The sequence below is a fragment of the Phalacrocorax aristotelis genome, chromosome 10 (genome assembly GCF_949628215.1).
Source record: "Phalacrocorax aristotelis chromosome 10, bGulAri2.1, whole genome shotgun sequence".
NCBI classification, from domain to species: Eukaryota; Metazoa; Chordata; class Aves; order Suliformes; family Phalacrocoracidae; genus Phalacrocorax; species Phalacrocorax aristotelis.
In genome coordinates, this window is record NC_134285.1 from 22,712,768 (window position 1) to 22,847,749 (window position 134,982).

Here is a 134,982-nt window from a genome sequence, read left to right on the forward strand (position 1 = left end):
CCCCTTTCCCCAGCCAATGAGAAGCTGCGCAGAAGGCGGAGCTTGGAGCGCTTAATTGACAGGCGCCGCGGGGCCCAATGGGAAACGAGAGCTGACGAGGCGGGGGCCGACTGGGGGAACACCGGTGAGTGCGAGAGGCTGGGCGGGTAGGGGGCGTGGCCAAGAGGGCGAGGGGGCTCAATCAGGTGAGGACGACGTTGACGGGTGGTAGCGGCGGCCAATAGGGGTGAGGAGGCGGAGCCTCTCCTCCCCTCCCGCCGCCGAAGCTGCCAGAGAGTCAGGTGGCTCCGGGATGCGCGGCGGTGGTGGCGGCGGCGGGTGGAGGCGGGCGAGGAGGAGGAGGTGGGGGGGGATGCGGCGGCGGCTTGGCGGTACGCGCTGCCTGCCCTCGCCTCTTCCCGCGTTGGGCTGAGGCGGCCCCGCACCGGGGTCCGTCCCGTCCCCCCCTTCGGCGGCGGCACCTGCTGCCGGCAGGCGCCGGGCCGCATGAACAATAGGCGGCGGTACCGGCCCCGCCGCCCCCCGCAGCGCCCGGCTGCCGCGGGCGCCTCCCCCTATGGAGCAGCCTCGCCATGGAGCCCCTCACAGAGCTCAGCCAGGAGGGCGCGGGCGGCGGGGAGCCGCCGGGCGGCGGGCCGCTATGGACCGCCGTCTTCGAGTACGAAGCGTGCGGCGAGGACGAGCTGAGCTTGCGGCCGGGGGACGTGGTGCAGGTGCTGTCCCGGGACTCGCACGTGTCCGGCGACGAGGGCTGGTGGACGGGCAAGATCGACCAGCGCGTCGGTATCTTTCCCAGCAACTACGTGAGCAGCGGCGTGCAGGGGGGCGGCCCGGAGCTGCGGACCCGCTATCCGCCGCCCCCCGCCATACAGCGTAAGGCGGGGACCGAGACCGGGACCGGGCCGGGGGGCTCGGCGCGGCCCCTCACTGCCACCCGCCGGGAGGGAGCCGGGGTGGTGGGTGTGTGTGTGGGGGGCCCTGGGCCCGGCCCTGCTCTGTGCCTGGGCGGGGTGGGGAGGCTGGGCCGGGATGGCGAGGGGGGAGCCCCGGCCTGACCCTCCCGAGGGCCCTGAGTGGAGGCGGGGCCGCCGCTGGCGCCGGGGGAACCCCGGCCCGGCCCTTCCGTCGGCCCAAAGGGGAACAGGGGTCGCCGCGGCGGGGGGAGGCCCGGCCCGGTGGGAGGTGGCGGAGGGAGCCGGCCCCTCACCCCTCGGGGCAGCCCCGGACCGGCGTCCCCGCTCGGCTGGCCCGAGGCCGCCCCGGCCCGGTTCCCTGGGCCGCCTCGCAGCCGCATTCCTGCTGCTCCGGTGCCCTTCCGTCTGCCTGGCGGGCGCTGCTCTCCGGGGAGGCCGGCCCCAGCTCCCTGCGTTAGCGTTTCGGCGGCGCCGGGAGCTGCTTCCCATTGTTAAGCCCTGTATTTTCAGGGGCTGATAAATTTTCACCAAACGGCTGAAGCTTGGTGGCCAAGCGGTGGTAGAGTCACCGGGTGCTCTGGTGACATTCCTTTCAAGAATATACTTAAGGAGAGGTTGCTGGTTACGAAGCACTTGCTTTCTGCAGTGTTGATTCACTGCTAAGACGTGTTCAAGATCTTCCTTTCTCCTAACCTTATTGCTTCTGACTTAAAAATTCCTAAGTTTACTTGTCTTATCAGGGTCCTCCTTAGCCCTCTGCCTTCTTTCTATTGCCCTGCCAAATTCTGTCCTAAAGTTCCTATGAATGAGTTTTATCGAAGTTTGGGTGCCTGGGCCTACCCGAGGGTTGCTTGACTAAGTTGTGATGCTGAAGGCATGAAGGGATTGGTTTGTTTCTGTGAACTTCGGTGCAGTTTTGAAGCCTTTGTTGGAGCCAGAGAATAGGGCCATTTCTTCTCTACATTTTTTTTAGCCACTGTGTATGGTTGCGGAAAGAGAAACAGTGTGGAATGACTGTTTCTAGATCCTGTTTATCTATCACTATTGACGATTCAGGCAAGAATAAAGCTTTTTTTTTGAAGGGGCAGAGGAGAATCTTCAGACTAGTAGGCTTTTCTAGAAACTAAGAGGAGTAAAAAGGTGCTTTGTCCTATCTAGGATGTACCTCCAAGGAATATAACTAATAGCTTTTTTTTCTTATTCTGTGTTCTGCTTGAAAGCATTTAGGTAAAAACTCAGTAATTCATAGTATTGCCCTTGGGACTGTGAAGGGGCTAGGCTGGGCAGTGGTGGTGCTTGCTTTTGTGCTGGAACAGCATAGATTACACACACACACACACACACACACACCCCCCGCATGCAGAAAACACTGCGAATGCCTATTAGGTTTTGCCTTTGAGGTAGTTAGGAGAAAGACCTTCCTGAAGCCTCAGCTCCTCTCCTGTTTTGACTGTTCAAGTGCAGGCTTTGTAACTATGGATCCTCCTGCCTTATTGCACTTCCTGTGGTTTGATAGTTCAGGAACAGTTGCAGAGTTGCACCTTCCCCCTTTATCCTTGTCTTGCTCTTCTAGTGCTACAAAAGGACTACTACTTCTGTTCTCTCAAGTTATCAACCGTATGTTCATGACAGGGTAAACTTTATTGCCCTCCAGTAAGTTTTTAATATGTTAAAGCATTATGTTTCTCTTTTTAAAGAAACAATGCAATTTGGATGGGGGGTAAAGTTGGTTGCTGTTGAATTGATTTTTCAAGTTTAATGTTAGAAACCCCTTTGCATGGAGTGGTACCCACCTTTAGAGCTGGTGATGTTAGTTTGATAGCTGTTTGGAGTAACAGTCTACTGTCAGCTTGCTTATCGGACTATGAACTATTGAAGTTTTGCACAAGTAATGCAAGGTGTCATTCCAGACATGCGCACCTCAGTGCGGAAGCTAGTTTTAGTTGCTTTCCTGAAGTTTATCTCTGTGTTTGATAGCCTGATAGTTTGACAGTGTTTGATTCTGCTTCCACTGAGAGCTGTAGTAGTATAGCTAGTAATTGCATGCTGTCTTTCAGCCACCCACGCAGTGTGTTGAATCTTACCTTAGTGGGGGTACCACGAGTGACGAAAGTAGCCTGTTGAGGCTGTCAGCAATGGGCTGACTTGAAGAACCCTCATCTGTGCTATAGGGTCTTACACATTACAGGCTGAATTAAACAGCTTAATCCTATGGTCTAGTAAATACTGATTTAACAGTGACTACTCTGCAGTTGTCAAAGTGGCCGCTGATTCCTGGTGTACAGGCTCTGTAATGCCTTACTGGTCCCCAGAGGAGTGATAGCACTTCAGTCCTTAAGTTCTTAGGCAAAAAAAGCATGTTAAACATTCCTGCTGCCCTTAGAGCCCAGGGCAGCATGTCTGCCACAGTAAACTGGAGTTTAGAAAAGTGGTTAGTGTGTTTAGAGTGGTGATGAAAAACAAGTATTTTGTGTGCGAATGTAGCTAAGTCTGTGAAAACGGAGAAACTAATTCAACACAAAACACCTTAAAAAAATAAAAAGGCAAAAGTTTTCTAAAGAGGAGATTTTTTTTTTTTTTTCTGGGTGAGCTAGCCAGTCTGCCTTAAAGAAACATACATTTTCAAAGGAAAGCTAAGGTCGTACTTGCAAATAAAATAAAACTTCCGCTGCAAAATAACTTGCAGTGTAACACATGAAATCTCACCTGGAAGCATAAACCTCACCGTTTTACGCCCCAGAGTTGTTCCGGTTCGTCTGTGTGCATCCAGCCGCGGGGGCTATGGTGGTTTTTTTTTTTTTTTTTTTCTTTTCCCTGAAGTAGAACGGGTGGCAGCACCCAGAGCGAGTTCTTGCTTTCCACGTCTTCGGTTTTCCTTCGCGCACCGCCTCCTCCCGCCGCAGCTCTTGCCGCAGCGGCGGGGCGGGGGGCGCGGGGCCGGGCCGGGCCGCCACCGGAGCTGTCCCTTCAGCACCGCCGCCGCCGGGCTCCCGCGCCCGCCGCGCAGTGCCCCAGGGAAGCGCTGCTTGCCAGCACCCGCCAGCGCCGGGAGTCCGGGGCACCCTCTGTCCGTCTGGCTTTGTGGCTGACGCGGTCGTTCGTCTTCTGGCTTTTAATTGACCAGCCCCCTAGGAGGGAGTTAAGGGAGTTGTGCCACTGCCGAAATCCTACTGACTGAAGGTGATAGGACTCAGCATCTGATTTCTTTAGCTATTTCATCAGTGAGAATTACTAGAGAAGCTCCTTTTGCATATTCTCAGTGACAGGATAATCTAATACCTGTAGTGATTATCATAGAATCATTAAGGTTAGAAAAGACCTCTAAGATCGCCAAGTCCAACTATCAACCCAACACCACCATGTCTCCTAAGCCATGCCCTGAAGTGCCATGTCTACATGTATTTTAAACACCTCCAGGGATGGTGACTCTACCGTCACTCTGGGAAGCCTGTTCCATTGCCTGACCACTCTTTCAGGAAAGAATTTTTTTCTAATATCCAATCTAAACCTCCCCTGATGCAGCTTGAGGCCATTTCCTTTCATCCTATCGCAGGTTGCTTGGGAGACAAGACCAACCCCCACCTCGCTACAATCTCCTTTCAGGTAGGTGTAGGGGGCAATAAAGTTTCCCCTCAGCCTTCTTTTCTCCAGGCTAAGTAATCCCAGTTTCCTCAGCCACTCTTCGTAAGTCTTGTTCTCCAGACCCTTCACCAGCTTTGTTGCCCTTCTCTGGACACGCTCCAGCATCTCAATGTCCCTCTTGTGCTGAGGGGCCCAAAACTGCACACAGTGTTCGAGGTGTGGCCTCACCAGTGCCCATTACAGTCTTCCTCTAAAATTTCAGTGTTTCTGGTCAGAATCTACTCCTTCATCTTTTCTAGTAATCTGTAGCTAGCTCATGAGCACTTGAACACCAAGGCTGCTACTGCAGGAGTGAAACCTCCTTTGTTGTGTAAATCCTTGAAGTTCAGACCTTTACCAAAAAGATGTACTCAAAGTAACAGACAAATAAATCCTTATTGTGTTCTGGACTGGAAAGGACCTTTCCTCCTTTTGGAAGACTTCCCTGGTCAGTTTCTATCTTGTTTCCTGTTACTCTTTTGTTCATGAAATACTAGGGAAAAGAACTCAGGCATCCTTATTACACTAGATAAGGATTCACATGTATTGCCTGTACTGCATAGGAAGGTTGATGTTATAAACCCTATATGTAGTCAACTTCTAGCTCATAGGTTTGACCAACTTAAAGTAATTCAGACTTTTAAAAATCACATTCATGGAAGATAGAGCTCAGTCAAAAAAAAAAAGTCTGCAGTTCTGGACGGCAGAGTTCATTAACTCCATACAATTTTGTGACAATATGTTGTACTAAAGCTTATACTTGGGAAAGACATTTAATTGGAATAACTGAAGTATTTTACTTAAGCGGAGTCTAACCTGCTCCCTTGCCTTACGCAACAACATGATTTCTTTTAACAGCAGTGGAGAGGTTTGCATATACAAGTGATAACTACAAAACCCAGTAATATAGAACAGTGCTCTGAACTCATATCTACATCAGCTAAGTCCATTACAGCCTTAACTCCCTTTCTACTAGATAAAGTAGGGGAACCATGTCAGATTTGATATTTCAAATGCAGGGAAATATTAAAAGTCTTGATGGGTTTCTGCTTAAATCCTTGCCTTATGCTATTTTTCTTTTAAAACTCTTAAAAATTTCTTCGACTATAATTGGCAACCACCAAAATATCAGACCGACTAGCACCAATGGTATCTCACCAGTGGCCTACGTCTACTGTAAATTCAGCCATGTTTTCATTTGTCAGTATGTGGGTTTTCTATTCTACGTCAGTCACTACTGGATGGGCTCTTTTGGCTACCTGTGAGCATAAACTATGTTTAGTGTACAGTTGTACAGGATACATTTTATCACATCTGCTCCAGATGCAATTTATGTGCTGAATTAAGACATCTGCATCTGTAGATTTTTATTATGCAATGCCAAGTAGCCACCAGTTACTGTGGCAGCCTGTGAGTGCATATAGCTGTGAGTGCATGGACATGGAAAATGATGATTCTGTTATTTCATATAATTTCTGTAATAAAAATGCCGTATGCATTAATCACAAAATGTTTTTCTTATTGCTGGCTCTGAATACTCAGCATGTGGCCTGATCCATCTGTTTGTCACACTATCGTCAGTACTGTCAGAATTGGTTAGCAAATCTCATCAGGAACGAATCTGCAAAGCTTGTAGACGTGGAGGAATAAGCATGATTTGGGAAGGACTAAAAGATTGTTAGTGGCAGTTGAATAAGGGATGTTCAAATAAAGCACAAAGGCAGGAGCAGACGCGTTTTCTGTTGAATTTTAGTTACGTCACATTAAGCACTGTAGTGACGTCAGTGAAGATTAGCGGGTGAGTGTGTTTTTCTTTTTAGGAATCTTGTACTGTCATTGAGGGCAGGAAATAAGGGTTTATCCTTAAAGGTGTGTCAGTGTTATAAGGGTTTAAGTGTGTTAAGAGGAGGCTGTTTTATTAATTGTATCATTCACCAACAATTTCGTCAATGAATGAATGGTTAAATTCATCACCATTTACAGTGAGTGCTTTGTACAGGTTTAATGATACTGCAAAATCTGTTTTACCACACTATTTAGCAATGAAAGATTGTCAGAAGGTACTACTGCTTTCATTTGTATTGTTTTGGACTGAAAATTTGTCCTTCCTCTAAGGTTAAGGGTGAGGTTGGGCAACATGGACCTTCAGCTGATGTACAGGCTGCATAGTTGCTAAATGTTTACATCTTTTTTTTTTTTTTTTTTTTTTCCCCCACCCCCCCACCTCCCTCCTCTTTCCCTAGTCCTGGAGATCGACTTCTCGGAGCTTGTTCTGGAGGAAATCATTGGCATAGGGGGCTTCGGAAAAGTGTATCGAGCTGTATGGATAGGAGATGAGGTTGCTGTCAAGGCAGCTCGCTATGACCCTGATGAGGACATCAGCCAGACCATTGAGAATGTCCGCCAAGAGGCCAAGCTCTTTGCAATGTTAAAGCATCCCAACATCATTGCCCTCAGGGGCGTGTGTTTGAAGGAACCTAATCTTTGCTTGATCATGGAGTTTGCCCGTGGAGGATCGCTAAACAGAGTATTGTCTGGTAAAAGGATACCCCCTGACATACTAGTGAACTGGGCAGTACAGATTGCGAGGGGAATGAACTATCTGCACGAGGAAGCAATTGTTCCCATCATTCACCGTGACCTGAAGTCCAGCAACAGTAAGTGCTACACAGTAAACAGCCAGGGTGCTGGGATAGGGTTTTGGAAAGAAATCATACAAAGAAAAGAGGGGCATAACATTAACTTAGCGATCCTTTCTTGTGAACCACTGTATCCTCTAATTCAGTCCCAGAAGGGTTTATTTTTCTGCAGTATGGTGCTACAGACTGCAGGAAACATGTAAATACTTTCAGTTTGTAGAAGCAACTTAAATGATTGGATGCAAAAGCAACTCCAAATGGAGCATGATTCTCTAGAAGTTCATATATATACATACATATATACACACACACACCTATAGAGTGTCTCAGTTTTATTGGCATTTCAGCAGACTTCTGTATGTTGGAAAATCTTGTTGAACTTAAAATGTGTATTCTCCTTCCACTTCTTGGAAGGATAAATGCTCCTTTGGAAAGATAAATGCTCCCAAGCTTTCATTTTACTTGCTATATTTTGCTGTATAGATGAGCTGCAAGCTTGTTTTCCTTATGGGAGATTTAACCCATCCCTGCTGAACTGGATCTTCTCTCTATCCCCCATAGAGCTGGTGTTGACAGAAACATTAACTCAGGTAAATGAAATGTCCCAGTGGGTTCCCTTGTACACCCAGGACTTCAACTGATGTTTGTGGTGCTTTACATGGGATGCAGCTGACCCATTAGAGCATGGAGACTGAACTTTCTTACAATTCTGGAAATCATGGTGAATAGCTACTCTGTAATACTGACAGCATTATTGTCTGCCACTTGAGTACTGCAGTTGGATATGGTAGTGTGTCTGTTTTCCCCAGCTTAAAATTGAAGTTAAACGCATGCATAAACATTTATGAGTGTGAGAGCAAACTGCTGCAGTGGTTTAAAGATCATCTCCTTTCCTGATGCCTGCATGCAGCTGTTTAGCCTTTCTCTCTGCTTGTCTATATCTAGATGGCAAGAGCAAACACGCACGTGTGTGTTGGCTGCAGTGGTTTAGGTAGGTGTGTTAGTATGAACTCCTTTTCACTTACGGCTTGAGTTAATAAGAAGCGGTATGAACCAGGTGGCTGGGATGCAGACACGTGTCCTCTTTTGCTTTGAGGATGGTAACATCTAGCAAAGAGGTCTGACAGATGGGAAATTTAATATCCTAAATAGGTTCACTAGAGCTAGCATTAACTATCACAATCCTGTAAATTTCTAGGCCTTGCAGGTTCTTCCTATGGTTTTGGGTTGGTTTTTTTTTTTGCCTCAAATCTTGTGGCAATGAATTTACATAGTTTGTGAAGTAAAGATTAAAAAAAGTATTATTGACTCTTTTTACTGAGTCTAAAAATAGAAACTAATATGAAAGCTCTCACAGTTCCTATAACTTTATTCTTATGCTATTAAAGTTTCCCTTTTTGTTAGAGTAAGGCAGTCTTAATGTCTAAGGTTTCCTAATGTCTAAATCCTTCCCTTACAGATGGCAGTATATATGGGCATATTGATAAATGCTGTAAAATAAAGGATTGATTGGCTTGGTTAATGGATGACTGGCTGCATCTGTGAATAAGAAATAGTTGCCTTTAAGTGTTGGGCCTTTCCTCCTTACCTAAGAAAATATTTACATGCTTATTTTGCTAACAGGCCATTAAGACTTTATAGCTTAATGCTATCTGAGCATTTCTGAGGTTTAGAATGAAGTTATTTTTAAGACAAAAAGCTATTAGCTCCCAGTATTTCACTGTTTTATTCAAACTAGAGACTGCTAGCTGTCAAAGGGAAATGTATCAACCAGAGAACCAGCCCAGCTAGAGGGACACCAGTGCACAATGTCACCCCCTTCAACACAGATATTACAGATGTTTTCTAGCATCCAGGTCAGCAGTGAGAGTGTCTCTTGTCACAGTGAATCAGTAGTACATAATTGTGCTGCACTGTAAATTGTCAGTGAGAATTTGAGGGGTTTTGCTACATATATTACTAGAATTTTCTGTGTTTGGGAGGAAGCAATAGTAAAAGAAGAAGAAGAATAAGTGGGAATGCCTGTGGAAGGATTCAAAGACATCCTGTGTTTGGAGGGTAGAGGTAGAGAATTTACATGGTGATTTTGACCAAAGATACCATCAGATCTTGTATGGAAATGATGGGTATAGGAAAATCCTAGCCTAGCTAAGTCTGCAGAAAGCAGTATTACATTTGGGAAACTGAATAAATGTAGGAGCTGGTATTGGAGGAAAAGACTTCAGATACTTTAAGGAAAACTAATTGTTTTGTAACTCTCTCTTAAAAGAAGATGAATTAGTAACCTCAGGAATGGGCTCGACATACTACAACAGCTGTTTACTCTAGTTCGGCAATATACAGTTCTTCATCCTGTGTGGAGGGAGAGACATTTTTAAAAATAGAATATATTTTAAACATTTGAAAATATATGTTCTGGGTATATCTATAAAGCAAGTGTAAATATTAGAATATGATAATGGTGGAGGTTTTTCTGAAGGGGAATGACTGTTGGTCTTTTCTGTCTTTTTTGGTGGTTTTCTTGTTGTGGGTTTTTTCCTTCCCCCTAAAAGTGTGTATTATCTATACATGCAGGTAGACTTAACTCATGGTTATCTGTAGGATAAACAAGTTTGGACTAAGTCATGTCTTTCCTGAAGACTCTGTCACTGGATTGCTGAAACCCCTTTTCCATTATATATAATAAGCATCTTGGAAATGTCTCTGCTCCATTTTCTGTGGAAAGCTTTGTACAAGTTTTGTAAAGATGAGTGGACTGAGTATGTTATTGCATCCCATTTTATATATGGTTTGCATTTTCTGTGTTTTTCTGATGTACTTAGTTTTCTTGATTACTGTGGATAATTGAGAACGGGTTATGTTGTTAGCTTTGTGCCGGTAGAATGACAAGCTTGTTGCATTTTCTTTGCACAAGTTACCACCCACCAACTGGTAGGCAATAATGTGTCTCTGGAGAAGGAACAGCTTCTTCTGGCAAGAACTTGGAAAAGATTCTTGCAGACGCATTTCTTTCATGTACCAAGCATCTACAAGTACTGTGGAGCTGTCATGGGAGCATCAGCTGTATTGATCTACTGATTGGTACTGACTACGTTTAGTAATAGATAAGTGGTTCTCATACCACTGTCTTGCCTGCAAGCACCAGCTGGGACCTGTCCTGTCTATCTGAAGCTGCAGGATGAGTTACTTTGGGAGTCAGGGAACAAGATGGGGGAGTGGAAAAGAACAGAGTTGCCTTATTTAAAATAAAATTTTCTACTAGAATAGAAGTAGTTCAGAGAATGCCTTGCTTTCAGATATCTGCCTATATTTAGGTAGATACAGAATGCATAAGGACAGTATGTCATGATGAGCCTTTTAAGAAGGTCATGTTACATTTTGAACAGTAAAGTCAGTCAAGTGGGCACCTTAATACAAGTCTGAGAAATTATCCCATTACATATGGGTAAGGATTTGGAAGAAAATAATTCTTTTTAATCTCAACCATTGCAGCTTTGTGGGCTCGAGTAGTAGGTACCAAAACAATGCTCAGAATAGTTATCTATGTTTCTGATGGCATAGTAAAGAACATAAGGTTTTGATTACTCTGGGAGGTAACTTTGTCTTTTATAGGGACTGAGCTTCAGGGGATTATTTGAAGATTCCAGGAGGCGTCTGTTTCTTGAGATTCTCCTTGTCAAAAAGCAGTTTCCAAACCAATAGTCTGTTTTCCTTCTTTTAACCAAAAAGGTGGACATTTTTTCTCTTCCATAATTTTTCTTCTTTTTTCCCCTTCTTTTCATTAGTATAAGTTTACACTTAATACTAATACATTTAGAGTGTAGGAAAAGTGTCCTGTTCATTTTAAGCACCGTGTTTGTCTGAAGCAGATTTTTGTTAAATCTTGGAGACTCTGAGGGCTGCCTGTTTCTTTCCTTTGGGGATGCTGTCAGGAAATGAGCACATAAAGATCTTTGCAGAAGAAATTGCACACCTGTGACTTATTTTTCGAGACCCTGAAATTCTTCTGCTGAGTGTCAGTTCAGTTGGCAGCGAGTCTGGTAGGTGAGTGTTCCAGTGGCATTACCAGCTACCCAAGAGAAAGAAGATAACCCAGGAAAGCTATTTTGTTCTGCTGTGTAAGGAGATAAGTATTTCTTTTTCTGGCATTTGATTCAAGATATTTATTATATTCCATATGAAATTAATCTTATTAATCTGACAGAATGCTCTCTGGCTTCTTTCTTCTCTTTATCTGGTGATATTGCTAACCTTTCCCTTGTCAGCTGCATGTTGGTGCTCCACTGAGCATATGTTACAGGATTGGTAGTAGACCTCTCCCAATACAAAGGCTCCTAAACAATGTAGATGCTGAGCTATAGAAAAAAAGCAACTAGCAATGCCCATTGGAGTTACCATTACTGTGTTTAGCATGGCTTGTAGAGTTTCCCTTTCTCGTATCTCTTATCTGTGATTTGAGTCTAATTTCTGGCCAGAGGAAAGATGCTTGGCACATAATGCTTAGGATCAAAAAGGGCAGCCCTGTTGGTTTTGGTGAAGTGTTGGAAATAATGAAGCTGGTCCCATTTGTTTCTATTTGTCTGTCAATGTTAGATATGCCAGCATAGCTATAGGAACAAAGCCAGTTAACTAATACTGCGGAGAACTAGTAAAAGCATATTTGATCTTTTTTTTTCTGACTGGCTCAGCAAAATGCATTTGTTATTTGCGCTACATTGAAAGATTTTGCTGAGGGTGTTCATGCCAGTTAGCAGAGTGCTTTATAAAAGTCACCATGTTTGGGTTCCACAAAGTGGCACAGAAGATTAGCAGCACAGTGACGTGGCCAAGGTCAAAGAGGTAAGGACAGAGCTCAAAATAAACCCCAATAATTCTGATTCAGTCAAATCAGTAGTTCTTCCCTTCTAGGTCTTTGAAGGTGTTCACCCCTCGTACTTTTTAGACCATCAAGGTAAGTTTGTGTCATCCTGAGATTCCAAGCTCTAGCTTTCTAAAGAATTCCAAATTCTGCTATAGTTTTGCTTATCTATTTTATGCAGTTATTAAGCCTTTTTCTGTTCATAAAGATACTACTGGAGCTGACTTTCACATGGTATCTGCAGAGTTGTTCCTAGGACTTACAATATTCCTTGTCCTTTATTTTTTCTAAAGTTAGAGGTAGAATTTAGAAGCAGGGATTCCTTGCAACTGCTTCAAATCCAGCCCAAGGACAACAGGAGTTGAATGTTACATATCAGCTTTGATAATGTGATAGTTATCTGATTCCTTGTTGCAATATTCATAACCCCATCCACTCATAGTTGACACTCTTCTGTTTGGTCTTTTCAGAAAAGCAAAAGTACTTAATGTAAACTTCTTCCTCTCTCTGGCAGTGCCGTAGAGGAGAGCTCTTCCAGGGTCTGCTTAAAGTATGTTGGCAGAGCAGTTTGGAAGTCTGCACTATTATTGCTGCTTCTGGTTCTTCAGTGTAATTTGCTGACTAACTCTCCAGTGTTGTACCTTCTATCAGAATGGATTTTCTTTGTCAGTGCAATTAAATGAGTGTGAGTAATGTCTCATGTAAAGTATAGTGAAACTATTTCAATGGCATCTGAATGCTTTACACTGGGTGAATAATTGATCTGGCCTTAGTTGGGTTGTCCCTTGCCTGTAAGAGGAAAGTGATAAAAATGTGAGATTTATTTTGGGGGAACAACAGCTGGGAGAGTAATTTTATGCAGATGGTCTCCAGTTCAGTTCAGTGAGCAAAAATCAGGAAACTTTTTTTTAAGATTCAAAAAGTGCATACAGTAGAAATTAGGCCTTTCAAACAGCCTGAATAGACTCCTAAAGGTGATTAAAGATGACTTTTCAGGTTATGCCCTTTAAGCAATTATCTCATTCTATGGACGTGCTATACGATATTGCTAATGGCGCATAACTCTTAGTTCTGGTTACTCTGGGTATTTCTGTCTCCCCAGAGTATCAGCCTTTGTGCTGATATCCTGCTCACTTGTATTGTGGTTAAAAAAAATTCCAAATAACTATAATTTTTTGCATGTGGTAATACGATGATGAAATTCATGCCAGTAATACTAGTTGAACAGAATGAAAAAAATACTGTAATTTCATATGTTATTAGTTCAGAAGATGTAAATAACACCTGAAAGTGATGCTAATATTTAAGCTGTTGAGGCACTGGGAATCCACAGTAGCAGTGTGGCAGTTTACTTTGGGGGTGTGTGGTCTTTTTTTTTTTCCCTTAGCTTGTCTAAATTAGTGCAACTACTTTCCTCTCTGAGAGTTTTGACAGATGCTTTCATGTTGCGGTCTTATTTTCAGTTTGCTTTAGTAGATTTCTGAGAGTTCTAAAATGAAAATACATCTCCTGTAAATGGTTTGTTTTAGTTGAATATGAATTAATGTCTTCACAGTTAATTGCAGGTCAAAAATAGAAAGACTTTATGGAATAAGCTTGATGTCCACAAGAACACTTCGGTATTCTGCCCACACCAAGTAGCAAAAAGGCAGCTTCACAAATGTAATCCCTTATCTTTGTAAACAAGAATGGAAAGAGTTTCTCTCATTTTTAAGAAGTGAAATTGTGTTTATTACTTTCAAAAAACTAGCCAGTATCCTTTTCATGTCTTTGTGCCACTGCATATATTTTTCTGCAGGGTTCTTTCTGCTCCTAAGGAAAAAAAAAAAAAAAATAACCAAGAGTTTTGACACTTAAGCACTTTCTCCAAACTGTGCATGTGGAACCATAGAACAGATACGAGCAGGCCTGAGCACCATCATGCAGGAGGGGTACCCAGGCATCTATGTGCCGCTCCCATGAATTCACTGTCTGACCATCTGTGACTGAGCTGGGAAAAATCTAAGTAGCAAGTCAAGAGTGAGAACAGCCTTCTTGTGGCATTTCCAGGAAGCTAGAATAACTTTTACAGCTCCACTTTTTTTTCTCTTGGTGATGCTCTGACGTCAATAAATTTAATTTGAATTTTGGGAGATTTCTGTCAGCAGCTTCTCTTTTGCTTTTTCTCACCAAACAAATCGTTTCAGAATTTCAACATATCCAAAGCAAACAACTCACTCTTGAAGCATCAGAAGTTAAGCGCAGTCTTGTTCTTTGAAGTGATTGATCACCAAAGATGATTCCTTAATTTTAAGTAATATCCCGTTTGAAGATGGTGCATATACCCTTATGACAAGGCAAGGAAAGCTTTAAGCTGTTGGAAAGAATATAGGATATAGCACTTTATTTTAAGAAGCTGCTTTTTGGTACATGTTTACTCTCTGATTCTAGGATAGATTCCGTTATGTTGGTGTGACTTTGATTTCTACAACTTTGTCAAAGTTGACTGGCGTATCTGAAAATTGCTTCATAATTGTCTGACTGCTAATGGAAAGGTAGATTCAGCCTTCCTCAGACCTGAACTCTTTCCAGATATGAAAAAGAAATAGTAACAGAACCATGTGCACTAAGAGGAGAAACTATCACAATGTATAACAATTTATAATTATGTTGTTTGGTTTCAACAGTGTTTCTTAAGATCAGGGAGAAGAGGAGGAGCCTCTTGCATAATAGTCAATCTTTGGGCCCCAGCCTGTAAAAGAGTTGTTATGGTGGTGATGGCAGCATGGTGCAGCATCGTTTAGAGTTCTCTTCAGAAGGAAGTAGCCAGAGGATAGGCAGCCCTCCTATGAGCTGTTTGTGTTACTGCCACACACAGGCCTTCCACTCCACTTTCTAAAAGCATTGTTACAATACTCAAGCATTTATTATAACACTATTCTTTTATTTAAAACAAAAATACTCTCCCAAAACACTGAACTTTATCTAATGCACATATAAATTCCAAATTATCTCTGAAATTCTGTATGTTCTTTGAATGCTGTGCTACTTAAGTCCTGGATGATTTCTAGAGCTAAAAGTCAAACTCCTAGTTAGCTGTACATCATCTTCCTCTGATGTTTCATCAAGCGGGCTTCTGGAATTTGCTTTGCCCATTGAGAAATGTTAAGAGTTGCTGTACGTATTACAGCTGGAAACCTTCATTTAACGTGAGCACAGTTTCAACCTTGCTGATTTGTAGGTTTATTGCTTAGCTGTGTAGCAAATGATAGTCAGTGTGCCAAAAGCTTCATCTACTAGTATCAGGTAACTATTTCTGCCACTCAGACTTTGTTTGTCACAACAATTGTTTAGACTGGGGATCCCTGGAGGGTTCTTGGGGTCTTATAAAGAAGTGCTAGTACGGATAACTGCTGTAAAGATGGTATTTGTAAGAGCAGTGGGATGTATGTGAACTAGGCCTTGTGGTCTACCTGCCAAAAAAGTACTACAGGATTTCCTGCTGTTTCTTCTCTTTGAGTATGGGCTGAGGAAAAATGTTATACAAGTCTTTCGTTGCTTTTGACTTTAGGTTGTTCAAGGATCCTGAAAATAAGAAAAATCCCAGAACTTTGATTAATAGAATTTGGTATGCCTCATCTGCTTGTTGAAGTGCCATCAGTCTTGCCCTTGGATTTACTGATTTGCCTTTTCTTGTCTGATGTAATCAGTCACATGGCATGTGGCTTTGATGTGATTATGGTTGCCTGGTAACTGTGGGATGTTGCTAATTCTTCATCAGGGTACTGCGTAGTCACTTATACTCTTTGACCACTGAGTAAACTCAGTCAGAAAACTAACAAATCTAACACATCAGAAAGTGAACAGCTTTCCGATAGCTTTACTGCATGAGCTGTTATCTTGCATGGACTCTCACGTGCAACAGTGCAGGACTACCCTCTTTCTCAGCAGCTGGCAACTTGTTCCACTTAGCTTAAGGTAAAACCTTGCGGTATTAAAGAAGGTCTGAATTTCACTCCTGTCAGCTGTGGCTTGGTGTTGATTGTGCGCCTCAGAGCCTTTTAACATTTGTGCTGATGAATGGACGTACACCTCTCTTCCTTTTCTTAATGTTTTTTAATTAAATCTGACTAAAAAGAAAACCACAAACAAACCACCAAGAAAACCAGCTTCTGGTGTGGTTTGTGCTGCTGCCTGTGAAGTATTTGTCTTCCTTACCTTCTAGATTGTGGGGTACCAGCCTATTCCAAGAACGAATAGTACTTGGTGTTATTGACTGTTTCATAGAGGTGTCTTAATTGAAGCCAAAACAAAACAGTTCTGTGCTACGTTTTTAATCATGAATTTTATGTTTCTGTTGCCTGGAAATGGCTCTCACTGAACCAGCATTATTATTAAGTCTCTTTTCAGTCTCTTGAGCAACAATTAATGAATGTCATTCATATGACTGTACTCCTCCCTTTCCTTTTTTTTTTTGTTGTTGCCTCATACAGTTCTTGATTTGTTGCAAGCTTTCAAACGATGTGATTTGGCCAAGCACTGCAGTGGGTACAGATGTAATTGTATTTTCTCCTTGGAGCATTTAATTGGTTATGAAGAACACAATAATCCATGCCTGAGCTAGATGGTTGTTCCAATATAAGCAGTATGGTAGGATTTAGTCTGAAACCAGGGCTGAACATCTCCATTTTTCCAGGAAACTCACCTGAATGTTCTCCAGGAGCATTGGAAGTGTTTTGTACCAGATCACTAAAGCGATAAGACTTTTTTCAGCTTGGCTGCATGAAAGGATCGATTCTAAATATATCATGGCTCTGGAGGCCTTTCCTATCCCCTCCCCCATTATACATTAGCTCTTTAGAGTTACTGTACTGCACAGCTTAAAATCCAAGAACTGCTGTGCTGTCACATCCATCACCTCCTCTAGGCTGATAGAAGAGGACAGTCGGCCAGCTTAATGGATTTGCTGAACCCTCACGCGTACCCAATAATTAAAAAGCTTTTGCTTCCAAGGTATATATTTTTTAAATGTGTTGTTGTTGGATGGTTAGTAATACAAGAGAAAAAATATTTGCTTATTATTAGAGGCAATATTTGTATTCTCTGTTTTTCCTTCTAAGATGTGAAATTTGAGCGAGTCTTAAATTCTGTGCTCTACAGGATCTTATGCAACACTTAGCCTTCTGCACCACTATTAGAGTAAAGACGCAGCCCTACTGAAATGAATGGCAGAGTACGAAACAGAAGGTAGGTAAAGGCTGCGTGTGGAAAGCCCAGACTCAGTCCATGTGCAGATCTGTTAATCACTTTAAGTACTTTGAATGCAGGATCAAGAGCAGATTGCTCGTTATCTGGATACTTGTGAAGCAAAGCTGTGCAGGCTGACTAGGGAAGGTAGAGCTAAAATTCCAAATTAGATTTTGGCAAACCACCGCAATATGAGGTCTCATTTTGGAGCAAGTTTTTGAAATCCTTTCCCAAAAGCTTAGTTCTGTCCTCAAGGCAGTATGCCAGAGTACTGTCTCAATAGGACTTAGTAATTAAAAAAAGGAACACCTGGCAAGCTCAGTCCCTTGTCCCCTCTACAATAACACTGCTTTTCTGACTTGTTAGGCAAACTGCAGACTTACTAGGTAGCTTCTGGCTCTGAGACCATGACTCTCAGACAATGCAGCAGCCTGAAGCAATATATATCTTTTTATCTAACACCCAGTATTTCCCACTACCATCTGAGCTGAAATGTATTTTGGGAAGTTTTGCTTATTCATGGGAGGGGAAAATAGGATTGGAACAATCATAGTAAGTTCAGTGAAACATCTTCGATGCCAGAGCATTTTTGTTTGATCTATGGACACTTTTCTACTTCAGATAGGACTGTTCAAAAACTATAGGACTAAGGCTAATATTTGCTATTACTATAGTACCTTCTAAATAACCCTGAAGATTTCAGAATGCATTGCATTTCTTCAGAGTACAGTGGAATTCTGTTATTAATTTTTCAGATAAAAGCAAGTATTAGAAAGTCATAATTGGCCCATGCAGGAGGCAAAAGATGCTTATCTCATTTTTCTGAATTAGATCCCATTTGAAAAACTGAATCCATATTTGCATGAATTTCACAGCCTCCAGTAGTTGAAAATGCTTGGACTGGAAATAGATGTAGAAAGCACTCAAAGGGATTTGGACAAAGCAAAGGTTATACCTAGATTGTGGGGAGACAAGTACAAAAAATGCTGTAAACTGAAAATGGCCACCCCAGTTGTGAAATTCCAGGATGTGTGTTGAGGAAGAAACTAAAATTTCAGTGTCATATTAATATTGTAGAGTTCATGGACCCTTTGGCTAGAAGTAGTTGTTCTCAGAAAGTGCTTTCAGAGCTGTTCTAGCTTGGATAACTTTATTCTGTTGTCTGAAAAACAAACCTTTAGAAAAGATACGGGGTTGAGTGAGGAGATTCTTTGTTCGAGTCAAGGTTTCCTGTAACAGATTGGCTCGGTTTTGGACATGTTCTGGCATGGGTGGGTGGGAGAATCTGGATCCTGCAATATTAATCAGACTTTTTTTCCTCTCTGGCATACCTTCAGCTTCAGTAAGCCTTTAGCTGGCTTCTGAAACTTGTGTAAAGCAATTTTTTGGATACATTTGGAATTGTTTGGAAATGGAAATATTCTGTTTCTTTCAGCTCTTGCACTTGAGATTTCTGCTGTATTGCTGACGGAGAATTTTAATGGTAGTACCTCCTTATACAGGTCTGGATTGCTCTTAAATTCTACCATGGAAGAGGCTTGCAGCTTTTAGAACTGAAACCCTGCTATGTTTTGCATTTAAGGGTCTCAGAGTGAAATAGCATTGGTTTCCATAAAGGTTTTACTCTGTCCTTTTCTTTCTGTAAATGTCTTTCATCTGGGATTTGTGGACTCGGTATCTGATACATCTCCTTACAGTACTTGAATTATGTAAATGGAGGAGGTGAATGGGCTGATGCTTATCCAGTATCTGAGAAAACCTTTGCCATTTTGTATTTTGCTAAGTGAAGCCACAGTAAGCTGTTCTGTTTGCAGGATGGAGAAATAAATATAATGTGTCTAATATTCCCACCCACAATGAGTTCTCAGCTGCAGCAATAGTCATTCACACTCCAGCTATGACAGGGTAAGCATTAGTTCCCCCTTTTGCCTGTTGACCCTACTGCTGTTGAAAACAGTGATGATAAAATAAGACATGAACAAAGGCCTGTGGGAAAACAAATCTGGTTATTAGCCTGTTGTATCTATGGGTGGTTGAGTTGCACTGCAGTGATCTGCAAAAATACGTGGTATTATGCTGGGAAACAAAAGACAAGTTAGGTAGAGTAGTGTCATTCCATGTGAGTTTGAGTTCCTTTGCCATTTTTTGGCCTTTATGGTCTTTAGTGGTCTTCTCACTTCTCTTCAATCTAACAAAATAAGAATAGATGTGGTGAAGCATTGGGACTAAAGGAGAAATCAAGTTGAAAGTCCAGATAAAAACATGGGACACTGGGGAATAAACTCCACTATGTCTGTGCAGGTAGTTGAATGATTTAAATATTAGAATTAAATGTTTCTACACCAAGTAAAATAGCAAAGATGACATATTTATCCTGTTTATAGTCCTTCCTCTTGTCACTCTCACCCACCCATTGCTATTGCTGCCATCTAGCTCTTGGGCTGTGTAGCCAGCTGATGTGGCTCTAAGGAGACAGAGTACAGCACAAAATAATGAGTAGGGTCTCTTGGGAATTAGGTGTGAGTGGGATGTGCTTGCAGGCTAAATCCTTTTGCTGGACTTTTTCCTCATGTCTTGATATGACTGCTTTCCTCATTCCTGGAATCTTGGATGGCAAAGCATTCAAACCACAGCTGTGCTAATGGTGAAGACTGGAACAGACCTACTGAAGTGCACTGGCGCTTACAGGTATTCAGCTATTTCCACCACCTTTGGGTTTTCCAGGCCTTCTCAACTCTACATCATCAAGTTGCTGTGTCTGTCTGATAGTTTGCAGTCAGGGTCTCACCAGGGACCTCCACCATCCCTTCTGTCTCTAGGTCTGGGAGCTCCCTTTAAGCTCAGGCTAACTTGAAGTACCTTTATAATCAGATTTTCTCACATTTCTGGCAAACAACAAACTTCCGATACTTTCTTCAGATTGTTCTCTCAACCTCTTTCAAAGCACCGCTATCCACCCTAGCATGCTAGAAACACTGTTAATGGTAGGTGTCTCTATGAAGAATTGATAAAGCTTCAAAATATAACAATGGAACATAAGCTAATGTTGCTTTATCACTAGGTAGTAGCCCTGTTGTTTCATGGTCTGTGTAGAACTGTTTAAATAAAAGAATGGCAGGTATTCTGGCACTAAAATACTGGCTGGATTGTCTCAGTTGGAGGAGAGTTATATGGAAGTTAAATGTGAAGCCAGCAATCATCCATCAAGTCAGAGATATATCCTGGTGTATCCTCTACAGTAGGGATCCTTGTCTTCTAGCCTGTGCCCTTCTGTATTTCTTCCTGTATGCTTTTAGTTCTCATCGCACTCAGCCCCTCTCTCACTACTTTTTTATTTCTTCCTTCACTTAATGATTGTAACCGTTTCCATCAGGCTTGATGTTCATCAGCTAATAGATTTCTGTTCTTGTGTGCCAGGCTTACTAAGTAGCATTATGCACAGGTAAATGACTCGGCACGAATGCTGGACCATACAAGAGACTGTCTTGGATTTTTTTTGTAATTTCTTTTGTGGTTCTTAATATGCACACACACACTCTGGACTGTGAAAGGGAGTATGAAGTTGCTGATAGAGCTGCTATGAAATATGGGGTTGATGGGCAGTTTGGTGGTTAACTGCTGTGGCGGTGTTGCAAGGTAATCTTGCTTTCCTTGGTATTCTGTTGCGATTAATTTTTGGCTCTTAAGTCAGGATTTTCTTGATGTGCTGTGTGCTAAATAAATTGGGAATACAACAGGAGAGTAGTTGAAGAAAATTTTGGTATGCCTGGATGTTCATACTATTTTGTGCAGTAGGCAGCAGCCTCTTTCCTCTACCTTCATATATAAAAATGGGCCATTTTTGCTGTGAGTGATCACACTACAGTAGTTCCTCCCTACATGTTGTTCTGCTTCTGTAGTGATGAGTCAGCTTTTAGCACAGGCAAAGCAGTGTTCTGTTCAGCACTACACTACGCAGATAAGCCTAATCCTTTCTCTAGGCTGAGAAACCGGAAAAAGGCAACTATATGACTGTATTATGCTGCCTTGTCACTTGATTTTTGACAATGAGATGAAATGAGGAGCCGCTTCCTACCAGTTCTTTGATGTTACGAGCAATTGGATCAGTGTGGGTTAGAGTGTTTAGTTTTCCCTCCTTGCTCTTTCCCACTGCTTTGGCTCACCGGAGACTAAGAATGCTGTCCTAACTGTCCAAAAGTGTAGCTGAAAACTAAAATAACCCTCCCAAAAGAAACAAGCAAAAAATATGACGGTGTTACTGCCTTACAGAGGAAGACTGCGCTTGTGAGAGGAGGTTATAACATGTTTTCTGGCTCTGCTGGTGTAATATGAGCAGAACAGAGGATTAGAACAGCAGCTGTTAATTTTGTTGCCAAAAAAAGTTTTCTTAATTTCCCCTGTGAAAACTTCCCTTCTGTGGAAGTAATCTACCTCTTTGAGCTATCTTTTCATGCATACTGGAGATGTATGGCGCTGGATGAAAAACAGGAGGTATTACTGAGGTTTTATAAAGTGACCAACTTAGAACCTAAGTAAAGCTTTATCGTGTTTGTTTTAGTGGTTGATTGAAAGATTCAGTGCAGGTAGTTTATCTGTTTATGTAGGGTAGAGGAATGTGTTTGGAAGAAGAGTAGATGGGTTTGAGAAGATGGAAATTAAAGGAAAGGGATAGGAATGTGTATATTCTGCCAGAAGGAAAGAGATCCAGACCAATTAGTGCTTCCTGCATAATGGCAGAGAGGAAAAAACATGTTGTAATAGAACCAAGTTAGGTTAAGCAGAATGAAAAATATATCAATAATGCAGTTATTTGCATTGGAACACTGTAATAAAGTTGAGAATATTCCCAAAACAAAGTTTGCTCAGCAGTTTTAAATTTCTTACAGCAATGGCTAAGAAGCAAGAATGATACTGACATATTAGATGTGGTTTACCCAGCCTTCTTAGGGTTTATTAACATGTAGGTACAAGTAGATCAAAGGATATACAGCTTTATACCCCTATCTTTACCTAGTCATGGTGTATTTGTATATCTGCTCTCATGTCTTTCTAGTGGATGCATGAGTAATGAAAATACAGCTGTTTAATATCTGGACTGGCTTTTAATCTAATTTTTTAAACTCCCATCCGTATTCCTTCAGAATTCATTTGATCTCTGTTTTGCCTACATAGAGTTAACCGCTGGTTTTGGGTACTAGTACAAAATTTCAGAGCTGTGGGTTTCAGCTTTATCACTGCAGTGATTTATCCTTCTGAGAGGACATAGAATAGTCCTAGGTACATACAGTTTCTCCTAAACATGCTAGTGCAAGTTCATGAGTTGTTAGTGAAAGTTCAGTGTTCTAACATGAAGCTCCACCTTTGGAACTGTCCATAAAAGTCTCATCAGACCAAGAGCAGCCTTAACTCTGTCCTTCTGTTAAATAATCCTGCACTGTCTAGTGCCCCACAGGGCAGGCATCTCCATAAGGACTGGAGATGACAAGACAGAACTGAAGATCCAGTAGTAGCAACTACATGCAGGCTGAAGGATATAGTGGTATCTTAGAATCTTAATCAGGTTCCTTTTTGTATTGCTTTGAATACTCAGACAGATGTTTTTGTCTTTCTAGTAAAGCATAATAATGTGAACTGGGGTGGAGCAGGAGGAAGAGCTGACTCAGTGTCAGATACCATTGTGTCAGTCATACTCCAGTGGGTCTCTTTTTGTGAGGTCTATTTTCAGTACAAATCTTTGTTTAAACAACAAAAGTATCTGAGTTGGCCTCGGCTATAGGAAAAAATAAAACTTTTTCTTCCTGATGTCACTGATAGACAGCTGTGACTCATGAAACTGAGAATCATCCGCTTTGGGGTCTGTTATCACCGAGATTGGTGTACTTCTGAAGACTTGGTTACTTTTAGTAAGACTGACATTGGATACTGTCAAAAGCCTGGTAGCTGTTAATACACACACAAAATGATACTTAAAATGGAGAAAGTAAACTGGCTTCACCTGACCTCAAGAAGTTGATTTCCATCACTTCCAACTCTGCTAGAAAAGCTGCTAGCTCAGTCACAAACAAGAATAAGAGGATCTTGGGTACATCATCAGTTCTTCTCTCCCCTGCACTCCCCCAGCTAAGAAACCATCGTTAAACAGTACCAGCGTTGGCTGTGTTAACTCCCTATCACTCTTTGTGCAGATTGAGACTGGAATGAGAAACTCCAGTTGTATCAAAGTCTCTGATGACACTTCTGTTTCAGCATCTGATGTTGCCTACTAACTGAAGAGTATTAACCATACCTTTCACCAGGTCTAATGGCCAGCATTCAGTGATCTGCAGAATGTACTGAAGATGCTCTTCATAAACTTTATTAGTCTGCTTTGGCTCTGGCCTCTTAAGTATTGCTTCAATAGTCAAAACAACTAAATCAAACCATATCTTAAGCAACTGGAATTGATCTTGTGGAAGTTATAGTCATCCACATGACCGTGATTCTGAAGGGGTAAATGCCAGGACTTCTTGGCTAAGGATGATTCTCTGATAATATGGATCTCGATTGCTGAGTTTGCTCATGGCAACAAAGACACATTAAAGGACACAGTTAAGAAAGGCTGTTTAGTAGCTGGGATGGTCTTACAGGCCTGGGTGCTGCAGTTAGTACTGTGTGAGTATGATGGTAATTGTCCATGAAGTATCAAAGTCCCAAGCACAGGGTATCCTAAATCTTTAGAGAGTAGGCTACTGACTGTGACCTGTAGCTCTGAACTACTGAAATGACTGAAAACGCTGTAAAGTTAGTGATGAAAGCAAGCCACACAGTGCTGCCTTTCCTCTTTGTTACTTAACTTGTCCTGTCCTGAGCAGAAGCCAAAACATCACATAGATGGAAACCTGTGTTAAAAAGTACTGAAAATATAATGACAAATTTTTTCATCTCTAGCAACTCAGAGTTGTTTGTTTACTTGCTGTAATGTCAGACAGTATGACTGAGGACTGTACCAGAAGGAGTCTTGTCCAATGATCTTTAAATTCTGCCTTATACTATTCTGCTAGTTAGTCTGTCTCATCATCAAACCAGTAAGTGTTGGCTTATTGCCTTTGGTTACCTAACTCACCCCTTTGTTTATATGGTGCCTGCTTCTTTCTCTGTACTTCAGGAAATTTCCTCACGAGAGTCTGATATGAAAATATCCTTGACGCATCTTGTAAGGCACCAAAGATGTTCTCAAAGAATAAGGAGGAACCTCAATAGACACTTTCATTTCAAATAAAAGAGGCTGGTCTTCATCATAACCTAGATGAAAGGAGGCCCAGTGTTTAATGTCTACATTTGTATCTCTCTAAGCTCAGACCTAATGTGTCTCGATTGACTGTTGTCTTTCAGCACTTGCCTGACTCTCAAGAAATCAAATAGTGGGGTTGAATCATTACCAGTAATGATTCTTTACAGTCTTTGTGGTAATAAAGTTCTTAATAAATTCTTAGCAGTTGAAATTACACATCTAAATCATATGTACCTGTATCTGGATGACTGCCTGATCCAGGGAAGGCCTTGCTAGCAGGCACCAAGGCCTATTTGGATCGTGTTCCTTTCTTGTCTCAGCTGGGATGCCTTGAGATATGGAAGAGCTGTCTTGCTGGATAGAATTCATCTGAGCTGTAATTAATTTCTCATTGTCAAATGCTTATTTTCTGGAAGACAATTTCAAAGTCTTTCAGGAATATATGAAAATGTATGTGAGCACTTCTGAATTATTACTCCTGTAAGCACACATGTGAGATTCATCTGAGGGTACATAAAGAGCCAGCTGATATCATAGCAAGACCTCTCTCAATGACTTTTCAATGCTTTTGGGAATCTGGAGAAGTCCTAGTTGACTGGAAACTGGCAAATGTCCCAATCTTCAAGAAGGACAACAGGGATGACCCCAGTAACTACAGGACTGTCAGTCTCACTTCTGGCAAAATTATGGAGAAGGTTATCCTAGGAATTACTGAAAAACACCTGAAAGTCAACGCAGTCATTGGTCCTAGCCAGCATGGGTTCACGAGGGGAAAGTCCTGCTTAACATACTTAATGTCTTTCTATGACAAGGTTACCCACCTAGTTGACCAAGGGAAGCCAGTCGATGTAATCTTTTTGGATTTCAGTAAAGCTTTTGATACTGTCTCTCGCAGTATCCTCCTGGACAAAATGTCCAACATACATCTGAATAAACACAATGCAATGGGTGAGCAATTGGCTGATGGGTTGGGCTTAAAGGGTTATAGTAAATGGGGTTTACATTGGGCTGGCGGCCAGTTACTAGTGGGGTTCTGCAGGGATCCATCTTAGGGGACAGTAAGACAAACTACCATGACAAAAGACCACAGAGAAGCACAATAAAAGAACTGGATTTATTGCAAGTCCTTGATTCCTTATATACATCCTTGGCTCCCCTTCTATTTTCTTGTAATAACCACCTCGGATAATAAGCCTGCAACTCAAAATTGTAAAAATTCATTTTAAGAATCATCTCTCTCCAGCATCTGTTTCAGTTCTCCTTATCTTGATCAGTATTAACAGGCTCACTTGTAACTGCTAGGAGTCTCCCTAAGCCATCTGTGAGATTTTCAAACCAAAAACCTTGACTGTCCCTCTTGCGTTTGCTTAGGTTTCAGTAAAGAATCTTGTGAATAGGTGAAGTATGTCTCCCTCTGACAAAAGAGCAAGTTCATGGATACAAAAGATCTGTGTAAGTATGAATTATGTTGTTAGAACTTAGTAAAAATCAAGGTAATTAGATTTAAATAATCTCTTGCCAGGAAGGTACGTGCAACCCAACTGTGATATCTGGCTCTCTGTCCTGCTACTGAGCTCATTCAGACAGAATAGGATCTACCTTGTGAACAACAAGTTTGCTTGTTGCTTGTTGTGCTTCTGGAGAGAAGCAAAAAACCCCCAAACCCATGTTTTCTTGTTTAAAATTTTACTTTACCTTTACAACTTCACTGTATATCTATATATTACTTCATTTAAATTTAAAATGAGACTTTATTATTTTGCCAGCTCTTTAGGCAGACTGGGTACATACTAGAAGAAGAAACTTAGTATGTATATTCTAGGAGGTTTTTCACTCTTGCAATCAATGAGCGACTTGTTAGCAATTTCTCTTAACAGTTCTTCATCGGCTAGAAAGAAGGAAAAAACCTAGGCTTACTAGAAGAAGAGGCACAAAGGAAGCCTTCTTCTGTACCTTTGTTTCTTGTGGTGGTTCCATTCCATACTGAATTGTGGCTCTAAAAATACTTATGCTTTTGCCCAGATAAAGAGAATGGTAACCCCAGGCCTCAAATTCCTCCTTCCTCTGCATTTAGGAAAATGGAGCATTCAGTAATGTTAGAAAGGAATTTTCCAAAAGAAGAAAGAACCAGGAGCTTAACCAGGAGCCTAGCTCATGCACAACTTGAGTTGGCCCACAAAAACATTTAATGAAGTAATGTTTTGTAATTCTGAAGCTTTGTAGAAAGGGTAGCTGATTTTTTTTTTTTAATTTTCGGAGAACAGACAATTTGTTTCTTTAATAAAAGTAATGCAATATTTTAACGTTTAGACGTGTATTACTTATTATGCAGAAGGGTTAAAATAACACTTGGCTCTTCTTTCATGGAAAATCCCATTTTGATTATTGGAGGGAAGTATGAGAATGAATGTAAGATTCCACCCACAACCACCACCCCCCCAAAAAAAAAAAAAAGCAGCTGTGTTAGTTTGAGACTCATACTTGAGTCCTTTCATGGACTGCTAAAAATGGCCCTGAAGATGATTTTTGTGTGTTGTAATTTTTGCAATGCTTTTGCCTTTTATAGGTTTTGCTATGATCCATGACTGTTTCGTTGAGTGGGTTATTTTTTTTGTAATTCACACTCACATACATGGAAGGGGAAAAAAGCCCTCTTGTTTTCTAAGAACCTGTGCCTGCAATGACATTAAAAACAGTCACTTTACATTAAGATAAAGAGGATAATGAGGTGCTGCTAAAGCAGAGTGGAGACTTCTGGCCTCTGGTTTACACCCATTTCACAGCAGTGTGACAGTACCTCTTTCTGGGTAAAGAGGAATATGTGTCTTATACCAAAGCATTCTTGAGTTCTGCCTCAAGGTGGGTTTTTTTTTGGTTTGGTGGTTTTTTTGTTTTACAGTTCTTGGGTGTAGACTTCTTTGCCACTGAAACATGGTAGAAACTTTGGCAGCTTAGCTAAAAAAATAGTTTCATAATGATGGAGGACGGATCCTATACCATGGTGGTGCATATGAAGTCTTGAATTGGGCATGTTGATACTGATTGTCAATCTTTTTTTTAATTGTGACTTAAAAAAAAAAAGTCTGTGTACATAGAGGTTCCACTCCTAACATATTTACATGAAGGGTATATCCAGCCTGTGTGTGTATCTGGATTTAAAAAAAAAAAAAAGTCCTCTAAGCAGTTGAAGAAAAAGGTGCTATTACTGGCTTGCTAAGAGAGGATTAATTAGGAAACGTCTTCCCTTATCTGGATTTCTAGAAGTTACAGTGGTTCACTTCCTCTTGGCAGAGAATTATTTTACAGAATGACACTAGGCACTATATTAAATAATTTTGTTGTTATGTATTTGTTCTCTGGGGCTTGGTATTTTGGTTAAATTTGAAGTTATTTGCTCAACAGCTGTTAACTTCTCAGATGAAGGGATCAGCCTGAAGTAACTTGTAACAGAGTGTGGTATGTTTGAATAACTAAAAGTCAGGGGGAATCTTGAAATATGGGAGGTGTCCAGGAGGATCTCTTTTGCCTAAATACTAGCTTTACTCTGCATACCTTTTATTCCCCCCCCTTCTCTCCAGTACTGATACTCGAAAAGGTGGAAAACGGAGATCTGAGCAACAAGATATTGAAGATCACGGATTTCGGCTTGGCCAGGGAATGGCATAAAACTACCAAAATGAGCGCAGCTGGGACATATGCCTGGATGGCTCCTGAGGTCATCCGCTCTTCCATGTTCTCCAAAGGCAGCGATGTGTGGAGGTATTGATTTGGTATTAAGTGATTGGATACTAAAGAGTAACTAGACCTACCAGGAAACCTCTTTTATGTTTAACAATGAGTAATGGTGAACCAAATATTAAAATTCAGGTCTTAAGAAAACTTTATCCACCAGCTTTCTATCTGTCAGACTCTCAGACTACATTGTATTAATTATGCTTGTTACTGTAGAAGGTGGTGGACCAGCTCCTGCATGCCTCTAAATTTTTGTTGTTCTATAAATTTACATTCAGATTATCCTAGGATTCATAATCCCAGTTCCTTTTGCTTTATCTAAAACAAACTTTTTGTGCTTATTTGACTATTGGCTGATGTAATCAAAGGCCATAAAATAATCTGTGAAGTACTTAAAATTACTACTACTTCACTCTTTTACCAACAGTAAGAATATTTTATGTTTTGGTAGTAATCTGTCACTGATGTATATATACAAGAGCACACTGTCCTTAATCAAATTCCCCATGCAGTTTCAGCCTGAATACAATGTTTTTCGCTTTCATAATAATCTTATTAATTATTTTCACCCTTCTAGTCTTTCACATAAAATAATAAAACTCTTCTCTAGGTCCATGTGAGCATATAATCCATAAGTAGTAATTTGCATGTATATATTGTCTGTTCCATTCATACACTTGGATTTCTGACAGTAGGAGCTACTTTGGTGGGAAGTAGTGTAATGGTTGGCCCATAGACTTCCACAAATTGAGTTTGAATACAACCATTAAGTGAATTAGTAAATCCAGAATTCAGTAAATAGCTCCAGGACAGTCATTCTTCTGGATGTTGTGTGACAGAATTAGTACTGAACATCTGAAGCAGATGAAGTAGATGGAATTTTGTTTTTCCTGTGGGGAGAGAGGTATTGAAATGTCAGGGGGACTTTGTCTTTAGAGCAGTAAGATTCTGTTGCTGGCCAGTAATGCTCCCACACAAATGTGTGCATGCTGTGAAATCTGTCAGGATAAAGAAATATTCCAGCTGGCAGAATTGCCTGGCTATTATGGCAGAGATTTGGTGTGGGGATTTTCATATTTCTTATCCAGTTTTGCTGAATAGATAATGTATTGCCTGTGAGAAGCCTCTGAACTTCTATTTTGCACAGTAATGGTGCGGTTAAAATTCTGACTCTGTAATTAAATGGGGTAGCCTCTGTAGTTAATCTGAGATGAATTGAGCAAGAGCCAGGCTTTTGTTCTGAGTAAAGTCTGGCAGAAATTAAAATCTCAAGGCTGTGCACCTTTTCTGTACACATGATGACAGTATTGGTTTGTACACAGCTTGTCAAGCTCAAAGCTCAATTTGCGCTTCTCTGAAACAGTGGCAGGAATGGCCTTTAAGGGTAACCTGGGGGAGAGGGAGAAGGGAAGGGGGAAACAATATCCCTGTGATTGTAATTTTACTAATCCAGGCACACGGTGAACAGATCAGTAGATGTTCTGTACCAGTATGACCTAATTTTAAAAAAGATAAGACTTAATAGGTCAGTTGGTGATTTTCATGAAGGTAGCTCAAGTGCCTCTCTACCTGTGCAAAAATACCAGTTTGGTCATTGACTTAAGGACTGTGAATCACTTCAGGACTTAAGGATTGTAAATAACTTAAATTATTTGTTAGTTTTTCAGTATACTGTATTTCTATTTTTAGGATTCCTGCTTTCTCTTTCTGTAGTTACCAGTCTTCCCTTGAAAACAGGATGAGTTCCTCTCAGTGCTCTTCCTTAAACAGAGGGTCACCAGCACTGAGAGCGCTGTTATACTGTCTCTGAATAAGCCTTCTCTCTCTGGTGACCAAAACCTTGAGTCATACTTAAATAAGCTGAAAAGAACATGGTGTTTGAGGCATGTCACGGAGAGGACAAATACTTGTCAGGTTGGTAACTACTAATTTGTCATTGATTGTAACCACTGGATTTTACAAAAGCAGACATGGACATGTCTGATAAATCCTGGCCCCGCCCAACGATGCAACTTGAAATTCTTAGCAGGGTGAACTTTTTTATTCTATTAGACTTGCCCCTCCTCTTGTCCACTTCAGCCTCTTGGTTAATCACTGGAGTCGAGGGATTTTTTTTTTTTTTGCCAGACAACCTTCCAGTTAGTCTGCGGCTTCAACAAAATTGGCTGTCTCTGTCTCTAACATTCAGAAACCCTTTTATTTCAACACCTTTTCTTTAAGGCTTATTAGAATAATACTGCTGGCTGAATTGTTGCCCAGCCTCTTAACAAGAATCTTGTTATGCTTGTGTTCTCGCTCCACAAACAGGTGAAGATGATGATGACGATGCTTGCCAGGACTGAAATTTCTTGAGTCAGTCTTATCATAAATAACTGCTTCATTAAATTACTTTCAAAACATGTATTAAGCTCCATTTATAAAACTTAATCTGTTGTTTTGGGTTTTGGTGGGGGCTTTTCTTTGGTCGTTTGGTGGTTGTTGGTTGGTTGGTTTCCCACACACACACACTCTAAAGGAGGGTTGGCAAAGAACTTAAAAGGCTGAGGAATGCTCCCACACGCTAGTGTCTATCACCAGGGTCTGGGCCACTGTAAAGCTTGTTCATAATAACAGTACTTAGTGCATCTTGCTAGTGAAAATTTGTTGCTATGAATTTTGCTGTGCTGCAGCTGCAAGCTTTAGATATACAACAGAAACTTTGTGCTTATATTGCACAGAGGACAAAGAAGCTATGTCAGTTCCTGTAAATCTGTTTATGTGTTTGAGAGGAGAGTTACATATTCGCTTTGGATTTAGGGGGGTGAAGTTGAAGCACAGAGATTGCAGCTTATCCAGCACTGTACGGCAAGCTAATGTTAGTAGACATATAATTCAAATTTCCATGTCACTTTAGCTGCTTAAATGTATTTATTGTTTGCTGCACACTTAATTTTTGACTTGTGCTGCTTAAAAGCCAATCATGTTGTCAGTATGATTGGTATGCAGAATATAAAGCCAACATACAACCTTCATCTGAGTTCCCCGTGTTCCTCAATTTAGATGCATTTAAGCTGTATCTACTCTGAGACCAGTGAAATAATTAGGAATTTAATTTTCATTTAGGAATGGAATACCAGAACTGCCTAAAACCATTTGATTAGCAGATTGGGATGTTTCAGGCATTCAGTGCTGGGTGTAGGAGCTTCAGTCTTTAGAATATTTCATTTGAATCAAGTGTTGGCAAGCACTTCCATCTACAACTGACTGCTTGCACACTTCTGTAGTCTTCTGTGTGTAATAAAGCGCTGGCAACACTTCAGTACCTAGCAGATAAGTGTTGACTAGCAACATTGGTAGAAGCTCATGTGGGAGAAGTGTAGGCAGCTGACTGTTGTGAAATAAGCAGGAAAAGCAATCTCTGAAACTGTCAGTCTGATAACATGCAAAATGCTAACTGTTAATAAACATTAAAATGTAATTAAGTTTTTTTTTTTTTCTTAACAAAAGTAATATTCTGGTTTCTGAGGTTGCTGGGGATCTCCTTGTTGGCCTGATTGTTCCTTTCTCATGGGAAGTGCTGAACCTAGGGAGGTGGATAAGAGGAACCTATGGTACATATGCCATTGAATAATAATAGTGGGAAGAAATTACTGTATTTTTTTTTTCTAAGTTCACAGACTTACAAGGGAGGTGGCAAAACCACATGTGAAATTCTGCAGACCTCCAGCCTCCCTCTCCCTGAAAATCCAACGTGTAGGATTGAACCTGATGTTAAATGGCTTAAGGGATTACTGGATCACTGGGAGATGGTTAATTATTCACACAAGTGTCAGTTGACTTGGACGCATGGCCTGTATCACATGGTTCATGTCATAATTACAGTCTAAAAATTACTACTCGGTACTGGAAAAATAAATGAGCTTGATCATTTTTCTTCCTCCTTGTTGAGAATGACTCTTCCTATGCCTTTTTTTTGTACGAATCTCTTCTGTCTCTGGCTTTTTCCTTTGTAATTCCCAATGCCTTGCTTGAGAGTTAATGGAAAACACTCTGTTCAGCACCTCTCTTGCTGTTCAATTACTTGCAATGATTGTTGTTCAGATGCCACAAAGTAGTGTTTCCCTAGTTCTGTGGAAGCAGTATTCTCAGCAAGGGACTGTTAAGTACATGAGGAAGAGGTGGCATTCAGTTTTGTGAGAAGCTAAGTGACCTTTCCTGCAGTATATACTTCTAATGTCATTTTAGAAAAGACACCAATATGTCCATTCCTTTGTCTTTTAAAAACTACCCTGCTGAAGAAATACTTTGAGCATGTCAGTAGTGCTTTCCTAACCATTCCATTAAGAGAAATATCTAATACATGCTTTATCCAGCACTAGTGGTGAAGTAATAACACAACTCTCTGGCAGTTTTTCCTACCTTTTGATATCAACACTCGCTCTTCAGTTTGGATGCAACATGAACGATCAATCAGATTTAGACAGGCCAAATATATATTCAGCCCAGTATTAATTTGCTTTGAGTGTCTTATGAATCCTAGGAGGCCAAAAAGAGAATGGGAAATCCTTAAACTCCTGGTTGTTTCTTTCGGATGAGGCTCTTGATACAGTAAGAAATTGAGAACTGTGATGGAAAGCAATAATCAATTATGATTTCAAGAGTATATATTACATAGGAAAAATGCAAAATATTGTATAGGTGGAAAAATGTTATATTTTGCTTAATAAATTAAACTGTGTTAGCAGTAATGGTGGATTCCCTAGTGACTGAAGTTCCATATTTAAATAGCAAAAGTAGTATTAAGGCTGTCCAACTAAGGTAGCAGCAGTTACAATGAATGTTAAAGACTTGGCAGGATGTTAGGGGGGAGGAGATAGCAAGAGTTGTGATAAGGTTGTGATAATGAAAATTTTGATTACTCCCAAATGGATAGGGCAATTCTTGCTTTGACAAGAAGACATTAATCTTTTAGCTTCAGAAATTACTGTTTCATGGAGTAGCTATTCAGGGAGCTTTTAGGAGGAGAAGCAGTTTTTCATTCAGTCTTCAGATGTGCTTAGGAGGCCTTCAAAATTGTACAATATGACTGTGGTCAAAAATATGTATAGTTAGATTCAGTATCTTTGCAAGAGCAATTAAGAAAAATTAGTCTGTTACAGTAGTGTTTAATCTCAAGGAGATTAATGACAATCTTGAGGAGTTTTGTGTAAAAACAACTTGCAACATGGATATCTTTTAAGGACGCTATATTAAAGCTCAGAGCAAATGCATGGGAAAGACTTTAAATGAATGAAGGAGGCAATGTAGAAGAGGCTACTGGAAGGCATCCTTCAGAAAGTTGAACCTGTATCCAAATGAGGAAAATTAGGCATGGACTTACATGGTGGTAAGTTGAATGTAAAACACTCAAGATTAATAGGATTTTTAGGAGAGTCTTGCGAAAACCATAACAACAAACAAATTGCTTTCAAATGCAGCCCAAGTGAGAACGCTGAAGAAGAATGTGTGGTCCAGAGGTGACCAAAATGTAAGAGTAAGGTAAGGAGGCTATAGCAGAAAAAACTTAATAAGTGACTTGTGTCTGCTAGAATGGACCAAAGACAGGCTTCTTGAGCTGAAAATTTCTCTTTAAGAGAGCTGAGCTGGAGGACATTTCATACTGAAGTACTGTCCACAGAGGTGTTAAAACTGACTGATAAAGTGAATGGTAACAAATTGCTGGGATTTACAGTAACACCCAAGATTTCTACAGGAACATGAGAGCGCCAGCTGAGTTAATAGCTGTGCTGTGTAATCTGTTCCTTAAAGCTCCCTTAATACCAGAGAAATGGAAGGCAGCAAACATGATGGCGGGTCTTTAAAAGAACTTCCTGAGGATCAGCAAGTCTGATTTTCAGTTCTACTGAAAGTTAGAAACAGCACTGAAGAGCAGGGACCTGGTGGACATGTGAGCATATCTGGGAAAGAGTTGGCTTTTGTAGAAGGAAATCATATCTTGTGGAAGAAATTAAAATTCTTGAAGGTGTTAATGAGTACGTGGACAAGTGGTAAGATTGCTTATACTATATTTGGATTTATAAAAACTTTTAACAAAATCTTTTGTCAAAAGGGCTTTAAAGAGAGTAAATTGATGTGGGAAAAGAGGGTAGGTCTGTTTCCCATCACTTGGTCAATTCTTAATTACTAAAGGCATAAATAAGTTTTCTGGTTGGAGAATTCTGTGTTCAATATGATCATAAGTGATTTGAAAAAACAGTAAATGAGTAGGTAACATTTGTTGGTACCAAGTTACTCAAGATAAGAAAAATCAATCTACTGCAGAGAGCTGAGAAAAAAGTTTTACTGTACTGAATGATAAAATACATGAAATGGTAATAAATACAAAGTAGTACCCACGGGAGAATTTCACATGTACAGTGATGGGCTCTAAATTTTACTGTTCTGATTCGGTAAAAAAGATATTTGAGTTACTGTGATTTACGTGATTTGGTCATTCCGACATAAAAGGTTTAAATGGAATGAGGTGGTACAGAAGATGTCAAGGTCAATGGAAGATATGAAATGGCTTCTGTTCATGAGAGTAACTATAGATTAGGATTTGGCTAGATTAGGATTTTGGGGGCTGGAAAGATGATTTAGCCAGGATGTAGTGGGAGTCTGTGAAACCATGGATGGCATGGAAGGAGCTAATAGGGGGAACATATGTTCACTCTTCCTTGAATTGAAAGAACTACAGGGAAGAAAATGAAATTACTAAGTGACAAGCTCAAAGCAAACACGGAAGCATTTTTTTGGGAACATGGGAGCATTTTTTGGCAGTGCATCATGAAATTTGTGGAACTCACTACCACAGAACATATTGGACAGTAAATGGGTTCAGAAGAGATTAAGATCAATGGAATTAAAAACTGTCAGGTCACTAAGTATGAAGAAGCCATTTCTGGCTCAGGTTTCTTAGAAGCAGAGTGAATATTCTGAGGATATGTTGTTTGTCGTATGCCTGGGCGAGATCAGTCCTGGAAACATTTCCATAACTTCATTGTTAATATTTCATAGAATATCTTAAGAAAAGCTTAATTCTAAAGAAGTAATTTTCACTTCTTTTTAAAAATCACAACCCTCCTTCACATTTTTGAGAGTTTCGCTGGGTTCTGTTTTGAAATCTGCTAAATTACTATCAAAGATTTATGTTAATGTTTTTCAGATTGTTCCCAGTTTCTAGAGAGAAAAGGATTTTTGCCTAAAAGGCAAAAATGGCATCTTATTTCAGTCTTATTAAAAAAACGCAGGTAAAATAAGGCACTTCACTAGCTTGGCAGCCATGATGAGCTTGTCCAGAAATCTGTGGTTTCTTCAGTGTACCAGACTTACCCTCATAGGTTCAGGTACTTTCTTGTGGCTTAACAGAGAGTGTGTTGGAGTCAAACACCTGTTCTCTTTTCTGTTTTCTCCCTGCTAGTTATGGTGTGCTGCTTTGGGAACTGCTAACAGGAGAAGTACCGTTCCGAGGAATTGATGGTCTTGCAGTAGCATACGGTGTTGCCATGAATAAACTTGCCCTTCCCATCCCTTCCACATGTCCAGAGCCTTTTGCCAAACTCATGGAAGGTAAGCCGGCTGTGGTGTGAGTATGGTTTGTGCTGTTTCTAGAGTGCTGTTGAGCATTGCCTCCTTGTGTTGGTTTTGATACCGAAGAGCACAGGTTTCTCAAATGGCTTTGTTCAATGGTGCAAGTTATTATAGGAGCTAGGCTTGACTGTTAGTGTGCTGTGACAGTTACTCTGTTACAAGAGTAGCATGTGAAAGAAATTGTCCTGCCATTTTTTATCAACTGGCTACATAGGAAAAGGGGGGCTATTGCTGTCATCGTGTAGCTTTTTGTTTTCTGGTAGTGAAGACTCACCAACACCAAAACTTCACATATATTGGTCTAGTTTGAAGTCTTCAGCTTGTTTTGAAATTCATGGCTTGAACGTCCTGCTAGGCAGTGTCAGATTGATTTGGAATGAAATTTTGTCCTACTGACATTTCTGGGAGAAGGTTTAAATGTGGCTTTGACATTTGAAAACAACCCACATTTTCAGTCAGAATGATGTGATTTTCTGCTTTGTCTGTGGAGATAGTTTATGCCCAAGGTGGGCTACGTAAGGATGAGAGAAATACAGGAGTTTGTCATCAGAGCTGCTGTAGTTACTAAAAAGGATTCCGTGAGGTAGCTTTTGGGGTGTATCTATGTGATCTGCTCTGCTGGCCTTTGCAACTATGTAGGTATCTCCCGAGCTTCAGTTGTTTCTTCCTCCCTCTTTCCTTCCTTCCTTCCCTCTCTCACAGTAGTACACTGAGTGGTTTTTTCAGTGCCCCTGTTCCCAAGGATTTTCAGGTGTTTATATTTAATAAACATTTTTATACCTATCTGGCAGGAGGGAAAAACTGAGGTAAGGAGAAATCAAACATGTTTTTATATTCTTAGTGAGCAAAGAATGAGTCTGAACATAGGACTGATATTCTGTGGCTTCCGGTGGTGTTTTTAGCCCCAAGAAAGGAATTTGACTTATGCAAGAAAATGTTTCTGATGGATTTCTCTTCCTTTAAAGTATTTTTGCACTTCTCTGGTTCTTTTCTGTAGGTTACAGACTTCAGTTAAGTTAAAGTACAAAATTTTACGTACTGTTGTGCTAAAAGAGAAATGTCCTACTGGGTAGTAAACAGCAGCAGAATTGCAAGTGTAGTAGCTTGGAAGCAATGTAGAGCAAGAAACTGCATCTGAAAGAGTTAATGGAACTACCAGCTCCATATTGTGCCAGGGAAGTTTATTTTGACTTGGTTCCCTAAAAGGAGGACCCTGGATTTCTTAAATATAAGTGAGGTATCTGCTGCTGGGGTTAAAAGTAATGCCCTCTATTGGGAAAGTCAGGTAGGGGCATATGGCCTGTGCTTGAACCCACCAGCACAGGGGTGAGCACCCACGTGGCTTTGGAACGCTTGGCTTCTCCATGTGCAGGGGGAAGAAGAGAACAAGAAAACAATTACTTTCTGCCCCTTCCTGTTTTTCAAACAGACTGTTTCCTGTCTCGGGTGAACTCTTGTTCCCCTAATGCTGCTTTTACTTTTGAATTACTGCCCTGGTGGTCTTCACAGAGACAACAAAGCTGAACTTTCCCTCTTCACAGAAAAGACTTGTATGTTACAACTGTCCTCATTAGTGCAAATAATGGCAGATCTAGGCCTGGGAAAATAAAAGCCACGGGCCACCTGCATAGTTATCCTGTTCACTCATTCATGCATTTGGCTGGCGGCAGCATTTTGTTTTACTTTGGGTCATGTTTGCTTTGCCATGCTTAAAACCTGGGGTAAAGAGGCAGGGATTATGGCAGTGACAGTCCAGCTGTATCACCCATTGCTCCTAATTGGTCAGCAGCAGGGGACCTTCAGAGCACTCTTTAATGTCCTCAGTTCTCCATTTTAAGAGAAGCAATTTGAAATCCATAAACACAAATGTGTTCCAGCTTATGCCTCCTGGAACATGATCAGATGCTTAAATACCAGCATCTTCATACCAGCAGTTTTGAAACCAAAGGTCCCAAATGCAAAATCTCAGTAATGATAAAATCAAAGAAAAGACCTGCAAAACCAAGCCTCAGCAGTTGCACAAATTTTGTGATGTGTTATTTTTTAATTACAGCTGCTCCTTGGTGTACTTCAATCCACAAAACTGATGAATTAATGTCTTTTAGGACATCACCAAAATTTACTTAAGAATGTTTCCTTTTTTCCAGCTGCAAGGTCTGGGAAGCTTTAGAATGTTTTTATAACTCTTGCCTAGCGTTGCAGTAATGTGTGTCTCTAAATCCAGAGACCATTTAGAGCAATGCTAGTATGAGCATATTGAGAGAGACCCGTGTGTTAGTTTCTTCCATTCATGCACAAAAGCTGTACTCCCTAGAAATATACCTGAACGCTAAGTCTTTCTATTAGTTTCTGCTCAAATTTTGGCATGCAGGAGTCTAGCGGTATTAAAGAAAATAAGAATACTTGTTGAACCTGTGTAAGTGCTGGTATGGGACAATATAGAATGAGAAAGTCATGTTTTCTGCAGGAGTAGTGATAAGGGTGAAGTAAGAGGGAGGACTGAGTGAGTAAGAATTTCTTATTCAAAAGTATTAAGTTAAATGTTTTGACTTAATGGCTTTTTAAAAACATGTTCCTAATGATTTTGTAGCTTGAGATGTTACTTCATACCATTTTCTATTTCCGTTTGTTTTCAATGTTCAATTCCCATCGCTGTAAAAGGAGTACCTTTTTGAACTATTGCTAATTGAGTTGCTTCATGTGGTAAATGAGTACCTTAAATTCTGTGTTTTTAGAGCTCTGTAATTGGGTAAGTCATTGCATTAGATTGTAAATGAAAAAGCTTGTTTATCTGTGGTTTCTCTTAAAAGCAAAAGAAAAAAGCCCAGTCAAACAATTTTCTCTCAAATAATAAAGAACCCTTAAAAATAAGAAAAATCTAAATGCATTATTTGAAGTCATTATTTACTTGAAGCTCCTATCTGCACTCAAGTTACGCCTAATCTGCTTTGCAGGAGAGATTTTCAGTTCTGTGGAAGAGATTCATAATGACTCAGCTTAGTATTAGAGTTTGGCATTAGAAAGAACTCTGATAGATATCCTTCTGCAGTATGGCTGTTAACTCTGCAGTGTAAGTGTGATAAAAGAACTGTTTGCCAGAGTGTTGCGTGGTATCTCCACTCTGAGCTCATACAACTTAAAGCAAAATATTCAAGGAATTTATTTATAATTTCTAATATATGCTTGAAAATGTAACTTTCTGTAAAAAAAGTTACATCTATTTTACTTGGCGTGTTATTGCAGTAGAACGTAGAGACCAGGTAGTTCAAGATCTTAACTGGTGTTGGGTATTGTATAATTGTGAAAGCATGAATTCCATACTTATGATGGGACAATAGTCAATGCAGGTGGCAAATGGGAGAGATGGGGTAACACAGGTAGTGTGCATGCCACTCTTAGCCACTGGGGATCAGTAAAGTACTACTCATCCTCTCAAAAATCCATACTAAGAGACTTAAGAGAGTTGCTTGTTTTTGTCCTATTCTAGATTGTTGGAACCCTGACCCACACTCACGACCTTCCTTTGCCAGTATCCTAGACCACCTCACCGCCATAGAAGAGTCTGGTTTCTTTGAAATGCCCAAAGATTCCTTTCACTCCCTGCAGGAAGACTGGAAACAAGAGATTCAAGAGATGTTTGATCAGCTCAGAGCCAAAGAAAAGGTAAGTAGAAAAAAATCGCTCCATGCTTGTGCTCTCAGTGTTATAATTTTCCCATTTCATAATTCAAACAGGGATCATTGTTAGTGTGTCCCAGAGTTAATTTTGTATGTGCTTTACTGGAGCTTGTAATAAGTCCCCAAATCAATGGCAGGTTATAATGCACACAAGGGCGGTATCATGAGTAAAATGAATATCTGCATCCTGAGCTACTGCTCTTCCTAATATTGTAGTGAGCATTCATTCATTATACACTATGCAAACTGCTATGACGAGTTGTCTTCATTGTTTAATGCATCTGATAAGATGCTAACAGTGAAACGGTTAACTGAGAAGCCCAATGATAACCGTTAACAGTAAAAGTAGGAGGGGTAGTTTCAGCATATATGCTCTAACAACTATTGCAGCTTTTGTTCTGTCAGATTTGTGTTTTCCGGGTTTTGAGCACAGCCAAAGTGGTTTGAGTATAATAAACACAAGTGCTACCAGGGGAATGCTCCAATAACTGTTATAATTGAAGTCCATCTGAGTAGATAGCAGGAAACAAAAATGCTATCAGGAATAAAAGGAATTGTGACCAGCCTCAATGAGTAGAAGCAAAAAAGCTGTCTTCAAGCATACTTGCAGGAAGCACAGCTTGCTGCACCTATGTTAAGGTCCTTAATGAGACTGTCATTACAGTTTGTTGGTATGAAATACTGCAGTGGAATCACTCAAGTAATAATATTTTTTCAAGTTCACTGTCTCTTGCCTAAAAATAAATTTGTGCTAAGCAGGCAACTTGATTTGGGCTCAGAAGTTGGATTTAGGAAGCAGAGAGAAAGAAAATGAGACCTTGGGGCAGAGGAGAGAAGCCCTACAACAATACTTAAAACATTTCTATTCATATATTATAGAAACTTTGGGGAAAAATAAAATACCTAGTAGGCATTTCCCTGCTGCTGTTGTCCTGTGGTGTAACTGTGTTGGTACAGTTTTTTGAAAACCAGAAACTCCAACAGCAGAAGACCAAACAGTAGTACCTAGGCTACCCTCAGGGTCTGAGTGGTGATGGGACAGGTAACATTGGTGGTATTAGAAAAATTTTAAAAATTCTAATCTCTCTGAAGCTTAACTTGAATTCTTCAGTTTTTACCTTCTGCAGTGGAATTAGCCAGCTGGAGATAATTATTCTGAATGCTGAATTCTTTTCTCCTTGTGGTGAGAGGAGTGCAGTGAGAAGACATTTTGAGATCTCAAGGACAATTTCTGTTGATCAGTTTGTCAATGTGGGAAAGATTAAAAAGTTTGCCTTATGCATCTTTATGCCTAAGGAGCAGTCATGGTTGGTGGAAAATGATGGGCATGACTGCCTGATGATGTTTTCTTCATTCATTTTTATGTTAGAGCTTTGTTTTTTGCTGTTTGATGATGCATGAGATGACAAGGTTATTTTTAAACAGTTTAAGGCAATACTGAAGTTAACATAGATACTTACCGCACAGGAAAGCAATGATTAATTCTTTCCAGTGTTACGAATAAATCTTCCAAAATGAGTTCCCATGTGCACGGTACTCTCCACTGGCTCTTGTAAACTTGTTCATGACAGATATCCAGCATAGTTTCGGATTCAATTACATTGAGTTTAGGATTCAATGCCTTTTCACAGAATCACAGAATGGTTGAAGTTGGAGGGACCCCTGGAGGTCATGTGGTTCAACTCCTGTACTCAGTCAGGGCCACCTGGAGCCAGTTGCCCAGGACCTTGTCCAGATGGCTTTCCACTGTCTCCAAGGAGGGGGACTCCACAGCCTCTCTGGGCAACCTGTGCCAGTGCTCAGTAATGCTCACAGTAAAAATAGTGTTCAGAGGCAATCTCCTGTGTTGCAGTGTGCGCCCATTGCCTGTCACTGGACACTGCTGAAAAGAGCCCAGCTCTATCTTCTTTGCACCCCTTCTTCAAGTTTTTATATACACTGATAAGATCCCCCTTCCCCCCACCCAAGCTTTCTCTTTGCTGCAATAAACAGTCCCATCTCCCTCAGCCCTTCCTCATAGGAGAGGTGCTCCAGTCTCTTAATCACATTCATGGCCCTTCGTTGGACTGTCTCCAGTATGTCTAGTTCTGGGGTCTCCAGTAGCAGAAAGAACTAGACACAGGATTCCAGGTGTGGCCTCACAAGTGCCGATGTCCAAATTTTAATGCGGATAAGAAGGGACCTGAATGGCAAGCATGGAAGTTCTTGAGGATTGTTTTTGGTTTCTGGGTTTCAGCTGAGCCTTTAAACAGCAGTTGCTAGCAGTGCTGTGAGCGCAAGTCATTACTGCTGTTCCTTCAGAATAGGTAATGTTAGTCTTAGCCCACAGGTCACAAGGTAGCTTTTTGTTTCTGTTTTCTTATCTCCCTGCAGGAGCTGCGTACATGGGAAGAAGAGCTGACTCGTGCTGCTGTTGAACAGAAGAACCATGAAGAGTTGCTACGGAGGCGGGAACAGGAACTGGCAGAACGTGAGATTGACATCCTGGAAAGGGAGCTCAACATCATCATCCACCAGCTGTGTCAGGAGAAGCCTCGGGTGAAGAAACGCATGGGGAAGTTCAAGAGGAATCGGCTCAAGTTAAAAGATGGCAATCATATCAGCCTGCCGTCAGGTTGGTGATGTTGGGCTGTGTCAGGTGAATGGGAGGAACAGGTGAACCTGTAGCTTTGGTAGCTCCTTTCTACTGATACTTATACATTTGGAAGTATTGGATGTACTTTGGGAAAAACATGCCTCTAAATTTGATGCTCTGGTAATTACAATTCCCCAAATTCCCAAGTATGAAGGCCGGAAGTAAATTTGAGATGTTACGTGTTTGTTAGTCATGGCTGTTATATGGTTCACGGTAAAAATGTTGGTGATGCAGTTTAACATTTTAATACTCAAAACGATCAGTTTAATAAAGGAGGTACATAAAAAGCAATGGAGGTTCTTGCTCTGGGAATATTTTATATAGTGCTGCAGCAGAAACCATAATCTACTGGATTTCTTGGTGCAGGAATCTAAAAACTATTAAATATGTTGATAGCTGTGAGACTACAGCCCTACATTGCTAGTTCATGTGTGAACTCATATTAACACACAAGTGACCTCGAATACCACCCTTCTGGAAGAAATGTTAAATGTTGGTGAGGTGTCAGGGAAGTCACTCTTAATAGTGAAGATGGTGATTTTCAAAAGTTTTGAACCCTTAATATTTCTTCTGCAAATTCTGTATGGAGATTCAAATTTGTAAAAGAACAAAAGCGTGCATTTTGCAAATCACCTGAGGCTTAGAATTACCTCAGGGATGATGGCTTACACTAAATTATTTGTTTTCTGAGAGAGATTGGCTGTTCACAAGAGCAATGATGATAAAATGTGCATGTTAGCTATGCTGTTCTTTAGGTCTGTAAACACTTCTTGCTGGTAGTTTTGCTTAGCTTAAACTGAGAGCTAAGGTGAAAGGAATTTATCCAGGGATATACGTTGGCACAAATGTCAATGAACACATGGGGATCTACGTGTGTATGTATCTCACACATACAGTAAGAAGATATGAGTGTGTGTATACATCTCTGCTCTGAAGTAACTGCATGTACAAGGAGGGATAGCAATTAGCTGTAAAACTTCATTTCTACATAGATCCTGTAGATTGTGCTCTTTGAGAGTTACCATAAATTATTTTTTTTTCCTTATATTAAAAAAAAGCAGAATTTTAACTGTGTCTTTCTGCTTTAGTTATGATTTTTTAAAATATTCTTATTTTTTCCCTTTTGGTATTTTTTCAGATTTCCAGCATAAATTCACTGTGCAGGCTTCTCCAACGATGGATAAAAGGAAAAGCTTGATCAGTAGCTGCTCCAGCCCTCCTGCAAGTCCTACCATTATTCCCAGACTCAGGGCCATACAGTGTAAGGAGCTCAATGTAGTACTGAATTTGAGAAATGTGCAGTCTGTCAGCGTGGTAAGATGCCAAGATTCCATATCTAGGACAGGACTGTAAAAAAACAAACAAAAAAAATCCCAAAATGTATGCCTTGTGCCCTGCATGTATGCATTTAGAGACACGTTCTTTGGAGTCCAAACCTTATTTACTGAAGTTCTCTAAATGTTGCTGTTTGATCATATAGAAAATACATTCCTTAGGTGTACAGGTTAATTTTTAAAAATACTAATTTGCAGAATAGATTTTTGAAACATTATTGAAGTGGATTAAGTTACTGTTGGAAGGAAAGAAGAATAAGGGCGCTTGTCATGAAAATAGTATTCCCATAAATAAAACAGACTTAGACAGACAAGCATGTATTAGAAGTATGAAAGGGACGTTATTTAATGTGTAGTGTTTGTGTTGGATACCGTGACACTTTCTTGTCTGGTATCAAGCTGGTGGTTCTAAAAAAGAAACGAGTAATGGAATAAAGCTGTAAAGCCTATCTACACTAATTTCGAAGGGATCTGGTTGTTAGATCTGTGTTGATAAATGGTCAGAATTAAGGGAAAGAAGCCTGAATGGATGTTTTTGTTACTATTCCTCTTCTGGCCTATGTTCTACTCTTTATGTTGTGTGGAACCAATTCTTTAATTTGGGTTTCTGTTTTTCTTTCCCGTTTTCCACTGTTCTTCCCACTTGTGAAGTGACTCCTGCTGAAAGCAGTAAAACGTGGGGACGAAGCTCAGTCCTTCCAAAGGAGGAAGGAGAGGAAGAAGAGAAGAGAGGCCAGAAGAAAAAGGGACGCACTTGGGGACCAAGCTCACTTTGTCACAAGGAGCTAGGTGCAGGAGAAGATGGGTAAGAGAGGGCCTGGAACCAGACTGGTTTCCAGGTTCTAAAACTGGTTATGAGCTGGCTTGCAGAAGATTTGCTTATCCTCTTTCAAACACTTTTCTGCTTCAAACTTATTTGCTGTACCAGAGATGTTAGAGAGTCCGAACAGATTACAGAACTGCATTGCATTCAATCCCTTGCTAGATGTCCAGCACTGACTGATGTTTTCGCTGTCTGCCATTACATTGTTATGTGTATTTGTAAGTAGTAGAACTTCTTAGCTGTGCAAAACTGTTTCTCTAGTAGCTTTTCTTTATTTTCAGGCTCAACTTTCTGTAGTTTCATATCATATCTGAAATTACTGCTCTTTTACAATTCTCAGCTATGCTTTTTCTTGTCTTAAATGCTATTATTTAAAAAGTATCTGATAGAGCTGGGCAAATATCTTTTTCAGGCTTTTGAAAAGGACACGTACCTTGAGCGAATACATCCTGAAAGTAATTTTTGCAGAGATACAGGTTCTACCTCTGTTTCTATAGATTCTTGTTCTGTGGCTTCTTTATTTTTTGTGTGTGTAAATTATTTATACCAGGACTCCAGTGGAAGATTGCTGAAATGCTGCTTTAAACATAGGACTATTCTTATCTTCTAAGAGGTTTGAATGCCCTGTGTTTTTTAGTGGCGTTTGAAGCTTTTTACCTTGCTAAATTGATAGTTTGACTCCTGCCATATTTTTTAGCAGGGAAAATATAACAGGTTGTTATTTATCTTTAATGTGCTCAGGTGTGAAATTCCTGGAAAATTAACGTTTACATAATGCATCACTATTGCAGTCCTCTGCAAGAGGTTCTGGATCTAAGTGTTCTAATGACATTAAAATATGTTCTTCCTCAAAGGTATTCTTGATGTGTTAACAGGGCAATGTGGAGGAAGCTTCTTCGACTGCTGCCTATGCTTTACCTATTCTATAGATGGAAGTATAGCATTCTACAGAATTAATACAGATGTCACCCTTTACAATCATTTATTATATAAAAGGTCAGGAGATCACTGAAGCTGATGGAAAAACACTTCTACCTTGAAACCATGTTCTTAGAATTCTGGGAATAGAGCTTTTCAGTTTTCTGTTCATTACTGTGCGGTCTGAAGCACTGAATTGCTTTTGGGCACAGACAGCTAGAAAGGAGTTTCTTGCTAACCATGGTTGCTCTTAGAACTATCCTGTTCTCTCTAATACTGAGATGTTCTGTAGTATTCATCACCTTTTCCAGGGAGACTCAATACAGCCGTGGCATTTTGCGGAGTGTCTGAAACGTGGTAGTGTTGCTGAGAGGGCATTATGGTTAACATACGCAGAACAAACTACTGCTTCTTGCTGAGATAATGCCAGACTGCAGACTTTAAAGGGAGCAGAGTTGCAGTAAACATTAATGATTCAAAAGGTAGTGCTTGCTATTTTTAGTATTTTTTAATTCTAATTTTAGATGGTAGGGGAATAAAAATTGGGGTAAAGTGAAGAGCTAAACTTAGGATGGAAAAGTGCTGCTATTCCAGCTGATTACACGGCTGATCAAGGGAACTTGAATCTTAATCTTTTTTTTAGTCACTTTTCATGTGTTCCCCATAGGAGGTAATTCCAAATTTATGCAAGAATTACATTGTGGGAATTGCAGTGAAATTCTCTAGCATGAGTAAACTGACCTATAATTCCCATCAAGGGTAGTCATGAAAAGATTTACAGTGATTACTCACCCTTCTGCCTTTATCTTTGAGCATCAGGAATATGCACAGCAGCAGGAGGTTGCTGTTCTGAATTGAAGTGACTAGATGAAGCTTTATGTTGGACTAATGTTGCAACAGTTTAGTTGTGATCTTAAGGTATAGTCTCAAGGATATATGGTGAAGTCTTAATCGTCTTCGAACTTGTCATTCATTAGCCTCAGACTGGTACTATGGCAAGGTTTAAGTTTTCACACTGGGTGACACTGGATGTCGGGTAGTCATAGTCCTTTAGCAGCTATCTCTTAAAACCTTGCAAGCTAAATAGGGGTCAGCTTGGGACAGACACTTTTTATTCATGACAGCATTGTATTAATGCTTCAACATGGTGTTACAGAATGGTATTAAGACACCAGAAAGGCATCTTAGAGTTGTAGTGAAGTTTTTAGCAATTTGCTGAGCAAATAAGCCATGTCACTTTATCATTCCTAAAGAGAGGTGCTTTTGACTTCCCAATAGAAAAAGACTACAGAGAAGTAACTCAACCATAATACAACACACAGAGTAATAACCTTCCTGTGATTTAATCTAAATAGATTACAGGTAAGAAGTCTTTAGGGTCCTGAATTTGTTAGGCTGGTGACTGAAATAGATAGTTTTGCTGCTAGTGTTTTCAAATCATTCCAGTTGTTCTTTCCTTGGAGCAGTAGCAGATAATTCCTACTGCTGTAGTAGGAATGTACTCTAAGTCAGCATGTTGTGAATTGTTTTCAAATGCATGCTGCTGTCTAATTAAGAGGATGTGCAGCTATCTTCTGCACAGATCTTTGAGGTCTGCTTGTAATTTGGTGGGGAGAGGAGAAGTGAACAATAAAAGGGAAGGAAGAGATTTTACAACCTTGAAGCAAATGTAGCAGGCCTTGAAATTATTCTGGTAGCAATTTATCTTTCTGTTCAGACTGAGCTGTGCTTTGTCAGTAACAGCAAGGGAAGATTGCTCTGAGAAGACATAAGGAAGCAAACTAAATTGATGTGTCCTGCTGTACAATAAAGAGCACTTTTGGAGGTGATCACACTGCTAACACTGTTTCTGCTAACACTGTTTTCATTCACCAGCTTTCCCTTAATATGCTGCTCTATTCATAGTATTTATCCTAACTATGCATGTGTGGTACACATGGATAATTTAGATACAACATACATTATTTGGTGGATTGTGTTACATAGCTGAGTACAGTAGGGAGGGAATAAATCAGAACAGACCTACACACTGAATTACACCTCTGTTGTAGAACCATATGGTTGTCTGTCTTGACAAGTAGAATTCAGCACTTTGCTGAAGTAGCAGGGTATTGCATATGCTGGAATGGTTAATGGGGAGAAAATGATGGGCTATCAAGGCAGCTGAGAGCTGCAGAGGATACTCTCAGTGTAATACCTATGGCATGGTCATCAACAAACTGAACATGTGACCTTGCTATAGCAATACAGTTTGGTGACAAGGAGGGCATCCCAGTTAGGTAGAGAATGGAAGAAAATACATACCAAGGCAAAACAAAAAAAACCCTCATATAATAAAACTTTGAAATCCTGTAATGGAAGCCATCTTAGAAATGCAGAGTGATTCTGGTGGAAAATAGGAATCATGAGAGATAACTGATGTACGCCCATATCCTTCTCAGTAAGGGGAGGATTGTAATGAATTGTGTGTTTTATCAAAGAACAATTACAAGTTAGTAATGGAGCTGGAAGAGGTCTCATCTCCTATGTTTTCTGTTTTTAAAATAAGTCGATACGCATCGTGTGCCCACTGAGATCATTCAGATTATCCACAGATCTTTTTACTCCTTTCATTCAATTTCTGTCTATCCTAAGTGTATGTTAACTTTTCACCAACACTATGATGTGTCTCCTGTTGGAGTTTGGAGAAAGGCACCAGAATTCTCCCAGTCCAGAATATATTGGTAACTGAACAATAAAACTTTTGCTGAGTGTTGATATGTCAGAAAGTTGTGCTGCTTACTAAAGTTGCTTCTGATGTTATGAAAGTACTGCAAGGTACAAACAGGATGATGGTAATGAATACCTATGAATAGAGGACTACTAATAAGCTCAGGTGCCTGGTGACATACCTTTAAATGCAGGTGATGTCAAAATAGGGATTTGGTTTTGGGTTTTTCACTTGTTTTTGTGGGGTTTAGGTTTTTCTGTCTGTAAGTAAAAGAAACAATGACATGATTTATGATTTTAGTTAGCTATTTTTTCCATAATCTAGAAAACTTATACTTTTAACTCTCTGTACTTCAGTGCAGTGTTTTCTTTAGAGGAGAAATATTGGCATTTATAATAGAGGCATAACTTTGCTGTTACAATGACTTTAGCATATTTTGTCACAGTGAGTGACCTTTGACTTTCATTGTTCATTTGTATTTCACATGGAAATGGTTTCGGAGATATTCTTCCCCTCCTCCTGCTGAGCACCTTATTTTTTACCTGCCATAGTGGGCTTGCCTTGGTTTAAAAAGAAAATCTTTCATCTGATTTTTGTCATTGTGCTTTCTGTTATTCTGCGTTCATAGCTGTTGGTTATCAACAGAGGTCTTTTGACTGCCAGAGTGTAACAAATGAGGGAGCGACTTTTTGACTTTTTTTTTTTTTATTTTAAGGTGCTGTAAAGGTGTTGCAAAATGCCTTGTGATGGGAGGACTTCAAATCTACATAATTATGATGGCTACATGCATACCTTAAGTAGTGCAATAGAGAATATAGAAGGGGGAGTGAAAATTGGTTGTGAGTATGGTACATGTTCTCCTATCTTTCTACTATTTCAGTCTGAAAGCTCTGGTAGAAGGATACAAACAGTGGTCATCCAGTGCACCGAACCTTGGGAAGATCCAGAGAACTGCACCTGCTTTTCCAGGATTCACCAGCTTAGCAGAGATGGGTAAAGAATTTCCCTGGACTTTATATTCTCATCCCCACTTCCATCCGCATCTGAACCGCTCCTTTCTTGACCTTCACCTGGTACTTTACAGCAATATTTTAATTTTGGTGGCATCTGTTTTTCTTTTATTCTTTGTGAAGTAACTACTTTCTCCTTCTGGATTTTGTTTTTGTGTACCTATCTGCTTGTTATCTGTTAGGCTATCAAGCTTCTCTCAATACCCCTCTAGCTCCACGTTACCTCTCAGCTCCTTTCCGGCTAGTGATATTTAGATATGCAGCATGGTTACACCTTCAATTGCAAGGAGAGATCCTTATAACTTTCCTACCTTTTCCTCCTCACTCTCAAACATATAAATTTACTCTAGAAGTAACTGAGGTGTAGATAGCTTCTGAAATGCTGTTCTGCAGTGGATCCCAAATAGATTAATGTATCGCTAATTTCTTTCACATGGGTAGTGTTTCTAGTTACTTGTCTCAGCCTCTCTGCTTTGGAGACAGTAGCCTGTGAGTATTTGGCAGTTGGTGAATGATGCTTGCGATGAGGGCAGTTGCATCTTCTGAGGAGAAGTTTATTTTCGTGTATATTTGTAAGGCAGTGAAATTTCCCAGTGAAAATGTTACACCCATTCAAAGTCTGTTTTCATTTGCTTTCCAGATGATGAAGACAGCGAATGTCTTAATGGGGAGGGCAAAGTGCACCCTTCACCTGGGCACAATCAGTCATACCTCTGCATCCCATTTCAGAAGAATGAAGACTGGGATGGCCCTTCTAGTGATGCCAATGAGGAGTCTACCCCTGTGAACTCTGCTACTAGTACCCCACAGCTGACGCCCACCAACAGCCTCAAACGTAGCGGCTCCCACCACAAGCGATGCGAGGTTGCATTGCTTGGCTGTGGAGCAGTGCTGGCTGCTGCAGGCCTGGGTTTTGATCTGTTAGAAGCAGGGAAGTGTCAGCTGCTGATTGAGGAGGAGCCAGAGGCACCCAAGGAAGAGAAGAAGAAGCGTGACAGCATTTTCCAGCGAGCTGGACGCCCACGCAGGAGCACTAGTCCACCTTCCCGAAAGATCTTCAAGAAGGAGGATCCCCTGTTGTTGCTAGGCGAGCCATCCACATCCCTCACCCTTCTTTCCCTGTCTTCCATTTCAGAATGTAATTCTACCCGGTCCCTGCTGCGCTCAGACAGTGATGAGATTGTGGTGTATGAAATGCCTGTCAGCCCAGTGACAGTCAAGGCTCCCTTGCCAGTCATTACCAACCCACTAGTCAATGTCCAGATCGAGCGGTTCAAACAAGACCCCAACCAGTCCCTGACTCCCACGCATGTGACAGTCTCCTCCCACACCCAGCAAAGCGGGCACAGGCGCACCCCTTCTGATGGGGCCATCAAAGGGAGTGGACTAGTTGTCAATGGGTGCCCAACCAGTGGATGCCCTTCCAGTAGCTGTTTAACTGGAGCACTGGGAGCAGGTAGGTTTTCAGCAATCTTCCTTTTCCTCTTCAGAATAAAGACCCAAACAGTATAATTACTTGTTAGGAAGTAAACATATCCCTTATACAGCATCTATTGTGATGGTCAGCCCACAAGAAGAGCTTGTGGATGCTGTCTTTACACAAATAGTGAACAGAATAAAGCAGTAATGGTCTCTGTTCCAGCATATCTGTGCTAAGGAACTCTCTCTGCTCCCCTGTGCTGTGAGGCGGAACGTAGTATTGTTTCTTAGACAAAGATGGTACCGAAGTACAAATATTGTGCATTTTTAGCAGTTCCTTGGGATTCCATCTCCATTGCCTTTTTACATTTGGTTGTGTTGCTTTTACAATTTCCAAGTAAATTCTGATCTTCAAGGCAGTGAAAACTGGATCTCTAAAGCTTTTTGGGGCTGTCCCATTCTTTTTGCTTGCAAAGGAATAAGAGCAACAATCTTCCTGGGTAGGTAGCGTTCTCACTGTTGCAGTCCTTAGGAGTGGCTGTGACTTGATAACTTAAAAAATGCTTTCCTGTTTTCTTACCCTAGTAATTCAGAGGAAAAAAAAAAGACTAGAATAATAAATTAAAATCTGATTTAATTAGACTTTTCCCAATGGTAAAACAAAATGTGAGTTTGTCTGTTGAATGGCAGTCTGCAGTAAAATGTGGGTTAATGCAGCTGAGAATACTCATTAAAATGGTATTCATGAAAATGTAAAAGTTATGTTGTGTTTTATTAAAAAAAGCCCAACCAAACAAACACTGTCCCCCACCCCTAAATGAAGACAAACAGGAAAGCATCCGCAGTAGGTAGTGTTAAATGGCTCTTCCAGGAATTTGGTCCTCCTCGCTGCAAACAGGTGTCACCTCCTGCTGTGCAAGTGTCTCCTTGATCCATTCAAGCTGTTAATGGGTAATGTGCCTTCCAAAGGATGTGGGGAGTCCTCACCTCTGGTAGGAGTCAAATCCATGCTCTCCAGTCTGAAAACTGAAGAAACCAAATGAGAGAATGAACAAAACTTGCTGATTGTGCTAGGTCAGTGAAACAGGCATCTTGCAATGTGTTGAGAACAGTGTAGGAATAAAGAAGCCAGTTTCCACTTCAGATTGGTGTAATCTTGAAGATACGGAGTTTGTAGATTCTGAATGGAGGTTTTCTGCTTTGAAAATGTTTTCACAGTGTACATACAATAAGCTAAGATCTGTTGGAACCATTTAGCAGTGACATCTAACATGTTTCCCTCTTCTCTTACATTCTCTGTTTTGGATAGGTGTATTAAAAACACCTAGTCCAAGTAGAGATCCCAGTGAGGTCCCTCGCCTGCCAGACCCCAACCTTGTTTTTCCTCCAACCCCGAGACGATGGAATGCACAGCAGGACCCCACACTGGAAAGACCCAAGACCTTGGAGTTCCTGCCCCGGCCACGTCCTGCAGCCAGTCGGCAGCGGCTTGATCCCTGGTGGTTTGTGTCGCCCAGCAATGCCAAGGGTGAATCTTCTGCCAACAGTTCAAGTACTGATACTCCAAGCAATCTGGACTCCTGTTTTGCTAGTAGCAGCAGCACTGTAGAAGAGAGACCTGGACTGCCTGCGCTGCTTCCTTTCCAGGTGGGTCTTCCTGTAGAGGAGCGGACACTGTTGGACATAGATGCTGAGGGGCAGAGCCAGGACAGCACCATTCCGCTATGCAGAAGTGAACTTAACACACACAAAGCTGCAGCATATGAACTCAAGCAGGAATTCTGGTCTTAGTATGAAATCCACTGGGGACAGTGAGCCCCTCTAAATTCAATCCTACTTTTTGCACTGAGAATGCACTTTGAAGACAGATGAGACGGAGAGATGCTACGGAGATCATATGGTGCTGCCTCTGCTGAAGATGTGTTGTTTGACTGCCTGATTTTTGCCTGCAGTTGGATGAAACTTGGCAACTCTGAGCTGCTGACTTTTGCTGTGGGGTTTTTCTGTAGTCTTCCCTGCCCTCTTATGGCAGTTTGAATCTGCAATGAGCTAAAATTATCATATCAAAGTCTTTGTTACTGACCTTGTAGGATTTGGCACTTGCAGTACGTATATTTGTATCTATTCTGGTATTAATCAGTATTTTCAAAACTCAAATATTACACTACAGCAGACACCAGTGTTTGATGTTTTCCCAAGGAATCCAGGACAGAAACAAGTAAATATCTGGAGACTACCTTGTCTGAAATGTATTCAGATCATTAGGTAGGCTTGGGAATCATGGTACCCCACTGGAGGAGCAGAAGTAGCTATCTTAGACTTGCTTGTCCTCTTTTGCTCATGTGATAGCGCAAGGTGGAACAGATTGCAGAGGAATGGCATGGCATCTCCACTGATGGAGGGCTCTGAGAACAGACTTAACTAGACTGTTGGGAACAAGTAGGTGTGGTTTATCCTGGCTTCAAGGCAGGTTGGATGGGCTTAAGTGATCTCTTGAGGTCCCTTTCAGCCCTATTTTTCTATGGCCCTGTGCTTTCAAAAAGAATGAAGGTTTATGGTATGGCTGTTTACTCTAGCTTGCTTTTTTGTTTCAAACTTTGGTTTCATCAGCCTCCTCTTCTCACCCCCTGTATCCCAGGCTCATAGTCAAGCTGCCTCAGCTTTGGGAAGGGAATTAGCAGGAACTCTTTCTTTAAAGCTCTGTTGGCTTGCAGAAGTAAGTTGTGTCCCCTCACGCTTGTTGGTTTGTGGTTTTTTTTTTTTCTTCCTATTTTTCTTCCTTTCTTATGCTTTTTAGGAGTGGTCCTTGAAACCCAATACTGTTCTTATGCACACTGATACTTGTTTAAAGCTCTTCTGAAATTGAGGCTTATTAGCGGTTGAATTGTTCAAACAAGAATTGGAACATCTGGATTCTGTTTTATTTTGTCACTGACTCACTGTGTGACCTTGGGCAAATAATGTAACCTCTGTGCCTGAATTTCCCTGTCTGTAAATAATAGGAATAATACCTACCTCACAGGGGGAGGGGTTGGGACATAATGTAATAGGTACAAAGTCCTCCGAGATCTTTGAGTGAAAGGCACTATAGGCATGTAAAACTTTATTCTTGTTCAAATATGTAAAAACCCCTAGCTTTGGAGCAAGAACAGACCCCTGTCTTGAAGGATGAAGTCACACAAGTAGGGTGTGCCTACGCTCACAGTTTTCTGTACAGAGACTTGCAAGTGTGTCTGTGCCTCTGCAGGTATATATTATTGGCTTTAATGAGAGCTTCACTCTTCCCTAGTTTTGGCATTATAAATAAGGGATGTGGCTTTTATATGAGTGTAATAGGGTAGTCTGCTTTATTGCAGGGTACAGCATATCTGTTCATTCTTTTTGCACAGATCTGTGCTCGTTTGGCTAATCTACTGGCCATTTGGGTGCAAATAACTGATTTGACAGTGCTGCCAATGCAGTGCTCAAACTGTTAGGGCAGTCCAGTCCTTGTAAAGGCAGTGTAGCTGAATACTTTCTTGCAGCTGTCAGCACAGAGAACCTGTGTGTTTAGGTGTTTGTAACCTGATGTTAAAAACCAGCATGTGTGGGGAAGTACTGTACCTCAGGTTTTTTAACTCTGAGGGCTAAAACCAGCATATTGCTATTAGTCAAGTGCACCCTTTTTTTCAAGCAATTGCAGTATGTTTTCATGTAGAAAGGCCACACATTGTGTTTATCGCATTCCATGAAACATGTTTAATGGCAGATTTACTTTTTGCTGCCTTCCCCCTTGAATGCTTCAGGGCTAGCCCTAATGATGCTACACCAGCTGCTGAAGCTGGATAGACTGTTGATTGTGTAGGCAAGGTATTCTGATGTGGGGCTAAGATACTCTGAAAAGAAAACTTGTGTTTCTGACACTTCAGTTAAATGTAGACCTTTAGCATTATGCATTTCTTAAGCATTAATCGTTTTGCTTTCCATTTCTGAAAACTCGGTTTGTGATCCAGAGACTAAAAATAAAGGCAAAACCCACCCAAGCAGGTGATCAAGGAAAGCCCAGTCAGAGGCTATGTCAGAGGGACTCAAAAGCAGGAGATTAAAACTATCTGTTCTTCATAGTCTCCCTTACCATTTTAAAAAGATTGAAACAAAACTACATCAGCTGTTCTGGAATGTAATGTTTTCTGTCCAAAAACTATCCTTGCAAATGTCCTAGGAAGCATCATCTGTTCTGCAAAGACATCACCTGGAAGAGCTCCATTCAGACAGAAATCTTTAAAATACATTCACTTGCACAGAATGGGAGGTTACCTTTCTAGGTCACAGTGTTTTAACTCAGCTCACTAAACTTTCTGATAGTTGGCCAGTTGCTTTCACCAAGCGAACCATAAGGTTTCTGTCAAGTTCCCAGCAGGCAAGACAGTTGTGTTGTCACCTCTGACTTAGGAAATTTGAGAATGAGGTATTAAAACCCTTTGCCCCTCTCACCCTTTTAGATAATCACTTGGTGAAAGTGTTGTGTAGCTGACCTATTAGAAGTATTTTACTCTGAAGAGCATCTTCCCCAACACCAAATAGAAATTGCTACGTCAAAGGACCTGGGTAGAGCAGATAACAAGGAGTCAAGGATCCAGATCAGGGTTTCCAACCTAGATATTGTCTATTACAAAGGGGCCAGAAAGACTAGGGGGAAACATAATGTTTGGGTGGGGTTTTTTGTGTTTTAGGGGTTGGGGTTTTTTTTGGTTTTTTGTTTGGTTTTTTTTAGGGGTGGGTGTGGGTGGGTGGGTTTGGTTTTTTTTAAACACTCCTTGGATGCAACTATCTTCATAGTCTAGCATGTGAAATAAAATGAGGTAGTCTTTGAGTATCAACCCATAACTGTTTTCCAGTTGGGAGCCCCGTGGCTAACCTGAGGTATGAGCCAAGAGGATTCTTGCCATTGGCTTTAGCAGGTGGTGGGGTATTCTCTGGCAGGTAGTCAAGGCAAAGAGTTGTCAGGTGTTTTACCTTGAGCATCCCAAAAGCTGTTGCAACTGGTGTCCTGAGGCCCAGAGGCTATGTGCATGTTTAAGCTAGCTCGTAACCTCTCCCTATATCCATCTATCCCATCCTGGCTTGATTTCCCTGCTTTCTTAATATGTTGGGTTTTTTCCTTCCCAGTGTGGGAGCTGAGGTGTGCTCCAAATCTCCAAAGCAGTGCTTCACTGTAGTCCACTAGACACTGAGAAGATATGAGCCCATCAGCTCATAAATCTTTTTTTTTCTACTGGTTACTAGTATTCCCATTTGTCAGGGAGACAAAAGTTTCACAATATTGATGATTGCCATACCTTTCTAGCAGCATTCTTGAAGATGGTGAAAATCTTGGTATAAAAAAATTCTAATAAATGTATTGTTTCCTAAATATCTGAATAAGTTGCACTTTTTTGCTGAGAAAATGAGAAAAAGATCATGAGAGCAGAAAATCACGGAGCAGTCTAAAACATAAAGACAAAAGAATGGTGTAAAATGTGTTAAAGGGTTCACAAAGAGGAAGTGACGTTTTTTAACTGATAGTAATGATAGTAAGATTGTTGCTGAGAGAAATTTTTCTGGTCTGGAAATGTATATGTATTTTCTTTTAAACAGTCAGCTGGCAGTGTGTGTCACTAATCTGTGTAACTGCTGTGCTGGTTTAGGAAATAGAAAAAAGTTTGCCAGCCCTTCAAAATACGCTGTCTTTGTAGCCTGTTTGTTTTGCTGTGAAACAGGGGAAAGCACAGACATAGCAACCAGTGCAAAAAATGAAAAACTTTTTGATAAATTTCTGCTGGTTTCACAGAAATTGAGTGTGGGACAGGTAGAGAGAAGAAAGCTTTTGTGTCAAAACTAAGGTGATAATAGTTATGGATTTTTTTTTCCTAATAATGTTGCTTCCTATGGATTGCACAATACTCTGTTTTGCCAGCAAGTAGACCTTCTTTCCCTTCAGTCTTTTTCAGAGGTGCAAATGTAACTTTTCTATAGGTATTTTTTTCCTTCAGATTACTATTGCAATGGGTTGACAGTATGGGGCAGGGAACCTCAGTGAAAATATTCTTTTTGGAATGGTTTTCTAACAGTGAGCATTTTCAAAGTGAATTTTTCATTATTGATGTGCAAAGACCTGTTCTGGTTTGGCACGCTTTTATGACAAAATTTCATTTTTCTATACCTCTAGGAATGGGAGTAATTGCCTTCCTCTTCATAGCATGCTGTTACCCTAAGACTTTATGGACAATACTGCATAGAGATGTTACTTTGATTTGTCATGAAACCGGATACCTCTCATTCTGTTGAAGGTGAGGCAGTAATGGTCAAGTAAAGAAAGGTCTTTGCCATCTGGAGTGCTCTGTTCAATAGAAAATGGCAGGAAATCTCTCTTCTTGAGTCACCTTTCTATATTGAGCTTAACTTTTATTTGAAACTTAATTTCTGTGGGATGAATACTGGAGTTGGAGTCCCATCAGATGTATGGGACCCAAACCTAATATTGTATCCCAAAATTCAATGATAGCCTGTTACTTTTGTAAGTAATTCTAAGCTAATATTAATGGTATTGTTTCTTTTGGTTTTTTTGAAACCTTTCTTCTTGGAAAAAGAGCTTATTGCTTTCTAACCTTTTCCATGCATTTTGGAAATATTCTCAAGAACTCTTACCAGCTCTGTGGCAAATACAGAGGAGGCTTGTGTCTTGCACAGTGATCCAGGTCCTCCTTTTGGCTTCCCTTTTTTCAGTATGAAACAAGGATGCCTATCTTTGGAAATGAAGGTTTCTGTTCCTTACCTGCTTGCTGCAGAACAATTTATTAGCTTCCATGTTTATAACTCACTTAAGGCTATAATTTGGGTAAAACTGGACATTAAGAGTGAGGGGATAGGCATGTATTAAAACATATTTGCAATCAAGTAATAAATTCAGCATGTATGTGGAAAGAGAATCAAAATATACTCATGCTGTCACAGAGGATAACTTTTCAGACTTCATAAACCTTTGGTTGATCATATATTTAAGATATCTTTAGGAAAGAATGCCTTCCTATGTTTTTCTGTTTGCTATTGTAAGGGAAGAATATGGTGGTTTGTACGGCCAGTGGTATTGTATCTAGCTGGACAGAGAGGATCTTTAACCAAATTTTTATCTTTTTTAGTTTTTTCCTATTTCAAATCCAGTTTGTGGTTTAGATTTTCCTTTTTTTTTTTCTTTTTTGTGGTTAACCAACAAGACAGTCTTAAGAACAACTGTTTATTGTTTCCTCAGCCCTACTTTCACAGTTTTGTGACGTAGTATAGAACTGCATTTATGGCTTATTCTGCTGCTCCCTCTATTGAACGCACTAGTAGAAAGTCATATGCTGCAGTTAAAATGTGCATTTGCTTTTGTTTTTTCTCATGTTCAGCTTTTTTTAAGCAGCTTTGCCATTGGTCAGAGGTGAATACAGCTTCTGAAATGACCTACATCAGCTTTATTTTTGTATGTTAAAAATAGTCATTCCCAGGCTAAAAGGTTTGTGTGTGCTTGATTGAAAGGTAATTTCCCACTGGTGACTGGGTGGTGGGTCTGATGTAGCTACCAGAATTATTGTTCCTCTCTTATAAGGATCTCCCTTTTTTTGCAACTGGAAAGTCTTCAGCATTTCGTCCATGTTTGTATACAAGAAACACATTTCATCTCCTTTTGTACATGCATGAAAAATCTTTTTTTCTTTGGTTTCAAATGACTAGGAATATAATTTTCCTACTGAGAATGGCTTCTTGGACTGTTTGTTTTGTGTTTGGTTTTGTGGTGTGTTTTGGTTTTGTTTTTTATTTAAGCCTGTGAAATACATATGTATGTTTCAGTGCATCCTATATTCCTAGGTGCCTTCTATCTCACATGCCTTCTTGCTAGGGCCTGAGGCTGTTCTTTGAAGGGCACTCCTGGTTGTAGGTTTCAGTACTGTAGTGTTCTTCACCACACACCAACCCAAATACCAGCCCAGTAAACATTTCATGCCTTCCCATTTACTGATGTGTGTACACTCTTGTGGAAGGATGTGTGCTATCACTGGCTCTCCTTACCTCTTGATTAGAATTCTGCTTCTATCCCATCTTTATCGGTTTTTAATTCTTGTTACTATTGTCTTAGGCCCCCAAGTACTGAAACCAATACATGTTTTACATGTGCTTTGACCGAAAATGTTTCCAAGCAGGAGCATAAGACACAACTGGGAGAAGTGAAAGCGGAGGTTGGCAGGAAATAGCGAATAATTTCACTCAATTATCCTTCTTAATGTGATAAGCAGTAAGAGGAGAGGGGGATACTATATGCTTGGTAATCTCTTGGCATCATAGGCAAATTGGGTCCGAAAGAAGAATTTGAGGAATGTTTATTTACTTAACTTCTGGTTGGTTTGTTTCATTTTACCTTGAGCTACCTCATTTGTAGAGATGGAGTGGGAAGGAAGCATAAGTTTTGGCAGTAATTGCTCTAGGTAGGCAGTTGAGGCTGGAATGATGGGAGGACAGAGGCAAATGCTTGTATTTGGCTCTTTGACATTCAAATTCCTGATGGAAAAATAAAACCAGCAATTCAGTTTTGTAAGTTAACATTATACTTGCTTTTACTATGTATGTCTCCAAAATAATAAATGACTAGGCAGGGTGTTTTGCCTGATGGTTTCTGACCTGTGGAAGAGCTGATTGTCCACAGACTAAAAAGGGGTGATTTCATATTGGTCACTACTGCTTTTAAAAGTGAAGGTCTGTTTTTTGAAAACAGATTTTGGTTTTTAAATAATCTTGTGTGCTCTTGAAGTGGACCTACACACAATCCTGATTGTTTCCCTGTATTTGCAGTATCGTTTTCCTAACGTATCAGATCCTAATACAGTCCTTATTGTATCTGAATGCTAATAATGTGCAGACAGCCCAATATAGCTAATATTAAGAAACCATGACACATTTTTAGTGTGTAGTTGATGTATAAGCTCAGGTTGAAGCGGGCTACTGTTAGGCCTGTAGCTGATGGGTCAGATGGATGCATAGCTAGCAAAAGGGGGCTTAGAACAAATCTGCAGAAGGAGTGCCAAAGTTCTGTTTGCTTAAAATAAACTATTTGAAACTATTTGGAAAATAATCGGGGGGGTGGGGTGGTGGGGTGTAGGCCCTTCATTATATAGAAATACTTTTCTAGGATCTTGTCCATGCTCAAAACTTAGCTTTCAGGATAGCTAGTGAGAACCTACATTGTGTTCAAAAGTTGTTGGCTGAAACCCCAACGTAAGACCAGAATAATGCATTTTATGTATGCTATTTCAGAGTGATTGACACTCTCTGTTCTACCTTGATTGTTCCAGTTTAGTGTTTTCTCGAGAACAGATGTTGAGATCGGATAAAGCTAAGCTTCTTGTCTTGAAGAGACATATGGGTCTAAGAAAGAAGCAACATTGTTCTAGCTATGTCCTGGTGCTTTTTTCTCCCTCTCGCTGTCTTAGCAGCAGAGGTTGTAATGGAGCAGGTAAACATGCTGGTGTTTATCCAAGCTTCATTGATAAGAATGCTGCTAACAACAGACTTCAGTGTATAAATGGACAGGTTTTTTGGGAACCCTTGTACTTGGCTTCTCCTCACTGAGGACAAACCTGGCTTCTGGTTACTCTTTGGAATAGCAGAGTCGCACAGTGAGGTTCTTGAGTTTAACTACAGCTGGAGGAGATCTGAGCTTCTTTCTTGGGTTCTTCTGGAACTTGGATGTGGCCACTTCTCAACTTGGGTAATGTGTTCTCTCCCAGGCCCAGTCTGTGAGTGAGTTGTCACCCTCAACTGATTGCCCAGACGTTCACAGTAGGCTTGTTCTTCTGTCTTGCAGGCTTTAGCGAGCAGCTCTTACAATGTCAACTGGGTTAGCATTTGCATCTGAATAGGGCAGCTAGTACCTCTGAGCTGACTTTTCACACTGCATCTCAAGCAGATGTTACTGCATCAGTTCTGCCATTGCTGTTTTCAAGGTTATCTTGACAACCATAACATCTGGAAATCCTAGACTGTAAAGACTAAAGCCACAGCAAAAAAAAGGAAGGAGGAAAAAAGCATACAGGTCTTGTGCAACATAGGTCTCTTTGGAGGATGGCTAAATTTGAAGTGGAGAATATAGCTAGATCCACTTAGTCAGTAGGCACCAGTGCCCCTCGTATTTGGCAGCTATAATAAGATATCACGTAAAAACAAGATCATCTAGTAGTAAAAATTCATATTTAGGATAATTAATTTTTAACTGGAAAGGAAAGAGGCCTCAATTCAAGAAAGCTCTTCATCATATACTTATATTCCACTGACTTCAGTGACGTTTATCTGTGGGTCAAAATGCACAAGACCCCAATTCAGCAAAGCTCTTTTAATCCAAACTGGGGGATTGTGCTGTAGAGATTAATGGTGAAAGACCAGGCTCCGTACTTTGATTGTCAGAGGAAAGAGTCAATTTACCTGAGGAAAGAGTTCCTTCACAAGCCTCTGGGTAAATGCTTTTGGGTTCGATTGCTGACTTTTGTGGCCTTTCCATGACTGCACATGCCATGCCTATTTGACTGCTAATTCTTACCATAAAGGGGTAAGCTTTGAGAATGTTTTCTGACACAGGAGGAAAGAGCAAGGACCTCTGCGTTAGCAGATTGCTAGCTGTAAAGGGGCAGCAAGTGGTGCATGGAGGTTGTATGTGCAAATGTCAATTTAACCTGAGGCCTTTTCTCAGGTGTTTTTTCTCATTTCAAAAATGTATCCCTCCAGGCTGGTGGACAGACCTGACAAGTTCAGCAGTGATCAACATCCACCACTGTTACTAGAGTTCTTGGGTTCTTGTTTGTCAGCTGTTGGAGCAGCACTTTGAGCTGGTATATATGATTTCTTTGTCAATAATTCAGGACAAACTGGAAATATCTGAGATATTTTGCTGGACTTAAGTTGAGAGGCTTATATGGAGTGGGCAGGGCAACAGCAGTGGAGAAATCAGGGAAAATACCTGTGCTTTTTAACAATGTTTCTTCTGTGGCTTTGAAAGTCCAGGAATTTCTCAGCCGGAGAATGTATTTCCTCCCTCTTTTTATAAGCTACTTCTTTCTTTTTGCCTTACTAATTGTGGATCTGCTCCTGCTTCTATTTAAAGCCAGATGCAAACATCAGTGACCTGACTTTCCTAGGTACAGTGTTGTAAATCCGAAGAACCAGGTGAGTAGATTACTCTAGTGTAAGATCATGTCCTCATGTCTGCTCTTTTGAGATACGGGATGGTTCCTGCTTCTGTTGAAATCGCTGTGTGGAGGGTGTTGGGTACTTCATAAGGAACTCCGAACTGCAGGACTGGGATTCATCTTACGGCTTAAGTATTTCAGTCTGGTTTTGGAGACCTCTGTATGTCTTCTCTTCTGTTCATGGTGTTCAAAAGTGTTGCTATGGAAGTAGCACCTGAAGGTATGTTTTGCCCGAAGAACCTGCAATGAAGCAGTTACATTAGCAAATGGTAATGTACCCCAGAGTTAAGTAAAATAACAGAGGCCACCAAGTTTTTCTTGTTTGTGTGATGAAATGTTGTCAAATTAAGTGATTTGTTGGAGCCTTCCTTTAACTTCTGTACAGCAGTAAGTTTAGAGGAAAAGAAGATTGCATTATTTTAAAAAAAGCTTTATTTGTGACCCGGACTTGTTGCCTCTGACCCTCTTGGGCTTAAATAGTTAAATTATATTAATGTCCAGTTTGTTTCACTGTAGGTAACACATCAACTGAATACTCTTGTGCATAATCTACTGTATCTTTCCTCTGTTCTGTGTCGATGTATTATGTGTATTTGGATTACAGTTCTTTTTTGTATTAAATTATTTTATGTTATAGAACAATATTTAAGCAAAGCAAAGAGCTAATGGAAGTTGTTGGCGTTTTGGGATTTCTTTTCTCTTTGCTCTTTTTTTGGATGTACTGTAAATTGTAAACCAAGGATGCCAAGCAGGCTTGGTTCAATGGCTAAAAATTATTGTATTACAGTGTAATGCTGATCTAGGCCTTGTCTCAACACTAGAGCACACAGACTTGAATAAAACTGTTATAAAAGTGATTGTCTTTAGGCCTTGAGTTCTTGGTGTTGTGCTTCAAATAATTTTGGGCAGGTATTTAGAATAGCAGTGGCATTACCTTGCTCTGAGGAATTCAGAATTTTTCCCAGTGCCATAAGAAGTTTATTTTTCATTGCTAGGTATCTCGGTCCTGATCAGCTATTCCAGCTCTGGGTCCTCCATAGGGTTTTTGAAGTCTGTTTTAGTAAAACCCCAGACACCTTAGTATCAGTCTTGGCACCACAGTACCTGTCTGCTAACCCCCGTTTCTGGCTTTTCTCTGAGCAGGGTAATTAATTGCATACCATTTTTATTAAGGTTAAGATTTCTGTTCTGTTAAGATTTTTCTACTCTTTATTTAGTATCCCAGCCAGAATGGGAATCTGAATGCCTTGATCTGGAGCTAATGCAGTAACACATTTTGTGCATGATGACATTTAACAGATGGTTTAGGTTCATGTCTGATGCTGTGCCTTTGTCCCTGCCACAACACTCAGTGAGACATAGGTGCTTGAACAAGGATATTTCCAAGCTGTCTTTCGTCTGCTCTCGGTGTGAAAGCTAGAACAACATGGTTTTGATTCCTAGGTTGTGCCTTGGCTCTTGTCTGCCACCAAGCCATCATTTCACATTTCTCTGCTTTAAGAAATGCAGCTGCACTGATGAAGGTCTATGCACTACAAGACCTTGAGTTTCATAATTTCCTTTGAAAAGAAATTTTTCTCTAATATGGTTACGTGCAAGAAGTCCTACACCCTTCCAGCAGATACAGGGACTGAACGATGCATAGGTAGAGTATCGTTAGTCATATATTCCATCCAAACCGCTGCAGTGATGTAGTTTTTTTTGTGAGAGGCTGGGAGGAGAGCGGACAGGGAGTCGATTAAGTTGAGTTAGAAATAACAGCATGCAAAATAATTGCCTTTTCACTTGTTTTAAGAAAAGGTGTCTTGCAATGGATTATCTTTCAAAGTCTTTCACCTTCCTCCCCCCCAAATCCTGAATGCCTCAAACTCAAACAATTTTTTTATTTCTGCCTTCTGTAATGTTTTGCAGAGTAGGATTCCGTTCTAAAAGAATCAGTTTTTCTAGGTGAATTTACTCACCTGCCACAACCATGAGGTTACCATAATGTTCAAGCTGCCTCATCAGGGGCGAAAATCTAGATGCATCATGGCAGATAAATTTCTGCCAGTGAATGCAGCCTGCGTAGAAAATGGCAGAAAGACGAGGCACTGGGGCTGAATGTAAAAATAAAACAAGAGGTTTTCTAAGCAGGAGAATCTAACCACTTCTAGCAGACAAAGAGGATCCTAAACAAAAGCTGCCAGGGTCAGCATGGATACAGAATAAACACACCAGCAGATGTTTTAGGCTAAGTAGTTTTTCAGTAGTTGATATGTAGGCAAGGGTTGGGTATACAAATTGTACAGCACAAATCTTACATAGGCCTTCAGCTGTAAATGAGGAAATCGTCATATGTTACATGATCGCATTCCTCAGATGGCAAGTGCTGGAATAGTACGTGTAAGTGGTGCTCTGAAAGCCCACCGCACTCTTTGATAAAACTTTTGATGGCCTTCCAAGGCTAAGCAGATCAAGGGGGAAGAGCCCAGGCTCTCCTATATGATGCAGTTGCCACTCATGATAAATTAGTTGGTCGTTTCTAGTGAAATTTTGATATGTTTGGCCCTTCTTACATGGAAGAAGAGGGAGAGGCTGTCCTAAAGCTAGGCTTTGCAAGAACCTAAGTAATTGTAACATGAGAGGTTTGCAGGCAAATTGATGTCAGGCTCAAGACTAGGCTTTACAAAAAATGCTGGAGTGAATATGGCAACAACAAACATAGGAGTGTCTTAACAAGGGTTAACAAGCTTTATCTGCATGCTTGCACACAACTGACAGTACAGTTTACTTGGGAAACAATTGTGACAAAGGGTGAGCAAAGCTGTGGGGCTTTCAAGTAGACGTCAATGTACTTTGTGGCTCTCTACTACTTAATGTGAAACCTAATTAAATGGCATGTGATTTACTTTCTGTTAAATCCTCATTAATTTAACAAAGAACAAATCCAAGTGGAATGAAAAGAGGTAGGATCAACTGATAGCACTCCAACACAAAGTAGAACAAAGCCATAATTGCGTTACTAAATATAACCAAAGCCTCAACATTTCATGCCTGCAAAATCTGCTCTGAAGTTTATTGCTTTCTACCAAAATCATGCTCTAGCATCTTAACTTTAGTAATAAAATGTGGGTTTGAATTTCAAAAAAGCATGAATGGGGTTACCTGTCACAGATTGCAGGCGATATTAAAAGAACCAGCTCTGATGCATGTGAATGTCTTATGCTATCGTGTTCTCTAACAGGACCCTGAGTCAGCAGTTGGAGAAATGATCATTGTACAAAGAACTTACTATTTTTGCAGTAGTCTGCCATTTTTTATGATCTTCCTGCAGTCGTATCTGGCTCTTTAGTTTTTTTTCTACAGATACCCCATCCCTATGACCAGATCTTAGAGGACCCAGTTAGAGGTAAGAGGATCTTCTAAGCTGGTGTGCGTTCTAAAGAAGAATTGTTCTTGATATGGCTTGTGATGATGACTTGTGACTGGAGAAACTGGGGCAAAGGAAGAGTTCTGAGCTTGAGGGGGGAGGAGGGGAAAGGTGGGAGATGGATTCTATGTTAGTCTGCCCAAGAAGAAAAAGGATGGGAAGAACAGGAACCAGCGCTAAGGAGAGCATGAGGCAGAGCTTCGCTGAGATACTACAGGGAATAAGGAGAAACCAGCAGAGTTGCTACAGAAGAGGAAATACTCTGGCTGATATCTGATCATGTAGCTGTCTTCTGCCAGCAAAAGAAAACTTGGGGTCCTAACTTCCAGTTGCTTTTGTCTAAAAGACCCCCACATTGAGCACAGTCTGTTTCCTCCTTATACCAAGACAGAGCCCTTGCTCTTCACAGGGTTTCTCTGCCCTTTTCTAGGACTACCCTCGCTCACTCAATTCAAATTTCTTATCTTCCACCCTGCCAAAGCTTCTGCTCCCAGGGCCCTCCTAAAGGAGTCTTCTAGTTCCTTGCCTCAAAGTCTCTGTACTTGCCTCTGCTGCTGTCCCACCCTGTCTCCGTGGGCGACTGGTAACCACTCCCATGTTAACATGGTGCAGCATTGGTGGAGGAGAGTCCAGTTCCTACTCTGCTGGAGTAGAAAAGGAAGCCAACCCTGACATACTGATCTGCCTAGGGTGGTTTTGAAGCCAGAGAACGGAGGTTTCCAAGAAAGACAAAACCTAGGGTTTTCATGGCCTACCTGGTATGAAACAGCTAGACTTTGTCTCTCTCTGTATTTCAGGGTAGAAAGAGCAGGGTAAATGGCTAGAGTGACAAGGAGCAGGTATGGCAGCAGAGAGAGATGCCCCATCATCAGCTTCAGGTCTCAGCCCCTGCTAAACTGAGTGAGAGCCTTGTCTCTGTAGGCCCAATTATCTCACTGCATCTTCTTCCAAACAAGCAAACATCAGTGGTGTCTCTGGGCAGGAAGAGAGCGTGCTTTCAGGCAGGCTCTGCAGTGCAGCTGTAATTTCTGCTACTTCTGCATTTGTTATTTCTGGGGCAGTTTAAGGACTATCTCAAGTCAGCACTGAAAGGATTTTAAATTCAGACCTGCCCAAGGCAAAAACAAATTCTCTCCTTAAGAGGTATTGCACCAGTAACATTGCTAACTCATGAGCAAAACTTCCAGGTATGCATACATAGCAGTATTGATTTAAAAACTTTATTCTACTCATCTAGTAAAACCATCCATGTAGTCACCCAGCAAATGAAGGTTTTCTGAAGGCCCCATCTGTGTCATTGCTGCTGGTGGCAGTTATCTTCATTGACAGCAAGGTTATACCTGTAGCATGTTGGTTTCCTTAATTAAGTTGCATCTCTCTGAGCTGTCCTTGAGCCCAAGGAGCCAAACCTGTAGAAGGGGAAAAAAGTTACAGAGACTGTTGGGTACTCGCAGGGGCAAACACCTATCCAATGAAAAATCCATTGTTCATAATAATCTTAGTTTGTGCTTGTCTGGTTCTGTAGTTTATCGTTGTAATCAAGAGCAGTTAGAGGAAGAGAGGAGGGCCAGGACCCTTTTGCCGAGTCTGGTGGAAGAAGCAGCTCCTGCACCCTCAGTACTTAGTGTCTCCAGTACAAACAGCTGATATTGAAACCCATTCTCTGCTGGCTTTCTCATCCTCCGTGCAATTTTCCATCTTCATAACCCAAGCTCCTTTTCTGCAAACAGAAAGCTTTCTCTGGAGCAGTCTGCCATAACTGTGTTTGCCAATTGATTTCTCACCTGCATGCAGTCCTGACATTAGGACCATGCTGTTCTTGCAGCCACATGTTAGCTCTTCTGGGTTAGCCTGGAGTATTTTTCCCTTCACAAATTACACGCAAGGTAGGGCAGCCACTATTTTTCCTCCCTGATTATTCACATACCTTTGAGCAGTGCTATTTCAAGCAATGTCCATCATTCTTCTGCTGCCTAGAGACATGGATGAAGAATCAGCATTATCTGTTCTTAATTCTGAAGTGGCATCACAGCAACTTAGTCTTCAGGGTTCCTCAACTTAAACGGCCACCACAAAAACTGTCGCCTACCTCTTGATTGCAAATTCTTTCCCATCCAACCAAACGCAGAATATATTTTTTAAAAAATGTTCTTGGACAGTGCAAAGCTGAAAGTGTCTGGAGAGCCTAGAAATTTACTGTAATAACCTGCTATTTATGCAACCCTTTTCTGGGCTTGTATTTATACAGTCTTCAGCATGTAAGTGCTATCTAATATCTCTCCAGAACAACAGGGCTTTTGGGACTAGGCAGGGCCTTTGAGCATCAATAATGTTAAGTATTGCATGAGCAACCAGTAAGGGCATTGGAAAAGGTTTTCCTTTCCTCATCTAAACCATGCAGTGGTTGGGTAACAGTTGGCAAGCTTGCACACAAGCTTTCTAGTATAAGAGCACAGCTTTGGGACCACGTGGCTAAGGAAATCCAAGGACCTGACCAGCTCTGTGCAGCTCCTGTTTTTTCTCATCGAAAAGAAAATTCCCCTTAGGGCTGTACAGCATGTCCAAACCACCTCTTTGTGATAGAGTCCTTACCACTTCGGGCTCCATCTCAAACTGGCAGTTTTAACCTTGTGGCAGACCCTTTGTAAACTTATGCTTCTCCAAAGGTTTTGGTGTGCGTCAGAATATTGCTGACAAAACGAGCTGAGAGCAAGGCACGCTGGTCAGCAACACCCCCAGCAGCCTGTCTTTTGTGAGCGAAGCACTGTGCAAACCATCAGTTTAAGCGCCATCACCTAGCCCTACAGCTCATACAGCCAATTTCTTTGCCAATGGGTCTGCTTCAGTTTGCTAGTATCGACTGCTGAGATCCACCACAGGAAAGCAGTCTGAAGGTGGAAGGCATTAAAGCTGACCAAGTGCTTGGATTCATCTTCCTGATGGTTTTCCTACATGGCTCATTACACCCCTCCTTTAGCAGCTTTAGAATGGGGATGTTTATTATACAGATACTTCTCAGTAGGCTGCAGTGCACAATACACCAGATATTTTTTTATTTACTCTGTGTGTGGGAGTAAATGTGATTTAGATTATTCAGGGGTCTTACCTTTATTCAGTTTTGGTTTACCTAAAGTGACCCTTTGCTAAATTGACTGAGATGACAGTTGAGTGTTTCTCTTGATGGGTAGCTGAAACAGCAGTTGTTTGGGTTTGTGCCCTGTGGTGACTGTGTGTATGGGAAGGTGAATGTCTCTGCTGGCATCCTGAAAGGTTTTTGCAAGTACTGCCTGCAACCCACAGTTGGGTCTATCCACATCCTGCCGAGGCTTTGATGGGACAGCGGGTTAAGCTGCTTGGGCCCTGCAGGTCCCAGCTCGCAGCCTCTGCCCCTCCATCCCTTGGGAAGGGTGTTGCTTTTCTTGTCATTCAAGGGCATTTTCCTGGCACCCACTACTGTTATACCAACGTAACTGGTGGACGTGTCTAAGCTTTTCATTGCAGGCAGGGGGGCAGAAAAGCAGCAAGATTTGGCCAGAGGTGCTTGGCGACCCTGGAGCAGAGCCCTTGCCTGAATCACTCTTCTCAGGTATGTGTGCACATCGCTAAGCTTGCAAGCAGTACAGAGCTCTCAGTAAGTGCAGCACATGTGTTTCCTTTGCTTGTTCTTGCCTGTGTGTGGGATAGCACATGTGTGCATGTAGCGCTCTTACCACGTGGGCTGTACTCCTGGGGTGTTACTGTTAGCCACAGTTTGACCCCATAGCACCGGCACTCCCTCTGTGTGATGGGAGCTCTCTACCCCGACTTCAATTCTAACCAGAAAAGCAATAAACTGGGAAATCATTCTGAGGCCCACACCTGGAACTGTACAACTGTGCCGAGGGGCTGGCTACCTAGTCACAGGTGGATCAGAAATGCACAAATTCTTCTTGGCATTCTGCTCTGTGTCAGTCTGACACTGACATCCTAGCCCTCAAAGACCTCATTGATCCTCACTTGCAATTGCATCCCTACCTTTGGCTTTTAATACAGCTCAGTGACTGTACCACATATTTGTTCTGTGACAGGAATGAACAAGGTCCTGGCGTCAGGCTGGAGCCTGAGGGATATGTATTAAATTTAGAGTTAGAGACAGGGAAAATACATGGATTTGAACATGCAAGGTGCATTGGAATCTTCACCAGCTGTGCTAAAGCGTGGATTAATTTTATCCTCACAACGCGCTGGGAAAGAATCAACACTTGACCTCCCTGAAAGTCACCATACTGCTGGGATAGTTTTCTTCCTTTCTAGAAGGAAGGGTTTTGGTAAGCACAGTGCTGCTGTAGCTGCGAACGGGGCTTAAAATAACACTGAAGCTCTGGCTGAGATTGGTAGCCTCTGGCAGCTGCACTGTGGATTGCCAGAAAGAAACAGTTTGCATCCTCAAACTGTAGGGGATGTTCCTACTGGTGCAGAAATATTATTAATTGCTAAACGCTTTGTGCCATGACAGGCTGGTGAGGAGGTGGATTTTCCATAAAAAGGCAACTCAGAGTATAGACAGCAAGCTTGTGCTGCTGTGAGGCTGGATGACTCAGGCTGTGATGGTCTGCGTCCTGCTTAAGAACTTGAAGGACAAAATTTGCTGCAATGACTGTTTCATTTCATCACTTTAATGCCCAAGAAAATTTACCACACCTACATCTCAGTGCTACCTGTGTCAGTGATAGACCAAAAATAAAATTCTTCCTTTACTGCATAGGCATTAGGCAACATGGAAAAGAAGCCTTGCTGAGGCCATTGGGTTTAACTTGCTTCGGGTTACATGGTAACCAGCAGGCACTCTTGGGCACCAAGCACTGGGTGGCTCTGTGCTATATATTTTGGTTCCCCTAGTCAGTCACAAGGCAGAAGCCACCACCTCATTCAAGACCTCTTGTACACCTGAAGGATGTTTTATCCGGGCATTACAAACGAGGCATTGCACAGACCTCCCAGCCAGCCATGCAAATACTTGGTAACTCTTTGTTAATGCGCGTGACCCTCAGTTTTCCTCCCTGCAAGCAAAGGGCTCCTGCCTCCTCTCAGGAGGCTTATGAGGACAGAGACTTCTCTGTGGGAGCAGGGGACATCTTGTCTCTGAAGCCTTTCCCTTTGCTGTTGGATGTGATGGTAGTAGGTTTTAATTACAGCTGATTACATGCTATTTTACTGCTCGTTGCCTCGCTCCTGGGCAGAACCGAAGGACACTGCTCAGGCAGGCTGATGGCACCTATAAATTAATAGAATAATTTGGGTTGGAAGGGACCTTTAAAGGTCATCTAGTCCAGCCCCCTTGCAGTGAGCAGGGACATCTTCAACTCGATCAGGTTGCTCAGAGCCCCGTCCAACCTGACAGTGAATGTTTCCAGGGATGGGGCATCTACCACCTCTCTGGGCAGCCTGGGCCAGGGTTTCACCACCCTCATAGTAAAAAATGCTTTCCTTATGTCTAGTCTAAATCCTACCCTCTTTTAGTTTAAAACCATTACCCCTTGTCCTATCACAACAGGCTTTGCTAAAAAGTTTGTCCCCATCTTTCTTATAAGCCCCCTTTAAGTACTGAAAGGCCACAATCGTGTCTCTCTGCAGCCTTCTCAAGGCTGAAGAACTCCAAACTCTCTCAGCCTGTCCTCATAGGAGAGGTGCTCCAGCCCTCGGATCATTTTTGTGGCCCTCCAACAGCTCCATGTCCTTCCTGTGCAGAGGGCTCCAGGTGGGGTCTCACCAGAGCAGAGCAGAGGGGCAGAATCCCCCCCTCGACCTGCTGGCCACGCTGCTTTTGATGCATCTATCCCAGGGCTGAAAGCTCCTTATTTTCAGGACCATGCAGCAGCTCTGACCATCAGCAGAAAGTGGATGCGTCTGTCTTGTATAACCTTTCTGGAGCTTGTATTGGAAGACCCCAGGAACATTTGTGTACATTCTTTCCTATTTTATGTTTTCAGTTATATTCCTTGCCCTAGTCCCTCATCTTACAGAGTATTCAGCCTTTATTTAAAAGCAGATGAAGTGTTTCTTGCATGATTATTAGCCAAGAAGCAGTCTCTGATGTGGCTCACTTGGTGCCAGCTCAGTGCAGATGAAGGGGAAGTGGGAAGAACAGTGCTAGCAGGTGACAAGTCATGAGGGACCCCACGAGTGTCACAACTCCCTTTCTGTTCAACACCCCTTATCATTCATCTGAGATGGTTGGCAAAAGGACAAGACGGTTCCCAGGGTGTTCTGCCAGACAGCAGCCTCGCAGCGGGTCTGGGCAGTTTGCCGATCCCGATCCTGGATATAGAACAGGGTGAGGGAGCAGCTCCGGCTCTTCCAAGGGTCACACAGCTGCATACAGGCAGATACGGGCTGGGAACAGGAGTGAGGCTTAAACATGCCTGTGTCCCTGATGTCTCTGTCTGATAGACTTGCTGATTGTTTTCCCATCAGGATCCACGTGGCTCTTTGGCAGCTGAAAGACAAAAGGGCTTCTGTGGATAGAAAGGAAAACATCCAGAGCTCCCATCTGGGTCCTGCACTCTGAACTGCACCAGAGCAGGGCTTCACAGAGAAGAGATGATGCTATAAATGACCCTGGGGAGGAATCAGCTGGGCTCTGGCCTGTGCCACCCATGCAGGGTGGGGAGCTGCGGGTCAGCTCTGTGCTCAGTCCCTGCAGCTTGCTGCCCTCTTGGCACCTGGCATGCAGCTTGTGCAGACGTTGCATTTCACCAAGGGCTTGAATTTTTCAGTAGTCATTCAGTGACCCACCAGCATGCACCTACTGACTTCAAAAGCTGCAAAATACTGGCTTTTTCATGTGCCACTGGGCTTTCAGTCTTCCCTGTTCTCACATCCAAAGCAGCCTTACACATAGGTCAAGAGTGAATGGTCAGGCAGGAGGATGCCTGCACATCTTGTTCTCGTGACTTGGCACCGTGAAACCCTATGTCCCGTTGCTAACTCTGGGAGTGGTGAGCTCCCCGTGTGCTCCCCATATACCCTTCCTGTCCTCCTCTTGCTTCCACATGTACCCATTCGGTTTCCTGATTCCCACCCAACCTTCTCGGATGCATTTCCAGAGCCTCATCTGCTAGCACTCAGTTTTGCAGCTTATGTATCTGTGCCTTTTTCTGTATTTTTTAGTGGATGAGATACTAATTAGTGTAGATCACATCTATTTCCAGCTGAGCTGACTTTCTGTATTTATAGGTGCCAATCACAGACTGGTAAGTAGGTACAAAATAATAACCAAGGTGAGCATATGGCTGTTGCAGAACTGGACTTTGTTCTTGCAGCTGCTTACGTTTGATTCTGTAATGGATTTTCCTTTCTGATTTTTTAATTCTGTTTCTCTCTGTCAAGGCTCAGCCTTTTGTCAGTTTTGTCCCAGGCACAGGCTAAGGCTTGTGATGTCTTCTCTGGCAGTGAACATCAGGATTCAATGCAAAATTATGCATAGATTATGTGCTTCTAGCTCCTCAAAATGTGTTCCTGGCCCTTCTGGTTTCTGTAAGTTTTTCACCAGCTGAATTACCTCAGTAAGCTCTGAATTGTGTTTTGGCTACCCTTACACATCTTTGAGGTGGTTAAAGCCATAACACATCTCAAAACCAAGAACATTTTTTTCTCTAGATTCAAGGAGAGAGCCAGATAAGTGCAGATTGCTGAAGCAAGTTGTGTTCCTCCAAGGAAGGGAGCTGCTTACATCTATATAATGATGGCATCTCTGACTCAGCTAGGCCATGCAGCACGTCATCATTCCTGGCATCAAGTGCAGAAGCTGGAGGAGGCAAAGCAAAGCCACGTGCTGAAGGACAAAAGATAACTGGCATATGCTGCCAGCACGAAGGCTGAGAGACAGCAGTGAAGCAACTTTGACAATAAGGACAGGAAACTGTGGCCATGCACTGCTGTGACCTCCTTTCCAGCTGTGTGGCCCAAGGATCAGGAACAATTGGCAACTACACAAAAAATGCGGCAGGCGTTTCTACTTGCTTATTTCCTGGGTAAAATGATCATCACCTTGCTATCTTTCCTCTTAGAATTGTTTTCCTAACATCCACTACAGATGTCTCTGGCTGCAACTTAAATGAGTGCACATAATAACCAAAAAGGAGGGAAAACTCATAAGAAGAAAAATTTGAGGATGGAGGGTGGGAGAAGGAAATGGGTAGAACTGCCATTTTGGAATGATAAGTGGAGTGATTGAGGGGCATAGGAAGTGCAGACCGACTTTTTTGTGTGTGGTCTTAGCACCTTAAATCCAGGATCTTTGCAAACTCTGTTAATATTCCAAACAAGCCTCTTCCATGGGTCAGTCTACAGTTCAGAAACTTAGGCAAAGGAGGTTAAAAAATGTTTCCCAAGGTGCAAGCACTAAGCAGAACTGAAAGTAGAGCCTGGTGGTCCTGCCTCTTAATTCCCTTTTCTGGCCACAGCTGTCTCTGATTTTCTACAAGTGTTTTTTCTTGGGGTATACATTAGATCACTCTCTTGGACAATTACATTCAGTTGTTAGCAAGGATAATGATATTAAAACAAAATGGATGGATATCTCTAGAGGCCTACAAGGAAGCACAGGATGCTCCAGGAAGAGCAGCGTTACCATGAAAGTGATGAATACTATGGCTAGGTACTGAGTAATCTAGCACAAGAACTAGTCTTTTAATGGCTCATTAAGAAGAAAAATGACATATAGAAGTTGAGGCAATTTTTGGTTTTCAGTAATTGTTTCCTAAGAAAAATGTTGCATTCGACCCAGAGGATCAGTCAAATGTTTTGTGGGCTTTAGCTAATAAAAGGGAAGTTACTGACAGGTGTGTGAGTACAGAATGATAAAGCATTTCTCTTGGTCAAAGCTTAGAATATCCAGCGAATGTCAGCATCCCCCAGCAGTGCTGTACGTTGCACATAGCATCTGCGAACAGAGCGTTGCACTCACATAATCTGAGCCGTGGGCTCCCCTATGCACACCACCAGAGATGGTCTCTGTGCGGTGTTTACTGTAGCCCCTGTGTTCTCCCAGCCCTTCGGAGAAGTGCATTGGGCCCCCTGAGCCCACCAGACCCAGGGATTCAGCTGGGTGCTGGTAATCTGTGACAGAGGGTGGTTATCTGCCACACAATCTGGTGGGCAGGGTGAGCAACCCATCCTTACCATTGGTGAGCCCTGAGGGGACCCAAATTATTGTGGGATCAGAATACACGGGGTCTTTGCTGCTTCTAGTTTTCACTGCATGTGCTAATACTTTTTAATCCTTGTTCTCACAGACTCTGGTCATATAAAAACAACCAGATCTTAATGCCAGAGGCTCTTCTTCCCATTTTGCTCTCATTTCCAGAGGACAACCCTCAGCATGCAGGAAATGCCTCTAGAAAAGTCAGTATTGGTACCTCTGCATCAGTGTGTGTGGAGACAGGGAGGCGGTGGCTGGGAGGTTGCTGTAGGATATATAGAGGATATAGATGGGATAGGAGAGAATATAGATGGGTCTGAAGCTTTGCTTGGGAAGAATCATCATTTTTTCCTTTTAGTGCCCTCCCAGGGCCACCTATACAACTTTCATCCTCTTCCTACTACAGTTTGGCCATTTGCCTGATGTTACTGACCTGGGAAAACTAGACAACTCTGGGCTTAAAGTGTCCTTTCCAGGGCAGGTACTAGTCCCTCAGTGTATGATACTGGTACTTGTTACAGAAGCATGTTACACACCAGTGCTGATATCCTGGGGTCAATGCTCAGAACCTCTTCTGAATAAGCAATACCTTAGGTAAATTAGGTGGAACTAATGAGACTAGATATACTTGTAGGTGGAAAGCCATCTAGCCAGGCATCTCAAATGGCTATTGCAAATATAGGCTGGGCACATATTTTAATTGAGAAAAAATTGAGAAATTCCTCAGGATTTCATGCGGCTGTAATCAGACCTGCATAAAGGACAAAGCTGGGTGATATCAGTGTTTGAGGGGAGAGGAAAAGCATGCAGATACGAAATCTATGAGCTGCAGAAAATGTAAGGAATCAATAACATGAGGTTTAGTGAAACAGATATAGTGTGATTGAAAGTTTTCACTCTGTACGATATTTACTGCTTGCAGTAATTTGTCCCAGATATAGGCCATGATCTGAAGTTATTCACAGGCATCTGAGGATGTAGTTTCTATGAAAGATGCCATCCTAAATAAAGCTGTATTGATTCAAAGGAAAGCAATAAGCTTTACAGACGTGAAGGGAGCAGGGAAATGCTGGCTGAGAAGCAGAACCTCAGAAAAGGATCTGACGCTGGAAATAGAGTTGCTTGTGGATTAACAACGAATGCTAACATAAAAGGGAAAAATGGCAAAATACCTTTTGGTGGAGAAAGGAACAGAGGTCTCCTGGGGAAGAAAAGTCCTGCTGTGCTCTGCAGCTCAATACCACTTAGGGCCCAGCATAGCACCTAAAGGTGGTGACTGACACAGAAGAGACAGACTTAAGCTGCAAGCTGTCATTGTAAGTTAATGTGTCCTCCATTGAAGGGGAAATGAGTGAGGGAACAGGAGGTGTCTTTGCCTTTGTGCATAGTATATCCTGGGACTGCCCTTACCCTAGAAGCTGGTCTTTGATGCTCTTCTGCGTATTGGAGATGGGCTTCACTTTGTGAAGTACCAGGTGTTCATAACAGCTTCTCGGTGCTGATTTCTAAGTCTTGCTCCCATTTAATGACCCTCTGATTGGCATTACAGGGTGAATACATCCTTATTATACCCAGTCTTTTTGCTGTTCTAGCTCCAGCTGGGGACAAGGAGAGGAAAATAATTTCTGATCTACCCTAACAGGTAGATGGTTGGCTAGATAACATCCTCTCTTCTAACTGCACCTGTAGATAGGAAAGAAAAAGGCAAGTCAAGACCTTGGCATAACTAAACTAAAGGAGAGAAGCATCTCACCTTGAATGGCAACGGGAGGAAGAGATCCCACATTTTCCTGGGAGTGTCCTTCTCTCCTTATGCCCTTTCCCTCTGCCGTGGTTTAGCGGCAGCTCAGCCCCACGCAGCCGCTCGCTCACTCCCCCACCGGTAGATGGGGGAGAGAATCAGGAGGGTAACGCTCGTGGGTTGGGATAAGAACAGTTTAATAATGAAAATTAAAAGAAACAACAACAGAAATGCAACGTAAAGGAGAACAACGAGAGGCGCAAAGCCCCGGGGGGGGGGGGGGGGTAAGGGGAACGAACCGCACGCGACGCAGCCGCGCGCCGCCCGCGAGCCGCAACTGCCCCCCCCCCTTAATATAGCGGTCACGGTGTCACGTGGTATGGAACGAACCTGCCATTGGCCAGTCGGGGACAGCAGCCCCCGCCACGGCCCCGCCCCTCCCAGCCCTCCCCCCCCCCCGCGCCACGCGGCAGAGCGCGGGAAGCTGGAAAGGCAGCCGCCCCCCACGGTGAGGGGAATTAACCCCTTCTCAGCCAAAACCAGCACCCCTCTCTTACCTATGTGTGTTCAACAAAGATGATATTCTGGGCATTGCTCCAATAAACAACCTCAGGCTCATACCAAAACCCAACAAAATGTAAAAGGCTTGGCGCTCCAGTCATATTGCGCAGGGGTAGGACTGAGGGCAGAGTGGGAATAGCTGAGCTGGTGAAAAATGGCTGAGGGGAGACATGTTTCTCTGAGAGGCAGAGCAGTGGCCATGCACGAGACCAGGGATCTGTTGGTGTCATTGGGTCTCCCATGTCAAAGCAAAAATTGATGAACTTAATCTACATGAGGGGAAGTCTGATGCAGAACTAAAATCAGTTTAAGCGAGGGAGCAAATAGCCAAGGAGAGTCTGGAATAGCTGTGCACTGAGCTTCAGAGGCCAGGACTTAACTGTCTCCTTTTGCAGATGGAATAAGGTTGAGGGAAATATAAAATACCTCTAAAGTGTATGTGCCTGAGCATTCACATCCTTTCTCATACGTGCACCCAAGCCACGTGTGTCGGGGAGGCATCCTCACACAGCTCGGAACAGCACATCCGTTCTTTACAGTTTCTGAGGGGGGGTTATAGCTGGTGTCACAGCAGCCACTAGAGAACAAACCAGAACAACTGTGGTACCCTTCTCAGCATCACAAAATCATCAATTAAAATGAAACCAATATTCTCCCCTCACTCCTAATGATATTAACACTTCTACTAACACTTGCTTATTATAGAATGCAGGTCTAAAAAAGGCAGTTTACTTTTGCTGGGTTTTCTACACTTCCAGGGAATATCTGTTTTCAGGCCGTAAGACTTCATTGAGATTAAATGTGGTGGCAAATGAAAAAATAGAAGTAAAGCATTTAGCTGCTTTCTGGATCATGTTGCAGTAGTTTGGTTTCATAAAATGGCAGGTCTTCCTACAGCTAAAAATGTGCAGTGCAGAGATGATACAAGCTAAGATGCATTCACCACATCTCTCCCACTCCTGCTAAGTCAGTAGGGCTCAGACTGAACTCTGGAAGTCAAAAACGGCATCTATTTTTGTAATTGATTATGGATATAGTACAGAGGATGAAATCTGGGGAGGAGGTGACAAACCTGATAGAAAGCCCAAGGTACCCTTGTAAAAAATACTCTGACAGTGGAAGCAGAGCTTCAAGCAGAGCTTGAAGACTTTGCCTTAGGAAGGGAAGGGCTCTGGCACTGTAGGAAAAACCTGCAAGGGCACAAAACCTTTTCTGTATGAACGAGGGGAGCTCTCAAAAGGAAGTTCTCATGCTTTCTGCCCTCAAGGCTGTGGACTGCAGCATTTCAGTAAGCACAGCCAAGCTATGATCAAACATATTCTTTTTATTGCAACAGACGACAAGTCAGTTTTTTAGCAGACATTTAATTATTGTACAAAATAGGTGGTTGAGCATAAGGGGAAAGTTCTCTTTTTAGATAAAGCTGCTTTTCACTCGGGACTCCTGTAATCAGAAAATGTATTTGTAGCTGCTGGATGCTCCTGCTTCTGCAAGGTTTTTAGATCTACATCAGAATTTCAAAGGTACAGGCTTCTTAAATATCTCTGAGATATTTTCTGGACTGTAATGTCAGATGAATATATGTAACATACTGCACTGTAGTAAATAATAAATAGCACCTTTCCTATGCTGTCACCTTCTTAATAGGAACAGTAAAAAAAAAAGTGTTCCTTTTCTGCTGAATTTATCATCTGTCAGTGACTGCTGGGTGAAACCCACTGGTTATACAAGGAGTGAGAATTTACACTCCAACCGTCCCTTCCTCCTTGCCCTCTGCCTCCCCAGCAGTTGCTGCCAGCTTGCCCCTTCGCCCTGGGAGCATGCCACCAGCCTGTGGGGACGTCTCTCAAAGGCTGGAGCTCCCCGTGGCAGAGCGGTACACCCACTGCTGCTCTCTGACGCGTTGGCACAGGCTGTGGCTTGACAGCTGCTCTCAGGCTTCTCTTAAAATTTGGCAGTGGCACTCCCTGCCACGCTGCAGTTGCCTCTGATTCAGAGAGGGATGTTCCTGTGCTTTGAAGGCCACATTGGGATTGCCTGCCTGTGCTCTTCCAAGCAGATACCCTGCTTACCTGCTAACCCACCTCTGCCCTGGGAGAAGGTTCCTTACTGTTAGAAAATGAAAGGATTAACCCCTTCTTGGTAACCTGGTCTTCTGTACCTTCCTTTCCTCACATATGTGTTTGGGAGACAGGGGATGTCCAAAACCTCTAGGTCCCAAATAACGTTCCATTATCTTCTCTGAAAATGTGCCAGGGCAACAGCAAACCCACGACTAAGATCAAGTGTGGATCAAGATGAACAAGTACAATGGCAGTGCTGATAAAGGTAGATCAATATTGATCCAAGGAAGCAAGCCACCTGCAAGCTTCCTATATTAAATAGTGAGGTGTTTTAAATAAAATTCTCCAAAAATAAGTACATGAAAGAAAACTAATGAGAAATCTTTCCAGTGATGGGAAATGAAGACGTTCTTGAATTCCTTCTATTTTTTGTGTGATTCAGCAGTAGAAACTGGTGTAGAGTTTGCATGGAATTGGATTTGCCATTTAAGATATCTCCTGCAAGCCAAACCAAACCAGATTATTCATTGTAGTTCATCCAGCAAGTATATATGTGTGTGCGTCTATCCCAGAATATATTGAGAATATCTGAGGTGTTAAAAAAATTCTCACTGCAAAGTCATTGTTTATGTTCAACATGAAATATTTTGCTCACTTCTAGTAGTCCCAGCTCATGTTTGCTAGCCAGTTCTCCAGCCTCTACACCATATCAGCATGGCTTCAGCAGTGCCACAACACGGAGACACAAACTGGCCGTCTCATCTGCAGCCACCCTGAAAGGCGGGTCGGAGCGGTATAGCTTCAAGCGTTAAGGAAATGTTTGCTGAGGGGGCATTATGGGCAACAGTGTGATGAACTAATTTTCTGTTGTCTCACAGGTGACTGTAAAAATGGTATCAGAGGGTTTCTGGTTTATTCTTTCTCAGTGCCACTTCCCGGTCAGATGTGTTCAGCTTACTAGTAAACATTGCTTTGTATCTCAGGAGGAAGAAAGCACCTCAAGACGAAAACTTGTTCAGTTTGTCTCTGGCTGTTACCAGCAATGCAGTTTCTACTGTTAATTCTTAGGTGACCAGATTATGGGAGTGAAATCGTGGTGTTGAAAAGCTAAGAGCTGGTTGCATTGCCGAGTCTGCCTCTGTTTATTGCTGCTGTACTAATTCATCCAGGTAGAATCTCATGGCGAGTTGTTTGGATTCTTTCCCATTTAAATACATATATGGGTAAGAGTAAATGGATGGATTTTCATCCTGCAGAGCAAACCCATGGCTGCTGAAGGGCCTTTTCTTCCTCTGATATCTAATCCTTTCCTTTGGCAAAGTAAATAATGAGACACTTCTACAGATCTGATTAAGCTCCGAGTCCCTTTTTAAATGGCAGAAGATCAATACTATTACTAAATCCATTAAACAGTTCTTCATGCTTCAGTTGCACTCTCTCTAGGATATATGAGAAAGAACAGAAAGGTATTTTGGCTATTCTAAAGAAAATGCATGATAAAGCCTCTTCTCATGTTCCACTTTCTCTCCCTAGCTCCAAGCCAGCCATATCTTCCAGGCTCCCCATCCCTTGAATCTGGCTCACAGGCCAGAATTAACCAGAGACCTGGGTCACAGGAGGGACTTTTGTCTTTCAGTGTCTTTTAAGCCAGGCCTGAATCTGTCAGTACTATCTGGAAGGTCTGGGTTTTGTTTACTCTGATGGCAAGTGAGCTGAAGTAGGTCTCAACTGCTGGTCTAGTTTTTGGTTTAGTGCCTGTTTTTTGCCGATACACTGAAAGCTTTCACAGTCCCTGGATGAGAATCAGGGCACCCCATCTCTATGCATGTAAATGACAATACAGTTTTGCAGCAGGTTTTGAGGTCTCATATCAATTTTTGAAGCTAATGATTGACTACGTGTGAGGAAAGGATATAACCTTAGGGACAGGAATGGGTTTTCTGCCCAAGCCAGAGCAGAGGGATATTCTCTCTGATTTGATGAAGAACAGAGACTTGGCTCTAGAGCTTCCACACTGCAAGCTGGGCTCTGTGCTTCCTGGTATCTTTTTTCAAACAGCTCTCTGAGTTAGGGAATCTCTTTGGCATTTTAAAAAACTGCCACAGAAAGCTTTGATGTCCACAATGACGCATTTGTTGGGAATGAGCAGCTCTCCCCATTCCTTCTGTCAAGAAAAACGGTATTGCTGTGACAGGTCAGTACCTCCTGGTCAGCACTAGTTGCTGCTTCTACACTCTTACCAGAAAGGTCAAGTACCAAAGAAGCTGGGGACATTGAATCTGCTTTCTCCACCAGAGTTGGTCCCTCCAAATCAGATAGTCCTTTGATATCTCAAACGTTAAAGGCAAAGTGTTATAATAATTCAGAAAATGAAGTATGCAACCCAACACACATCTGTCCTTGCCTGCGACCTGATGTCACCACCAGCCAACCTGAGAGCTCCATCTGTATCCTGCTCCCTGCTACCACTCAGTAACTATGTCTTATTGTACAACATTTTTGTTCACCAACTCACTGGCTGTTTTTTACATCAAAAGAATTATTCAGCAGCAGACTGTGTTCTTGGTTATAACAACAGCAAAAATACTTCATGCTCATAGAGCCCCTTCAGAAGTGTGCTGGAAACGTTATTTGCTAAATTCTTCCATACCCAGCAATAGAAGATGGGGCTAGTTCAGTGCAGTGAGAAATGAGCACAGCTCTCTGACATGGGCCAAGTAAAAAAGAGGGCTGCAGAACTAGGAGTGAAGTCCAGCTTCTACTGCTCTACGCAACTTTTCTTCCCCTCTGAGCTACTTTTCAGCAATATAGCCATGTGCCAGATCCTCAGCTACTTTAATCAGGATTATTTCCTTCAATGCCTTGGGGAGATGTCAACATTTGCCTGGATCCAGCCCACATTTTCAGGCTAAATTCCCATGGATTTCCCATGGATACTTAATATTTTTTTAGATGTCTTTAGTTCACTGTTGCCATCAAGAGCGGTGAGTGTTTGGATTATTTCCTCTCTGGGCAGAAGCTCAATCCCACCAAGTTGGATTATGATGACAGGCTGAGTTTGTATGTGCAACACACTAGTCAGTGAAGGCGGAAGTTGCATGTTTGTGCCTGGCCACTTCACCTGCATTTCAAAGGTATACTTCAGACCCATGCTTGCCTGAAGATCTCACACAGCAGCTTACTTAACAGGCTTTATGCCATCACTGATAGTCTCGGAGAGTGAGGGACCTACCTACTCTGCAAGCAATGATCTGGTCTCAGCAATTAACACTTTTTAACATGAACCTGTGCGTGGAGCCCACAATGGGTAGGGAGTTCTAGCAGCATCCTACAGCCTGGTTCGACATAACCAAGCAGCTATGGATTTGACTCTGCTCTTGCCACAGGTCTCCCATAGAGTATCAGATCCAATTCAAAGCTTGCTTTGCTCTGGAGTTAGATGTTCGGTGATATTAGGAGACCACTAGCATTACTTCAATGCCTTCAGAAACTTCATACTGCTTGCCACTTGTTTGGGACGTGTTTCTTCAGTGTTCATTAAAGAAGGAGACACTGGAATGTGTGCATTCAAACCCCATGATGTACCAAATCAAGTCTTCCGTTGCACATGCTTTCTACTCTTGGGAAAGAGCAAACAGCAAGCAAATGTCTTTCTGGATGACACTGAGCTACTCACTACCTGTGAGTACAGGATAAAAATCTGTGAAGAAAAGAAGACTATCCAAAGCATAACCTTCACTGGAATCCGGACGTAGGTTAACAGTTTCCTTTTTTTCTTTTTTCATTTCTGTTGAGCATCTTCTGGTCTTCTGTTTGTGGTCAGGTGCATGAGCTGCTAAAAAACCAAGACCCCCAGGAGAGCTGGGCATTCAAATCTATGGGCTGCATTGCCTGTTACCTCTGCTTAGAAGGTTTTGAAAGAAACATCTATCTTCTGTTTGACTGGGGGACACTGGGGAAAAAACTTGCAGGGTGTGGTGGACAGTACACTACTTTTTGATATTTGTACCATTGGTCTTGAATGCTCCCATCTTGCCCAGGCATTATTAATCCTACTTGTTCTGGGTGATCTGAATGTGCCTGACTCTGCAAGGTAATCTAAAAGAGCAAAAGGGTTGCTTGGTTCCTTTGCCTGGTGAAAGAAAAGTGTGAGTAATCCTCCCAAAGACTGTGTCCCTCAACGGCCAAGTAATGTTCTTCTTAGCTGCTAAAGCACTGCAGATCATGGGCAGCTGAGAACTTGTTAGCAATATTACAAAAGTGGAACACGTATATTGATTCCCCCATCCAAAAGCTGGTACTTTATGCCAAGTCTTACTTCTGCTGTGTCTTAAAATTTGACCACGTGTGTCCTTTAAAAAGCAGAGAGGTGCAGATATGTTCTTTCTGTGGAAAAAGAATGGTGACTTCTGATTTCCTGGTAGCTAATCGTTTCTCAATCAAATGTGATGCAACTCACTAAGGAGTACTGGCTGCAGAGATACAAAAGGATCTGATGGCGACACAGCAGAAGAAAAGCTGGGATGAGTCAAAGCAGTCTGTGGCAAGACTTGAACATGAGTCAATGATGTTTTGTATGCTGGTTTTGACTGGGATAGAGTTAATTTTCTTCATAGTAGCTAGTGTGGGGTTCTGTTTTGGATTTGTGCCGGAAACAAGTGTTAATAATACAGGGATGTTTTTGTTCCTGCTGAGCAATGCTTACACAGAGTCAAGGGTAGGAAGGCTCTACAGAGGGACCTGGACAGGCTGGATCGATGGGCCAAGGCCAATTGTATGAGGTTTAACAAGGCCAAGTGCCGGGTCCTGCACTTTGGTCACAACAACCCCATGCAACGCTACAGGCTTGGGGAGGAGTGGCTGGAGAGCTGCCTGTCAGAGAAAGACCTGGGGGTGCTGGTTGACAGCTGGCTGAAAGTGAGCCAGCGGTGTGCTCAGGCGGCCAAGGAGGCTAATGGCATCCTGGCTGGTATCAGGAATAGTGTGGCCAGCAGGAGCAGGGCAGTGATTGTGCCCCTGTACTCGGCACTGGTGAGGCCGCACCTCGAGCAGTGTGTGCAGTTTTGGGCCCCTCAGTACAAGAAGGACATTGAGGTGCTGGAGCGTGTCCAGAGAAGGGCAATGAAGTTGGGGAAGGGTCTAGAAGACAAGTCTTATGAGGAGAGATTGAGGGAACCGGGGTTGTTTAGTCTGGAGGAGAGGAGGCTGAGGGGAGACCTTATCGCTCTCTGCAACTACCTGACAGGAGATTGTAGTGAGGTGGGTGTTGGTCTCTTCTCCCAAGTCACTAGTGATAGAACAAGAGAAAATGGATTCAAGCTGCGTCAGGGGATGTTTAGATTGGATATTAGGAAAAATTTCTTTCCTGAAAGAGTGGTCAGGCATTGGAACAGGCTGCCCAAAGAGGTGGTGGAGTCACCATCCCTGGAGGTATTTAAAAGACGTGTAGACATGGCACTTCAGGGCATGGTTTAGGGCACAAGGTAGTGTTGGGTTGATGGTTGGACTTGATGATCCTAGAGATCTTTTCCAACCTTAATGATTCTATTATTCTAAGGCCTTTTCTGCTTCTCACACCACCCCACCAGCAAGGAGGCTGGGGGTGCACAGGGAGTTGGGAGGAGACACAGCCGGAACAGCTGACCCCAGGTGACCGAAGGGATGTCCCACACCATATGACATCATGCACAGCATATAAAGGTGGGGAAAGAAGGAGGAAGGAGTGGATGTTCAGAGTGATGGCATTTGTCTTCCCAAGTAACCTCTATGTGTGGTGGAGCCCTGCTTTACTTGAGATGGCTGAACACCTGCCTGTCAATGGGAAGCACTGAATGAATTCCTTGTTTTGCTTTGGTTGTGTGCATGGCTTTTTCTTTACCTATTAAACTGTCTTTATCTCAGCCCATGAGTTTTCTCACTTTTACTCTTCTGATTCTCTTTCCCATCCCACCTGGGTGGAGTGAGAGAGCAGCTGTGTCATGCTTAGTTGCTGGCTGGGGTTACATCATGACATTTTGCTGGTGCAAAGAATATATAAGTAGGCCTATTGTATTTAGGACTTCTGAAATAATGCTTCTGCTCTATCTTGCAGAAGGCCACACCTGGAGAACTGTCCTGCTTTTAGCACTGCACTCCAATAAAGAGGTTAACTTCCTGGAAGAAATCCAGAGGAGAGTGAGGAGAACAAGCAAGGAGCCAGAAAACTTGCTGAGTTGCAGAAATGTTGATGGAAGCTGAAAGACCATAGTCCTAGAGAAGAGAATTTCACTAAGATCGGGAATTGCTGCAAAGTGAGAGAATAACTTTTTTGTCATATCTGCTGTAGCTGAAACAAGAAGTAATTGGTTTAAATCACTGCAGAGAAGACTTAGTTTAAGCTTTAGTAAAACATCTCTTAACTTTCCATCTGTGAAGGCAGTGGTATTCTGTCATAGGAGGCTTTTAAGAACAGGTTAGATAAACGTCTCTTAGGAACAGTTTAACTTTATCTGACCTAATTGCCTTAAGGCAATGGGGTGATGTAGATGCTCTCTTGAGGATCTTTTCCAGTCCTATTTTTAGAGTTAGTACTTCCTCTGATATATGGAGTGAGATGACTTGGCTTGGCTTGCTCATCATGAACAGAGGCGTGAAGTCCCTGCAGGGAATCTGTATTTATACTGGTGACGAGTGAAAAAGAGAGATCCCATCTTTTATTAGACAGCCATCTTTCATTAGTTAACTGAGTCCATCTGACATTGGATCACAGCGATGTAAACATTTGGGATTGCTAAAGCTCCACATCAGTCCCTAGACTAATAACAGGGGGAGTGGGAAACAGCTGTCCCAGAAGACTGAAGATGAGAGATGTCTTTCAACAAGAGCATGTGTCTTAGAAGAAGATGCATTGCTTGATTAGAAAAATGGAGTTCATTTTAATGGGAACCCATACTAATGATGACACAGTGTTCCCCATTTTCCTGTTGATTTGAATTCTGACCACATATGCTATAAATTATAGGATTTTCCTAACTGACAGTGTTGTATTCCCAGCCACCTATCTGAAAGTCAAGTTGTGCCATTACCTATAATCTGTAGATTCAGACCTTATTCCTGTGTACAGCTTTTCATCATCTCTCATACAGAAATAATTCTCCAAAAGTCAATCAAATATCCCAGACTGACAGCCTTAAGTCTGCTGAAGAGCAACTTGGGCTTGCCAGGTCGAGGTGCTAATTTTGGGGTGCTACTGTGACATGTTGGTTTGGTGATATTCAGCTCAGGCTTTTCTCTTGCTCAGCCCTTCCATTTTGCAGGTCTGCTGACTAGATAAGTATTTTTCTGTGCTTGTATGAAAGCCCAGGCCTGTGTGATACATCAGCAGGCAGCATTGCCTGCCACAAACATTAACAAGTGATGAGCCGAGCCACTCTGAATCATGAGAGCTTAAAAAAACTCATGGATTTTTATGGTTTCCCTGTTGATGTTTGGAGTCCTTACTACTTAGGTTTTAAAGGGCTTTTAAAACAGGGACCTACCCCTACCTCAGGATGACAGCGCAGTTCCAGCACCAAAGACTGGAAGAGTCAAAAACCATGAGAGTTGTTAGCAATGGGCATATGTCAGTCAGAGGCCAGCCCTGGCTTCATGAGCCACCCCCACAGCTTGCAGAGCTGATGTCAGAGATTGGCCTCTGGACCACAAATGGATCTCACATCTCTTCTGCCCATATGATGCCGAGACCTGACTTTTGTGAGCACCCTGGCTCAGCCCCCACGTCTTGCTCAGCTAGAGGCCATCTAAAGGACTCCATGAAAGGGCTTGCATCTTGGCTTGCTAAGCTTATTTCAGGGAATAGGCTTATGTGCTCTCCCTGAGTCAATGCTCAGAGCTTGCCAACAGGCAGCCGAGCCTCAGAGATAGCCTACTGAATTCAGCAAGCTGTTGGTTGGATCTATTTCAGCCCCAGCAAGATGCAGGATACCAGCTCTGAGTGAAGGAACATGCCATTTGCATGTTGCCATTTTTCTAACCAGAAGTTTGTAGGAGGTAATATGAAACAGCTGGATTTTATCTGATACCAAAAAGATTTGCTGTAACTCAGTATTGCTACTGGGTGAAGCGGAGGAAGTCTGCAGCTTTATCACCAGCCCTTTTCAGGGAGCTGATACCACAGTCCATCCAGCACGTGACTTTTGCCCAAGGCTGTTCCAGCCCACAATAAGCTGCTTTCTTTGGGCTGCCATGATGAAATAAGAATAACACTGGCGGTCAGACTGGCTGAAAGCCATCCATTATTGGTTAAGAAAGTGAAAATCCTTGTGTTCCCCACTGTAAATCCCCCAGCTGTCTTTGCTAAGCAAAATCAAAGAAACACTTAGGCCATCTGTTTCATTCTGGGTAATCTGAATATGTACTTTTTTTCCCTAGCAGCCATTAAAATACACTTTAATTGTAGTATTGCATGCTCAGCAACAGTTTCTGTCTAGAGCAAGAGTTTAAGATGCTGTTGCGGGAGACACATGGTGCAACTGCGTCTGAGTTTGAATTACTGCTGAAGCAGAGTCATTGAAACAAAAATCTCCCCCAACCAAACTGGAACAGCAGCCTGCTTTGTGGACAACTTTGGTAGCAGGGCTGGAATCTAAAGTCACCAAGAAAATAGAACTCCCTTATTAGCCTTGGGAAAAAGCCCTCATTTGCTTTGTTTCAAAATAACTCTGTCCCCAAAACACGTAATGAAGGCGGGCTACAACTTCCAGCGAATACAGGTCTTAAAATTATGACCCTGTGCATGTTGTTCCCATCCCTCCCACTCCGATGCTGCTGTCATATTTTGAAAATTACATTAAGCAAAGCAGTTGGTCCGTCTCTTGGTTCACCATATGGAAAGGCATATGAAGGCAAAAGAAAGGGATCAGCATTTAAAGGTCCAGCAGACAGCCACTGCCTGAGGTCTCCTCCTTGTGTCCTCGGGAAGGTATCGGTCTCACTCTTCTTCTCTTCCTTCCTTGGTCTCCAGGATCAGAGCTCTGGTAGGGTCTGGTCAGCCAGATGGCCAAGTCCTACTTGGCACAAGTCCTACTTGTGTCACAGAGGTGAATACTCACTACCAGCTCCATCTTTTCATTTCTATACCATATTCCATTTCTCTATCTCCTCTTTCTCCTATGTTTCATTCCTGGTTGTGTCTCCCATTCCAAAACCACCCTGGAGTCAGAGCTCCTGCCAGGCTCTTCAGAATTTCAGCTATGGGTGTCTGTGTCTCTTTCTCCTCTGTTACTTTTCCCTATTAAACTCTCCTTTGAGCCACTCTCATTCTCTTTCTCAGCCAAATAGGATCACAGAATCACACAGAATCACAGAATGGTAGGGGTTGGAAGGGACGTCTGGAGATCATCTTGTCCAACCCCCCGGCTTGAGTAGGTACACCTAGAGCAGGGGGCACAGGAACACGTCCAGGTGGGTTTTGAATGTTTCAAGGGAAGGAGACTCCGCAACATCTCTGGGCAGCCTGTGCCCCTGCTCTGGCACCCTCACAGTAAAGAAGTTTTTCCTCATATTCAAGTGGGACATCCTGAGTTCCACCTTGTGCCCATTGCCCCTTGTCCTGGCATGGGGCATTATTGAAGAGAGCCTAGATCCATTGTCCTGACACCCACCCTTTAGATATTTATAGGTATTTATTAAATCCCCCCTCCATCTTCTCTTGTCCAGGCTAAACAAACCCAAGACTCTCAGCCTTTCCTCATAAGGGAGATCCTACAGTACCCTGATCATCTTGGTAGCTCTCTGCTGGACTAGTTCAAGCAGTTCAACATCCTTCTTAAACTGGGAGGTCCCAAAACTGGACACAGTACTCTAGATGTGGCCTCAATATGGCAGAGTAGAGGGGGAGGTGTTAACCTCCCTCGATCTGCTGGCCACACTCCTTTTAACGCACCCCAGGATACCGTTGGCCTTCTTGGCCACAAGGGCACATTGCTGGCTCAGGGTCAACCTGCTGTCCACCACCGCTCCCAGGTCCTTCTCAGCGGAGCTGCTTTCCAGTAGTTCAGCCCCCAACCTGCACTGGTGCATGGGGTTGTTCCTCCCCAGGTGCAGGACCTTGCACTTGCTCTTGTTCAATTTCATCAGGTTCCCCTTGGCCCAGCTCTCCAGCCTGTGCAGGTCCTGCTGGATGGCAGCACAGCCTTCTGGTGTACCAGCCACTCCTCCCAGCTTGGTATCACCAGTGAACTTGCTGAGGTTATGCTCTATCCCACTGTCCAGGTCATTGATGACTATATTGAACAGGACCGGACCCAGCACAGACCCCTGGGGAACACCACTAGTGACAGGCCTCCAGACAGACTCTGCTCCATTGATCACGACCCTTGGAGTTCTGTTGTTGAGCTCTGTCCACCTTATGGTCCACTCATCCAGCCCACACTTCCTTAGCTAGTCTGTGAGGAGGCTATGGGGGACAGTGTCAAAAGCCTTGCTGAAGTTGAGGTAGACAACATCCACTGCTCTCCCTTTGTTGACCCAGCCAGTCACGCCATCATAGAAGGCTCTCAGGTTGGTCAGACATGATCTCCTCTTGATGAATCCGTGTTGCCTACTTCTGTTAACCTTCTTGTCCTCTACATGCCTGGAGATGACCTGCAGGATGAACTGCTCCATCAGCTTTCCGGGGATGGACACGAGGCTGACCGGCCTGTAGTTCCCCGGGTCCTCCTTCTTGCCCTTTTTGAAGACTGGAGTGACATTGGCTACCCTCCAGTCCTGGGGCACCTCTCCTGTCCTCCATGACCTTTCAAAGCTGATGGAGAGCGGCTCAGCAAGAACATCCGCCAGCTCCCTCACCACTTGCAGGTGCATCCCATCGGGGCCCATGGATTTGTGAGGATCCAGTGTGCCTAGGTGATCTCTGGCCCAATCCTCCTCAACCAAGGGGAAGTTCTTTCTCCAGATTTTTCCTCTCTGCTCTGGGGGCTGAGATGCCTGAGGGCCAGCCTTAGCAGTAAAGACCGAGGCAAAGAAGGCATTCAGTAACTCTGCCTTCTCTACACCCTGCATTGCCAGGGCCCCTTCCTTGTTCAGCAGGGGGCCCACTGTATCCCCAGTCTTCCTTTTACTGCTGATGTATTTGAAGAAGCCCTTCTTGTTATCTTTGACATGCCTTGCCAGATTTAATTCCAAGTGGGCCGTGGCCTTCCTCATCGCATCTCTGTATACCCTGACAACATTCCTATATTCCTCCCACATGGCCAGTCCCTTTTCCTATGTACTGTAAACCTCCTTCTTCCATTTGAGTTCCTCTAGGAGCTCTTTGGTCATCCATGTGGTCTCCTGGCTCCTCTGCCAGACTTCTTCCTCCTGGGGATGCACCGATCTTGAGCCTGGAGTAAGTGGTCCTTGAATAATGTCCAGCTCTCTTGGATCCCCCTGCCTTGTATAGCCCTAGCCCATGGAGTTCCTCCAAGTGGGTCTTTGAAGCGGCCAAAGTTGGTCTTCTTGAAGTCCAGGGTTGTAACCTGAATCATAGCCCTGCTTCTACCTCACAGTATTTTAAACCCCACCATCTCATGGTCACTGCAGCCAAGGCTACCTCCAAACCTCACATCCTCAACCAGCCCTTCCTTGTTTGTTAGGATAAGGTCAAGCAGCACATCTCGCCTCGTTGGCTCCTCCACCACCTGCATCAAAAGGTTGTCCTCGATGCTCTGCATGAACCTTCTGGCTCGTGCATGACTCACCATGTTGCTTCTCCATCAAATATTAGGGTGGTTGAAGTCCCCCATGAGGACCAGGGCTTGCAATTGTGAGGCTACTTCCAGCTGTCTGTAGAAGGCCTCATCGACTTCCTCTTCTCGATCAGGTGGCCTGTAGCAAATGCCCACAACAGTGTCACCCATATTTGGCTGTCCCTTCATTTTTACCCATAGGCTCGCGACTTGTTCTTCCTCCACCTCTAGGCTCCCTCACTTAAAGAGCAACTCCCCCACCTCGCCTTGCTGGTCTGTCTTTCCTGAAAAGCCTGTAGCCATCCATGACCACATTCCAGTCATGCGAGCCATCCCACCATGTCTCTGTGATTGCAATCAGATCATGGCCTTGTGACCACGCACAGACCTCCAGTTCCTCCTGTTTATTCCCCATGCTGCCTGCATTGGTGTACAGGCATTTCAGAGAGGTAACTGAGCATGCAAGTTTCCCTGGAGGGGTGAATGAGGACCCACTACAGCTCTGCAAACCCTTGAGGTAGTTGGTCTCCTGGTTTCATGAGACCACCATGGCTACTTTATCACTGCTCAGGTTGTCCTGTCTTATGCTCCCATTGTGTGTGGTGACATTAGCATTGCTAGTTTGTCCCCCTCCCCCCAAGTTCCTGAGTTTAAAGCCCTCCTCACCAAGTTTGCTAGCCTTCTGCCAAAGATTCCCTCACCCCTTCCAGACAGGTGGAGTCATCCCTCCCTAGCAGGCTATGGTTGCTGAAGAATGTCCCATTGTCATAAAAGCCAAAACCCTCACGTCAACACCAGCCACGTAACCAGGAGTTGATTTGTATTATTTGCCTATTTCTAGTCACCCATTTTTCTCCAGGAGGTATTATGGAGGAGAAGATTACTTGGGCACCAATATTTTTCACTTGATTTCCCAGAGCTTTATAGTCTTGCTTAGTTCTGCCCAGACTCTGGCTTGCAGCGTCATGTGTGCCCACATGGAAGAGAAGCAAAGGATAGTAATCAGTGCTTTTGACAAGTTGTGGCACCCTCTCAGTGACATCTCGGATCTTAGCTCCCAGAAGACAGCAAACCTCTTGTGACTCCATGTCAGGTCGGCAGATGGGTGCCTTGGTGCCTTTTAACAGATAGTCACCCACTACAAGCACTCGTCTCTTCTTTTTGTGGTATCTACTCTGTGCTGCTGGTACAGTTGCACCTGCATTGTGAATTGGATCTGCTTTGATTGATTTGTCGTGAGACTTTTCACTCAGGCTGATTTTCCACATTCAGTGAAGCTCTCACTTCCCTTTGGATATCTCCTCCCTGCTCTCCCTCCACAGGGAGTGTATGTAAGCAATTATATTAACTGCAGATTCACAGCCAGATGAAAGCCTGCAGAACTGTGAACTCATAAAAGCAGTAATTGGTAACCAAACATTTGCCCTACTCTCATTTCAGGAGAGCCAAGTAGTCAGTAAAAAGGGGTCAGGACTGCTTGAGCTAGGGCAGGTCCTGCTGTGGGATGGCCTGGACAGCAGGACAAGGTCTGCTCTAGCTCTGTCTCAGACATTTCTGCTCTCAGGGCTGCACCCCATATGCATCCGCATGTGCACTCACACACACATAGACCAAGGAATGCCTCCATAAATGCTGCAAAGTCATGGGTTGAGATGATTTAATATTAAATCTAGCTTCTGTTACTAGTAACCAGGTCTTTTACCTCTCCTTTCAAAGTGATTTGTTTTTTTTTCTTGGCAGAGTTCTTTTATATAAAGCTTTTCTGTCATCTCCAGTGCCCATATTTTGCATTTTGGATGTCAGTATTTCACAGTAGTTAACACCAAACCTTTGCAGTACTGAGGTAAGCTGGGGTCTCATACGGAAAATGTGCAGTTTCATATGAATCACAGTTTTGATTTGTAGCTCTGACAATAGACAAGAGAACATATGCTCATATGCTTCTGTTAGCTCAGCTCTGGGGAGAAAATAGTATAATGAAGAGAGTATACTGGTGATTCACCCTTCCTCTGAGCTAATCTCTCTCCCATTGCCTCTGTAGGCTGTGGTGGGCAACAGGGAGCTCTTGTGAGTGCTGTGTATAACAGGTGTCTGGGCACATGCAATCACTGCAGATCTGGTGGTACTACTTGTATGAGGATCTGCATTGACCCTAAAGCCCCAGCCAGATTTGTCTTCTTATTCCCTAATGCCCTTGCCAGTTCCACCTGGCTACGTTATAGGTTATTTCCTCACCAGTGATGGGGAGTTGCCAGAGGTAGCTATGAGCTGGCACAGGTTCACACTCCCCAGCAGGCAAAACGGAGTGAAGGAGACCTCTCTGGAGGGAAACAAAAGTTGTAGAAGTTAGTTGTTGCAGAACTGCTGCTATTTATAAAACTTGGCTGGCAATAAAGGAAGGAGAATGGCTGTGGGTAGGGCCTGTGAAGTCAGCCTCTCTTGTACAGCAGCTTCATTTGCCACTGCCATGGTTGACTAGTGCTGTACATGGGGCTCACAGCTACTGCCAGACCATTTTCCCCCACCAAACACAAATAGTAATTTTACTACATAAGGAAAAATCCATCTGGTTGTTCGGCCCATGTACCTGCACCACAGCATAGCTGTAGCAGGCAAGAAGCAGATCTAGAGCTTGTCAAAAGCAGGCAGCGGGGAATGCAGGAGGTCCTGGGGCTGGGAGAAGCACGGTGCTGGCTGCTGCATCTGGCAGAGGCAGCTCCAGCACAAAAGCAGCCCTGGCACTTGCTGCTCATTGTGAAGTAGAGGAGGGAAGTCAGGAAGCACAGCCTCCTGCTCCCAGTTTGTGGTGGAGTCAACTTGCTAAATGAGTCCTCATGTTAGCAAATGAAAAAGATTTGGCGGCTGGTCAGTGAATTTGCTCCTGTCCAGTTGTGCTAGAAAGAGGGGGAAAATGGTGTATTGTGGTTCTTTCCATCCTGCTCCATTCCCTTTCCTCCCCCTTGCCCTCTTATCTGTCCACGTAACACAACAGATGTTTTCCATAGGATAAGGAGTGAGCATGAAACTAGAGTAACAAGGTGTGGTGGGTTGACCCTGGCCAGATGCCAGGTGCCCACCAAAGCCGCTCTATCACTCCCCTCCTCAGCTGGACAGGGGAGAGAAAATATAATGAAATATAATGAAAATCTCATGGGTTGAGATAAGGCCAGGGATCACTCAGCAATTACCATCACAGGCAAAACAGACTTGACTTGGGGAAATCAGTTTAATTATTACCAATCAAATCAGAGTAGGATAATGAGAAATAAAACAAAATCTTAAAACCCTTTCCCCCCACCCCTCCCTTCTTCCCAGGCTCAACTTTACTCTCCAGTTGTCTACCTCCTCCCCACCTGTGGTGCAGGGGAATGGGGAATGGGGGTTGGGGTCAATTTATCACACCTTGTCTCTGCTGCTCCTTCCTCAAGAGAAGGACTCCTCACACTCTTTCCCTGCTCCAGCCTGGGGTCCCTCCCATGGAAGACAGCCCTCTACAAACTCCTCCCACGTGAGTCCTTCCCATGGGCTGCAGTTCTGCATGAACTGCTCCAGTGTGGGTCCCTTCCTCAGGGCGCAGCCCTTCAGGAACAGACTGCTGCAGCAAGGGTCCCCCGCAGGGTCACAAGTCCTGCCAGCAAACCTGCTCCAGCGTGGGCTCCTTTCTCCACAGGTCCTGCCTCCTTCAGGCATCCACCTGTGCCAGCATGGGGTCCTCCACAGGCTGCAGGTGGATATCTGCTCCACCATTAACCTCCATGGGCTGCAGGGGGACAGCCTGCCTCACCAAGGTCTTCACCATGGGCTGAGGGGAATCTTTGCTCCGGTGCCTGGAGCACCTCCTCCCCCTCCTTCTTCACTGACCTCGGTGTCTGCAGGGTTGTTTCTCTCACATATTCTCATTCCTCTCTCTGGCTGCGGTTGCACAGATTTTTCCCCCTTCTTAACTCTGTTATCCCAGAGGCGCTACCACCGTCGCTGATGGGCTCAGCCTTGGCCAGTGGTGGGTCCATCTTGGAGCTGGCTGGTGTTGGCTCTATCAGACATAGGGAAAGCTTCCAGCAGTTTCTCACAGAAGCCACCCCTGCAGCCCCCCTGCTGCCAAAACCTTGCCACGCAAACCCAATACACAAGGTAATTTCCTGGGCACTACACAGTCTCTTTATTTCCTGATTCCCTGCTGCAACTGCTACTGGAAACAGTTGCTGTAGGCAACTCTCCCAGCTGAAGAGAGTTTGAGCTGGCCCTTTGCTGTGACAGAGGGAACATCTGTCTCTGGGAAGCAAAAGAGAGGGTTTTTCCCCCTTCCTACATCTGTGGGACCACTTACACCCCCTTCTGCCTCACAGGCTGCTAAAGTCACATATTGTCGCAGGTTCCCTCTCATCTTCTTATCACATATCCATGAATTTACCTTCCTTAAATTGTAGCTGTGAGAAGAGGCAGGAGGCTTTTTATCACCTTCATTGAGACAGCATCAAGGCTGTTGTTAGTGTGGTAGTATAGCATGCAGCATTTAGTAACTGAGAGACTCCTAAGAAGATAACTCAGAACAATTTCTGGAAACCATCTCATACCAGCTGCAGCGATACAAAGTCCTGCTAATTAGTTATGTGATAGTATTAAGGAAGCTGATAATTTACTGCACCCTCCCAAACATCCCATCTGGGGGGCACGTTGGCCCATCACTGTTCCTCCTCGTTTAAGTTGCCCCTGCCCAAGACTCTAAACTACTGTGCAGAGCAAGGAGTTTTACAGTAGAAACTTGGGAGGAACATCAGCGTGCTCAGGGTGCAGAAGGAAAGGTGAATAAAAAAGCAGAGAAGAGGGGTAGTCAGCAGGTCCTGCGTGAATTCAGTTTGATCTCCCCTTTGCCCAGTGTGTATCTTCCCCTTCCCTTCTCCTGCCCCTTGGAAAAAGAAAAGAGAAAGCGTATCATCAAGGGATTGAGCATAAAGAAAACAATCCAGACAAAGCCTCTGGAGATCTCACGTGAAGCATCACAAGAACGCAGCCACTCCTCGTCCTGCCGAGCTGTAGTTTGGGGAGAACATTTACTCAGATGAAACTTGCTGAGAAATCCTGGGAAAGCAAAATGGAGATGCGTGGCTAAGGAGGTTGCTCTGCACTCAAGATCCTCCTCTTCACCTTATTGGCTCCTGGGTTCAGCTAGCAAGCAAGAATAGCCAGACCTTTGTCTTTCTGTCAGTTCTGGAAACCAGTCATACCCTCTTCTTAATTTAAACACAGACTTTTCCACCCTGTGCAGGCCCCTTTTACCAACTGCAGTGGTTAACACATATTTGGAAAAATTCTGTGGGCAGCATGTGTTTGTCTTCTCACAATCTCAAAAATGATTGTGCTGGAGGAAGGAAGCCTCCCCCTCTTTTGTCCCCTCCAGCTGGAAAATCACCTCTAATCTTACTGCCCTTTTTCCTGCTGTGTATCCTGCCAATTAAAACTGTGTCTTGTTATGAACCGCAAATAATGTGAGCAAGCCTTTGGCCAGGATTTTTCTAGTTCAATTCTCATTCTGCCCATGAACATGGGTTTGGCTTGTATTTTGTATCCCATGATCAGTTCATCCCTCTCTCATTTCAACCTCAGTTCTTGCTTGCTGTCAGCTTTCCTACTGCTCTTCCTGGCATCTGCCATGCCATTTTGTTCCTGCTGTTTTCACATGTGATGGGTGACTGGGCTTACTTCCCATTGCACTGGAGACATTTAGCACTGCTGGGTACCTGGAGGGGACTGTGTTCATTCCCCTGTGCACCACATATTGAGGACGTATGCATATACCAACTGGCTGAGCTAAAGCCTGTTTGTTTGTTTTGGCTTCCAGGATGTGTATTCTCTTGTTGCCATTTGGTTGGTCCACAGAAAAACACCATCAACTTGTAGTAGAGATGACCACCTCCAACAGAGTGTCTCCAACTCCCTACAGCAACAGTTGGGTAACTTGGGTGGGATCGGGTGGCCTCTGCCAACACCTCCATGTACACATGAGTATACCTTTATTTGAATTTGCTGTGTGCTGTGATGTAATTAGGATACGGAGGATTGCCTGTGCCTAAGAACTAGAATCTTATTAGCTCTGTGTTTTACACAGTACCAGGTACACCTTACATGCACCCAAGCATACTTCTGCCTAACCCTTTTTTCTGATCTAGTTAACAATTACCTACAGAATTCCCCTCATTTGTTCTCTTTGTCTGCAACTCAATTGTTGTCCTAGCAGCAGCTGTAGCCTCATTTATTGCTTAGACATGAGTAGTGGTGGGCAGAGGTGCTTGCTATTTCTGGCACAGATGTACAAACCATGGGCTGTCTGAAGGTGACTGTGCTTCTTCCAGGATGCAGCACTTTCCTTCACAGTAGCTGCACTCAGTGTTCCCAATTCTGGGAAGCAGCTGCTTTCCACCACCCTCCTGAGGAACATGAACTTCTGGTGCCATCACAGGTAATAAAAACTGATGTAGGTCCACCTTATTTCAGAGACTTATATGGCACTTTAAGATGGCCTCTTCACCACCCCCAGCGTGGGCTGGATGAGTCCCTGAACTAAAGAATACAACTTTGTTTTTTTCAGAGACAACGATAGAGATTTGCCTTTTTTCTTGATGTGTCTATCAACTTTTTCAAATTTCAACTAGAGAAAAATGTGGTGAGATACCACCTCTGGAATGTGGGATGCCATTCCCAGCCATCTGCAGAAACCATGTCCGCTGGGACCAAACTTGGCCGAACTTTGCCTGTTCAGCTCTCTGTGTTTCAGTTTGCATGGTTCAGCTGAGGGCCGAGTGAAGTATCTCTGGGTACACTCCCTTCACACTTACCACCATGGGATGAGACCACTCATGTACATCCTACAACAGGGAACAGGTCCCTGTGGGCCACTGATGGGGCAGTCACACTGGAAATGTGTTTGTGGCACTTACTAATCCTTTTACTGGCAGTTTCAGAAAACAACCTTTGAGCCAAGGAGCCTGAGCTCCTAGAAGTGATCAGACTGCTGGAGGAGGTCTAAATGGGCCCTATGGGCTGCTGAAATAAGCTCCTTAGTCCTGTCCCGTTTGCCAGCACCATGTTCTCCTACAAAAGAAAAAACAGGACACAGGAAGCACCAACACAAGGTGGGAGAATCAAGACCTCAATCCAATGTACTAATAATACTTAGCACTGTACATCACTGTACTGTTACTTACAAACATTAACTAATACATCCTCACAACACCCCTGCGAGGTAGGGAAATATTATTATCCCCAGTGTACAGATGGGGAAACCGAGGCACAGAGGGGCTGTGTCTTGCCCAAGATCAGATGGCAAGGCATTGGCAGAGCCAAGATAAGAATGGAGATGTCCCTTGTTCCCCACCCCATGCTGCCCCCCACTAGACAATATTGCCTGTCTGGACACATGGAACCCAAGAAGTACCTTCGAAAAGCAATGCCTGGACTTGTTGCCTATTAATAATTTTTATTTGCCTTTAATGAATTATTTCACAGTTTTTCCCTCACACTGTACACCATGCTTTCACAGTCCGTTCAGCATTCTGTGGTAGCCCACAGCCTTCTCCTCTGGCACCGGGACAGCTCTGCGGGGGGTTTGTAGGGTGCTCTGTGCTTTCATTAAGAGGATGTTTAGAAACAGTTTTCACTGGCATTAGACTGGGAGCGTGTGAGCTCTCACTGGAGACCGGTAACACACACTGGAGAAGCAGGCAGAGGGAACTGATGGTAAAAAGGCATTTGCCATCCTTTGTGAAATGACCAGCGGCTCTCTTGGTTTCTTAGATCTTCCAAGCTCCAGTGATCACTCAGAGCAGAAACTGTTTGTCTCCAACTTGCCTGGTCAGGAAGTTGTTGTTCTGGGGGTTGCTTCCCTAAGGGTATTATCCAGTCAGCTCAGGACCAGAAAGGTCCCCCAGCATTGCCTACTCCAGATGTGTGACACTGTCTAGGAACAAGGCTGGCTATAGCCAGCCATTGTGCTCTGCTGCTACGGGGAAGGGGTGTTACCACGGTTGGCAAGCAGCCATATCCAGCATCTAAGTCTCTTTTTTTCAAAACTTGGATTCAACGAAGAGCAAGGGAGAGTGGATGGATGAGGAGATGAGGATGAGGCAGAGCAAACAGGGAAATCCACCAAATGGGCTTCTAGGAAGGAAATGTTCCCCCTTGGGCACTTCAGCTGAAGCGGCTTCATTTTCACAAGGCTTCTTTCTCTCTCTGGGAACATCTGCTGAGCTTCATCTCTGTCAGCTGGATATATCGTATGACATTGGTATCTGCAGGAACAGAGCACACACATACATGTACGGTGGTTACAACTTCCTGTGAAAGACAGACACACTGCACCTTCATCCTTTGTGCATCACCTGGGGAGCAATATGGCTCCAGTGCTGCCTGCAGGAACAGCATCAGATGGAAGAGGGTCTGAACCAAACCCTGTTGCTTTGGTTTTGGAGAACCTGGTCTGATTTGTGCTCACCATCCCTTCTGCTCACAGTCTTGCCTCAGCTAGTTTTTACCTTCTCTACAATTACTCTTGGTCAGCACAACTGAATTCACACAGCTGAAACTATCCAGGACATATCTGCCTGTTGTGGAATGGCAGCTCCATTGGCTTCCCTTCCCTCAGTGCCTGCATGCAGGCCCCTAAAGACGTCTTGCATACAGTTATACTCTGCCTTTTCACCCTCCTATCCCTTTTACAGCCTATTTCACTCTTACATTTTTCCATGATGAGCTGAATTAGGAAGAGCATCCTTTTCATTCTCTTTTTTACCCTTGCTTTCCTTAAATTTCATATTTGGAAGTCCTATCACCATGACACTCTATCTGCATTTTCATCATATGCTGCACACTGCCTTGTCTATCCTGTCTAATGAAGTTCCTAGGAGCAGAGAACCAGTGCTTCATCCCTGTAGAGAGCTGTGGATCCCAGTACTGTGCAGGTGATAAGCCAAGCCCTCTTTTTCCTTCCAGTATTTCAGTGTATCAACACAGCACACAGAACATGAGAGTTTTGTTTTGCCTCCTGGCCCCAGCCTTGAGGGAACCTGTTTGCCCTGAAGCACAGGCTGATGTAAACAAGTATGTATCTTCAGGACAGACCTCATGATTCTGCAGTCATGGGCAGTCCTTTCTCAAATTGTGTTGATTTACTATCACGAGGGTGACTTCCCACTCACACATCAGCCATGTAGTGGCAAAAGCCATGTGGTATCAGAAGCAAGAAGGCAAAAAAATAGCCACTTTCACTTATGTATTGATTGAAAAATGGTTCTTTGCTCACAGCCTTACTCAGCCAGCCAACCAGAGCCAACTTATTTAATGTAATTTATTAGATCCTCAGAAACCAATCTGAAGTGCACTACAGTCCAGTCAGAGGGCAACCTTGCCTCCTCCTCATCCAAGCAGTGATGTGCCCCACACCAGCTAAGGAAATGAGGAGTGCTTGAGCTTTCAAAGAGATAAGCAAACTACTGGTAACATGTCCAGCACTAGCAAGTGTAGGTATTGCACCCACCCAGGCAGCTGTGGGTGCAAAGTTTCCTTTAAATATGAGGACATTTGTGTTGTGGCCTCAGCCAGAGCTCAGACAGTGGGAGACAGATTGTTTTCCATTGACACAGAGCTCTCCACAAACATGCCATGGGGTAGCAGTGGGCTGTGGCAACGCTGTTGTGATTTCTCAAGCTGTCTCTGGTGAGGTGGGTCTCCCTGATGAGTCTTCTGCAGGTTCAACTGCATCATCCTAGCCAGTCCAGAGGGTGAGACTCAGTGATTAAGTTACTTGCCCCGTTTGAGGCATTCTTAATGAGCCAAGAAGTTCTGCCATTTCTTGTGTTAGACAAGGTGCACCAGCATCCTGGGCTGGTCATACATTAACATTTCATACCAGCCCAGCAAAATTTAAAGCAGCTTTTTTAAAAACAGAATTGGCTTTAGTTGCACAGCCTCCCAGAGTGAAGAAATTCAGTTCAGGGGGTAGCGTAAACTTTAGGCCTAAAATAAAATTAGTGCACATGGCAGGCAGGTGGTTAATGCCCATCAGTGTAAAGGCAAGGCTACAGTCCTGCTGCTGCCTGTACCTCACTGCAGTCTCTCTGCTCTGTGCCCTTCCAGGCTTTGATGGGCTGCAGCTTGGGTAAACATCCCAGCTGCTGAGGTTCACACTTTGAACGTGCAGGTGGTAAGTGATGACTGCACAGGCACGTTAGGAACTCACACCTGCTGGGCCTGCAGGGACTCGACGCCTGGCTGAGGGGACAGAGGTGGGCTCAGTGCATAATTGGGCAATGAAAGGTTGCCAACTCCCTTAGGCTTGTGGGTAAGGTAGCTAGCTGCTGATAGCACAATTTCACTCATCTGGGAGATTTCCACATGCCTGGGAAGACAGGGCAAAATAAGGTGTAGCCTGATAGAGGGTGGGAGATACTCCCATTGTGCGTTAGTTGCAAAACTCCTGGGCAGGTTTTAGCACATTTTGCTTCCTTTTTGAGGGCCGCTATTTTACCAAAGAAAAATAATGAGAGTAGCACTCTGTTTACAGAAGTGGAACCTTGTCTTTGTTAAGTCTTTTCTATCAAATAGTATTGCAGCATACTAGCTCTGCATGCAGAAGTATTTCAAAGCTAAATGTAAATGTTAATGAAGAGAAGACTTTCATCTCTCAGTGAGGAAGAAGTGATCTCCTTCTGCTGGTGTGGGAGTAACAGGTGAGAAGAACTCAGGTGACTGGCCAGACCCATAAAAGAGATGCTGGCAAATCTGCAATGAGGATGTCTCCTGGCTCTTAGGACTATGCCTGTGTCCTTGTGCAGAGTGGTCTCCTGCTGTTTTAAAGGTCATTTCTGCTTCCCCCTGTAGTTTTGGAGCCCAGTTGCTTATCTGCTGTGTGGACATTGTGGCCTAGGTTTTGTTCCCAGGACTTCTGAGTCTCAGGTGTTCGGGGAGGCAGCTCCTGAGCTCAGCCATGAGCCCGCTCCACATAGCATAGGAAATCTGGCTTGTGAGTGCAATCTGCATGATGTACAAACATGAGCTTTCAGTGCAGGGCCAGCAGAGATTAACCATGGGTGTTTGATATTACCAGGTCAGCTGATGGTCTGCTCTCAATCCCAGTCAGTACCTACCTTGACAATGTGGTCCCACCAGTGGGAAAGAGCTGAACAAGGTTTGAAGGTAAGGTGTGTGTTTGGCTGCTCGTGCTACACCAGCCTCGGGACACAGAGTTCATGGAGTGCATGTATGCTTTGCACACCTTAACAGCAGCTTCCCTTTCCCTTAGTAAGGAAGGTTATACAATTATCTTGTATTATTTCCACCCGCTTTTGTGATTTTTGTTTGGATATAGGGTAAGAAATCAGGCCAGACCTAACCCTCACCCTTGACAGACAGTAAACAGCCGTAAGGGATTTGCTGCGCTGACAGTCCTTTAGAACAGCCCTTTAAAACCCTTTGCTAGCTAATTCCTCTTTAGCATTTAAAATCTCCCCCACCAAAGAGAATAACTGCCAATGATTTGTGGCAAAAACATTCCTTATTAGAAAAAAAAAAAAAAACCAAACACACAGAACATGACTGTAATAATAACTAAGTGTTTTTACCAGTGAGCCTAGTGAACCCTCAGATAAAGGAAAACGATTGCATTTTGCAGATGGAGACACTGAAAGTGGAGACACTCACTTATTCCAGGTCACATAATGACTCTTGATAGTGTTACCTGATTCCTACTGCTGTGTTTTAACAGCTGCATCCTTTCTACTGTATGTGTTTGCTTCTTTCCCCCGAACACCCTTCAGGTTTTCCATAAGTATAAATAAATAAGTGGTACAATGGCCTTGAATAGTCTAACAATACCAGGGAAGAGTCTCTGAGGCAGAGCTAAAGGCCAGAACTGTTTTTTTGTATGCATTAAGGGCCTTTGGGGACACTTTCTGGTATGTTTTTGCAGCAAGCTGTGGTATTTGAAGCTGTTGCTGTTGAATAAATTAGTATTTATTTCATGAAGCAATGAGGGATACCAAATAAATAGTATCACTGCAGGGGGTTGACAGCACAGAAATACATGTTAAAAATGGAAGCAAAGTGGTTCAGCTAAGAGGACTTTTTCACATCTGAGCATAGTCAGAACCTCAAGGTTAAGATAACTTCTTATTTTCCACTGTCTATTTTTTCTCTTGCATAGGCTTCTCCATTTCCTGGTTCTGGCAAGGGCTGAAAGCAGAAGGGCACGCTGTAAACTAAAATAGGCTAAACTGAGCTTTTAAGCACATTTGCTCAGGGAGTGTGGGGTGCACAGCTGTGCTGTCAGACTGCCCGGAGCCCATGGCCAAGCACAGCAGATGGGACCAGGCGCCCTTATGGAAGGTGGAAGAGGAAAGAGATCCCAGAACACCCCTAAGTGCCTCCTCCCTAGTGCTCCTCTGGGGCACAGCCACTGCAGGATGCCCGAAGGGCTAATGCCTGTAGGACATCGACCACAGCCAGCTCGGCCTCCCTTGCCTCCTCTAGTTCAATGAACATCAGCTCTACCATGCTCTGCCAGGACCCAGGCTCACTCTTGTTTTGTGCCCAGTTTTCACTCTTCCTTCTCAGGTTCAGGCTGGAGAGCTGCTCTGTGGGGTTTTCTTTGCACATGGCTTCAGTTTTGCTTTCTCATGATCCTTTAACTTTTCTTTAAGTATTAGAAAATTATTTTCTTTCAACAGAAATGGTTTAAACAATAGTATGGTTTTACCTCCCTGTTAGACAATTCTTTGACAATTCTCTCTCTGCAACTACCTGACAGGAGATTGTAGTGAGGTGGGTGTTGGTCTCTTCTCCCAAGTCACTAGTGATAGAACGAGAGAAAATGGATTCAAGCTGCGTCAGGGGAGGCTTAGATTGGATATTAGGAAAAATTTCTTCACTGAAAGAGCGGTCAGGCATTGGAACAGGCTGCTCAGAGAGGTGGTAGAGTCACCATTCCTGGAGGTATTTAAAAGATGTGTAGACGTGGCACTTCAGGGCATGGTTTAGGGCGCATGGTAGTGTTGGGTTGATGGTTGGACTTGATAATCCTAGAGATCTTTTCCAACCTTAATGATTCTATTATTCTATTCTATGATCATGGCCTTCTTCCCACCTTCTGAGGTTGGGTAGGTTAGCATAAAGGTGGTTGCTCTGGCAAGGCCAAGTTGTTTGAATATATCATTTCTTTGCTGTCCCAAAATGAATTGTTGGGTTTTGACACGTGGATGACAGATACTCGGCTGATTTAATGGCAAAAGCTGAAGCATCCTTGATGAATATTTTGTGAGGGAATGTCTGTCTCTTTGATCAAGTTAAAATACTAACCCTTTACTGAGATGGTGGAATGCATGGCTATTGGAGATTACAGATAGAGTCCTGACTTTGCTAAGGGGAAAAAGCTTGTTCTCCTAGTCAGAAAATGTAATGTTTGGGATACACTCTTCCCCGTCCTGCTTTCTTCTTAAAAATAAACTAGGAAGGGAAAGCGAGGCAGGATCCCCTCCACACAGACAACATTCCAGCGATACCGTTACCTTCCAGGTTGCACTGCAGTTCAGCAGTGCTTAATCTTTGGGCACTGCAACCTTGCTGCACTACGGGAGGGTGCTTGGAGGGGAGTATGGCTAAGGATACTGTGAGTCATGCTTATCCCTGTGGAAATCAATGAAATCAAGTCAGGAACAGACTAAGTCTCGGGAAAAGAAATGCAAAGGTGCTCAGTGCAAAGCCAATGTCCCCGCTCCTTCCCATACCTGTTGGCTGGCGGGATCTTGCCTCTTTCAGGTAGTAGAGGGCCTTGTTGAAGTCACCCAGGTGGTAAAATGCCACTCCTGATCGATAGAGTGCCTTGAAGTTCTCACCTTCTTTCTGAAGCACTTTGAGGCAGTACTCCTTGACTCGCTCATAATTCACCAGCTCGGCCTGGAGCAGGCAGGCTGCAGGGGACAGGGACGGGGTGGGGTGACAAACAGACAGACAGGAGAACATTAGTGCTGTATTTCTCCCTGCTCCTGCAATCTGCATGGGGGAAGAGAGCACCTTAGGTGAGGGAAATGACTCAGCCTGTGATTCAGAAAGGGTGCAGTCATACGGATTGTTTGCCAAACTCGATTGTTCACGATTTAAATACCACCGCTTCTATTTCTGGCATAGCAAAATGAAGGGATTGTGTTTACTCTGGGGGGCTGGGGGGCCGGGGGGAGAGTGAGAACGTAAACATCCCTTCACAGAGTGGGAATGCCATGCAGTCTCATGGCAGTGACTGGCTTCGTTTGTAGCAAAATCTCAGACTGAGGGCTGGAGCTCAGGAAAGTAGAAAAAGGCAGTCAAGCAGTTATCTGGCAAAGATAAAAGGAACTAAATTGGATCAAATTTTGTATTTGGCTTAATCCAAGGCTGTTAGGTTTACAAATAATATGTAATTGGCTTTTATCCAGGAGGTCCTGTATGGACTTTTGCTATAGGAAACAACAAGGGGCTCTGGTCTGTTGGAATATGCTGCTAGCAAACCAGAGACACCTGGAGTTGTAGTAGAGGGAGCAAATGTGCTAGGCTGTGTGCTTTCTGCAAAGTATTGTAACACAAGTTCATCCCACGAGGTACGTTCTGCTGACTTCCTAAAGAAAAAGGTAAACACAGTGAAGAAACAGCATGCTGAGGACTCTGTGTGCTGAAGGACAATTGTTGCATAAATGTCAAGGAGCTGAAGAAAATCCCCATAGTGAGTTTCCTACAATTTGGACTGAAATAAAGAGGAAAGGGGGAGACCCTTGAGGTATGCTTTACAGCTCCATTCGTGGCTTACTGTAGTGCGTACTCTTGTGGGCTACACTTTGCTAGGTGTATTGGGCATTAAGAATGGTTTAGGGAGCACTGACAAGAATAGGACATGGTGCAGTCACACAGTCTTTGGGGAAATAAAGTTGTGCTGTCCACAAGCCCACGTGGTCCTGCAACCGAAGGCAACTTTGTGAATGACATGATTTGGGGAATGAAGACAGGACGTCGCTGCAAGGATCAGTTCAGAGGCTGGCAGTGTCAAGTGCCAGGGCATGGAGAGAAATTTTCCACGGCAGGTGGTGTTACTCAGTGTGTCTCTGGAAAGGAGACTCACTGCTCCTGGAAATCCAAGTCGTCACAGTTTAGGTATCACCAATGAACAGCCAGACTTCATTTTTTGCATGGTAACTGCAGCCTGAAGCTGAAAGGGTATGATGCTGCGTCAGGAATGTGATACAGTTCTTGATCCCCTTCCCCTGCACCCCTAAAGTAAGCCCAGAACCCTCTCTGTATCTCACTTGACATTTCATGAGCAGGAGGCTGGCTAGATGACCCGCAGAGATTCCTTCTAACCTAAATTAGTCTGAGTCTTTGGTCAGCTAACATGGGCAGAATACATTCCTAACCCAAGTACATGTTTAAAGCTTAAATAGCTAACAGGCAACAATCATAAACAGGCTTTTACTAGTAGAGTGTTGATGGTACAGATGTGCTGAGCAAGGACTGCAGAACTAGCCCCACTGCTGGTACATTTGGTTGAGAGGCGCAGTAATTACTCACGAGAGCTTTTTCCCATTTGCTTTAATGATGGACCTTCAATGTACTTTAACAGCTCCAGACATTAAAGGGCATAGGTATTTCAAAGGCATCTGGTCGCTTGCTATTTGACTGCCAGTTAAAAAACACATATGTTCCTTAAAGCTTAGCAGCATTTCCTTACCCAGAATTTGTCCCTTCCTATTTGTCAAACATTGATTTTTTTTCACTCTGTTTCTAATGGAGCTTGAAATGACTGTGCCTTGTTTTCCTTTACTTTTCAAAGCTATTAAAAAGATGGCTGTGTAAATTTACTGCTGGCTTCACAGCCCTGGAAAGAGGATTGCTTTGTTTATCTGCTGACCAGTAGCATGTACAGCAGTGGCTGTAGCTTTCTGCACACTGCCAATCTGATCCAGCCTTTCATGTTCTGTGGAACTGCCTTTCAAGCAACTAAGGGGGGTGGATTTCAGTCTCTCTGTTCATTTACTACTTGGTATTTCCAGTTAGAGTAATAGAAATGACTCTGTGAAAAATGACAGGCAGTATATTCATGTGTATTAAGTCAGTAACTCCATATTGCGCTTGCTTCATGGATTGGCTTAAAAGAAAAGAAAGTCTCCCACATCCTGCTAATTCATAAACCTGAATGGGCTTCCAGATATCCAGCTGGGTTCTCTCTGTGACTCACACTCCCAGTAAAGATTCTGCAGGTCTAACCATGCACGCAGCAGAGAGAAGCCAGTACCACATGGCTAGCAGGAGAGGCATGTGTTTATCTGAACAAGGCAAGCAGATGGATGTGCAGGAAACAGTTCTGCTGGAAGAGTTGGCCATTTGGAGACCCAGTGTTGGAAGGGCCTGTTGGAAATGAACCTGGAGGGAGTATCTCCCTTATAAATATTTAGAGGTGCATGCTTTCAGTCTTGGTGGACTGAAATTATCTTAATGGACTGTGATTCAATGCAAATATTGAGGCTGTTAGTAATTCAGCTTTGAGAAGTGTAAGAGACATGGAATCCTTGTACTTCCTACCTAGTTCAGTCAGGGAGAACTGTTCTGAAAACTGTGTTGCTTTTCTAAACAGACGTGTATCTCTGGCTGGGACCATTTGTTTACCATATCAAACATCTCATCACCTTCTTTCTTGGTTCATAATAGGCCCCCAGTGAATCCTTCTGAGGAACAGAGCTCACTCAGAGACTGAATCGAGATGTTTATCCAGTTCGTCCTCCTCATGCTTTATTGAAACTGAATGGCCTTGACTCTGTACAGCACCATCTCTAGTAACTCTTCAGAAATTAGAAGGGTGCCCTTTACTTGCAGATACAAACCTATAGTCATCTTGCAGGTCTCTTCATTGTAATACAGCATCCAGTGGCTACATCCCTCCAGCTCGGAATGTAGGGTGTCCTGCTTCCCCTCCGCGTGCGGCAGTTACCCGTCATACTTGGTTATTCTCAGTTTGGCAGCTGATTTATTGTGTTAGCTTGAGCAGTAACTCCTAATTTTTAAAACCTTGTATGTCACAAGATGATGATGATGATGGGTCCCTATCTGCTGTAAAATAAGCTGTTTTGAAACTACTGGGTGAAATGTGCTATGGGGAGGGGGAGAAGGTTAGCTCCAATGGAGGGGCCCTGTCCATCACGCTTCCCAGCTGATTGTTGATGTTTAAGCAAGGAAATAGGAAGTTTGGCTGGTTTTCCTTGTAAGAGGAATGTGAAGCATAGATTTCTAAGTCTTAATTTGTGGACTCAGTCTATGTCAGCCAGTTCCATGAGTTGCAACAATTTGAGAGGTACAGTACAGACCTGGTACCAGTAGATATCTGTACTGTTACAGCTAATTTATGTGGCCCTGCTCAGAACAAGGTTAAGCAAAACAAAGATTAAAGCACCTGCAGAGCCAAAATATATCTACACCTTTAGCATTCACCAGTAGCTATGGTTAGCAATAGTGGGAAGTTTTAACTAAAATCCTGGCAGTTGAGGGGTTTGGATTCTACTTTATTGCACCCTGAATTAATGTTGAATTCCAGACTATCTTTCAGGAAGATATCTAGGCTTGACAGGTGCCAGTGAGAAAGGATCCATGACAGCCCTTTTCTCCCAAAGATTGATTGCTTTAAATGTATGAAACATCACTATTTTTCTATACTGATATTTTGTTTAGCTGCGATTACTAGACACTGGTACAATTACTTGCCACACCTTTGCTACCCTGAAAAGCTTGTCTTTGCTTGTTGCATTGGTACTCTGAGACTCTGATCAAGACACTACTCCATCTTCTCTTTAACAGCCTGCATAAAGAAGTGCCTGGAGTCTCTTACTAAAAAATCCTGTACTTTTCAGCTTTCCTCACTTGTATAGCTGTTCTCTGAGCCCTCAAAATGAAGTTCAACTGAAAGTGCTGTCAATTAGTATCTTACCAGAGAAACCTCTTCCATGTGAATACCTCTGCAGGTTATGCAAATAGCTCAGTTTGGCTCGAACTTTTGGCTTCTAAATTTGGCTGAGCTAAGAACTAAGTTTGGAAGTAGGATGTACGGGTTTTAACATGGAGATTTTGAACAATATCAAGAGCCTTGCCTACCTGGCAATTTTCACCAAAGGGTAAATCTGCATGCCAAAACAATCCTCCAGACACAGTTTATACCAATGGCTAAATTCCAGCTGTAGGCAAGGCTCAAGACCTATCTGTGTTACAGAACACTTAAGAGAGTAAGCCAAATTACTGTGCAAACAACTTTAGCATATCCTTACCCTGTGGCACGTTCTTTGGGCTCAGCACATTGTGTTAGTCATAACAGGAATTCCATTTGCTGTTGTTCTGGGAGATGAAAATGCCCTTGCCCTACAGGAATATCCAAGTTCATATTTCACAAGCTCGTGCCTTGTTTGCAGTTTGCTATTGCCCAGGTGAGCTGGTAGCACTGCCTATTTTAAGATTGCTTTGTGTTCGCTATAGGAGAGTCAGCAGCTTACAACTTTGCTGGTCTTTTAAGTTTTTGACTAAAATGTTCCATGTGCAATGTCTGCCTTTGATGTCTGCTTTTGGAAAATATCAGCCAAGACTGTTCAGGTATTTTTGAAAAACAGGCTAGGAAAACATATCCTTTTTTCCCTTGCTAAAGATCTCTGGTGACTGTCTCTTTGGGTTTGTCTCATGCCCTCTCATTGTTTGGCTTTGCAAACTGCAATCTGGCAGATATCATTTGTGTCAAGCAGGTACCTTCTGTTATCCCTGGGGTAATCTATAGCTGACCAACTGATAACCTCTGAAAATAAAACCATTATAGTACTGCATATAGTATTCAGTGAAGAAGCCTTAGAATTTGGTATGTAAATCCACTGAATATTTGGTCCACCCTGGGCACAATCTGATCTAGGAAGAAGCGGGGATTTGTAAACTTAGAGAGCAAGAAAATTATCTTATTGACTCACTGGTCACAGGAAGAAAGAAGAGCAGAAAGTGGAAACCAAGCTGAAAGGGGTTGTCTTAGTTATGACAGAAAGACAGGGAGAGAGATGTTTGCAAGGGGAGGAGACGGGCTGAAACATTCACGGGGACAGAGGTATAGAACTGTTGGGGTGGTGAAAGGGATGTATGAGCGGGGAGTTCAGGTCTACCAAGGAGACAAAGTCTGGGCAAAGAAGTGGAGTTAAGAGTTTGGGACAAGGTGTTAAGGAGACAGAGACCAAGAGGAGCATTTACAGCAGTGAAATCCAAGCAGAGGAAACTAATCTCCCTAGTTGTGTATGAGACCAGCTCCTCTAGCACATCACTTAACCACAATCCCATTCCTCTCTGAATCATCTTTTTCTCTGCTGAGTATATTCACCAAGGGATACCAACCTGCAGTGCTTAAAGCTAGCCCTTGCAAATATTCCCTGGAGACTGGAGCAGGTGATCTCTGCAAGAGCCAATAGTAAGTCATGTCACTGAACCACTCATATATCCATGGGTCTGCATCCAAATGACCTCTGCTTTCCACCCCTTAGACTGAAAATCTAGGGGATATTAGATTTGCCTTCCAAAAAATGTATTAATGCATTTGGCCCACTTTCACTGAGGAATTTACTGTGAGGTGGGCAAGGCTAATGAGACTGTTCCAGACAACCAGTGGTTTAAAAAAAAAACAACCAAAACAAAACCAAAAAACCCACCAAACACCCACAAACAAACACAGCCTGTGTTGATTTGTTTGGTTGCAAAGCAGAGAGAAGTAGCTAAACCCATTACTGCTTAAACCTGAAGCGGATATTCCCTCTTTACTGTATTTATTCTTGACTCTACCACTGGAGTTTAACAGCCTATATGGATTGCTACTCCTTAATAAGTGCTAGGTACTCCAACCACTCAAACTCAGTGTGTTTTACAAACTGACAGTGTCATTCCCAGAAATAACAACAATTAAACTCTGCAAAATACTTTGCTTTCTGATACGATCTTACCCTACGTATAGCAGCTAACAGCTCACTTAAAATAAGTTTAAATCACAGGAAGGTGGTTCATATTCTTGCTCTGGTTCTATCTTGGAATAACATGATTGATGCTTTGATATAACCGCTTCAGGGTTTTATTCAGACATTTGATTAAGACCTTTATATATCATTGAACAGGCTTTGTTCTCATGTCTCTTTACGACTGGAAATAATAGGGCAGACTAGGAGAGTCTCATACTCCTGTTACTTCAGAAGGCTTGGCATCCTTCATGGTGATGCTCTTCCTCAGAAAAGAGAAAACACGATAGTGGTAAGTTTCACTTTGATATAAGTGTTTGGGAAGAAAAATTATTGGGATGTAACAAAACCAAACAAACAAACAAAAAAAACCAACCAACCAAACAAACAAAACCAACCAAACAACAACACACAAGAAGAAGAAAAAGGAAAAATGTTTGTCTTGGAATAGAGAGTGATCTTCTAACCATGCCACTAGTGGATATATCACCAATCTGCATGCTGCAGTCTGTGAGAATCGTGTTTACAACAAGCACACAGAGTTTATGGTGTCCATTGGAGGAATTAAAGGGGATACCATTACTGTATGACATTAAACATTTCAGCAATATGTTAGTAATTTAAATTTTAATTAGTTTCTAAATTTAATCAGGTAAAATGTTTCATAAGATGATGCTGAAAATGTAAGGGGTTGTCTTAGAATAAAAGACATCTTGGATTTAAACTACTGTAACGTTAACAGACAGCATAAAAAGATCTGGACTGCTGGAATGCTTATCCAAATTTATCTGAAGCTGAACTTATTGATCCTGAGTGTGCAGACTGCACAGGTCACATGTGGATGGTGCAGGCCAATTTTTAACCTGTTTTAACCTGTGTTAAATTTTCAGTCTGCATTGGTGCTAAAAGGAACCATAAACATGAGGGAATGCAAGAAGCCTACACCAAGGGAACAGAGCAGAGGTGGTAAAGCATCCATACCTGCATTGAACTCCATGTGTGCCGTGTTTTTCAAAAATGCAACCCAGCATTCCTCAAAAGAGGATGTTTAAAGCATCTCTTTTTTTCAGATGAATGCTGCATTCAGTTTCACTACAAGGCTGAGGCACTAATTAGGATCTGCAGTTTCCAAACAATCTCTTCCATGAAATATTTCTCTTCTTTCTCTATAGTCCAAGCTTGCAAACAAAGAGGATTTTCTGGCTTCTCACCAATAAAAAAGCTAATTATAGAGAGTTTGATAATGTCTGGCAATAATCTGATCAGCTGACTCCTAGTTCCCAGACAACCTTAATGGGATGAAAAGGGAGTATCAGAACGACAGTACAACTTTCCAGCCGGTGGCTCTCCTTTATTCCTCTCCAGGTACCAAAAAGGCCTAAATATGCCCATATGTTTCTGCTTGTGGTGAAGTGTGTGGAAAATTAAAACCTAAACTGTATGACAGGTTGTCTTTCTCTGTAGGGAGGGATCAATGCTAAATGAGGTATGGATCCACAAATGTTTGGAGAGCCCAAAGAGAGCCACCTCTTCCAAGCTGCCTTCCCCTTCTTCCCATCCTGCCTGCTTGGCCATGTCTTCTTCCCATGGTCTCCTTCAGTTCTCTGCTGCTCTTGCATCCTTCATACCTGTTCCAGAAGAGAGACCCTGATTTCACAGTTCCAATTAGCTTTTCTAGGAGAGAGAAACAGTAGTATTGACTGAAGTGTGATGCTACTTCCACCATCATGTACGTTAAGAGATATCTAGCAGTTCTCATAGGAGCTGCTGAGCCTGTGTGTCAGGCTTTTTGTGGCTGGCAGCCCACACTAGGACTCTGCCTATTGCCATCCCTTGGAGTGCCCAGGGCTGATAACAAGGAGATAAGTAATAGCTAATGTGAGCTGTCAGAACAAATCAGTTTAACTTCAGTCTGCAATAGGGTGATCAATCTTGAAGATAAAGGAGAAACAGTAGATGTTACACATCCTGGCTTTTACACTAGTCAAATGACAAATTCTAGTGACATTTTCTTAAGCAAATTGAAGAACAGTCTAAATGAATAGACTTAACTCTGTTAACAAAGTGAAAGGCAATATTAAGTAGGGATCTGCACTAATCTGTCCTAGACTCCATGGTACTTGGTATTGTCAAGGAAGACCTAAATGACAGACTGCAGACTGCCTTGTCAATTTGTAGATAACACCAAGATGTGAGGAGCTGGCGTTTGTTGGAAGACGGGTACAATTCCAAAAGAGCTCCACAAACTGGTGGTGTCCGGATAAAAACAGGATGCAGTTCAATAGGGGCAAGTGAAGGGTTCTACTGTTAGGCAGGAAAAACCCCCCATTGTGTAAGTACAGAAGGGGAATGGCTGGTTGGAGAGCAATTCTACTGAAAAGGATCTGGAGACTGAAGTGGATCACCAGCTAAAGTCAACAAGGCTATACTGTTAATGAAGAAAAATGCCCACCAGCATGTATGAAAAGCAGTTTGCAAGACGTGAGAGTACTGTGTTTTATTCTGGATGCCAATCTTGAAAGAAAGGACCCGGACAATAACAAGTGGTCCAGAGAAGACAAAATATAAGCCCTCAAGAAGAGTGTGAAGGAAGATAGGCTGTTTATATGTTAAAAAAAAAAACCAAAACAACAAACAAACAAACAAAAACAACCCCCAAAAACCCCTGTAATGCAAAGAAGACTATAACCAGAATACGATCTGTTTTTCTTGTACTCAGGAGGTAAGAAGAGGGCTTTTCAGCTCCTCCTCCTAGCATTTCAGCTAGGAGGAACTTACTAGCAGTCAAGAGAGTGGAGCATTGAAAGAGGCTGCTTGGGGAAGTTGTGAAGGATCCTAGCTTTGGAAATGTTTAAGAACAGCTTAAGCAAACATTTGGGATACGTCTTATCTGTACCCTTGTACTATGCAAGGGTATGGACAGAAGACTCTTAAATTGCTGTTCAGCTCTGCAGTCCCGTTATGGATCATCCTGGTAACACTCAGAGCATGAATGGTCCTCAGGTCTCCTTGACACCAGCCATTTCGTGGTAATTCTTATCAGAAGGTGCTGCTGAAGGATGTCAGAGCAACATCCTAGCCAGACGTGAATATGTAAGCACTTAAGTAAAAGCAGGCATGAATGATTTCTGCCTTTGCTGTGTGTTTATGTTGCCATATTTCAGACTTTTTCTAATTTTCAAGAGTGCAGTTCTTTAGAAGTGTTCATTATTTCTAATTGATTCTTAAGCTACTTTAAGGCAAGTTTGTGGTGATTTATGCTTCTATTTTTGTCACATATCCACTGATATAATACTGCAGTTTTCCTTCAAAGGGCCAAGGCTTTGAGAAGCAAGGAATTTCAGCAAACTTTTAATCTGTTCCGCATAGCTTCTGTTTTGAAAGAGTATTTTGACCTACCAGTTACTGTAATTACTGGTCCTTCAAATCAAAACTAGAGGCTTACTGAAAATTCTTAGCTATGGTAATATTAAAGTAGTAGTTAAAACCTAGCTGTCAATAAAACAAAAACTGTTTTCTGAAGCCAAAATCTGCCCCCAGCTGGGTACCAGCAAATCTTTATTGTACCAAAATAAAGAGCTTAAGGTGGTGATCTTCATATTGCATTTTCTAATCTCCATGCCTTTCATTTTTCCCAGCCAGGAGAGGTAGGAGCAAAGTCCTTGCAAAGCACTGGTAGAACGGGAGCTTCAGTCAGTGTTTAACTACTGAATCATTTGGATTCTGTAGTATCCATAAATACTAGCTCCTCCTGCAGCCACGTTAGAAGAGATGGAAGTCCCTTGCGTTTGCTTTTGCCAGGGCTGTTATTGTTGATCTGCCAGGTTAAATCCCCTCAAGGTTTCCTCCTCTCTGACTTTATATTTATCTAGTAATCCTTGACCTGTCTTTATCTTTTAAAATCAGTACTGGTCTAGTCCAGCCAATATGACTTTAGATACGTCTGGCCTTCAGATCTACTGTTCCAGTTGCTATTTATTCTACCGCCCCTTCCTTACTGTTTGCTTTTGTTCACCTTGTGTTGCTTTACTCTCTCACTGTGGCACCTTCTCTACATTGTACCCTTTCATCCTCTGGCCTCCTGTTGCTACTGACACCCGCTGGAGGAATCTGGTCTCTTGAGTCATTTTCAAAAGGGAAAAGTACATAGAATTTTATCAGAGATCAGCAACCTCCAATGGTGACAACCATATGGTAAGTGCCTGGAGTTCAGCAGTGGTCCAACTCTAACAAGTGCTATCAAATATTTTATGATCCTTACCAGAGTATATTACACAGTGAAACGAAGGTCTTACTGGAATGATGGGGTTGGTTTTCTTTGGTTGTTTGTTGTTTTTTTTTAAACCCACCTGAGACATGAGGGGATTTCTATAAGTAGAGAGATGCTTTGGAAGAAGTGATGGATTTCAAGCTGCCTTCTCTACCAAAGGGTAAAGCATCCTTTACTCATAGTGGTTCAAACAACTGACAGCAATACTGTGAAATGCAGCTGAAACAGCTTAAAGGCTCTCAAACGGTCACTGACAGTTGTGCATACAATTGCCTCAAGCCTGGCTTACTGTACCATGTCCAGTTTGGGATGAAAGCTAGAGCTTTATCCTGTACCACAAATAGGGCAGGATGATGTGGCTGCATAACATCTATGTGCTGTGCCCTGTGGTGGCTCATAGTTCACCTCCCAGGACACACAAAAGGGCTGACAATTGCAGAGTCCACTAGAGGTGGAGAGCAGGCTGTCTCTGGGGCCACCTACTTGTGTATTCATGCCATGTATAATTGATAGGGACTGAAATGCTTTTGGTTTTTCCTTGAACTCTCCCCAGTTGAAAAGACTCATCTGGCAAGTTGTAGAGATCAAATGGGGAGGAACATTTCCTTCATTAAAATAATAACTCATTCACGTGTTTTATCCAGGTCCAGTGTAGCCCAAAGCCTTTACATTTTAATGACATTTTGAAACAGAGAGAAACCTTTATGGCCTCTGTGGGAGGGATGGAGAGGAGAAAAACTGACAGAACCAAAGAGGCAGAGGATGCCTGAGTTTGCTGCTTTCTAACTAATTGCAGAGAGAGAGGTATAAAACAAAGCTCTTTAAACCTTATTTTCCTTAAAAATGCACTAAAACTTACACAGAAGAGTGACTTGTCAGCAACAGAGCCAACAAACCCTGGCTGTGTCAGGCTATGTCACCTGGCTGAGCTTTGACAGACAATGTAAAATGAGCTTAAGTGTCACCCTTTTGTGTAGTTAGGCCTCTAGTGTCCTTGCCTCTTCTCTGCTCTCCATTTACACTGTATAAACTTAGTGCCATTGAGACATCTGCCCCTCCGTCAAATCTAGCTGGCCGACAGGTTTGAAAGTTGTTGAGAGGGGACTGACAGGCAGATCACAGAAAACATACTTGCTTATGACTCATTTCTTTTGGAAATCAGGCTGAAAACTAATAAACTAAAGACCAGAGGGATGATTCCGTATGTTATTTGCTTGAGAAAGTCAGGGTTTGAACTGTGCAGGAGCATATAAACGAGCCCGCTAATATGATGTCTTCTCTTTAATATAAACTGTGGCAAAGTGCTTCAGGTAAAGATATCAGATCATTCCGAAACCCTTCATAAACCACGTCTGTGGAATGCATTGCTGGCAGTGGAGGATCAAGGTAGGAGTGCATGTCTGATTTGGAGCACATGGAGGGAAACTTCCACCCCAGGTGAGGAGCTTGTTTTCAGGCACCAGGAGTGTCCACATCATTGCATGGGATCAGGCCAGTAATACAATTCTCCATCTTGATGGTGCCTTTTTGGTTAAGCTAAGGAAGATGAAGATACAGTATAAGAATTACGTGGTGGCTATGGGTTCTGCTGATGAGCATATTGGTCTGTAAACTGAGATCAGTAGTAGAATACCTCAGGAATTAATTTCAGAATTGAGCTTGTCTAGTGTTTTCGTTAATGCCCCTAATGTAAAAGTAGAAGTGCTCTACTGACAGTATGAAGTTGGAAGGTACTGTTAAAGGGATGAGGATGACAATGTCACATAAAAAGAACCACGTGGCCTGGTGGGCAGCAGTAAATTTATTTGGGATGGAAGTCAATAATACAAAATTTAAGACCATGCTCTTTGGGACCAATAGGAATTTCTGGTAGAATTTGTGAGCTCATGAAATAGAAACAACCAAAGAGGAAAAGGATGTGAATATGCTAGCTGGTCACAGGATGACTGAGTCATTTATATGACATGGCCGTGAACAGGGAAATGAAAATCTCAGAGAAGTTTATTCATAAATCCAAACCAGATAGCAGTGGTTCTCATGCATGAAAATGTAATACTTGCTTTACAGTTTTTATCCTATCTAATACAGCAGTGAATGTTCTGATTAGTTATGTGTCTAAGCCTTCTTTTCTAACCTTATTAGGTTCTTTAACTCCATGATACCTTCTGGCACTGTACTCCAAGTTAATCAGCCCTGGGTTTTAAAAATTATTTTGTATTAATCTATTAATTTAATTTACCCCCACACCATGAGCAAAGCTGCCTCAGTTTGAGCTCCATCACAGTAGCTACAGAATGTATAAAGGAAAATGAATACATTTTCTTTGTACTTCCAATATAGGTGAGGATCTTATGCTGCTCTGGTTTCCTTGCAACTTGAATGCACTACTGTGTCTTAAGCAATTAATCACTGCAAAGCATTTAAGAGGATCGTAATCTAGGATTTAAATTATGCTAGTATTAAAAAAATATGGTGGATAAAGGAGTTGAGCCTTAACTTTGCACCCCACTGTTTGATGAGAGAATCATTGCTACAGACATGGGGGAGAGATTCTGATTTGATTCTTTTTGAAGCATTAGACAAGAAAAAGGTGATGACTTATGGTGGTTTTCCACAGCATCATAACAGACTCCTCCTCTCATTGTTCTGCTTCTGCAAGATCAACTGGGTGGGGTGATGACCTCCCTGGGCAGCTCCTGTTTGGGAGAGGCTATGGCCATTCCATGGGGCTTGTTCATTCTCTGAAAGAGTGGATGAAATATAAATCTTTTTGCCCTTCTCTCTGGGTGCAGGAGTGGAGCAGAGGAATGCTAATTCTCACAGCTTCTTCCCTGCAGTTGGTTGAAAGATCATTCTTTATATCATAAAGATGCTTTTCATATCAGGGTGAATTTGTGGATTAGATGGTGACTGTAGGGATAGCACAGGACACAGGAGGCAGACGTTTGTTAGTCTCATCAGCCCAGGAATAGCCAAAGGAAGCACTAAAGGTCTGACATAAATTTTCAAGTCCCAGACACTTCCTCTGCTTTTAATTTGCTTCCAGGAGTAAATTTCCTCTCCCACACACTATGCTGGGGAATGTGCAGGACAAAGATACCCCACTGCTTGTTTTGTATTCTCCCATCCACCTGCTTCAGATAGCAGTAAAGAGCGCTGCTGCCTGGAGTCAAGAGTTGTCCAAGTTGGAAAAGACCTAAGATAAGCAGCATCCATCCAGGCTGATCTGAATTCAGCCTTTGCACGTTAGGCTAAGCCTTACAGACACATCAGACAGGTAGCAAATTTCCACCACTGCCTGATTAGGTTCTACCAAGAGGGCCCTGAACCCTCTCTTGCTTTACAGAATAAGGTGACTCATAGCAAGGTAGATATCTCACTTGAGTTTCCTCAAGCAGGAAATCAGCTGTTTATGTGTCCCTGATGTGGCCAGGCCAGAGTAACACCAGAGGTGTAAAAACTGACAGTTGCAATGAGGGCGTCACAGGAGCTTTGGAATAAAAATTTGAGGAACACTAGTTTGGTGGCTTTTTGCTGGCTGACCCAGCTGCTCCTTTCCAGCAGCTCCCAGGCAACTAGATCGATGGCTAGATTAGAAGAGTTTTGCTGCCTGCCACTCTGATATGAAAGGAGTTGCTGTTTCCATCGATGCAGAACAATCTACATGACAGCCCCCTAAACTCGCAGCAAGTAAATGCAATGGGCAGTACTCCTACTAAAGAAAGAAAGGGAATACTGAGCAGTGGCTAGGAAAGTATTTGCTTTAGTAGGGCAGGGATTTGACTTGTCAAATGTGGATGTATTGGAGAAGGAAAAATGCTGTAGTCTGGCAACCAAAGATTGGTGTCCTGCATCCTGAAAGGCTTACGCAGCAGCCTAAGGATGGTTGTTCTCTCCACTTCGGAACATACACAGAGTTGCGGTTCCTACCTAGTCAATGGTACCTATGACTGAACAGGACTGAGATGTCATGATAAATTCAGGAGCTCAGGACACAGGACTTGTCAGGCAGTTCTGGATTCTTTGGCAAACAGATCCACAACTACTAAAGTTGCAAACAGCACAAGACTGCTTTTTCCCCTGACTCCTGTTGAGAGGCTGTTGTAGAACCATTTTGGGATGGTGATCTACACAGCTTAGGGCTTTAAAAATGAGGACGTGCTGCTGTGACAGGCAAAGTTGTGATCATGGCTACACAGGACAAGCACATGTTAAAATTCATGCCCCTGATCAGCAGAGTTGGTAATCCATAAAGATGAATGACAAAGGGTGTGAAGATATTGAATATAGTCACATGCTTGCACATGTACACACTGTTGTGGGGAGGTGCTCCTCCTTGTTATGTATAAATAGGTAACCAGCACCAAATGACTGGGTTCCTGTAGGTGTCACAGCAGAGATAGGCCTTGAGGAGACCCAGGAAGGGAGAGAAGGTCCAGCCTGAACTAGGATACAGCAGGCAAAATCAGCTCAAAGGAATCAGGGGCACTGAGGTGCTGTGGGGCAGAGTATGAAAACAAAGGGGATGAGAGGACCTCACTGGCAGAACAGAGATGGGGGAAGCCTGGAAAAGGACAAAACTTTGTCTGGGAGTTCAAAAAGTCTGACATGGCTGCCTTGCAACTGGGAGAGTGAACAGTGGAATTCAGATAGGGAAAGGCACGGACTGCATAAGCAACCCCGAGACCTGAGCTGAGAAATGTGATAGGAGAACTGGGTACACAGGACAAAGCCAAGGAGAAGCAGATGGTGCTATCCAACCTATGAGCCGCAGGGCAATGGTGTGTCAAGGATTTTGGAGAGTGGGGAGAATGGAGTGGATTTTGAAGTAAAGATCATGACATTAGCTATTGCCTATGGATAGTAACAGATGAGTTCTGGCACATCAAGCTATGACAGCTAAAGATCATTGCTCCCAGCTGTCGCTTCTGCCGTGGGTTATCACAGAGAAAAAACGTGACTGCGCCTAATTCATTTCCATGAATTGCCTTAGTATTGTTTCTAGCAGTGTCCTAAACTCCGAATGGCTATACTGAGACTTCCTACTCCAACCCCACCTTTAATGGCTGTCAGCGTATAAGAACAGGGCAAGCTACAGTGTCCTACCACCACCTCCCAGCACCACACAGGTGAGTGTGCCCTGGCTGAAGCTACCTTCAGCAATTCCAGCAAAGCTTCCAGAAACTGCACTGACTCTACTATCTTTGTTAAAGAGAACAGAATAATAATGCTCCACAAGAAGATTTACCTGCATTCATCTATCAATGTCCTAAGCTTACTGTTTCCCATCCAAGATGCAGTGCAGGCATGAACAAAAGGAGACAGATTCCTGAGCAGCCATTAGTAACAACTTTCTAGTTAATGATAGTTAATATTGACTCTTTTTCAAAGCATTTTTAACCCTCAGTATTAGTCACTGGTACGTTTGCCTGAGTAAGCTGAAAACAAGATTAATAAACAGTTGTCTTCCTTCTGTATCAGTTTCTCATCCATGAAGTGAGAGAACAAAGAAGAAAATAAATAGCCAGGAAATTTTCTCAAAACTTCATTATGAATCTTCTCCCTTTCTTCATTTTGTTTCTTCAGTTTCATAGACCTTTGCATGTTTTCTGTGAGATGGCACAATGTCAAGAAAAAACTGGGACCTGGCAACATTTAGACCTCCCTTTTTATTTGTACTGTTTACTTTTACCGTTCCTTTCCTCACAGCAACCTCCTTTGTCAGGTGTGCATTAGAACTCATCCTAAAATCCTGATGTGAAGACATCTGATGACCCTCCATTCTTGGAGCATCAGTTGCACTGCTCAGATGACACTGATGAGGAACTGGGGATGTGCTGCTGAACTGATAAACATGTCTAGGAGAAAGGCTGGAGAAACAGGTCTGGAGTTGGGTTAGAAATTTCTGGGTCTGAGCCTAAGTGAACAGGAGGAAGAGAAGGATGCTCCACCTGCTGAACCATGCAGAGGTGGCCCAGCTCCCAGAAAAGGAGGTAACCATGGAGCTCATGGGTGTATTTAGCAAAAGACTGGGAAACAGCTTTGATTTTGACACTAGGTTTTATTGAACCAGCTGAACCATCTTCTGTACAGCACTGATGGAAACCTGTGGAGGTGTAAAAGGCTATGACTCACTGCAGGACTTTGCTGGAGGAAACTCCAGGACAGCATTTCAGAAGAGCATGGAGTAAAGCTGGCAGGATGTGCTACTACAGTACTCTTTAGGTAAACAAATTAACCACTACTCTGTCCTCAAGGAAGCTTTTGATTTTTGACATCTCCTGCTTCATCTCCCACAGTGAGCTGTAGCCTGACATGGACGGATCTCAGCTCACCAAGACTGCAGCTCCTCAGGGCAGTCTGGCAAGGGGCTCTAAACCTTCCCAACGCTCTCTGTTTCAGGCAAATGGTGTCAAGGTCAGCTGGGACAGGCTTTTCCTCATGCAAAGGGAGTTAAACATGTGGTAGAAGTGGCTGCAAAAAAACACTCCACCAGAGCCTTAAGTTTTGAAAAGGCTTGGGAAAAAGAGTGACATAGAGCAAAATGCATCTCCTGCCTCAGCAAGAGTGATACTGTCAGATATGTAGCACTTAAACCAAATTTGGAGGCAGCTTGCCACCCTTTCTCTTCCTCCCTTCCCCCGCCCCCCCCAGCATCCGGATGTATTTCCATTCCACCTTCCTGATGCACAAGAAACTCTTCCCTGAACAGGGAGAATTTTGTCCTCCAAAACAAAAGGGAATAGCTAAATACAGAGTATTTCCAACAACTAATTTATAACAAGAGCTTCAAATCCCACTTCTTTCTTAAATACATGTCAGGGTTTGGGCCTATCACTAAAAAACCACACACAGTCATCTGTGTTTATTCCCTGCTGCAGTTGCACCTACCTGGAGCATTAATTGCATCAGGCCTGTAAAACAAGATATTCCCATGCACTCTGGCTGAGTAGATGTATCTAACCAAAGGGCATCAGGAAACTCCCATCTTAATCAGTGGAAGTGCAGACCACATCCTGCTCTGTTTGCTGCTGTCTCTCTTTCCCATTGCATGGCATCCTTACAGAGGGCGTTTTTTGTTGATGCAGCACATTAAAAAAAAAGCTGCACATCAAGCAACAATCCAAGACTGCTTTAACACCCACAGCACCACGTGTCCTGGTAGAGTCTGTACTTGTTAACGACTGTATACTGGGATGGGAATTTTAGCAGAGACTCCTTGGGAAGGGTCCTAGTGGGTGGTCAGTGGAGACAAGTTTTACCAGCTTTTCTTATGTTTAGTTATATTTTTACTTGGATTAAGTGTTGTAAGTATTTTTTACTCCGATTTCTCAGTGGAACTACTCACCAATGTCTGCGCAACTTGGTTATGGTTGGTAGTACCCATGCCCCAATCTGGAGCCCAAGGGTGCTAGAAGGTTCCTGTGATGGTGGAAGTGCCATGTTTTGTACCAATGTACATTTCTGCCAGTGTAGGAGGCCAAACCTCATTATCTGGCTGAGACATATCTTGGATGGTTACATTTTGTAATGCTCTGTGCAGGTATGCGTGCCCTCCTGCTGAGATTCCTATACTAAACTAAACATACCTGAACAGGTGTATAAATGCATTACACTTAATTGACATTCATACAATTAACAAAGCCCTCCTGTACTCCCAAGATGTAATCAATGCAGATGGATAAACTGTAGTTCGAAGAATGAAAAGATTTGGTGAAGGTAATACAACTGCTTAGTGCAGGGAGGAAGGATTAGAAATCCAGATATCCCAGCACTGTTCCTTGTCCCCAGTTCTCTGGTTCAATTTCTCCTGCCAGGATTAGCTCTAGCATGTCTGCATGCTTAGGAGAATGAACAAAGGTTTGGTTATCACACTGTAACATTCCCTCACCAGAACAGCTTAAAACGATGCTTACCCTTAGTGTTTTGCTGCTTTGGAACAACTAGGACTTGTTTCTTTCTCCAGAGCACACATAGTCCTTTTGACCCTGTAAACGTTTAGGCAGTAATACTGGAATAAAGTAATAATTGCATTTAATGAGAGTAACGATTGTATTTGTAGTAAGTAAATGATTCCTACTTGCATGCATTTCTGCCCTACCTTCATGCAGTGCATAAAGCATTTAAGCTTCTGATACAAATGTTAGATGTGCCAACCAGGAATGAGGCGCTGCTGGACTTGCTGTTCACAAACCGATAAAACCTGCTTTGTAACATCTCGGTTAGTGACAGCCTTGGCTGCGGTGACCACAATATTGTGGAGTTCGGGATCCTGCTGAGTGTGCTGAAGGTCAGCTCTAAGACAAGGGTTCTGGATTTTAGAAGAGCAAACTTCAGTTCACTCAGGGCTTAGTTGGGAGGGATTCCATGGGAAGCTTCCATGGAAGACAAAGGAGCTAGTGAGTGCTGGGAATTCTTCAAGAACTCTCGATTGGAAGCACAAAGCCAATTTATCCCCTACAAAGGAAAGGGAAGTAAGCAGAGCAAGAGGCCCCCTTGGCTCAACCATGACCTCCTGGGTCTACTCAAACCCAAAAGGGAAGCATACCAGAGATGGAGAAGTGGAGGATTATCCATCGAGAGCTACAAGGGCATTGCCAGAGTGTGCAGAGATGCAGTTAGAAAAGCAAAAGCCCAGCTCAAATTGAAACAGGCTGTAGATGTCAAAAATAACAAGAAAGGGTTCTTCAGGCATGTCAACCATAAGGAGAAAAAGAAGGAAAACATAGGCCCACTGTTAAACAGAAAAGGAGAATCAATCACCAATGATGCAGAAAAGGCAGAGGTCTTCAACAACACCTTCTCCACTTCTATCTTTACCAGCACCGTAGGGTCCCAGGCTTTGGGAACAAAATTGCTGATTGATCCAAACACCAACCCACCATCAGTGAAGGAAGAGTTAGTATATGAGTTACTACAGGAGCCTGACGCCTACAAACCAATGGGCCCTGACACCATCCACCCGAGGGTGTTGAGAGAGCTGGCTGACATCATCGCAGGGCCACTCTCCATCATCTTCGAGAAGTCGTGGAGAACGGGGGATGTCCCAGAGGACTGGAGGAAGGCAACTGTTACCCCTATCTACAAGAAGGGCTCGAGGGAGGATCCGGGTAACTATAGGCCCATCAGCCTTACTTCAGTCCCTGGGAAAGTTATGGAACGAATCCTCCTGGGGGCCATCACAAGTCAAATGAAGCACGTGACTGGGAAAAGCCAACGTGGCTTCACTAAAGGCAGATCGTGCTTGACGAACCTGGTGGCCTTCTATGACAAAGTGACTTGCCTGGTTGACATGGGATGGGCAGTGGACACTGTCTACCTGGACTTCTCCAAGGCCTTTGATACGGTCCCCCACAGTCTCCTCCTGGAGAAATTAATGCGTTATGGCCTAGACAAGTGGTCTGTGCAGTGGGTGGGGAACTGGCTGGCAGGCAGCACCCAAAGGGTGGTGGTAAATAGCTCCTTTTCCAAGTGGCAACCTGTCACTAGTGGAGTCCCCCAGGGATCGATATTGGGCCCAATGTTATTCAACATCTTCATAAGTGATCTGGATAACGGCATCAAGTGTAGCCTGATGAAGTTTGTGGCTGACACCAAACTGAGTGGGGAAGTAGACACTCCAGAAGGGAGAGCTGCTCTGCAGGGAGATCTGGATGGGCTGGAAGAGTGGGCCAGCAAGAACCTTATGAAGTTCAACAAGGAGAAGTGTAAGGTCATGTACCAGGGAAAACATAATCCAGGAGTGCAGCACAGACTGGGATCCACCTGGCTGGAGTGCAGCTCTGTGGAAAGGGTCCTGGGGGTCCTGGTGGACAGAAAGCTCAACATGAGCCAACAGGGTGCTGCTGCGGCCAAGAAGGCCAACAGGATGCTGGGTTGCATCAAAAAGGGCATCACCAGCACAGATAAAGAAGTCATTATCCCGCTCTACTCAGTGCTGGTTAGGTCACACCTGGAGTGCTGTGTACAGTTCTGGTCCCCGCTATACAAAAAGGATGTGGACAGGCTGGAAGGGGTCCAGAGAAAGGCCACCAAGATGATCAAAGGACTGGGAAGCTGCCGTACAAAGATAGGCTGGGAGAGCTGGGTTTGTTCAGCCTTGAGAAAAGGAGGCTTAGAGGGGATCTCATCACCATGTACCAGTACTTAAGGGGCAGCTACAAAGAAGATGGATTGGACACAAAAGGAAAAATTTTCACAGTGAGGACAGTCACCATTGGAATAATCTCCCCAGGGAAGTGGTTGACTCAGCCACGTTGGGCACCTTCAAGATTTGTCTGGACAGGGTCCTGCACCATCTTGTCTAGACTGCGCTCTTCCTAGAAAGGTTGGACTAGATGATCTCTGAGGTCCCTTCCAACCTGTGATTCTGTGATTCTTCTGGATCAAAGATGCTATAGGAGTGGAAAGGAGACTGTGACCCCAGGGATATTTGGCCAGCTTGCTTTTCCACAGGCATTCTTCATACATTCATCTTTTTTTAAAAGAACACAAACCACTGACTTGGGGGAAACTCAGTTAAATGCATCATCAGGATGAGATTGTGGTCCCTGTTCTTTATTTTTCAATAAAGCTGAGAGAGGCAAAAAGAGGTCAAGTGACTTCCTCAAGGTCAGAGACCGTCAGTGAGTCATAAAGAAAGGCCTGTTTCCATTACAGCCCCACATTCATTCTGCGAGGCTCTATGCTGTTAGTAGGCTTTTTCTTTGCCAACCCTAGCAACTTCTGGGAGCCTTGACCATGCTGCTGCTCTTGCATCTGGTGACATTTATCAGCAAGGCTTGTGGTGAAATGAAGGGGTATCGGCAGGCCCGTGTAAGAACATGGCAGCACTGGATTTTGCAGATGTGAGAGGCTGTCCCTTTAAGGTAAAACTCTTGGAGCTTAAACTGAAGCCCAGCTAGTAGCTTAGTGAAAGGAATGTGAGCAGCACTGCCGATGGCAAGCAGTGAAAATCCTAGGCTGATTTAAAAAAAAAAATCACAAGAATTTAAAACCTGGCAGATTTGGGATCCTTTGAAACAGGCTAAATAGATTAGGTTGTGGCGGTGTCACGCAGCTCCACAACAGGGAACTTTAGAGAACGCACTGAATATTGCGGGACTCTGATTAAATCCAAGAGTTGGCCACCCCACCTTGCAGTACAAGAATTGCCTGTTGAAGGTGCTACACAAAAGAAGCGCAGCTAAACAAGAATCTGTCTGCATGTTTGCGCCTAAATTTACGTTCTGCAAGGCAATACAGGCACTGACAACAGTTTAGTGTTTACATGAGTAAGAACATGTGGGCAATCAGCTGGACTGAAAAAAAACCACCCAAACCAACCAACTCCAGCCTTCACCCATAAGACTGCTCCAAATCCCCTTTGGGCGTATATTTCTCACCTGCTTATTTGGCTAAGTACGTATTTATCTATAGTTGATGCTCCTCTCTGACTGGTATGCTGCATCTAAACAAGTAATCATGTGTGCACGCATCTATATTTGTGATGCAAACCATCTCTGACAGGTGGATGTGTGGTGGCCACATGAAAAATGACAGAGCAAAAGCAAGGTGGGCTTCTTAAATGCTAAGCTTAGAGAATAAGTGGAGGTGCTAAAGGAGCTTGATAATAAGGACACTCGGATGACAGCTGCTAATGCTACCAGGTATAAATCAGAGCTAAGGGAAAAACTGTCTTGTCTAGAATTCAGATGTACTTGTTATGCTTTCTGCACTATGCGGATTTATCTATCTTAAAAACAGCTCTAGGCACCCATTCAGAGCTCAGAAGCAAAACTCCTTGCATCTCTTCTCCTCCCCATGTCGAATAACACTGACTTCAACTCTAACAGCATGTGCTGGTGCCTCTGCTAGAGCCCACTGTGTAGAGAAACTGGTGCCTTCTGCTGCACCACACTTAGAAGATAAAGTCCCACTGCTGAACCTCTTGAAGTTGCGTTTAGAAAGGTATACTAATTATTATGACAGTTCTGGGGAAAGTCTCTCCCTGCTCTTCCCTTCCCTTCCGACAGGAATTCACAGATCCTCCTGCTAGAACGGGAGCACTGGGACTGGGCTAGGAGCAGCAACACTGCAGTTCCAGTTTAACAGCACACTTCCCTCTCCAACATGCAGGGCATTTCTTTAAAATTGCTTGCATACAGCCCAGCAGACATACATGAAGCTACGCATTTCTGAGACAAATGCTGTTCTCTGCTCTGTGCGTGCCATCTACTGAAAACATGTAACAAACGGCTGTGCAAAGTGATACCTTGACCTGCTGTGAGGTTATCCCAGGAAAAGCACTGCTTGCAATTCCAGGGTTAATTATACTCATCTCCTCCTGTGTTCACACTGGTTAAATTTAGGAAAAAATCTGTTCAAATCTAGGTTAAAGATGGAGCTCGTTTCTCATACTGTCTGATTGCTACTGCTGACAAGATCAAATACAACCAACAGTGAAAAAAAAATTCCCTGCAAAAACCTGAAACAGTAAATAAGAGCTGGACAATGACCATTACGCAGGACAAATCCGTCAGCAGGAGCAGACACATTTCTAGCAAGTGGAACTTGCGTACTCAGCAGAAAGTGCCATAGAAGCAAATTGCATCCCTCCCTCCCATTTCATTTACCTTCTACCTGCCACCTCTCATTTGTATCTAGCAGAGATATTTCCTGTGAGTACTTTTTCAAGCCCAGGAACTCGCCAAGCTATATAATTCAGAGTATTATGGGACCTTTGTATAAACCTGCCAATCTAGATGATCCTTGCCAAATACAATGGATTTCAATCAACCTGTGAACAGAAATTTGGAGAGAGACAAAATTATACCTGTGCAATTATGGTATCGCTCTGGAATCTCACCTGCCTCTCCCTCTATGCAATTTCAACAGGCTTTTGAAGGAAGAATATTTGAAAACATGATGAAAGGGGCTGCGTTTTGTCCCCCACTGCATCCCAAAAGGCATATCAAGCATAACAGGCTGGCATGGATTTAAGACAAGAGAAGATTCTGGCTTGGTGTTTCAAACCATTTGCTTTATTCTGCATCTTTTTTAGCACTAGACAACAGGAAGCAAAGCTAACCAACTCCATCTAGAAAGCCAAGTAATGGTGACAGCTGACACACTAAGGTGCTGATTTTCACCATTTTTCCCCCAAGAATATAAAGGGTAACGAGTGACCCTTCATCCTTCTGGAAAACAGCAGAGCTTTATTAATGTTGTCATTTCGTGCACCTTGTTCAGGTTATGAACACTCGCTTCCCTGTATGTACCTAGGCACAAGTTTTGGTTTCAGGCTTGGGAAGAAAAAATCCATGCACTGCTGGGGACCAAAACCAACCTCTGATCCTGCAGTCCTTGCTTGGGCAAAGCTCCTTGAAGTCAACAGTTCTGTCTCTGTAAGGACTTCAGAATCAGACTACAAAGTAGTTAACCCCCCCACCCCTCCTCTCTGTCTTCCTGCGGCACTTCCAAACAGATGGCAGGGAGCAAAGGGAGTGGGGAGTGATGATCAAACGTCTGCTGACCACAGTGGTGATTGGTGGCCAGCGAAAAGCCAGTACTATATTTGCTTTCAACTTCCATGGCTAAGAGGCCAAAAAATTCTTTTTATATCTCATACTATTTGGGGCTATTGCAGCAGCGCCCAAAACCTTCCCTTTCCTTACATCAAACGTGGTAGAAGGAGCCTCTCTCCTCTCTGTAATACTGTTAATTTCAGGCAGAACTGGAGCTGCGGCGAAGGGACTGAAGGGCATCTCGGGCTGAGGGAAAAACGCAGCATGCAACCGTGGCCGCTTCGCGGGCCACAATCTCTCTAAGTCCGAGCATCCCACGGACGCGCCGCCGCCTCTCCACCTGCCTCCCGGGGACGGGGACCCGGCAGCGGCGGCCGGAGCAGCCCCGGGGAAGCGCGGGGAGGGGGGGGGGGGGGCGCGGGGCCCTGCGCCCCCTCCCCAGCGCTACCCAGGGCAGCCGGGCACCGAGCCCTGCGCCGGCAGCGCTTCTGTGCCCAACGTGAGAAGGAAAATAAAAATGGAAGACGACGGCAGGAAAGGAGGATTGAACGAGCAGCAAAGCGAGGCAGGGCTGTTTTGGGGAGGGGAGGTGTGCGCGGCGCAGGTGGGGGGACCCCGCCGCCCCCCGGCCCCGCTGACCTGCCAGGCTGTTGTAGCAGTCGACCTCGATGGCCTCCACCGCCTGCCGCTGCTCCTCGCTGAGCCCGCCGGCGGCGGCGGCGGCGGGAGGGCGCTGCCCGGCCGGCTCCTGGCTCAGCAGCAGCAGCAGCGCCTTGAGCTCCAGCAGGGCGCGGTGGTACTTGCCGATGGCCTCCCGGAATTTCTTGTCCTTGTAGCACTGCGCCCCTTCGCTCTTGAAATCCAGCGCCCGCCCGATGAGCTCGCCCGGCTCCGCGCTGCCCGCCGCCGCCGCCCGCGGCTGGGCACCCCCCGGGGGGCCGTGCCCATCGCCCGCCCCGCGGCCGCCGGCGTTCAGCTTCCCCGCGGCCGGGCTCGCCCTCTCCATGGCCGCGGCGCTGCCCGCCTCCCGCGCCGCCCTACGCGGGCGATGCCGCGGCGCCCGCCGCCGCCGCGCTGCCGGCCTTGCCCCCGCGCCGCTCCCCGGCTCCGCCGCTCGCTCCCATCCTCCGGCGGCCGCCGCTGCTCCTCCCCCGCCCCGCAGCCCGCGGGGCGCCCGCCTCCGCCCGCCCCCGCCGCCCGCCGCGGGCACCGCCGCCCCGCGCTGCCCCGCGCCGCCGCGACCCCCGCCCTGCGGCGAGGCCGAGGCGTGGGGAGGCACCGGCTCCCCTCCCTGCTCGCCAGGGGCGAGTGCGTGCCCGGTCCCTCTGCATCCCAAACTGGCCACCCCCACAGGCGCGCGCACACACACACACACGAGCACCCCCGCAGCCTGGTCCCCCCAGCCCCCGGTAGCCGAGTCCCTGCCCCTCCCCGTGCCTTGCCCTCCCCCACCCTAGGGTTTCCCATCCCTGACTGCAAGCCGGGACCCCATCTCCTCCTTTCCCTTCCTCACCCCAATTTCCCTTCTCCCTCACTTCTCCCAGACCCCGCCAGCGGCCATCCACCACCCACACCTGCTCACGGTCCCTCAAGGTGTTTTGGTGCATGTACTCCGTATCGCTGGGCAAACAAGCCCTGCTGTGTTCTCTGCATGAGGGCAGCAAAAGCGAAAGCCTGGCAACTGCCCTGGCACCAGCCGCTTGAGGACTTCGATTTTCCTGAATCAGGTTTTCCCATGTGCTGCTGAAAAACGGGTCATTGCTCACTGATGCCTGGAACATTTCCTGGTTTGGGGGTATCAGCGGGGAGTGGCTTTCCTCGTGCAGACAAACAGCGGAAGAACTGCTCTCAGCACCAGGCTTTGCTTTGTTAGGCCAAACACCATGTCTGCAGTGTGTGTTAGAGCACTTTGACGTATTTTGGGTGTGTGGTTGCGCCAAGATATTTCGTAGGTCGTACCTCATGCTTAAAATTAGAGGATGGAGGAAAATATAGTGAGATTTCTTTCCTCAATAATATATTGGGAGGCGTCTTTTCATTACCCATGTAACGTCTACGTGGTGAAGCTGCAGCTTTAGTACAATGTGTTCAAGCTTCCCTCTGCATCGAGGAGGACATTTTAAAATGGAGACTTGAGTTTCTCTTTGAGATACAACCAGCCTACTGTGATGGCCTGTGGTGGTGTGGTGCTGGGCAAGCTGGGATAGCTGTGCAGTTGAGAGATCAAGCTGTACAGAGCTGTACAGCTCCATGTAAAAGTATTAATGTGGGTCTGGAACTGGTGTCTGGATAATTTCTTGTTAGCAGGGCTAATAAGTTGGGCTTGATGCATCGGTAACGTGAACCTGCTGCTGCTAACTTTCTGGACCATGCCGAGGTTGTGGTCATGGTGTGGTGCAGACATACATCTACTTACTTGAATCCAAGAGCCAGAGCCTCAAGGAGAAGCAAAGAGCGTCAAAGTTGTGATGAAAGTATAACTCTGAAAATACTCACATGAAAGAAATTAGAGCTAAGACATTCAGCAATGATTACATGATTTCAAGTGCTTTGATTTCCAGGTGCCCTACTAGGCACATCTTCATGAAATCTTACATTATGAAAATGAATGCTCAGCATTTTCAGGTACCTTGAACCAAGACTAAGATAAGTTACTTGCAATCCTTGCTCAAAGTATGTGTGATCTAGAATCAGGAAATACTGGGGGGCGGGTGTGGTGGTGGTGGGTATTAGTCACAGCAGCTAAAGTGGAATTGATGTGTGGAACCTGAAAATTAAGGAAGGAGAATTCTTGTTGATTGATTTTTTTAACCTGCCTGCTAGTCATATTGCACAAAGGAAGTTCAAGTAACTTCAGAGATTTCATCGTACCGTTATTGGTTGTTGTTCAGTAGAATTCACAAGGACAATGTATGTCTCTTGTGCTGGAATGCTGACTCTGTCAGAGGAGATTGCCACAGAGGTTTAATTCCTCAGGTCTGAGCAGCTGCAGAAGCAAATGAAGAAGGGACTGGTTTCTTGGAGGGTGGTGTGGCAAAGTGATGTTGGGAGTTGATGTTGCTTCCCTCTTTCAGAGTTTGCCTGAGCCCATGGACATGGTATAGGGGACACTGAGACACAGGTGACTTTTCCTTCTCTCCCCCCTTATGCATTAGCCTTAAGGAAATCTTTAAGATTTCTTCCTTTGGTTACTGATCAACAGTGAATGCCTGAAACAAGCTATGCAAAGCTGAAGTTTTCTTACAGAAGAGTCTGGCAGTGGTCACTGCTGATATGGAAGCAGATGTAGTCAGAAAAGGTCACAAAGTTTTTAAAAAACTGGGTGTTCCTTGCATTATGAAACATACTGAATATGCCACACTGTGGCTTAGTCCTGAATGTTGCCTAAGAACCCAAGTGAGTTTTCTGTCTTGTAGTTCTTCCAGAAATGTCCACACTCTCTTCCTGACAGATTGCTGGTGAATATGAAGAGGAATGTCACAACTGTGTAAATCCCAAAATAGATGATAACAGAAGTGTCTGAATGACTGCTGTTTGTTGGCCAACTTAGACTCTGTGTTGATACCAAACAGTGTCCCTCAGCTGAGAGCTGGATCTCTCAGCCAGAGAATTTAAAGCTGCCGTAAGATTTGCGCAGGATGACTGGAAAAGGCCAGTTTAGCCCATCAATGCCTTCTTCCTAGAGAGGAGGTAAGAGATGTGTTGGCTGCCTAAAATATTTAGGAAACATCACAGTGTCAGTCATAGGGTCACCACATTGGCTATTCTTGTAAGGGACTGCTTTTGTTTGTTTCTTTTTCAAGGGAAATGTGGTTCTAGAGACAAACCATGAGAAGCTCTTGCCTTTCCAATACAGACAAGATTTGTACTTGAGAGGTACCTCGCATTTCTCCTCTCACACTTTAAACCGAAGCCCTCAGGGGGCGGGGACAAAAGTGGCAATGCTAATGTCATCACATCCAACAAGGGAATAAGCCAGGCTAAGTGAGCAGCTACAAAGGTGCCTTAACTTCTTCATGAGATGGCAACCAGGAGACCAACCAACTCAAGGGTTTGCAGAGCTGTAGTGGGTCCTCATTCACCCCTCCGGGGAAACTTGCATGCTCAGTTACCTCTCTGAAATGCCTGTACACCAATGCATGCAGCATGGGGAATAAACAGGAGGAACTGGAGGTCTGTGCGTGGTCACAAGGCCATGATCTGATTGCAATCACAGAGACATGGTGGGATGGCTCGCATGACTGGAATGTGGTCATGGATGGCTACAGGCTTTTCAGGAAAGACAGACCAGCAAGGCGAGGTGGGGGAGTTGCTCTTTAAGTGAGGGAGCCTAGAGGTGGAGGAAGAACAAGTCGCGAGCCTATGGGTAAAAATGAAGGGACAGCCAAATATGGGTGACACTGTTGTGGGCATTTGCTACAGGCCACCTGATCGAGAAGAGGAAGTCGATGAGGCCTTCTACAGACAGCTGGAAGTAGCCTCACAATTGCAAGCCCTGGTCCTCATGGGGGACTTCAACCACCCTAATATTTGATGGAGAAGCAACATGGTGAGTCATGCACGAGCCAGAAGGTTCATGCAGAGCATCGAGGACAACCTTTTGATGCAGGTGGTGGAGGAGCCAACGAGGCGAGATGTGCTGCTTGACCTTATCCTAACAAACAAGGAAGGGCTGGTTGAGGATGTGAGGTTTGGAAGTAGCCTTGGCTGCAGTGACCATGAGATGGTGGGGTTTAAAATACTGTGAGGTAGAAGCAGGGCTATGATTCAGGTTACAACCCTGGACTTCAAGAGGACCAACTTTGGCCGCTTCAAAGACCCACTTGGAGGAATTCCATGGGCTAGGGCTATACAAGGCAGGGGGATCCAAGAGAGCTGGACATTATTCAAGGACCACTTACTCCAGGCTCAAGATCGGTGCATCCCCAGGAGGAAGAAGTCTGGCAGAGGAGCCAGGAGACCACATGGATGACCAAAGAGCTCCTAGAGGAACTCAAATGGAAGAAGGAGGTTTACAGTACATAGGAAAAGGGACTGGCCATGTGGGAGGAATATAGGAATGTTGTCAGGGTATACAGAGATGCGATGAGGAAGGCCACGGCCCACTTGGAATTAAATCTGGCAAGGCATGTCAAAGATAACAAGAAGGGCTTCTTCAAATACATCAGCAGTAAAAGGAAGACTGGGGATACAGTGGGCCCCCTGCTGAACAAGGAAGGGGCCCTGGCAATGCAGGGTGTAGAGAAGGCAGAGTTACTGAATGCCTTCTTTGCCTCGGTCTTTACTGCTAAGGCTGGCCCTCAGGCATCTCAGCCCCCAGAGCAGAGAGGAAAAATCTGGAGAAAGAACTTCCCCTTGGTTGAGGAGGATTGGGCCAGAGATCACCTAGGCACACTGGATCCTCACAAATCCATGGGCCCCGATGGGATGCACCTGCAAGTGGTGAGGGAGCTGGCGGATGTTCTTGCTGAGCTGCTCTCCATCAGCTTTGAAAGGTCATGGAGGACAGGAGAGGTGCCCCAGGACTGGAGGGTAGCCAATGTCACTCCAGTCTTCAAAAAGGGCAAGAAGGAGGACCCGGGGAACTACAGGCCGGTCAGCCTCGTGTCCATCCCCGGAAAGCTGATGGAGCAGTTCATCCTGCAGGTCATCTCCAGGCATGTAGAGGACAAGAAGGTTAACAGAAGTAGGCAACACGGATTCATCAAGAGGAGATCATGTCTGACCAACCTGAGAGCCTTCTATGATGGCGTGACTGGCTGGGTCAACAAAGGGAGAGCAGTGGATGTTGTCTACCTCAACTTCAGCAAGGCTTTTGACACTGTCCCCCATAGCCTCCTCACAGACTAGCTAAGGAAGTGTGGGCTGGATGAGTGGACCATAAGGTGGACAGAGCTCAACAACAGAACTCCAAGGGTCGTGATCAATGGAGCAGAGTCTGTCTGGAGGCCTGTCACTAGTGGTGTTCCCCAGGGGTCTGTGCTGGGTCCGGTCCTGTTCAATATAGTCATCAATGACCTGGACAGTGGGATAGAGCATAACCTCAGCAAGTTCGCTGGTGATACCAAGCTGGGAAGAGTGGCTGATACACCAGAAGGCTGTGCTGCCATCCAGCAGGACCTGCACAGGCTGGAGAGCTGGGCCAAGGGGAACCTGATGAAATTGAACAAGAGCAAGTGCAAGGTCCTGCACCTGGGGAGGAACAACCCCATGCACCAGTGCAGGTTGGGGGCTGAACTACTGGAAAGCAGCTCCGCTGAGAAGGACCTGGGAGCGGTGGTGGACAGCAGGTTGACCCTGAGCCAGCAATGTGCCCTTGTGGCCAAGAAGGCCAATGGTATCCTGGGGTGCGTTAAAAGGAGTGTGGCCAGCAGATCGAGGGAGGTTAACACCTCCCCCTCTACTCTGCCATATTGAGGCCACATCTAGAGTACTGTGTCCAGTTCTGGGATCCCCAGTTTAAGAAAGACAGCACTACTGGAATCAATCCAGCAGAGAGCTACCAAGACGGTCAGGGTACTGGAGGATCTCCCTTATGAGGAAAGGCTGAGAGTCTTGGGTTTGTTTAGCCTGGACAAGAGATGACTGAGGGAGGATCTTATCAATGCTTTTAAATATCTAAAGTGTGGGCGTCTTGAGGGTGGGACCGGACTCTTTTCAGTGGCGCCCAACAACAGGACAAGGGGCAATGGGTACAAGTCAGAACACAGGACGTTCCACCTCAATATGAGGGAAAACTTCCCTGTGCGGGTGCCAGAGCAGGGGCACAGGCTGCCCAGACAGTTTGTGGAGTCTCCTTCCCTGGAGATATTCAAAACCTGCCTGGATGCGGTCCTGTGCCCCCTGCTCTGGGTGTGCCTGCTCAGCCAGGGGTGTTGGATGAGATGATTTCCAGATG

At 43.5% G+C, this 134,982-nt stretch overlaps 2 protein-coding genes across 4 annotated transcripts; one reads left to right on the forward strand and one right to left on the reverse strand.

Annotated features, from left to right (window-relative positions):
* The first annotated feature begins 317 nt into the window (after window positions 1–317).
* Window positions 318–62,482, forward strand: MAP3K9 (mitogen-activated protein kinase kinase kinase 9). Of its 3 annotated transcripts, XM_075105756.1 has the most exons (12): window positions 318–873; window positions 6,779–7,192; window positions 28,107–28,287; window positions 35,699–35,847; window positions 39,356–39,531; window positions 41,919–42,159; window positions 43,319–43,441; window positions 44,166–44,319; window positions 48,846–48,958; window positions 49,616–50,431; window positions 51,704–52,041; window positions 56,582–62,482. In XM_075105756.1, the coding sequence occupies exons 1-12, from the start codon at window positions 573–575 to the stop codon at window positions 56,591–56,593; spliced, it is 3,018 nt and encodes a 1,005-aa protein (XP_074961857.1). In that variant the 5' UTR covers window positions 318–572; the 3' UTR covers window positions 56,594–62,482. The 3 variants fall into 3 exon arrangements, with proteins under 3 accessions (XP_074961857.1, XP_074961856.1, XP_074961858.1); XM_075105755.1 differs by having other exon boundaries at window positions 51,704–62,482; XM_075105757.1 differs by lacking the exon at window positions 6,779–7,192 and having other exon boundaries at window positions 51,704–62,482.
* Window positions 62,483–97,427: 34,945 nt separating this feature from the next.
* TTC9 (tetratricopeptide repeat domain 9) lies at window positions 97,428–129,231 on the reverse strand. The gene is made up of 3 exons (XM_075105758.1): window positions 128,724–129,231; window positions 104,061–104,243; window positions 97,428–98,573 (listed from the first exon to the last, which is right to left on the reverse strand). Exons 1-3 carry the CDS (start codon window positions 129,088–129,090, stop codon window positions 98,494–98,496), a joined length of 630 nt encoding a protein of 209 aa, XP_074961859.1. The 5' UTR covers window positions 129,091–129,231; the 3' UTR covers window positions 97,428–98,493.
* Between the last annotated feature and the right edge of the window lie 5,751 nt (window positions 129,232–134,982).

What these genes read in the sequence shown, in the direction of transcription:
- MAP3K9 (XM_075105755.1), top strand. Translation starts at nt 573, where the DNA reads ATGGAGCCCCTCACAGAGCTCAGCCAGGAGGGCGCGGGCGGCGGGGAG. An exon ending in AAAGGCAGCGATGTGTGGAG is followed by an intron (nt 28,288 to 35,698) that starts GTATTGATTTGG and finishes TCTCCCTGCTAG; the next exon opens with TTATGGTGTGCTGCTTTGGG. An exon ending in CAGACTCAGGGCCATACAGT is followed by an intron (nt 43,442 to 44,165) that starts GTAAGGAGCTCA and finishes CCACTTGTGAAG; the next exon opens with TGACTCCTGCTGAAAGCAGT.
- TTC9 (XM_075105758.1), bottom strand. Translation starts at nt 129,090, where the DNA reads ATGGAGAGGGCGAGCCCGGCCGCGGGGAAGCTGAACGCCGGCGGCCGC. An exon ending in CTGCTACAACAGCCTGGCAG is followed by an intron (nt 104,244 to 128,723) that starts GTCAGCGGGGCC and finishes TGTCCCCTGCAG; the next exon opens with CCTGCCTGCTCCAGGCCGAG. An exon ending in AAGATCCCGCCAGCCAACAG is followed by an intron (nt 98,574 to 104,060) that starts GTATGGGAAGGA and finishes CTGTTCCTGCAG; the next exon opens with ATACCAATGTCATACGATAT.